The sequence below is a fragment of the Brassica napus genome, chromosome C9, assembly GCF_020379485.1.
Source record: "Brassica napus cultivar Da-Ae chromosome C9, Da-Ae, whole genome shotgun sequence".
Classification (NCBI taxonomy): Eukaryota; Viridiplantae; Streptophyta; class Magnoliopsida; order Brassicales; family Brassicaceae; genus Brassica; species Brassica napus.
In genome coordinates, this window is record NC_063452.1 from 24,396,216 (window position 1) to 24,540,394 (window position 144,179).

Genomic DNA, 144,179 nt, shown 5'->3' on the forward strand with positions numbered 1-144,179 from the left:
ATTATAATGATATAGAGACTAATTGTTGTATGCAAGATATTAAAGAGCTCAACAATTAAGAACAAATCGATCGACTCTCGCTTTCTAGATTCGTCTATTGACTAGATCTAATGATCTCAACTATCGTTTGTCGATCAATTAGAAAGTGTCGATCGATGATTCTAGAGAATATCGATTGATACACCTTTCACGACTTCGATCGATTATTCTATTGGAATATCGATCGACACGCTTCTAGCAAGCTTTGCGCGCAGGTTTATAAAGTACTCACTATGGTTCCTAGATCAGTTATCACTTGTCTCTAGCAATCTTAGTTCAATGAGGATCTATTCAGAAAAAAGACCAAGCTATCACTTGTGCCTAATGATTCTAAGATCAGGGTTCTAGTTCGCGACTCTAGAACACAAGCAGTAAGAACATCCTATTGTTGAATATCACAACCTAGCAATTCTAAATTTGAGGCTAATCCCTCATAACCTATTTAAACCCTAAACCTATCATGTGGATCTATTCAAGCATGAAGTTTGTCACAGAAATCATAGATATAATAGATGAAAATGCAATAGAATAAAATATAAAAACCAAAGGAGTTCCAGGAGGACTCTGAAGGAGTTCTTCCTTTCTATCCTAACCTACAACTATGAATAAAATAAACTGTAGTCGTCAACAATGGCTTAGAAAACACATAAATAGGGTTTTAGGTCGTCCAAGGGTATTCTGGAAATTTGTGGTTGCTTATGGGCTTCAGTAGGTCATAAATATGCTTGGCCCATATTCTGGCATCACCGTCGATCGATGCTAAAGGTGCACCGTCGATCGATAGTCCTTCATCTCCTCGACAGCCTCCTCTCGCGAGGCAGACTGACCACTCTTCAGTAAAACAGCATCACTTCTGCTATAGGATATAACCTCAAACCGGTGGTATTGGAAATTTAACTCAAAGCACTATCTTGTGTCAAACGATGGGCTCAATCTAACGGTGGGAAGGTCTCCATCCATAGCTAGACATCTGGCGCGTCTGTGTAGCTCTGCACTCAAAAGGCTCCAAAAGACACCAAAATCACCACATTCCTCCAAATCGTCCATGAACCTGTAAATACTCTAAATAGAGTCTATATCAAAGTAAATATATCTAAACACTTATAAACCATGGCTAAAAGTGGGTAAAATCCATGGTCTATCAACTCCACCAGACTTACCCTTTTGTTTGTCCTTAAGCAAAACACACAGGACAGTCTTGTGAAAGAGGTTTAAAACAGCAGGGACTCACACAATTGTAAACTTACTACTTTTACCTCTACAATGTTGCAAATCACATCAGACCAGTGCCAACTTTAGAGGCATTTCATGTACTAAACGTTAGCTTAGCAACCAAACCATCCAGCCCACAGCTTAGCTGATTCCGCCTGACATACCCCTCTACTGACCTCATTTCTGCATATAAATGTGTAGGCTAAATCTTGGGAGTATCGATCAAAGGACACATGGACTCTTACCCCAGTATGTATCTGAGCAAACAAGTAGTCTTATTCTGGTTTCTTTTCTCCATATATCTCTCTTCTATGAATGCTTTTATCTCAATTCCAATGAACAATAATGTTAATGCAGTCCATCTTATTCATTTTCTTTTCGATTTTTCTTTAAATTTTTTTTTCTTTTCTTGGCAAAGTGTAGGCGAATAGTGGGGTCATTGGTAATGTACATGCCCCTTTCTTCCAACTATGTGTGATCATTCCATTAGAGAAGAATAATGGGGTCGCAGGAGACACTCCTACCCCTTTAAACCGCAGGAAATCATTTCAATTTTTTTTTCTTTCTTTCTGGATGCCGAAGAGAGGAGAGGAGGAAACCAAAAATTTACAGACTTATATCTTTAAGTCCTGAAAGAAGAATCCGATTCTATGTATATCAAGCCCCAACACATGCAAGTTGAATTGATTAAGGTTGGAAGTCAGCTTCAGTTCCTTCAGACTTTTTCAGCTAGCGTGGATGTTATTGGCAGGTGATCCACTTAGGCGTTTCCATTTAGTACACCCTGCAGTCAAAAACCTCAGAGAATGGTGCTAGAGAGTGGCTACATAGTAAGTAAAAATGAAAAAGTTCATCATCTCTTTCTTGACTCAATAAAAACTTATAAAACTAAAGCATAATACAAAATATCAGTAGAACCTCCCTCAGACTTAAACAACACTGTCCCCAGTGTTACACAGTCTAAGATTGGTGGGAAAATAATACATAAGTACTAAATTTAACAAGGTGAAACGGTATACCTGCTCGTTGATGGTGAGCGTCGATCGACACAGTTAAGTGGCAATCGATCGATACTCGTGATGCTCTATCGACCGACAATGGTCTATTGTCGTCGATCGCTGCTGGTATATAACCTCTTATTCCTTGGATATTTCTCTTTTTAATTACACAACATAAATAAAACATTAAAAGTCAGTAATAAATAAATAATAAAACCAATTCTCTAATTTTTTTCTCTATGAACAGTGACTGCTACAGTAACCCAGCTGTAGTATCGCAGCTACAGTAACTCCCGATTTTCTACTACAATGTCGGCCGATGTTCTTGCTACAGTGTCACTCAATTTTCTTGCTACAGTGTTGGTCGATGTTCTTGCTACAGTGTCACGCGGCGCTGCTACAGTACCGCTGTTACTGTTCACCTTTTTTTTTTACCTGCATAAAAATATAAAAAAAAATCAGTAACAATCTAACATAAACTGAATGAAATTACCTAATAATGGGTTGCCTCCCACTCAACGCTTTGTTATAGTCATTTAGCTTGACTTTGGAGATCTGATTTAGTCCCGATGAGAATGAGAACATGCTCCAAAACAAGTCTCAATGTCTGCTCTCTGAAGCTTTATCATTCTTGTGTGAAAGCCTCCTCCATCAAATCTTCTCCTTTGTCTATCATCTCAACGATAAGGAGTGCTCGAACCTTTGCAAATGGCTTTGAGATGCATCTGCTGCGAACTCTGGATTTCTAGACACCATCTGAGAAGCGAGGAATCAATGATAACTGAGAACCTCTCTTGGTTCATTTCTTCTTCTTCCAATTCCTCCTCTTCTTTTCCCTAGACTTGTCTGATTGCGTGGTGGTTTCTCCATCAAAACGATTTCCACACACATCGAACTCCTTCTACTCTGATACGCGCCCGGTGTCGATCGATGGAGAAGTGGTAACGTCGATTGATGTCGGCTTGTTAATTTCATTTGATATTACATCTGTGGTGTCGTTCGATGGTATCCGGTCGGTGTCGATCGATGTTGCTTCTGCTGGGCCCTTATCGACTTCATATCTAAATAGAAACCCTATCTGAGAAGGTTCTACGTGCTGATGATCATCCAATACCTCAATGTAAGAGATGAACTGTATACTTCTATTTGGTGGAATAGGAGATTCAGCTTCAAATACAGCGCAGGAAACCACAATATTCACATGATCATGTATCCTCTTCGCTCTTTTGTGAAACCCAACAGCTTCTTCTGTCAAGATAGGTGGTCTCTGATGTTTAGAGACAACAAGATGTCAGGTCTCAGACTCGTGCATTCTCTCCTCAATCGGTTCCAGCTCAACTATATATCCCGATAGCTCGTCCAACCCTGTGTGTCGATCGATATCATCAAGTGGATATCGATCGATGTAATCGGGTGGGTATCGATCGATGTCTGGTGGATGATGTCGATCGATGCTAGCCTCTGGCGAAGTTTCCAAATCCTTTTCTGAAGTGTGCTGATCGTTATCAGGCTTCTTCTCCAAATTCTGATCCAGATTCTCAGATTGTGCTTCATCTTTTAACTCCAAGAAGTCTTCCACAGTAAATTCTCTGTCTACATCTGGGACAAGATCACAAGATACATGAGTTCTCTTTTGTGTCGAGTCTGCACTGTACTGAGGACAACTCGATATGTCATGTATTTCAAGAGGTGTCGATCGACAACAGGATATTGTGTCAATCGATGTTGAGGTGCTGGTGTCGATCGATGGTGAAGTCATGATGTCGATCGATTGTGAGGCCAAATCCCTTGTATCAGCTTTTTCAACTATGCTCGGCTCTCCAGATCCTTATTGTTCATCATCTTCTACCATATACTCCAGCAGAGATCTCATCTCAATCTCTAAATTTACTGCTGCTTCATAGATAAATTTGTTGAAAAAGGCGCTTGTAATGTCCTCCCAGCAGGTTAGACATCCTGACTGCAGCTGTCTGAACCAGCGGAATGCATCTCCATAGAGAAATAAGGGAAGATATTACAGAGTACGTGGTATACAAAAATTTCATTCTGCTCACTCCTTGAAACTAGGTCCCCAAGCTCTTCGATGTGGTTTCTGAGATCTTCACAAAGAAGACCATGGAATGGGTCTTGACCTACCCAATCGTACCATTCTCAGTTTAGATCAGAATCGTTTGTCTCAACAACATCAATCGCATCAGGAATTATATCAATTGTCATGTGCTGTTGCGAGGGCGACCTTCTTCGTCTCTTAATATCTCATCCTCATCGGCCTTAAGTATAAACACTTCGACCTTCTCTGTCTCCACACAAGTGGTGTCGGTCAACGGATGAACAATACCATGATGAACAGTACCACGATGAACAGAGCTACTGTGAACAGTGTCACGATGAACAATATTTCGATAAACAGTTTCGTGATGAACAGTATCAATTGACGGCAGATGAACAGTGGCACTTGACGGCAGATGAACAGTGTCAATCGACGACGGATGAACAATGTCGAGGTGAACAGTATCAGGATGAACATTACCGAATGAACAGTACTAGATGAACAGTATCGATTGACGCGATATGAGCAGTGACGATCGTTGTCGGGTGAATAATGTCGATCGACGCGGGATGAATCGTGTCGATCGATGCTTGGATTTCTACGTTGTCAATCGCTGCTTTGAGGGTGTCGACAGCTCTCTTAGACTTATGGATCACACATTCCAAATTCAGTGGCTCTATTAGTAAGAGCCATATTCTCTTGCTGCTTCTGGTACTCATATGTTTGTACCTGAAACATCAGAAAAAAAAATTTATAAGTTTTTCGAAAAATAGTAAAACCTAGACTAAATCTAACTAAACAAGATCTAATGGCGATCAAAGCTCCCTGGCAACGGCGCCAAATTTGATATCACTCAAATTACCCTAAGGAGTGATTTATACTCTCTCAAATAAGAGGTCGAGTTGTAGTACTTAGGGATCAAATTCACAGGGAGCTAGAACACACAAAAGATCTAATAGTTATATGATTAAGCTAGGCTAATAGATTTTAAAGCAGTAAATTTCAAGGGCGAACAAGGTAGTTGTTCTTATGTAGCCGAGAGTTGTTTGGTGGAAGGATGGTTGCTTGATCTAGGGTTTCTCTTCAGGTAATCAGGATTATAATGATATAGAGACTAATTGTTGTATGCAAGATATTAAAGAGCTCAACAATTAAGAACAAATCGATCGGATCTCGCTTTCTAGATTCGTCTATTGACTAGATCTAATTATCTCAACTATCGTTTGTCGATCAATTAGAAAGTGTCGATCGATGATTCAAGAGGAATATCGATCGATACACCTTTCATGACGTCGATCGATTATTCTATTGGAATATCGATCGACACGCTTCTAGCAAGCTTTGCCCGCAGGATGATAAAGTACTCACTAGGGTTCCTAAAACAGTTATCCCTTGTTTCTAGCAATCCTAGTTCAATGAGGATCTATTCAGAGAAAAGACCAAGCTATCACTTGTGCCTAATGATTCTAAGATCAGGTTTCTAGTTCGCGACTCGAGAACACAAGCAGTAAGAATATCCTATTGTTGAATATCTCAACCTAGCAATTCTATATTTGGGGCTAATCCCTCATAACCTATTTAAACCCTAAACCTATCACGTGGATCTATTCAAGAATGAAGTTGGTCACATAAATCATAGATAGAATAGATGAAATTGCAATAGAATAAAATATAAAAATCAAAGGAGTTCCAGGAGGACTCTGAAGGAGTTCTTCCTTTCTTTCCTAACCTAGAACTATGAATAAAATAAATCGTAGTCGTCAACAATGGCTTAGAAAACACATAAATAAGGTTTTAGGTCGTCCAAAGGTATTCTGGTAATTTGTGGTTGCTTATGGGCTTCAGTCGGTCATAAAATATGCTTGGCCCATATTCTGGCATCACCGTCGATCAATGCTAAGGGTGCACCGTCGATCGACAGTCCTTCATCTCCTCGAAAGCTTCCTCTCGCGAAGCAGACTGACCACTCTTCAGTAAAACGGGCATAATCTCTGCTATAGGATGCTGATTGACCCAAATCGGTGGCATTGGAAATTTAACTCAAAGCTCTATCTTGTGTCAAAATATGGGCTCAAAATAACGGTGGTAAGGTCTCCATCCATAGTTAGACATCTGACGCGTCTGTGCAGCTTTGCACTCAAAAGGCTCCAAAAAACAGCAAAATCACCACATTCCTCCAAATCGTCCATGAACCTATAAATTATCTAAATAGACTCTATATCGTAGTAAATATATATTAAAACACTTATAAATCATGGCTAAAAGTGGGTAAAATCCATGGTCTATCACATTAGTTTTTTGAAAAAGATATGTGCTGAAAATCTAACCTTCGGTTATATTATAAGTTTCTCAGAACTTTCCTCATGAGATTTAAGTGGAGGAGGCTTGAGAAAAAAGATGAGAAGGTTTTTAAAGATTACTGCACTCTCGGGACAGTGACGAAATAACACAATCAAAGTGATATGTGAAAAAAACCAGTGAAACTTACCAGAGAAGCCAACTAGAGACTACTTCCTCCTGAAGCAACCCAATCATCAGAACTTGCAGAGTGTTTGTTACACATATAGCCATGGAAACCAAAGGGAGTAAAGTGCCATTCATCTCCTAATTGCTTCAGTAGTTTGTGTTCACATTCACTTATCCTTCTCATTCTAGGAATATAATATTTATTCCAGATTTATAAAAGAAAAATCAAACCACCATTTGTAGTAAAAATCTAAGGTTTTCTTCGCATGTTCATGTATTACTTTCTTTCAATATAAAAAACTGTTTATTACTATAAAGAATTATTAAAATATTATATTTTCTTAAGAGAATATCAATGATCTTATATATCAAAATTTTAATGGTTTCTCTATTAGTCATTTATTTATGTCAATAAAAACCATAATAAACGCTATTTTCAGAAAACATAATAATGTAAAAAACATAAAAATAAAAGTTCTCCTACAAGAGTTTATTTTTCAAAATTATTTCCAGTTTTGGTTTTTTTTTTGTTAACAGATTATGCTATGGGAGATAAAGCTAGCATCAAAATAATAGTTGAAGTCGATATTAAGTTTCATTTTTATAACCAATTTTCAGACGAAAATAAAATCACTTTTAATGCAAGATGGAAAAATAAACTATGAAGAATTATGTGTGATGAATTGATGATGAAAAGTGGTACTACGAAGTAATAAGGGAAACTTCATTCCAGTCCACGAAGGAACTGAACATTATTAGATGAACATTTGTTTGCTTGATATGGAATGCACATGAAGAATCCATGACTATTTTATGCACATAGATAAATATATGCATGCATATGTTAGCAGCATAATCATTGTGAACTCAACAGTTAATTCAATTAGACATAAATTCAACATCAGACATTGACAATCTTATGAACACAAAGTATATGTTCTGGTCCATACTTTCAGCCACTGCACCCATAGGTTTTGTGATGATTAGTCTACTTCTATGATTTACAAGGATGTTAGAAAGTGGTAAAGACAGCCAATAAAGTGTTATCATTAAACTATCTATTAGGTCTTTTCTATAATCTTGCGTAAAATAGAAAAAATGCTAGTTACCTTTAAAATAACTTTATCGATTTCACATATAGAAATAACTGAATCAAATAAACGCCATAAAAATTACAAAAAATCAGAAAACTGATAATGAAATAACCTATTTAAAATTTAAATTTAGTGTAATGCGTAAAGTTATTTTTGGAAAATATGTTCCCAAAAATAAATACTATATTTATAACTACAGAAAAATAACAAAAAAAATATTGTAATATCATTTCTAAATTACATAGCAAATGATTTATAAATAATTAATCCGGGCGTAGTCTAGGAATGCACCTAGTATTATTAATACGTGAAAAACATAAATTATACATTTCCCCATAATTACTTGCAGCAGGACACGTAAGTTACACCACAAAATAAAATAAAATATACGTATGATTTGATATGTATCAGTGTAGTTTTAAAATAATTGTATAAACGTTATATGCAGTTGAGTATTGTTTTTATTGGGCTTCAAATAAGTCCAAACGAGCTTGGATCTAGCCTCATACATCACTACTGACATGCCACAAAATCCAAACCCAAAACTCCAATTCACAGCAGTTTTAATTTTAGAACCTTTTCGGTGGCGTTTGTGGCGAATCCTTAGGTCTTCATATATCTCAGTCGCAAATAATTTTAGCCAATCTTAGTTAAGTAACACATTTTAGAAAATATGGCCATCTTCGTTTACCTATCGCGCGACCTGCGATCAGTCGCAGGTCGCAAGTTGTTATTCGTTTTGACGTCGCGTAATATGTGATCTGCGATTGGTCGCATGTCGCAAGTCGCAGGTTGTTGTTCGTTTTGATGTTGCGCGACTGATCGCACGACCAGCCGCGGGTTTCCATTCAAGTCGCCCGAAAAAACAGCGACTAAAAATTAAAAAAAATTTGATCGCGCGACTGGTCGCAGATAGCAGGTCGCGCGACATGTAAACGAACATAGTTTTAGTCGTATGTCACATGTGTAGTCGCAGGTCGCAAGTCGCAGGTCGCACGACACGTAAACAAACGTAATCTTAGTCGCAGGTCGCATGTCGCGCGACACGTAAACGAACATGCCTATATTTAGTCACTTTGGTAGCTCTGAATATAATTTTGCCTATATATTATGCCCATGAATGTAGTTAAGCATGGGTAAAAATACCAGAACCATTACACCAAAAAAAAATACCATAACCAAAAAGCCGAAACTGGAACTCCTGAAACTTTCAAATATCAGTATGATTCCTATATTTCTATATTTAAAATAATCGAACCGAGAACCGAATGAGTACCTGGATATATAATAATTATATATATATATATAGTGTAACTAAATTTATATATTTATAATCTAAAAATATATTAAAAGTATCCGAAAATATTTGAAAAATCTAAATTATTATAAAGTATCTGAACTATCAAAAACTATCAGGATATTTTTATCCAAGATATTCTAAGTAATCCAAAATGTTTGAGCTGGATCATCTTTAATTATTCAATATTTTATCCAAAAATATATGAAGTTTGACCCAAATATCCAAACTACCCAAAATAACTGAACTGAACCAAATTAAACCAAAATTTTCCTGTTATTTTCCGGTTTCTAATTTTTCTATCCGAATCCAAACCAAAAATAAGTCAACTAGTAAATGGATCTTTTAACCCCTTAACCAAACTACCTAATATCCAAAATGTGAGTCATCATGGACCAAATGGTACAAACACACGAACTTCCAATTTCTTGCTTTCTAACTCAATATTGTTTGCTCAAACATTTTGTTTCATGCGATAGGTATATCAACTCGAAGCAACCATGTAGGCGTTAGGATCCAAGAACATGAATAAAAAAAACTGTTATTTTTTCATCTTCAGAATAAATATATAAGAGAAAAAGATACAATGCAGTTAATTAATTTACCCACAAAGAGAGAAAACACTATAGTATAAGCAGAGAAAAGAGCGACTCGACTAAACAACACAAGTTACCGTAAAATAAGTCTTTATCTACCAAAAGGAACGATCTCTTCTTCGTTCTACCAAAAAAAAATCTCGCAAGTGAAGCTTTTTGAGGAACTGTGGTTGGTAGCAACATCTTTTACTCGCATTTAATCGACCGGTAAATGTGGCGGACGAAAAAGAGAGAGGCGCGGAAGCCAACAGTTCCAAGCATGAGGAAGAAACCGTAACAAATGCAAGCCATGTAACCGAAGAAGAAGGATGTTTGCATGAAACCAGACATGTCTGATCTCGCGTAGTAATAGTATAAGCAGTACGCGTAGATGAATAAACCAGTCGATCCACCGCATAGGAATGATCTGCAATATATAAAAAAAAAAGATGAAGTTTTATTGCAAACCCATTCGTGAAAATAAGCTTACTAAGACCTTTACCTCCACCACCATTCGTGATCTTCAGCGGCAAGTTGGAAGTAAGTAAGTGCAACGGTTATAAAAGCAGTAACGATCAAGAGGATGATGAATACGATGAAGAGGATGCTGTAAATGGTGTAGATCCGGTGACCCCAAACACTGGCAAAGATGTAGTACAGCTCGATGTAGATGGCACTGAAAGGAAGAAAACCTGCCATGGCCATCTGAGGTATAGCACTCCTGTACCATGGGAGTTGCGGGATCTCCCTGGGATACTTAGTGGTGCGGACTGGAGCTTGGAACTCTGCTTTGCTGTTTTTACCAGCGATACCGCCTAGTACAAGCAAAGGTGACGTCACTAGTGTCCATATAAGGACAATCACAACAATCGTTCCGAAGGGAAGAGCAGCGGTTGCGCTGTAGGCGATTGCCACAGTGTTTAGGAAGCAGAATGTGAGGAAGAGCGGGCCACAGAAGAGACCTCCAGTGAGCAACAAGTTTCTCACCTGAGAGAAAACAAATGAGAAGCTTATATTGCTTTCTTTTAATTGATTTGAGGGAAAGTGTTTGGTGTTTGCTTACCCAGTTCTTTCCTTCGAGTTGACAGTAGAAAGAGGAGGCTGTGTATCCGGCGATTCCAGACGTGAGAGCGTAGATAACGACCAAAGCTGTGAAGAGCGCTCCTCTGTTGTATGGATAGAACACTCCAACAAGTGAAAGCATGAAGATGAATATAGTACTAATGACATATGAGGAAAGTTACAGTTAGTTATTGGCAATAAAGAAATGAAGCATGTCAAAGAGACTTACAGAGTGAACAGTTGAGTACCGCTACCGAGAGATGCAGCAAAGACAGATTTGTATTTTGGGAATCGGAACACGTCTCCGTGAATGTACTTCCATCCAGTTTCCTCTTGATCATCAGCAGCTTCCTCGTCTTGAGCATACCTTTAAGGACATGAAAATTAAGGTTATAATCAGAAAAAAAAAAAAAAAAAAAGATATGTGGGTTGTTGAATTTAGCATTCAAAACTCACTTCATGAAATCATTCTTGAGGACCCGCATCAAGATTGTTGCAAGGAAACCAGTCAGAAGCAGGACAGTGACGCATGAGTTGATAATAGAGAACCAATGAATCTCCAAGTGATGTGGAAGAGAAGAAGACATGGCGTACTTATCCATCCTCTTCTCAAAAGGAGTCTCTGTTTCCTTCCACTTCACAGTATACATAAACTCAGCATCAACTTCCTTATCCTCAGTAACATCCACAAGGGAATGAGGATCCATTCTAGCATTGATCTCAATCACACGGTCTTCATTATACAAAATCTCAAACTGAATATGCTTGTAGAGGAAATACTTGAACTCGCTGGGATCCGGTTTGCCATCTTTGTCAACCTTCCCAATGAATCCCCATATAGGCAAATCATCATAGTACATCTGGAAGTAATAGTCTTTCTCAACGGCTCTTCGAAACTGTTCGACCTCTTCTCTGCTAAGCTTCTTTTTGCAGTATGTCTCGGAGTCTTTCTCATCTCTGAAGTTGAGCTTGTATGGAGCACTAACGAGCCTGTCGCCGTTCAAAACCTCACCTAGAGCTTCCTTCTTATCTTTCACACCCTCTGCAAAAACCAAGAATCAATGGATAAGAGTGCATCCATAGAAGGCTAGTGAGAGATACACAGTGCTTTTAGTACCTGGAATACAGAAAGGCAGATCGAAATACCGATACGTCTCACTGCAACCATCATCATCATCATACACAAGTATAATCAGTCATATGACAATCAAATCTACACATTATAGAGCATGAATCGAACTTCAATGTCATGATTGGAATCGATTGCAGCTTCTTATACAGTGATCGCATGCGTAATCAACGATCAGTTTCTCTAATCCAAAGCAATCTCAGATCTAAAGTATACACAAAGATCTATCGATTAACATTACGCATTATAGAGCATGAATCGAATTTCAAGCCCTCGATAATCCATCGCAGCTTCTTTTTACAATCAACGATCAATTTCTCTAATCCAAAGCCTACCGATGCGGAAGTAGTAGAGTAGGTATCGTTTTTACCTGGGATTGTGAAACGGGCCGACCTTGTTGGCGTAGAGCGGAACGGAGTCGCCTTCCTTGTAACGGTGATCGGAGGCGTCGGGTCTGACATTTCCGGCGCCGGATAAGATGAGAGCTCCGATGAAGAGGAGCAGCGTCGTCGGTGGTCTCATGGTGGTTCTGCGAAGGGGACAAACGTGAGATCTGAATTTGATTTTTTTTATTTGTGAGGAACGCAAATGGGAAAGACGACAAATAATAATAATAAAAAATCCTTATTACTGAATTTTTAATCTAAATTTTAAACTTTATGCGGCATTAATGTCTTAATAGCACAGTTGACTGGTAAGGTAGATAATAACTAACTAGTATTGACCCCATGCGAACATGAAATTATTTTTTCTTACAAATATTTTGAAAAATGTTGAGTTGGATATAATATAAATGGGTAACTATAGTTATAAATAGATAGTTTCACATTATTTTGCAGAACACACAAAAAGATAAACATAATCATTATATAAAATTATATATATATATATATAGAAAGACTTCAAAAAGTTATCTTAGACAATATACAATCTAGAAAGACTTCGTAAAGTTATCTTAGATAAACTATAACATCACCTGACAAATTTCATTGTCTCACTGAACATTATTTATGGCAGTCAAGAGCATGTAGTTGAAAAAATAAAAACTGCAATAATATAAATATGTAGCTGCTGATATATACCTCCCGTAATTTTATCACCCATCATCCCATGGCAGCATTGATTATGTCATCTTCGATGCTTCATGCTGATCTTGCTCCTACAAATGTGAAACTTACATAAATCAATTGTATTTTTGAATATTTTAAAGACTAAAACTATAGAAAAAGTACCAAATTGCTCACCATCTAATGTTGAGGATGTTTTCAATCTACCTATCGGTGTAAAACCTATTGCACAGTAAGAAAACAGCTTAACAATATGATTCTTTACCCAGGACCTCCTAGTCCAGTGGTACTGTCGTACTGCTTCTTAGGGGGCTGGGAGGTAGGCTGTTCGACTTGCGGGGAGGAGGAGGCGTGTCCAGGACCGCAAAGCCCAGACGAAGGCTGGCGCCGGGTCTAGGTGGTGGGCCGCAAAGTCAACACCTGGTTAAAAAAAAAAAAAAAAAAAAACAATATGATTCTTTTCTACCGAAATAATAGAAACTCGTTTACCTTTTATCAAAATATATTCTTCTTCATTTGTTTTTTTTTCCTCTATAGATTGATATTGTGCTTTTGGAGATGTCTAGTTGCGGTGACAAAAAAAGAAGAAGGAGATTTCTAGTTGCAGGAAAACATGGAACGGATTTCTCATAATTTGCCATCATTATAATAACAATGAATCAGTTACTTCTTCATTTTAAAATGTGATGCTCTGGTTTTGATAATTCAATCACAAATTAAAAACTTTTTGGTAATAGATAAAACGTTAAGAAGAAGGCCAGTACACTTACAGATTATACAGGAGAGATGAAGAAAACAGATTGATAAAAAAATAACTAACATGGTATTAAAATTCAGAGAAAAATAAGGAATTTTTTAGGTAGCTGAGGATTGCATAAAAATAGAAAATGGCTAAAAAAATTCAATTTTTCTTTTTTTTTAATTTTTTTTGTAAAAATTTGCCAAATGTCAAAACCTGATTCGTCAGGTTAGTTGCGGTTTAGTGTACACGAGGGATAACTCACTAAGCAATGGAGCTTCTATTATCGATCTGTTCCAATGGGCTTTTGTTTAATTGGGCCAAGGCCCAAATATTAATTTGTAACAACCCATAAAAGGCCTAGAAAATTGTACCTCTTTTTGCTTTCTTGGGTGGACCTTTTTCATGCCCCAGTTCTCTCAATCGGCGCCTATTAGTTTCAGTACGTCTATGCATTGCGAGTTTGTGATACTGATTTCCTTTGTCCGTCAAAATAATAATTTACAGCTAGGGCCTAGAGATGACATCGACAATATGACTAAATTAATATATAGCTATAAAACTGAACTAAAATCTTGGCAAATATATTTTTATTTCTATCAATACTTATCCTTGAAACATTCAAGCTATGGCTTTGTAATTACTCTAAAATGTAATAATTTATTTTAATCCGGACGAAATGTAAAGACGTTTGCATTAACTTGGACATTTTTGTAGTTTACTTAAAGGTCCGAACAAGTAACATGTGAAGCTGTACTTTTTGTGATCTTCTGCTATATTATATGATTTATTTGTATAACTGTGCCAAAGGATGACGAGGTATAGATGCATAATGTTTTGGACATAGTAGATTGGATCCATTGACTTAATCTAATTTATAACTCTTATCTTACACAACGGAAACTATTTTTATTTTAACAGATGTCACTTGATAGGTACTTAACAACTTAATAGATGATATACTATTCGATTTGGATTTGACTTACTAAAATTCTGAAAAGAAAATTATTATAGCACAAGACTAAAAACCTCTTACCGATCTATTTCTCGCCACAGCCGTCATCACGATCGTTTGAAATAAGATTTGCATTGACTTATTTACTATACGTAACGTAACTATCATCTAAAATTTTAGGTAATGCGATTTTTGATATGTACGGCTACTGAAGTTGGAGCTGTCATCATATGTATATTTAGCGAAGAAAATCAATTGAAGCTATTGTAAACATTTTACACATTTTCGAGTTGCTTTTTGATAATTTAATACTAAATTTTAGAATATGTATTGTCAAATAAGTTTTGTTTTTATCATGTTTTCAAACCTCAACGTTTTCTGGAGCATTAGTATACTACATAAGTAAACCTCAAAGTTTTACGTACTCCTACTTTTAAAATCAAATTTCCAGTTTTCACTAAATTTGTTGGACGCACTACAAGAAAACAGCGTAATTCTGACGGACATTCTGACGGAAAATGAGATCCTCGGAATATTCCGACGAATTTCCGAGGAAATACCGAGGAAATCATATTCCTCGGAAAACACCGACGAATATCTGAGGATATATTATAGCCGTTAGAGAGCCGTTGGGGGATTTTAAAAATTCCGGGGAAATTCTGAGGAAAGAGCCGTTACCGTCGGGATTCCGTCGGAATTTCCTCGGTACTGTCGGCATCATTTCATCTATAAATACCCGCACCCCCAACCTCTTCATTCACTCCATTTCTTCATCCTCTCACATACTATATTTACACACGAATTTGATTGAAAAAAGCATGTCTTCTTCAAATTATTATCGTTCTTGGATCGCTCGACCTCATTTGGGTCCGAACACGAGATTGCTTACGGAAGAATACCAACGAGGTATAACCGAATTCATGGGGTTAGTTCAACGACAACCGGAAGCAGAAACGGGTATGTTAAGATGTCTTTGCTCTAATTGTAAAAATAGAAAGATTATTAAAGAGTGGGATGTTTGGACTCATCTATATTTGAATGGGTTTACACGAAGTTACAAAATTTGGTATCATCATGGAGAAACTGATTATGAATATGATAGTACTAGCGAACCTCAGCCTGCGGTTAGGTTAGAAGAACCAATTAGAATGGATGTAGATTATGGTGTAGGTACTGAGCAGATGGTAAATGATCATTTTAGAGGGGAAGATTTACCCAATGCAGAAGCTATGAGATTTTATGATATGTTGGATGCTGGAAAGCAACCCTTGTACGAAGGTTGCATAGATGGTCATTCAGCTTTATCATCTGCAACAAGACTGATGGGCATTAAAACAGATTATAATTTGGTTGAAGACTGTGTGGATGCGATTGCTGATTTTGTAAAAGGTATTCTACCTGAGGATAATGTAGCCCCTGGTTCATACTACGAGGTTCATAAACTGGTAGCTGGTCTTGGTTTATCGTATCAGGTAATAGATGTATGCAGCGATAACTGCATGATTTATTGGAGGGCAGATGAACAGCGGGTTACATGCAAATTTTGTGGAAAGGCTCGTTATAAAGATACGAGTGGAAGAGTTCCAGTGCCATTTAAAAGGATGTGGTATTTGCCTTTGACGGAAAGGTTGCAGAGGTTGTATCAGTCTGAACGCACAGCGCAACCAATGAGATGGCATGCGGAGCATTCAACAAATGGTGAGATTAGACATCCTTCAGATGCAAAAGCGTGGAAGCATTTCCAATCAACATATCCCGACTTTGCGTATGAGAGAAGAAATGTCTACCTTGGATTATGTACTGATGGTTTCAGCCCGTTTGGCAAGAGTCGAAGACAGTATTCTCTATGGCCAGTCATTCTTACACCATACAACTTACCGCCAAACTTGTGCTTGCGACGAGAGTTTTTGTTTCTCTCCATTCTCGTTCCCGAACCAGAGCATCCTAAGAGATCACTTGATGTGTTTCTTCAGCCACTAATATATGAGTTGAAACAACTATGGGCTCAAGGTGCTGAAACATACGATGTTTCATGTAAAGAAAACTTCCAAATGCGGGCAGTACTTATGTAGACAATAAGTGATTTTCCAACATATGGTATGTTATCTGGATGGACAACGCATGGAAGGCTATCATGTCCATATTGTCAAGATAACACTGATGCTAAAACACGGAAGGAAAACGTGTTGATTTGACTGTCACAGGAGATTCCTACCACCTGATCATCCATATCATAGAGTAGGAATTTGTTTATGAAGAACAAGGGGGTGTTTGACAGTCCACCTCCGGAAATTTATGGGGCAGATTTGTCTACACAACTAAGAGATTTTGGTGCAGAAAGGACGCAAGACCAAGGTGGACATGTGCATTATCCGGTAGATGCTGTTGGAGAACTACATAACTGGCACAAAAAGAGTATTTTCTGGGATCTGCCATACTGGAAGGATCATCTGCTGAGGCATAATTGAGATGTCATGCATATTGAGAAGAACTTTTTTGACAATCTCATGAACACGATCCTTAACGTTCAGGGTAAAACAAAGGATAATTTGAAATCAAGACTGGATTTAGTCGATATATGTGCTCGTTCAGAACTTCATGTTGATGAGAATGGTAGGGCTCCTTTTCCCATATACCAACTTGATGCAGAGGGAAAATATGTGTTCTTTGATTGGATTTCAAACGATGTGGAATTTCTAGACGGTTACGCATCTAATTTGCGTAACTGTGTCGACAGAAAGGAAAGAAAGATTATCGGCTTGAAGAGTCACGATTGCCATGTAATGATGCAGTGCCTCCTTCTGTTTGCCTTCAAGGAACTATTACCACAGAATGTTCATGAAGCAATTGCAGGGATTAGTGCTTTCTTCCGCGATTTATGCACTTACCCTATAATAAACACTTTTCCGATTGTATGAACGAAATCCCCACAACAAAAGAGAAACACTTATACACTTTAATGAACGGTAAAGGGAATACTTACAATTCGTTTTGAAATTTTGTTATTTCATAGTTTATGATCATCTATACAAAGATTCCTCAATGGTATGCATTGCATTTGTATAAGAAATGATATAGGGCAAAAGCATTTGATGTTTTGAAACCCCAAACATGTGTTCCTCAGAATTTTCTCGGAATAGTCCGAAGAAATTCCGAGGAACAATATAAACCAATAGAAATACATGCATAGGATATTCTTTTTCCTCGAATTAATGAACATACCGAGGAAATTCCGACGGATATTTAAGTGTCCGTCGGAATTTTCTCGGAATATTTTCATTTAACCGGGCAAACCAGCCGCCAAATATTTCACGAAAATTGAAATGGAAAATACCGAGGAAATTCCGACGGATAGTTTCTGTCGGACCCTAGGTTTTATAAACACGAAACACTTCTTCTTCCCCATTTCTCTCTTCTTCCTCCGGCGATCTCTCTCTTCTTCCGGCGATCTCCCCCTTCTCTCGCGACGATCTCTCCGGCGAATTCTCTCTATTCCTACACAAATCATGTAAGGACCCTATCCCACTCTCTTAGGTTCTATTTGTTAGGTTTTTAAGTAGATTTAATGATTTTAGAAGTTTTTTGATAGATTTTTGTTAGAGTGATTGGTTAGGATTGTGATTTGGTTGTGTAATAGGTTTAGAATTTTTGTGTTGAATTGATTTAGAACTTTTTTATAAATTTTTTATTATTTTTGTATTTATAAAATCGATTATGGATTTTACAAAACGTTTTTTGTATATAAATTCGATTTTTGGATATATAAAAGATGATTTCATATTTATAAAAATATTTATATTTATTAAAACTAATTTTGTATTTATAAAATATTTTTTGATTTATAAACACTATTTTATTATTTTTGTATTTATAAAAACTATTTTTAAATATGTTTTTTTTTAATTTATATATTTATTATAACTAATTTTTAATATTTTTTCAATTAATATTTATTAAAACTATTTTTAAATATTTTTTTTTAATTTACAGGTCTACTGGTGATCAGACCCGGTCTCGACCTCGTCGTGCCTCACCACGAGGTCGTAGTGGTACGGGGAGCCACTCTCAGGGTTCGTCCAGCCACTCTCGGGGTTCGTCCAGCCACTCTCGGGGGTCGAGCAGCCACTGTCGGGATTCTTCATTTCCCACTCCGGTTCTTGCTCCCGCTGCTGCACCCCCTCCCGCTCCTCCAGTCGTTCCGGGAGTGATGACTGTTGCCCAGTTGGTTCAACAGCCCGGTCGTGAGCATCTTCTCTATCTCACTCCGTGTCCAAAAGGACGACGTCAAACATGGTAATTAAAAGTCTTTTTTTTTTCCTTTCATTAAAATTTGACTCATTATTAATAATTTGTTTCTTATATTAGGTTCAACCGATCCGGAAACGGGATCAGCGCATGGATCAACTGTATGATGTACTCGAACCTCAGCAAGGGACATCCGACTTTCACTCACTTCCCTACCGAGGACCAGGAGATGTAGTTTCGTCAGTTTGCGGTAAGTATTCTAATTTTTTTACTTATATTTTTAATCTTTAATATAAAATTTCTACTAATTGTGTTTTTTTTTTAGCAAGAGTTCACCTGGAATCCCGATCACACGAACTTTATCTGTGACGCATTCGTCCATAAAGTTATGGACAACTATGGGAAGCAGATCTACGAGTGGAAGCAGAAGCGGCTTATCAACAAGGTTTTTTCTTAATTTATTAAACAAATTTTTGAATTTATTAAACTATTTTTGGATTTATTACACTAGTTTATATTTTTTTTATTAAAAGGTTCTGAAGTCGATCAACAACACGGTCTGGGAGGAGTTGTGTGTGCATTGGGATAAGGACGAGACGAAAGATACCTCCGTGACCAACTCCGCCAACCGCAAGAGCGATCGTGGCGGGAAGGGCATGTACAAGTACAATTTGGGTGCCCAGACTATTGCCACTCTGGGGGATCGCTTGGTAAGTTCAATCTCTTTTTTTTTTTAATTATTTAAGTATTTTTATTTTATTTTTTATGCATTTTTTCTAATTTCTAATGTTTGTTTAACTTTTGCTTTTTTCAAGGCGGATGAAAATGATGGCGAACCGGTTGATGTCGTCCTAATGAAGACGGCGCATACCAACAAGCACACCGGGGAGATTGATGATGGTGTTGTGAGGGATGTGCTCAGCCTGATCGAAACTCAGAAGGAAGACGAAGATACCCGTCTATCTCAGCTTCAAACCGACCTAGACGCCACTTCGACGGCTTTGACTAACTTGTCCCGGATTCGAATCAACGAAATCGTTGAATCGATATGTTCTTTATAAAAATGTTCAATTCATTTATTTCTTTATTTTCATTTTATCATCTTTTCTATTATTTAAATTTGTTTATTTTCTATTTCAGTCGGTTCCAAAGAAGAAGAAACGTTTGGTCGGTTTGGGTCGTCGAGCCCGGTCGGTTCCTCCTTCTGCACCACAGCCCTATGTTGATCCAGAAGGGCTTATGGACCAGGTTAAGGACAAAGATGACCGCATAGCTGCGTTGGAGCAAAAGATGGCGGATCAAGAGGCGGGATGGGATGCAACGAGGAAGCAGAACGAGCAAATGATGGAGATGATGTACCCGAACGAGCAGTTCCCGTAGTTTCCTTTTTTTTTTCCAAAAACTCTGAATGTTTTATTTTGGTTTGTACAACTTTGAATATTATCTAATATGTTTTCTATTTCAATTTTAATTTTATATTTTCGAATTTCAATTAAAATAAATAAATTTTTAGTTTAAAAAAAAAAAAATTTGGGAATATTCTGAGGAAGTGTATCCCTTGGGATATTCCGACGACAATTTCCTCGGAATATTCCGAGGGACATATGTCCTCGGAATATCCCGACGGATACACTTCCTCAGAATCTTCCGGCGGCTATGGTTTCTCGGAATATTCCGGCGGCCGAGGTTCGTCGGAATATTCCGATACCTCTTTTCTCTCGGAATGTTTCCGAGGACCGTTCCATCGGAAAGATCCGAGGACCGTTCCATCGGAAAGATCCGAGGAGATACCGACGAACAGTCCTAGGAAATGTTTCATCGGAATGTCCTCAGAATCTTTAATTCTCGGTATTCCCTCGGAATTTTCCGAAGAAATTCCGAGGAAATTTTACTTTCCGACGAACAATTTCCGACGACCATTCTCGTCGGTATGTCCTCGGAATACCGTTATTCCGAGGCATACCGACGATATTTGTCGTCGGAATCTCGGTGTTTTATTGTAGTGACGTAAGGCTGATCCTGAGTTTTAAAAGTTGTAATTGATTTAGTAAAATTTTCAATAAAAAATATTTTTACAAATTTAAAGATTTATGTTTATATAATTTTCTTCAAAAAAATTTAGGAACTATAGAAGTCAATGTGTTCATTCAGTTTTGTACAGGGTCCATGGACGACTAGTAGTGCGACTCAATAAGAAGGTATACATAAAACACACAGTTTTAGGTTGTATTTATGTAGGTTGGAGATCATTTCTAACTCTATGTACTTGTTGGTTTGCTCCATATATATGTCGGTTATTTTTCTCTCATAATGAACTGTACGATTAGTAATAATATATAGATCCATCATCCATGTGATGAGCCTAAACGAACTATTCTTTCTTTATTCAAGAGTATCAAAAATTATGTATATTTTGTTGAATTTTTCAAATAAATATTTTAGTTATATTAAACCAGAAATATTTATACATTAGATGTTCTATTAAATTTAGAGGTATCAATTTAATTTCATCAAATCAAATTTTTCGAAAGCCTTTGTTATTCTTAATTAAGTTTCCTTAGATGGGCCCTGTTCTAAAACGCGAGCGCCTAGCTGACTAGGCGCCCGGTTAGGCGCTTGACGGATGTTCACCGCCCGGTTAGGCGCTTGACGGATGTTCACCGCCACGATTGGGTCAAATCGGCTGAATTAATCGGGAACCTGATTAATAATTTAAAAACTGATTTTGAACCAGCAACTATTAGACTTTTAAGATAGAATGCGGCCCATAAAATAGGCCCAATTGTCTGTAAAAAATAAGAATCCTTCTCTATGTATATATAGGAGACTCTTCACAGAAATAAGTAGCCGATGTGGGACAAATATAAGTCAGTTTTATTTTTTTTTTCCTAATTCGCGCTTATTTAATGAAGAAGAAATGATGATTCACCTGAGCGTCGAACACTCTACCTGTTACAGCAGCAAATGCTTCCCGAACCGCTGGACTATCTCGGTTTTACGTTAAGATTTCACATGTTTTAATATATATATATATATGTATATTTAATAAAAAAGAAATGATGCTTCACCTAAGCGTCGAACACTCTACCTGTTGCAGCAGCAAATGCTTCCCGAACCGCTGGACTATCTCGGTTCTACGTTAAGATTTCACATGTTTTAATATATATATATGTATATTTATAATTAAAATATACAAAAACTAGGCTCCGCGTATACCCCGATTAATCCCCGATTTTTTTATAACTCGCTAGGCCCGGGATCGCCGCCTGACTAGCGCCTAGCGTAGTTCCGAACATGGATCCAAACCATTTGCTCAAGCTTTCCTCAAATGAGTTATTTTCTATTCGGCTTCGGTTGTTACATCTCTATCCATATATTATATATAACATCAATTTAAATACATATATAAGTAAAAATGGTCTAAGCTAATCATTATCAAAATATGAATAATGGAGTAGGGTTATCATACACTACAAGAAAACATATTTTTTACTAGGGCAATATTCGTTGTAAATTCGTCGTAAACGGGGTTTTACGACAAATTAACCTCGAAATACGTTTCGTTTTAAAACATCCGTCGTAACGGAGATTTCGTCGTAAACGACTTGTTATGTTTACGACGAAAATAATTTCTCGTAAAGCACAGGGCAAGGTTTCGTCGTAAACGTGATGTAACATTTTGTGGTAAACTCCACGTAACTCTTTCGATGTAAAGCAGACGTAAATACTTTCGTTGTAAAGAACACGTAAACCTTTTGATGTAAAACCCTCGTAAATCTTTCGACCTTAATCACTCGTAAAAATTTACATGGAGTTTACATCGATTCTTATTATTAATATATATATTGAATTTATTTTGAATTTATTTAATATTCGGAATTTAAAATAATTTAAATTTTTTAAAAAAGCATTTAAAATGGAAAACATATTTTTTAAAAAAGCATTTAAAAGTCATACAATAATATTTAAATTCATGATACAAATAGAAATATAAAAAAAACTACAAATTCTCGAAGTAGTCGGTGTGGTTGCTCGGCTGTTGACGGGTTGGATCGGACTCTTGGGGATCTCGTACTGGCAACCCAAGAGCGGCTCGTCTCTCACTCAACATTCTCTGCATAACCGGGTTTCCCACGGCCATCACGTCTAACAAATCCTCAAGAGAGTCTAACCGAACCTGCTGGCTATCCATTCGAGCTTTCATCTGAGCAGTCTCTTCATCCCGTCTCGAAGTGTATGATGAAGTTGCTCTTGCAACTTCGTTAACAGAGCCTATACCGACTATCTGTCCCATCTTTTTAGGAGCCACCTATAAAATCAAAACATATATTAATATAGTTAATTATGTTAAAATATTAAAAATAATGTAAACAAAATTTTTAAGTTGTACCTCTTCGAAGATTCTGTCGGCCTCTTCGGTGGACAATGTGACGGGTAATCCATCGAGAGACTCCTGGGTTAGTTGCGTCTCCCGTTCTTCAATCCGAGCAGCCACTGCTTGGAAGAGTTTCTCAGATGCATGATCCACAAAAACTCCGCCGGATGTGGCGTGAGTCATCTTGAATAGGTCAGACAGAGATGGTAAGACTCGCGTCTTCTCGAACTACAAAAAAAAATTTAAATTAAATATTAAAAATTATATTAATTGAATATTTTAAAATATATATTTAAAACAAAACTTACAGCTTCTAGACGGACTCATGCATGAGGTTTTTGTCCGGTTCTGTGAAGCATGGGCAAATGACCATCTTTATCCTTTGTCCTTCGAGAAGCAGAGCACGAATTGGCCTTTTTGATCGAAGAGGGGTGCTCCCAATAGGCGATGAGGCCATCCCATACATCCTTCGTGAGCTCAGTGGGCTTTCCCTTATACCCGTAGATCTCCCACTTGTCCTTCCAATCGGAGACTGTGTTGCAGAGGCAGATCTTTGCCTTTGCAACGAATTCCGTCTTCATCCTCTCGGTGATTTCCAAAGACCAATGCCACTTTTGCTGAAACACAAAAATTTTGAAAGAATTACAATTATAAGAAATAGAAATATTAAAAAAAAATATATATATATATATATATATATATTTAAAAGTGAAAATTTAATTAAATTTAAAAATCTTACCGCAAAACATTTAAACCACGTGATCTTAACGTGATTTGGTGTCTTGCTCCAGTTCGGATATGCCCTGTCGTAGTAACCCTTAATCGTCGCCGAAACGCTACGGCTAACACGGTTGTTAGCCCCAAACCTGAAAAAAAATAATTTAACCGTTAGAAAATAAAAACAATTTAAATTTTAATGTAATAAAAATTAATAACTTACCAATAAGTTCATCGGGGTCTATCGGGGTCTAGAACATCCAAACCCTCCCGTCCAGGCTGGGCAAGCAAATCCTCCACCGTATATCTCGTGAATGGAGCATATGAAGGCACACGTAAATCCGGATGAACTGCACCTTCTGGGACAGGCTGAGGTGCAGCCGCTGGAGGAGGAGGTGGAGGCATCTGCGGTGGAAGAGGAGGACTCGAAAAATCTCTCTGAGAAGTTTGAGAGTCTGGAACTGCATCAGAAGACGATGGACCGGAAGAAGATGTACCGGAACCATCGCCAACTAACTGGGCATAAGTAGGTGCTGCTGGTTTCCTTCTAGGAGCCATCTAAAAAAAATTAAAATAAACTTAATCAATTACGACGACATAATTAAAAAATTATTCTGTTACCTAACTAATCACCTAAACTATAGTATTTCGTTAACTAACTAATCACCTAAACTAATTACCTAACTAATCACTAAACTAATTACCTAACTAATTAATCACCTAAACTAACTTTAAAAAAAATAGAAGAGGAAAGGGAGTGTACCTTAGAGGGAGAGCAAAGGAATTTGGAAGGAATGAACGAGGCAGCCTCGTTCTCGGCATCTCAATATATAGAAAACGTTTCGTTGTAAACGCGACGTAATATTACGACGAAGTTACCAGGCCCGTGTTTTTCCATTTACGACGAAGTTACCAGGCCCGCGTTTTTCGATTTACGACGAAACTACGTCGAAACGATTTACCAAACTTTTCCGATTACGACGAAGTTACCATGACCGCATTTTTCCATTTACGATGAAGTTACCAGACCCGTCTTTTTCCATTTACGAAGAAATTACGTAGAATCGAACCATTTACGACGATTTTACAACGCTTAACCCTAAACACCGAGAATGAAATTCCTAAACCCCAAAGTCACATATCATCTAACATCATATTTTCTTCTCTATTACTTCTTGCTCTTTCTCCAACTTAAACTCTAAAACCCTAAAACTCCAAATAAATTTTTAGAAACTGAAGAAATACATATTATATAAAACAACATTTGTTACACATACATTAAGATGGTAAAAACAATATTTCTTTAAACATACGTTACAATAGAGAAATACAACATTTGTTACATATATTACATCACTCTAAATCGTTTTCGTTCTCATCAATATTACGTCACTCTAAATCGTTTTCGTTCTCATCACTATCATTACAATCATCATTGTCGATTCTCTCGAACTCGTCTTCACGTGCTTCATCTGTCGCATCTTCGGGAATATCTTCATATTGAAAGTTTTGCGGTTCAATCAAAAGGATTTCATCAGTTGGTTGTTCTGGTACCTCAACTTCATTGATAGAGTCTTCTTCTTGCAAGGGCGGTTCTTCTCCAGCGATAATGCGTCCACGAGGTGTAATTTTGATAGCAGCTAACCAGTTTATCCCGGAAGTTCGAAGCCGAGGATAAGGAAGGAAGCTAACTTGCTCGGCTTGTGAAGCTAAAATGAAAGGCTCAAATTTGTTGTATCTTCTCCCAAAATTGACATCCACAACACCAAATTTGTTATACCGAATCCCTCGGTTCACAACAGGATCGAACCATTCACATTTGAAGAGGACGCATTTTAGCTTCAATAACCCTAGAAATTCTACTTCAATAATCTCCTGCAAGATCCCGTAAAAGTCTGTTTCACCTTTCACACATATTCCGTAGTTACTCGTTGCCCGATGTCTCCCATACTCGTATGTGTGAAAGGTAGATCCTCGTGTGAAATACATATGTGATGTGGTTACCTTTGCAACTGGACCTTAAATCAATTCGTGAAACCATACGGGATAATAAGGATCGTCATAATCAACCTGTAAAAAGCAGATATTCTAATTAATATTTAAGTATCAAAACACTTACTTAATTAATCAATGTATGAGATATATTACGTACCTGTGATTTTAACCACTTGAAAAAGTGCTTATCTTTACGTGTGTCCACATCAGTTGCAGATATTCCTGGTATTGCTTCTTCAACTTGAGATACAAACATGCTGCAAATTAAACAAATAATCAAGTCATACATAATTAACTTCAATTCATATAATTAACATTCACAAATATTTATCTTTCAAAGTAACGGGTCACTGTATCCTCGCAGTTGAGCAGAATATAAGTGTGGGCACTATGTTTATCCTCTTAACATGACCACCATACTTCTTTCGTTTTACCACCAAACCGTCCAATTTCGCAGAAAATGTCAGGAACACTATCAATTGGATATGATGTCGGTAGTCCACCATCATCATATCTTTTAGGAACTCTTTTTCTCGTACGAACAGTTGGAGCAAAGTAGTATGATGTGAAGTTAGATGTTTCGGCTGTCAAACTCCCCGCAACTATTGAACCTTCCACCTTTGCAAGATTTTTTGCTTTCTCCTTCAAATGTTTCATCTGTCGCTCATACGGATACATCCATCCGTTGTGAACAGGTCCACAAAGCAATGCTTCATACGGTAGGTGGACAACTAGATGCTCCATGACGTCAAAAAATGAAGGAGGAAATATCTTCTCCAGGTTGCACAATATGATCGGAATGTTCTGATGAAGTTGTTTGATGACTTCTTCCTTGAACGTACGTGTGCTAAGATCTCTGAAAAATGCTCTGATGACTGTATATTGCAAAAGTAATCAAATTAATAACATTTCATAACATATATATGTATATATATTATAAAATTATAATTACCTGCAAGTGCTTCATTGATATTTGCCGGAAGGAGCTCGGCAAAAGCAAATGGAAGTAGTCGTTGCATAAACACATGACAATCATGACTCTTCATTCCGGAGAATTTTTGACCCCGTTCAACACGTCTTGACAGATTAGAAACATAACCATCAGGAAACTTAACTTCTGATGCAACCCAGTCAAACAAGATTGTTTTGGCTTCTGATGACAACCGGAAGATGGGAACATGAACGTTTCCATTGCTCTTGATATGTAACTCACTTCTTGAGCAAATATCAGGTAAGTCCATCCTTGACTTTTTGTTATATTTTGTCTTCCCAGGGACGTTAAGTAATGTATTCATGATGTTCTCAAAAAAGTTCTTCTCAATATGCATGACATCCAGATTGTGGCGTAAGAGAAGATCCTTCCAATAGGGTAGCTCCCAAAATATACTCTTTTTATGCCAATTGTGAGAGACAACATACTCATCAGACATATTTCCAGGAACATGCCAATTTCCTCCAACCTTAACTGTTTCCTGAGCTCCATAATAATCAATGTCTGCTTCGATCTGCTGGCCGGTGAGATATGGAGGAGGACTGTCTCTGACAATTTTTTTGTGCCGAAACAATGTCTTATTTCTTCTGTACGGATGGACAAGTGGAAGAAAGCGACGATGACAATCAAACCAACAACTCTTCCTACCATTCTTCGGTTGAAAAACATCCGTCGATCCAAGACAATATGGACAAGATAATCTTCCATGTGTTGTCCAGCCAGACAACATCCCATAAGCAGGGAAATCACTTATCGTCCACAGCAGAACTGCTCGCATCGTAAAATTGTTTTTCAAAGAACAATCGTACGTCCTCACCCCTTCTCACCACAATTGCTTTAGCTCTTCTATCAATGGTTGAAGAAAAACATCAAGAGACCGTTTTGGATGCTTCGGCCCAGGGATTAATATGGTCAAAAATGGAAATTCTTGTTCCATGCACATAGCCGGCGGTAAATTGTACGGCGTAAGAATGACTGGCCACAAAGAATATTGTCTACTAGACATTCTAAATGGACTAAATCCATCGGTGCATAACCCAAGATAGACATTCCGAATATTTGTAGCAAATATGTGTGTACCTTGTTGAAATGTTTCCACGCTCTTGCGTCTGATGGATGTGCAACCTCACCATCTCTGTGGACATGTTCCGCATGCCACCTCATCGACGCAGCAGTCCTTTCAGATTGATATAATCTTTTCAATCTGTCTGTAATTGGTAGGTACCACATTCGTTGGTACGGTACCCTATTCCTCCCACGGCCTTGCGGTTTGAATCGTGGTTTTTTGCAGAATCAACACTCTTCTAACTTGTCATCTTCTTTCCAGTAGATCATGCAGTTGTCGATGCAAACATCAATCATCTCCGAAGGCAACCCAAGACCATAAACCAATTTCTGAATCTCATAATAAGATTCAGCAGACACGTTGTCTTCTGGCAAATACTCTTTAAACAACTCCGCCCATGCATCCATGCAATTCTCAGGTAAATTATGATCCGTTTTAATATTTATCATCCTAGCTGCTAGAGACAATTTAGAGAGACCTTCTCTACAACCAGTATAGATTGGTTGATTTGCAGCATCTAGCATTTCATAAAACCTTTTTGCATCCAAATTAGGTTCTTCTACATTTCCAGTTCAATCAGCTATTGTTGTAGTTGTTTCTAAAAATGCATCACTAATCATATCTTGAACCCTATCATGATCTACCATCTGCTCCTGATCTTGATGATAATTATATTCATTATGCAAATGATTCGGTTCTTCACTATGATGAGCCTCCTCAAAATTATTATTACTACTACTAGCTTCATTTCCCCCATAACCCTCTCCATGTTGATACCAAATGTAATAATGTGGTGTAAATCCTCTGTTTACTAAATGCTTACATACAGTTTCACTACGTGCAAATTTTGAATTCTTGCATTTCCGACAGGGGCAGAACATCTTACCGCCTTCCTGCGTGACCGGTGTGCAGCCCGCCTGGTGTATGAATGTCTCTAGCCCGCTCAGAAATGCATTCGTCACCCTCCCGTCGGAATCTTTGTGCAAATACATCCAACTCCGTAACTCGTAAATACTACCGCCACCGGCCATTTTTTTCTTAGATTTTTTTTTAAATCTTTTTTTTCTGATTTTTTCTGATTTTTTTTTCCGTTTGTGTGTTGTGAGGAAGAGAGTTGTGGAAAATGACATATATATAGAGAAATTTTCGAGTTGGGTAGTTGAAATATAACAACGATTTTACAAGGAATCTTTTACATGGATTTTACATGGTTTTAACGTAATATTTACAACGACTTTACGACGAAATTAGGTAAGTTAAAGCACATTGAATACACGTTTTCACCTAAATATAACGGTAACATGTTTCGTTGTAATGTCGATGTAACGATTACGACGTATTTCTCATTCCACGTACTTTCGTCGTAAACTTACATGGATTTTACGACGAAACCATTTCCTCGTAAATTTACATGGAGTTTACGACGAAATTTGGTCTCCTCGTAACTGCATTGTAAACACCATGTAAATTTACGAGGAAAGATTTTCGTCGTAAATCGTCGTTGTTATGGAAACGTTTTCTTGTAGTGATATGACTTCAGTTTGTCAAGTACTCACTCACTCGCAAGTAGCCTCAACATCAAGAAGTTCTTTTACAAAAAAAAACATCAAGAATATATACGATGAGAAAAAGCAATCAAGGAAGAGGTGGTTCCTTAGTTCTTAGGGAGATTTGGAAAAATAAAGAAATTTTTTTAACATTTTGTCTTTATACAATTTTCAACTTTTGTTATTTTTATTTTTTTTAAATACCATTAACTGAATAATAAAATTTATAAATTTCAACTTTTTTTATTTAAAAAATACCATTAACTGAATTTTAAAAATATTTTAAATAAGCGATTATGTTTAAATTTTTTTAATAAATATAAATGATTTAATGTGTCTGTAAGAATTAAATGAGAAAAGAATAAAAATGGAAAGATATTCTTATAAAAAAATTCTGTACAATTTAAAAAATAATAATTTAGAAAAGAAAGTTGATGCAACCATTTTTAACTTTAGTTTTATAAACTTGATAAAACATGACTGATAATTTTCGTAATTGTAGATATAAATTAAATGTAATTTCCCGCATAATATACATCAATAATATCACAAACCAATCTCTCATTCTTTTTCTAAAGCAAAGACATCTAAATAGTGGTGTGATGCTGTGGATAGAAAGATTGGTGCGAAAATAGGCCAAAAACCGTGATATCCCAATGGCTGCCTCACATGGTATTAAGAGCCATGCAGGGTTCTCTTGAGTTTACACTTGTTATATCCCAACCAATTACTCAGTTGTTCTTTTGTTATATTACCAGAGGTCAAACAGTTGTGAATAGCTAACCATGTGGTAGTGGTATTTTGAAGTAGCATATTTTAAATCACTCTTCTATATCATTATGTTTTAGGATTCCCAATAGTTTTCAAATCTGTTTTGAATAAAACTCTATTTGAAATTCATCGTCTGCACTATTCCACAAAGGCACACATCTTCGCCTTGCTCTCCATGTTTCAACTTCGCAATTTTCACTTCAATCTCATTCAGAATGGATAGTTGATTTATAATTTCGTTTGTGGCGATTTTTAAGACTGGCTATCATAGCTTGAGCAGATATGTCCATATGTCTAATTGTCTATGTAGCCTTTTGAACTCATTATCTTATAGTCTACTTTTTTCAAACTAATAATTATTTCAGAAGAATGATTTTTGTATTGACAATCTGGACTTTGTAAAAAAAACTTTCTGGATGCTTGTTTAATTTTTTTTCCCAGACATATGAGGTTCTGCATACACATTGTTCTTTACTGCTGAGAAAGTATTTTAAAAATGGATTTGTGCTTGAGATTAACTTATCCCACATCATCGACCACGATACTATTTGAATAATGAAACCAACTTAATAAAATAATTTTTCATATTAAAAGGAAATAAAGTGAAATTTACTTTAAAAAAAATTAAGAGGTGGTCGGATAAAAATTGGGGAAATATAAACAAGGTATTATCTAGACACTAATACATCTCTATAATATTATAAGTCAATTTCAATATGTCGCACTCATGTTAATTCTTACGATGATTAAATACATAAACACCATTAATGAATTTAAAATATTATATCTAATTACAATTAATAATTTTTCTATTTAGTAGTTTTTTAATTAGATTTTAATTTAATTTATTTTTCAATAATATATATATATATTAAAAAGGAAAAAGTTTACAAAATCTTTTTAAAAAAAAATCTTAATACATAATCTAATAATATTATTTGAGAAGTCAATTTTATACGTTTCGCTCTCACGTTAATTCTAACGACGGTCAATTTCAATGAATCAAATACATCTAATTGTTATTACTAAAAAATCTTTTTTATTTTCTCTTCCTTTTGTTTTTACTTTTTCCTTTTTATTTATATTGTTTCAAATCTCTATCTTTATAATGTTATTCGAAAAGTCAGTTTTATTTGTCATACTCACGTTAATTTTTGTGAAGGCTAATAATAGAGGTACTCTTAATGAAATAAAAATATTATACGTAATTGTCATTATTTATAACACTGATTTTCTTTTCTTTTTGGTAAAGCTATATTATGATCCGAATTATTTAAAACTAAAAGTAAAGAATAGATTATTTTTTAAAATATTTTAATTATTTGTGAAAATATTATCGGTGAATTATGTTTAGATATTTTTTGAGTCTGTCATCACTTTATTTTTTCTTATTACACAAGACAAGAAATATCATATTATAAAACATATATACACAACCTGGATGATGAACTAAACTAAATATAATGACCACAACTTTGTTCGACTTTTAGCCTAATCAAAATCACAAATATTTTATTAATTTGCAGAAAAAATTGTAACTAAATATAAGTAACTTGACCTATCTAAATTCATATATCTAACTAACTAAAATAGTGACATATTATTATGTGTAATAGTATTCTGTTTATTTTTTGTACATATGAATTAAAGAATGACTCAAAATTTATAGATTATTATCTGCAATAATATTTTATTCACTTCTTATATGTATAAATTAAAGAATGACTCAAACTTATAAATAATTAAAATGAAGTATTAACCCATTATTACAGCTAGGAACCAATTACCATTTTAGTTTATATTATTTTTATTTGCCTTTCCAAATAACACATAGAAAATTATAAACTTCCAAAAGTCTATCATAAATCAAAGACACCAAACTATATGGAATAGGCAAAATTAATCAAAAATTTACCTAATTTCAAATCAAAAAGTTATGAATAATAAATACAATAAATAAATCCAAATAATAATTAGACCAATCAAATATGTTACACCTAAAATTACATATCTAATTAAAATAATTGCATAATATTGTTTAAAATAATGAAATAATAATACAAATAAATTATTATAATTTATTTGTTTTGTGAATATTTAAATATGTGCATATGTACGGAAGAATCACCTAGTTAAGTAATATTTAGTAATAAATTAAACAAAAAACTAAAACATGATTTGTTGTTGATTATTCTTTTTCAGAAAATATCAAAACAAAATTTAAATACTACTACATTAGTTATATTGAAAATGTAAGAATAAAAGGAATATATCTAAATTGAGTTTTTTATAGAAAAAATAGTTACGTATAATTAAAGTCCATAGTATTAAATAGTGACCACTAAAAGATTGAAATTTTGAGCCGACCTAGAATATCTCAGATGTGTAGTGTTTGGAGATATCCGGAAAAGAAAAAGCAATAATTAATTAAAGAAAAGCCAGTGCGGCGTTAACATGTTTAATCACATGATTATTATCATCTCATCAGAGAAGTTGAGATCCAAATCATCCAATAAAAACATTATAAATATTAGATAATTCGTGTACATATAACAAAAAACATGTATGTATTGTTTCTATACGTATACTACTTCCCTCTCATCTTTTAACTTATATATCATCAATCAACAGGAAGAAGGATAATATCTTCTTCAACATCGGCGAAAATGGCGACTGTAATCGACGCGGCGATGCCGTATAGACTTCTGGAGGAGGCGGCAGGTTCTTCTTCGGAAGGAGAATCGAGCCCCGTCGACGCCGTTCTCTTCGTCGGGATGTCTCTGGTGCTCGGTATAGCATCGAGGCATTTGCTTCGCGGGACGAGAGTTCCGTACACCGTCGCGCTCCTCGTCATCGGGATTGCTCTCGGATCTCTCGGTTCGATTTCGATCCTTCCTTTGGTGTTTACTCTCGCTATAAGCTATTTTATCATGAAATTTGAAAAGTTCATCGAGTAGTTTTTTCCCCGATAGCTGTTAAAAGTCAACGCATCGAAGCTTGTTTGATCTCAATTTTGGTTTTGGTTGTTTTCAGAGTATGGAACTCACCATAATCTTGGGAAGCTTGGGCATGGGATTCGTATATGTAAGTTGTTGATTTTAACTCAATGGTGAGCTTTGTTGTTCATTTTCTCATATGTTACTTACTATATACAGGGAACGAGATTAATCCTGAACTGCTTTTAGCGGTGTTTCTTCCGGCTCTTCTTTTCGAGAGTGCCTTCTCCATGGAAGTTCACCAGATCAAGGTTTCTGTTTTTCCTTTAGTTTCCTGCTGTCGTCAGGGCCGGTCCTGAGGTTTATGGGGCTTACTAAATCATCAATACATCTATTATCTTTGATGAATGATCTTTACATATGTAATCAAGCTGTAAATAGATGCTAATTGTGCTGGTTCTTGTGATGGAACTATTGTAGAGATGTATTGGACAAATGGTGTTACTTGCTGGCCCTGGAGTTCTCATTTCAACCTTTTGTCTCGCTTCGCTTGTTAAGGTTTGTGGTAGAGTTTCATTTAGTAGCGGCTGACAGAAGAATCAATCAATCATATAAGGTTAGTATGGTGCTATTTGCAGCTCACGTTTCCGTATAGCTGGGACTGGAAGACGGCGTTGTTGCTTGGTGGACTCTTAAGTGCCACAGATCCTGTTGCTGTCGTTGCTTTGCTTAAGGAGCTTGGTGCTAGTAAGAAGCTAAGCACTGTTATTGAAGGGGAGTCCCTGATGAATGATGGGTAATCATGTCAATATTTGCTAATCTTTTGTCATAGTCTGGTTGTTTCATCATAACTTTGTGATTTTTCCAGGACGGCAATTGTGGTTTTCCAGTTGTTCTTAAAGATGGTTATGGGGAATACTTCCGACTGGGGCTCTATTATCACATTTCTGATTAGAGTCGCACTTGGAGCGTAAGTCCTGATCTTTTCCTCTTTTAATGAGATATCCAGTTGTTGTGTTCTTAGCATCATAAACGTTATGGCTTTGTCTGTTTAGTGTGGGGATCGGTCTGGCTTTTGGCATTGTCTCGGTTCTTTGGCTCAAGTTCATATTCAACGACACAGTCATAGAGATCACTCTTACGATTGCAGTCAGCTACTTCGCATATTACACTGTACGTCTTGCTGTAGACCTTAAAATCTTGTGCCAATATATTATTTTTGTAGTACAAATAAGAATTAGCTTCTGTGCCACAGGCTCAAGAGTGGGCTGGGGCTTCTGGTGTTTTGACGGTGATGACTTTGGGCATGTAAAGTCCAGCTATCTCATTTTTTCCTTTCTTTTGTCAGCATGTAAGAAGGCTCTTGTTATATAATAATAACTGTAACAGGTTTTATGCTGCGTTTGCAAGGACAGCATTTAAAGGTGACAGCCAAAAAAGTTTGCATCACTTCTGGTATTTCTAAAGCTTATGGAATTGGATTTTTTCTGTTTAGCATAATACTATGGAAAAGGTGCAAGTCAGATTTTCTTGGTACATTGTGCAGGGAAATGGTCGCATATATTGCAAATACTTTGATTTTTATCCTCAGGTAAAGCTACAAGCATATATAGATTCATCTCATGCTTGGGCAACCCTAAGAAATAAGCTCATGGGTAGCAAAAAGCTATTTTACTCCACTCTATCTTTAGCCACTGCTACAGTATAAGTTGCTTCTCATTTTGTTTTGTAGTGGTGTTGTCATTGCTGAAGGCATTCTCGACAGCGATAAGATTGCCTACCAAGGTACCATTTAATGTTGAAAGTTTGCGGTATACTTTCTTTACTAAAGTGAATTCTGTTAGATTATATGAACGTAGTTTCTGTCTAAAATTTATCACGCCAATTATGTATAGAAGCTGAGTATCAAATCATTGCTCTTTTCCACCTGTTTTATCCTATTACCGTGAACAGACCTCTGTTTACATGGTATTTGATTCTCGACAGGTCAATTGTTTCTTTAGCATCAATTGGTGTAAAAAGAAAAAACACTTGCATCATTGGTTTGAGGAAAGTAATGTAGTATAATTGCCACTGTGCCAGGACTTAACAATGTGGTCTTTCACCAGTCGGTTGATTATTAAGTAGATGTGAGATTTAGTGTGCCAGGAACATGCCCGCGTAAGGTGCATTTAAGAACTCTCTATGACCCATGTTTTTTACAGGGAATTCATGGGGATTTCTTTTTCTACTATACTTTTACGTCCAAGTATCACGTTGTATTGTTGTTGGAGTTCTATACCCACTGCTATGTCGTGTTGGCTATGGGTTGGATTGGAAAGAAGGCATTATACTAGTATGGTCTGGTTTGAGGGGTGCAGTGGCGCTCTCACTTTCTTTATCTGTGAAGGTTAGTTTTCAAGAACATTGTCAATCTTGTTCTTGTGTCTCTTGAATTTATTTTGCCACATTGCTTCAGTCTTGAATTAACTTATTCTTAATCATTTGATTCAGCAATCAAGCGGAAATTCATTTCTCAGCAGGGAGACAGGAACATTGGTAAGTTCAGAAAATTGTCTGCAAGGTGTTATGCCTAAATGAATTATAGAAGACTTATCTTTTCGGTCTCTTGATATTCTCAGTTCTTTTGCAGTTTATTTTCTTCACAGGTGGAATTGTGTTTCTAACTCTGATAGTTAATGGTTCCACTACCCAATTTGCTCTGCGCCTTCTTCGAATGGACGGTTTACCAGCCACAAAGGTCATAATCTTTTCACAGACTTCATTTCCAACTTAAGTATGAAATGCTTAAACCCTTTTATTTATTCGAAATTCTCCTTTTTTTTTGTTGACAGCTACGAATCTTGGATTATACAAAGTATGAAATGCTGAATAAGGCCTTACAAGCGTTTGAAGATCTAGGAGACGATGAAGAGCTAGGACCTGCTGACTGGCCTACAGTTGAAAAATATATTTCAAGCTTAAAAGATTCAGAAGGGGAACAAGTTCATCCTCACAGTGGCTCTAAGACTGGAAATCTTGACAGTACGAGTTTAAAGGACATACGTATACGATTCTTAAATGGTAACTATCATGTCATTTTCGAACCAATTACACTATCCCATTAGTCAAATTATTTACCCTTAGTTCAATCATCAGGTGTTCAGGCAGCTTACTGGGAGATGCTTGATGAGGGAAGAATATCTGAAAGTACAGCTAATATATTGATGCGGTCAGTGGATGAGGCCTTGGATCGGGTTTCTACGGAGTCTTTATGTGACTGGAGAGGTCTAAAAGAGCATGTTAAGTTCCCCGGTTACTACAATTTTCTTCATTCTAAACTTATCCCAGGGAAGTTGGTCATATACTTTGCTGTTGAAAGACTCGAATCTGCATGCTACATTTCCGCTGCATTTCTTCGCGCACATACAATTGCGAGGCAGCAACTGTATGATTTTATAGGTATGTATGACTGGACCATCTTTGTTGATCTATCAGAGATATTGTTTGCAAGTACCCTACTTTTGTCTCTTAGTTATCTTTCTTCTTTATACAGGGGAGAGTAGTATCGGCTCTACTGTAATCAAGGAGAGTGAAACCGAAGGAGCAGAAGCTAAAGAGTTTTTGGAAAAAGTTCGATCTTCACTTCCTCAGGTTGATAGTCGTGTCACTTATTTATGGTGATTTATCTTTCTCGCGATGAACCACATATAATCTTTGATCAACTTGGTGTGTAGGTTCTCCGTGTTGTGAAAACGAAACAAGTAACATATTCAGTGCTGAATCATTTACTCGAATACATTCAAAACCTTGAGAAGATTGGCTTGTTGGAAGAAAAAGAAATCGCTCATCTTCATGATGCTGTCCAGGTACCAAATGAAAGAATCATATTCTTTCAACACATGGTCATGTCTCTTTTTTCTAATTTTACCTCTCTCTCTCTCTCTCTCTCTCTCTCTCTTTGCGCAGACTGGCTTGAAGAAGCTTTTGAGAAACCCTCCAATAGTAAAACTTCCAAAGTTAAGCGACCTGATCTCCTCACATCCGTTATCTGGTGCTCTTCCTGCTGCAATATGTGAACCTCTAAAACACTCGAAGAAAGAAACAATGAAGCTGCGTGGTGTGACGCTTTATAAAGAAGGTTCAAAGCCAACTGGAGTCTGGCTTATTTGTGACGGTATTGTTAAGGTAAACCCAAAACTTAGTCATAATATCGAAAGGTTCATGATCTCCTTCATCACTGAAAGTTATCATGATAAATCATATTACAGTGGAAATGCAAAAGCTTAGGCAACAATCACTCGCTGCATCCAACTTTCTCTCATGGTAGTACATTGGGACTCTACGAAGTCCTCACTGGGAAGCCATACATGTGCGACATGGTTACAGATTCTGTGGTTCTTTGCTTCTTTATCAGTAGTGATAGAATACTAGCTTTTGTACATTCGGATTCTACCATTGAAGATTTCCTTTGGAAGGTACGTCTCTATATAAATCCATTAAAGAGAAACATCCTCTCGTGATTGTCAACTTCTTTCCTGTTTCTTCTTTCTCCAGGAAAGTGCATTGGTGCTTCTCAAACTCCTGCGTCCTCAGATATTTGAAAAAGTGGCAATGCATGAACTACGAGCCCTTGTTTCAGCTGAAAGCTCAAAACTGACAACATATGTATCTGGAGAATCAATCGACATCGATTACAACAGCGTCGGTTTGTTATTAGAAGGATTCATAAAACCTGTTGGTATCCAAGAAGAGCTTGTACCATCTCCTGCTGCATTGCTACCTTATAACGAGAATCAAAGCTTCCGTAACGCATCAGAAGCTTCAGGTAAACAAAAAGTCAACACAGAATACAAAGAAGAATCAAACCCTCTTATCAAAAACTGTGTGTTTGGTGTTTTGATCACAGGTATCATGAGAGTTAGTTTCTCAAGACAAGCAACACAATACAGTGTGGAGACAAGAGCAAGAGTAATCAGCTTCAACACTGGAGCATTTGGAGCTCATAGGACTCTACAACGAAAACCATCTTCGTTGTCATCGCAAATTGGGACAAGTTCCGAGCACCAGCTCCAGAGATCATCTAGTAAAGAACACAGAGGTCTCATGAGCTGGCCTGAAAGTATTTACAAAACTGAACAACAAGAAGAGATCAATAGAAAGGCGTTAAACTTATCTGAACAAGCAAGACAACTTAGCATTTTCGGCAGCAAGGTAAAAAAGATAACACACTTTGAGATGAGTTATGAGATTGTCAACTTCTCGACTAACAAGAAACGTTCTGAATCAGGTTAATCTGTTCACAAGGAGTGCAAGTTTCGGAGGGATCATCAACAACAAGCCACAAGATAACGTATTGTACAAGAAACATCCATTAGACGCAGCGAAATCAGAAAGCTCCATGGCCACCAGGGAGCAGGTTGAGACCAGGAAGTTTGTGTCTCAGCTTCCTGCACACGTAGCCTCAGGAGAGAGCAGCACAAGAAGGAAACCAATGGCGGAGTCGAGCGATGATGAAGAGGAAGGAATCATTGTGAGGATCGATTCTCCGAGCACAATCGTTTTCAGGAATGATATGTGAGGGCATTGAGATGTTTTGTAACATAATAAAAAGAAGAAAAATGTTAGCTTACAGAGTTATTGTGCAAAAGAATAAAAGGCAAAACAACAGACGCTGTTTTGATGAAGGTTTGCTAGAAACATTGACAAATCCACAGACACCGATCTTTTTGTATGCGCTTATATATTTCCATGTTATTTATTCAACATATCAAGGTTTTTTTTTCTGTCAACTAACAAATGGTGAGTAGATGGGGTAAGTAATGAAAGTCTAAAAGTTATATGGGTTGAGAACTATATTTTTAAAAAATTAACGTATTTATATACCCATAAATTAGGTACTATAAAATTGTATTTATTTAAATTTATTCAAATTACCAATCATCAACATGAGATCATAATTAAGGAAAATTTGAAACCAAAAATAATCAGAGCAGCATGAAAGAAAAGGGTTTCAAAGGTAGCTTAATTAGAGATAAAAACAACAAAATATTAACTCATTAAACTTTATGAGCAAATCTTGTTCTTGTTAGTCTTCTTTGTCTCCACAACCTTCTTCCAATATGCCGTAACTTCCCTCGTCGTCTCCTCCTCCGTCTTCTTAACACCTTTAGCTTTTCCATTAGCCATCTTGGCGTGAACCTTCGCCGGAAGTGTTTCTAGCTCGCGAAGAACCTTCTCAAAGTCTGCGACCAATCTCTCAGCTAAGGTTCGAGAGAAATCTTCTCGAATCACCACTCGGAGGACGGTGACGTGTTCTGCATCCGCGGGCATCGTGTAGGCCGGAACGATCCACCCGAAGCGGCGGAGAGTTTCGGCCACTTCGAACTCGTCGTGGCGGCTACTGTCTTTTAGAGAAAACGCCACTAAAGGAACACCGTTTTCTTTGGAGACAATGTTGAAACGTCCCGTTTTCTCTAATCCTTCTCTTAAGACCATCATGTTTTCGCGGCAATTATCCATCACGTTACGATATCCCTAAACCCACAAAAAATTATCAATCAATAATATTACTTTACAAAGTTACGCATGATAATATATTTTACTCACTTATATGTAGTTTTCAACAAGACCAGTTCAACATTTTGGGGACTTTGAGACTACAAAAAGCTATATATTTTAAAAAAGTTTTACTAAATTTTCTCTTTTAAAAATTTAGAAATAATATTTTTGAACATTTTATAATATATACACAAAATATCTTAAAATTTCAACCTAATAGTTAAAAAAAAATAGTTGAAGAAGTTTTGGAGATTTTATCGGAAGAACATCGGATTAGACGCAGAATGGTCGCACCACTTGTTCCCTCCTAAACCAGCACTGTTCAGTCATTTTGAGTTACTAACCTCGAATCCAAGACGAATCAGCTGGTAGTACTGAGCAATCACTTGACTCGAACCTAGTTTATACAAGCATTAACAAATCATTAGTTATGCATACAATATATAATATTTTTATACAAATATAGAAATGGTAGTGTAATATGCTACCTTTGGAGAAGTTGAGAGTGAAGGTGGGTTGATCAGCGCCGAGATAATTGATGTGGAAGATAAGTTCTTCCGGCAGATCAGATTTGGTTCTCCACACAACCCAACCGATTCCGGCATAAACCAAACCGTATTTGTGACCACTGACATTTATGCTCTTAACCAATGGTAACCGGAAGTCCCACTCCAGCTCCGGATACAAGAACGGTGCAATAAACCCACCACTCGCTGCATCCACGTGAATCCCCGTATCCCATCTGCGAATTAAAGAAAAAATTTTAAACCGGAAATGAACCGGTTAAAATCGATTAATTAATAGCTACATGTTAGTTCAATTACCTGGTTAGCTTGTTTTTCTCGACTAGGAGGTCATTGAGGAGCTTAACGTCTTCGAACTCTCCGGTTAGCCTCGAACCTAGAATGGCTGCTACACAAATGGTGTTCTCGTCTACCATTTCGACTGCCTTTTCAGGGTCCATCACGTAGTATCCTTCTCTTAGCTTCACTTCCTTAAGCTCCACCTCGAAATACCTTGCGAATTTCTCCCAGCAAACCTATATTAAACCGGATATTAGTAAACCATAGACCTTAACCGGAAATATCATCTTTTGGTTTAATATTTCAATTCTCTGGTTGGTTTAGCTCTGTAATTTGCGAAAGAAAAAAAAGAGAACTAAGACTCCATTAGAATTTTCTGGTTTGGGGTTTCAGCTTGCGGTTTAGATTTCTGTTTCAAGATAGAGAAATAAAGAGCTAAACCGGTTTAATCTTGTGCTTTGTTACCTGAACATTAGCTCCGGTTACGATATTGGGCTTATCATAAGGAAGCCCTTGGGCCTTACGCTTATTCTGCCACTGTCTCTTAAAAGCCAACCCGGCCAACATAATCGCCTCCGACGATCCCACGGTGCCGACACCAACCGCAGCCTCGCCGTCATCGAGCGGCGCGTTAAAGAGACGCGCAATCATGTTGACGCATCGGTTCTGAAGCTCGGTGGTGACAGGGTACTCGTCCATGTCAACGTAGTTCTTGTTGATGGATTCCATCATGAGCTTGTCACACTCTGGCTCCATCCACGTGGTTACGAAAGAGGCTAGGTTTAGCCTAGGGTTACCGTCGAGCATTAGCTCATCGTTGATGATCTGATACGCTGCTTCCTTAGGGATAGAGTTCTCAGGCATCTCGAATCTGATGATGATGAAAACATTAGGTTAAAAATATAAAAGCATATTAACGACGTGACAAGTCATGCAATGAAACGTTACTATTAGTTTCATGCAATATTTCATAGCTCATATTCTCACCGTGGGAGAGAGTTGCGGACGTAACGAGAAGCAAAAGTTGAATGGATTGAAACATCAGTTTCAGAAGCTGTCTTAGACAAAACCATCTTCTTTCAATTCACTCGAATTGTCTATGCAAACTTTGAATGATATATGGGTTTGTAATGTTTATGTTTGTAGTTGAAGAATGTGTGGAATGAGAAGACGATAAACAAATGGTTTATATAGTGGAAGAGAGTGGTTCATTTCGTTTCGTTTTGCGACGTGAGAGGAAGCATCTATGGTCTTCGTTTATGGGCTCCTTTGTAACTTTTCTCCTACCGATGACTTTTCATTAATATATAATATCAAAGACCAACGAATCATTGCTTTCAAAAACTGCATGAGTATTATAATTAAATAAAATAATAACAGTTGACCGTTAAAAGAAACTTTAATCTAGTGATTTAGAGATTTCTACTATCATATTTCAATTCACTACAAGAAAACATCAAGGATTCTGAGGGAAAAAATCGTCGGAATTTCGTCGGAATATCGTTATTCCGACGCAATTCCGACGAAATACGTCGTCGGAAATAATTCCTCGGAATTTCTTTTTTCCTCTGAAATCCCTCGGAATTTTCCGACGGAATTCCGAGGAAATAAATTTCCGAGGAAATTCCGAGGATCCCTTGTTTGTCGGAAAAGTCCTCGGAATATACCGAGGTAGAACTTCGTCGGGATAATTCCTCGGAAGTTCATCGATCGATGCGCGTTTGGACATATATACATCGATCGATAGGAGTATACCGACGGACTTTTTCCTCGGTTTATTCCGAGGAACTATTCCCTCGGTATATTCCGAGGGATCCTTTCCTCGGAATTTTCCGAGGGAGTTGTCCCTCGGAAAATTCCGAGGGAAATGTCCCTCGCTATATTTTTTAAAAAAAACGGATCGATCGATGCGTTTTTGAACAAAAACGCATCGATCGATGTAGTGAAAAATATAATTAATTTCCTCGAAATGTAAAAAATATTAATTTTTTTGAAAAAATAAAATTTCTGAAATTTAAATTCGAAAATATGAAATTAAAAGTAAAATTGAAATCATACTAATTAATATTCAAAGTTTCACAAATAAAAATAAAACATTCCGAGATTGGGGAAAAAAAAACTACGGGTCTGGCACGTCCGGGAACACCTCGTTCGGGTACATCCTCTGCATCATCTCCATCATTTGCTGGTTCAGCCTCCTCTGTGCCTCATAGCCCGCCTGTTGAGCCGCCATCTGGGTCTCCAACAAAGATATTCGATCATCTTTGTCCTTCAACTGAGCCGTAAGTACTTCTGGATCAACAAAGGGCGGTGGTGCAGAAGAAGGAGGAACCGACCGGGTGCGACGACCCAAACCGAACAAACGTCCCTTCTTCTTTGGAACCGACTGAATAGAAAAAAGCCAAATTTAGAAATTTAAACCAAGAAATAAATGAATTGAACTTTAAAAAAAAAGAACTTACGGATTCAACGATTTCGTTGATTCGAAACCGGGACAAGTTGGTCGAAGCCGTCGAAGCGTCATCCTCGGTTTGAAGCTGAGACACTTCGTCTACCACCTGAGTTTGGACCAGGTCGACCACGTCCCTCACAAGACCGTCATCAATCTGGCCGGTCTTCTTGTTGGTATACGCCCTCCTCATTAGGGCGAGATCATCGACCGGCTCGCCATCATTTTCTTCCGCCTTGAAAAAAAACATAAAATTAAAGAAACATTAGAAATTAGAAGAAATGCACAATAAATTTAAATTCTGAAACTCAAATAATTGAAGAAAAAGCGGTTGAACTTACCATGCGATCTCCGAGAGTGGCAATAGATTGAGCACCCAAGTTATGCTTGTAGATGCCCTTCCCTTTACGGTCGCTCCTGCGGTTGGTGGAGTTGGTGGAAGAAGTTTCTTTCGTCTCCTCCTTATCCCAATGCGCACACAACTCCTTCCAGACCGTATCGTTCATCGACTTTGGGACCTTTTAATTAAAAAAAAAAGAAAAAGTTTAATAAATTAAAAAATAGTTTAATAAATTAAAAAATTGTTTAATAAATTAAATCGAACCTTATTGATTTCCCACTTCTTCTTCCACTCGTGGATCTGCTTCCCATAGTTGTCCATTACTTTATGGACGAAGTGGTGATAGATAAAGAGCGTCTCATCGGAATTCCAGTTGAACTCTTGCTGAAAAAAAAACACAATTAGTAGAAAATTTATATTAAAGATTAAAAATATAAGTAAAAAATTAGAATACTTACCGCAAACTGACGAAACCACAGAACCTGCTTGTCGGTTGGGAAGTGAGTGAAAGTCGGATGTCCACTGTCGAGGGCCGAGTACATCATACGGTTGATCCATGCGCTGATCCCGTTCCCGGATCGGTTGAACCTTATTAAAAGAACAAACGGTTAATAATGAATCCAAATTTAAAGAAAAAAAAATGTTTAATTACCATGTTTGACCCCGTCCATGTGGATACGGAGTGAGATACGGAAGATGGTCACGACCGGGCTGTTGAACCAACTCCGCAACCCTCATCACTCCCGGAGGACCCGGAGGAACAGGAGCGGATGCAGCAGCGGGAGCGAGAGGAGCATGAGCGGGTGCAGCAGAGGGAGATGTATGGTTGGAGCTGTGGGGCGAAGGGGAATCCTGAAAATGGCTGGAATCCCGAGACTGGCTCCCCGTACCACCACGACCACGACGCTGTCGAGGCCGGGTCTGATCATCATGAGACCTGTAAATTAAAAAATATATATTTAATAAATACAGAAATATATAAATTAATTTTTTTTATTAAAAAAAAATCCCAAATAATTTAATCACAGAAAAAGATTTATATATATTAAATTTTTTTAATAAATATATAAAAATAGTTCTAATAAACAAAAATAGTTTTAATAAATAAAAATTGTTTAATAATTAAAATGTTTTGTAAAATCCAAAAAATCGAATTTATATAGAAGTTTTTTTTGTAAAATCCAAAAAATCAAATTTATATAGAAAAATCGTTTTGTAAAATACAAAAATCGATTTTATATACAAAAATTGATTTTATAAATACAAAAAATAAAAAAATTATAAAAAAATTCTAAATCAATTCAACAAAACAAATTATTCAACCAAATCACAATTCTAAACCTATTATACAACCAAATCACAATCCTAACCAATCACCCTAACAAAAATCTATCAAAACTACACAAAAACCTAACAAATAGAACCTAAGAGAGTGGGATAGGGTCCTTACATGATTTGTGTAAGAGAAGAGGGAGATCGCCGGAGATATCGTCGGATTTCAGGGGGAAATCGCCGGAGAGAAAGAGAGGAGTCGCGCAGAGGAAGAACAGAGAAATGGGGAAGAAGAAGGGGCTCGTGGTTATAAAACCTAGGGTCCGACGGACATTATCCGTCGGAATTCCGTCGGAATTATAATTTCAATTTTCGCGAAATATTTGCCCGGTAAAATGAAAATATTCCGAGGAAATTCCGACAGATAGTAAAATATCCGTCGGAATTTCCTCGGAATATTCCGAGGAAATACCGAGGAACTAGTGTTTGGGGTTTCAAAACATCAATTTTTTTTGCCGTATTTCATTTCTTATACAATTGTAATGCATACCATTGAGGATTCTTTGTATACATGAGCATAAACCATGAAATAACAAATTTCAAAACTAATGGAAAGTATTCCCTTTACCGTTCGTTAAAAGGTATAAGTGTTTCTCTTATGTTGCGAGATTTCGTTCATACAATCGGAAAAGTGTTAATTATACGGTAAGGAACAAATTTTTGACTTCATAATGAACGTAAGACACTTAATAAGGGTTATATAGGTGTTATTCAAACGGCAAAACGTTGTTTTCGGTTTAAAAACCCTATTTCCTCGGAATTTCCTCGGATTATTCCGAGGGAACTCCGACGAAACCCTCTTCTTCCTCGAAATTTCCTCGGAATATTCCGAGGAAATTCCGACGAACTAGTGTTTGGGGTTTCAAAACGTAATTTTTTTTAAAAAAACGCATCGATCGATGCGTTTTTGAACAAAAACAAATCGATCGATTACTAAGATGGCCCGGGCCGTAAGATTGTGATCGATCGATGAGAGTATTCCATCGATCTATCGACAATCTGAATTGTTCCTCGGAATTTCCTCGGAAAATCTTGTATGTTTTTTTAAAAATGCATCGATCGATGCGTTATAGAACAAAAACGCATCGATCGATTACTAGGATGGACCGGGCCGTAAGATTATGATCGATCGATGAGATTAACCCATCGATCTATCGACAATCTGAATTGTTCCTCGGAATTTCATCGGAAAATCTTGTATGTTTTTTTAAAAATGCATCGATCGATGCGTTATAGAACAAAAACGCATCGATCGATTACTAGGATTTACGGGGCCGTAAGATTGTGATCGATCGATGAGAGTAACCCATCGATCTATCGACAATCTGAATTGTTCCTCGGAATTTCGTCGGAAAATCTTGTATGTTTTTTTAAAAACGCATCGATCGATGCGTTATAGAACAAAAACGCATCGATCGATTACTAGGATTTACGGGGCCGTAAGATTGTGATCGATCGATGAGAGTCTAGGCCAACTATGGGTCTAGGCCAACTATGCAACCTCAAGGAACCCACTTATCCGGAGTTGGTACGCCAGTTCATAGCATCCGCATACGTCACCCGTCCCGATGATAGCCATCAGGAAGGTTTTCTGGCATTCGTAGTGCAGAAAGTATACTATGAGGTATCTTTCACAGACCTCTGCGGACTATTTGGATTGAGTGCGGGGGAGAGGACATATGGTCTTTATTGGACTTCAGAGCTGTTGAACTTCTGGGAAACGATTGGCACAGGGGTTTATAGATCTTCCCAGGCAAAGGAGTCACTTATCCGGAGCCCAGTACTGAGATATGCGACACGCCTCATTGGCTCATTTCTATACGGGACAACCACAGCCGCATCAGTCACGCAATGGGAGTTGTGCCTCCTGTACCAAGGTGTGAGGCATTTGCTACCGGCATTTGGAAACTCTACATTCCCACCTGCTACTGCCTTCAACATGGGAGCGGTGCTGGCCGCAAACTTAGCAGGATACAAGGGAAAAGTAACCAAATCCAAGAGCAATGCATGTGGATTTGGTGCAGTGATTACTCGGATCCTTAGACATGTGGGTGTAGACTGTGAGAACCACCAGGTAGCACTGGACAGATCGAACAACATTGCTTGGAACTACCTGGATGTCATTTCTCTAGTAAGTAAGGAGTTCATAGCTGGTCCCCACTCGAGGATCGATCGGGATGGTCCTTACGTCTACGTATTCCAGGACCGAGCGAAGAAAACACTCTACTGCCACCTGCCTCAGATCGGCCTGACTGCTCTACTTTCAGAGGCTGCAGTTGAGTTTCTACCCCCTGCTACCGCACTAGTAGACAAGCCATCCTTCTTCACGCCAAAATATCAGACCAAAGGCAAGGGCGTGGTTGATGAAGAAGGACAAGATGAGGCTGCACAAGCCATTCCAGATGATTCACAACCCCATCAGCTACTCCCATCAGACTCCAGCCAGTACAAGCTGCAAGAGCTTCCACCGAACGCCACTTCGCGCCAGCAACAACATTGGAGAGATCAGAGCATAAAGACAAACAACGACATGCTACACAAGATCTGGGCTGCCATTTCACGTATCAGGCCGTGTCGTTGCCAAAAGGATGATGTAGTTCATCGGGACAACTCTCCATCCAGCTCTGGTTCGGGTTCGAGTGGTACACACATGGTAAGAAAGAGGTCCAAGAGACCCAACGATGCAGGAACATCTGGAGCAGGAGACGAGGAGTAGGAGCTATCACCGGCTATTTTATTTTATTTTCTATTCTAACGTTTTATGGTCTTATTTTCTGTTAATTTTGAACTGAGTTTTTTTTTAGGTTTCTTAATTATGAGTTCGTATTTCTTTTACATGGTTTCTTTGTTTTATTTGGTTGTGTTTTGTGTAGCTTTTAATTCGTATTCAGCTTTGCCTTGCTAGATAAACCAAATAACTATTATCCAAGGAAAGAGGTTATATCAAGTGTTCCTCGGAATTTCCTCGGTATTTCTTAAAAAAAAAAAAAAAAAAGTTCAATGGTAGTCTGTTTCCGAGTCATCATCACCAGATGAATCTGAATCTGGATCTTGGTGAAACTCTCCAATTACTGGTTCATCCTCTACGTGAACGACGGCTTCCTCTCCAAAGTCGGTTAAATCGACTACAAGGCCAACTCCAGCTAAATCTTCTGCTGCACTACAGTTGCCGGATGTGCTTGGTTGTAGTGGGTCTTCCAGCTCAGAACTTCCCTGAACTCGGCCTCTCGGGTTGAGTCTTGTAACAGTAACCCATGGATCATCTCTGTTCCTTACCCGGGGGTACTTGATATAACAAACCTGTAACATTTAGAAAAATTATAAATTAATACACATGATGATGAATCATTCTGAATAATTAACATTTAATTACCTGATCGGCCTGGGAAGCAAGAATGAAAGGATCATAATATTGCAGCTTTCGCCTCGAATTTACTGATATAACACCAAATGCATCTGTTCTCACACCTCGATCTGGGGTGTTGTCGTGCCAATCACAATAGAAAACAGTACAGCGCAATCCAACCATGCCCAAATACTTGATTTCCAAAATCTCATGTATGTGTCCGTAGTATACATCATCTCCTGATGCAGAACAAACGCCAGCATCATAAGTCGTACTCGAACGTCTCCTCTTCTGAGTTGTGAATGCATATCCTCGAGTACAAAATCTCGGATATGACTTCACAACAAAGTTTGGTCCAACGACCATCTCACGTATCCAATCGTCAAATGTTTCACCTCTGGCCAAACCAGCAGACACCTATTAATAGCACATATATATATATATTATATCAATAAATGTGAATTAGTATAAATATGTGATAAAATATATTTTAATTTGTTTAAAGCACTCACATAAGTAAACATCCATCCAGTAAATTCTCTCTGCTTCATTTCTTCTAGTTCGTCCTCTGTGGCGTATCTATACTCGAACCGCTTTTCTGCCATGAAAATCCTGTATATGATGACAATAATGTAATTAATTAAGATTTAAATTTCAACTTGTTAAAATAAAAATTTGTAAGCTCATTTATTTACCTCTCATATTGAAGAACGTCTTCGCAGTTGGTGAGCAAATATGTTTGCAAATGACTGCGCTCCTGCTCAGTAAGTCGACGGTCCTTTGGTTTTCCGCTAAGTCGTCCAACGTCTGTGAAAATGTCTGGAACCGTAACATGATATGTTGCCCGTTCGCCTCTATCATCATGCCGAGCAGGTCTTCTGTTTTTGGTCTGAACTTCTGCTGGAAAGTAGTACTCGGCAAAGTTTGAAGTTTCTTCATTGATCATCTGTGCGACTATAGAACCTTCCACCCTACTTAAATTTTTCACCATCTTCTTCAAATGGAACATATACCGCTCATACAGATACATCCATCTATACTGCACAGGACCACCAAGTTCCAATTCTCTTGCCAGGTGAATAACAAGATGCTCCATAACATCAAAAAATGAGGGAGGAAATATCTTCTCAAGGTTGCACTGAATCACGGCTATGTTAGTCTTCAAATTTTCAATACCTTCAAGAGTCACTGATCTCGTGCATAAATCGCGGAAGAAACCACTTATCCCTGCAATTGCTTCATGAACATTTCGTGGTAATATTTCCTTGAAGGCGAACGGAAGGAGGCGCTGCATCATTACATGGCAATCGTGGCTTTTCAAGCCAGTAAACTTTCCTTCCTTTCTGTCGATACAGTTACGCAAATTTGATGCGTAACCGTCTGGAAATTCCACATCGTTTGAAATCCAATCAAAGAACGCATCTTTTCCCGCTGCATCAAGTCGGTATATGGGAAAAGGAGCCCTACCATTCTCATCAACATGAAGTTCTGAACGAGCACATATATCGACTAAATCCAGTCTTGACTTCAAATTATCCTTTGTTTTACCTTGAACATTAAGGATCGTGTTCATGAGATTGTCAAAAAAGTTCTTCTCAATATGCATGACATCTAAATTATGCCTTAGCAGATGATCCTCCCAGTATGGCAGATCCCAGAAAATACTTTTTTTGTGCCAGTTATGTAGTTCTCCAACAGCATCTACCGGAAAACGCTCATGTCCACCGACTTCTGGCGTCCTTTCTGCACCAAAATCTCTTAGTTGTATCTTCAAATCTTTCCCACAAATTTCCGGAGGTGGACTGTCAAACACCCTCTTGTTCTTCGTAAACAAATTCCTACTCCTACGATATGGATGATCAGGTGGTAGGAATCTCCTGTGACAGTCAAACCAACACGTTTTCCTTCCGTGCTTTAGTTGGAAAGCATCAGTGTTATCTTGACAATATGGACATGATAGCCTTCCATGCGTTGTCCATCCAGACAACATACCATATGCTGGAAAATCACTTATTGTCCACATTAGTACTGCCCGCATTTGAAAGTTTTCTTTACACGAAACATCGTATGTTTCAGCACCTTGAGCCCATAGTTGTTGCAACTCATATATTAGTGGCTGAAGAAACACATCAAGTGATCTCTTAGGATGCTCTGGTCCGGGAACGAGAATCGAGAGAAACAAAAACTCTCGTCGCAAGCACAAGTTTGGGGGGAGGTTGTATGGTGTAAGAATGACGGGCCATAGAGAATACTGTCTTCCACTCTTGCCAAACGGACTGAAACCATCAGTACATAATCCAAGGTAGACATTTCTTCTCTCATACGCAAAGTCGGGATACTTTGATTGGAAATGCTTCCACGCTTTTGCATCTGAAGGATGTCTGATCTCACCATCTGTTGAGTGCTCCGCATGCCATCTCATTGGTTGCGCTGTGCGTTCAGACAGATACAACCTCTGCAACCTTTCCGTCAAAGGTAAATACCACATCCTTTTATATGGCACTGGAACTCTTCCAATTGTATCTTTATAACGAGGCTTTCCACAAAATTTGCATGTAACCCGCTGTTCATCCACCCTCCAATAAATCATGCAGTTGTCGCTGCATACATCTATTACCTGATACGATAAACCAAGACCAGCTACGAGTTTCTGAACCTCGTAGTATGAACCAGGAGCTACATTATCCTCGGGTAGAATACCTTTTACAAAATCAGCAATCGCATCCACACAGTCTTCAGCCAAATTATAATCTGTTTTAATGCCCATCAATCTTGTAGCAGATGATAAAGCTGAATGACCATCTCTGCAACCTTCGTACAATGGTTGCTTTCCAGCATCCAACATATCATAAAATCTCCTAGCTTCTGCATTGGGTAAATCTTCCCCTCTAAAATGATCATTTACCATCTGCTCAGTACCTACACCATAATCTACATCCGTTCTAATTGGTTCTTCTAATCTAACCGCTGGCTGAGGTTCACTAGTACTACCATGTTCATAATCAGTTTCCCCATGATGATACCAAATTTTGTAACTTCGTGTAAACCCACTCAAATATAGATGAGTCCAAACATCCCACTCTTTAATAACCTTTCTATTTTTACAATTAGAGCAAGGACATCTTAACATACCTGTTTTTGCTTCCGGTTGTCGGTGAACTAACCCCATGAATTCAGTTATACCTCGTTGGTATTCTTCCGTAAGCAATCTCGTGTTCGGATCCAAATGAGGTCGATCGATCCAAGAACGAAAATAATTTGAAGAAGACATATTTTTTATGAATCAAATTCGTGTGTAAATAGAGTAAGAGGGAGGATGAAGATATGAAGTGAATGAAGAGGAAGAGGAGTGCTTGTATTTATAGTTTAAATCCTGCCGACATACCGAGGAAATTCCGACGGAATTCCGACGGACAAAACTAGTTCGTCGGAATTTCCTCGGAATTTTGTAAAATCCCCCAACGGCTCTCCAACGGCTATAATATTTCCTCGGAATTCATCGGTTTTTTCCGAGGAACAGAGTTTTCCTCGGAATTTCCTCGGAATATTCCGACGGACTGTAGTTTCCTCGGAATTCCGTCGGTATATTCCGAGGAAATTCCGAGGAAACCCAATTTTGTGTTTCCTCGGAATTTCCTCGGAAATTCCTCGGTATATTCCGAGGATTTCATTTTCCGTCGGAATGTCCGTCAGAATATCGCTGTTTTCTTGTAGTGATTGGTAAATCCTAAGCATTTTAAATGGTAAGAAAATTATATTTGACATGTCTTAACAATTAATTAGTCCATATCTCATGTTTTTTTCAGCATCAGATTTACGTTGTAGAAAAATTATATTTATGATAACGTACAAGTATAAAGTATAATTGATGGCAACGTGAAAGATAAAATAAAAGTATGTATTTTGTCGACATCAAGGAAAATAAATTTGTTTATGTGTGGAATATAAACAAACATATTATTTTTCTTATTTTTTGGCCAGCAAACAAACAATCCAGAGGCGAGAGGAAGGGCGTATTAAGCGACAAAATTACGAATTGAAAATAAGCGTAGATCCAAAGATCCTGAATAGATTTTTTTTTTTTTTTTGAGCAACACATCTGATTGAAGCGCAAGAATCTTACGTACAGAGGCTGCTTTCGCTTTGACAAAAGACTTCTTAAAGTGGATGGTGTGCAGGCAAATATAAAGAATGCGTGGGAATTTGCTACTGTTAATGGGGCTTTTTCTCTTTCAGATGGTATTAAGGCTTGTAGGAAGTCTTTAAGCAGTTTGAAGAGAAGAGTGAATATGAATTCGAAAGATAGAATTACTCAAGCTCAGATTGCTTTGGAACAGGAACAGTCCGCTTTTCATCCTTCCATCCCTAAATGCATTTTCTGAAGCGAGATTTGGCTAGGACTTACAGAGATGAAGAGATGTTCTGGCTGCAGAAAAGTAAAGATAAGTGGCTAAATGGAGGAGATAGAAACTCTACATTCTTCCATAACTCAGTAAAAGCCTCTCGGGCAAAAAATACCATTCATAAACTGTTGAATATGGAAGGAGTGGAGGTTTTCTCCGAAGTTGCTAAGGGTGAAGTGGCGGTGGATTTCTTTACCAACTTTTTCAGATCCTCCAACCCTGCACCTTTCACACAGTGGTTTAGTGATATGCAGCCTAGAGTAAACCTTCTGATGAATGAAGATATAACCCGCCTGATGTTAGGAGTTTTCAAGGCTCCTAAGACAAATGTTGTAGTATAAATGATTGTCGAACCAATTCTAAGGGAATTCGAAGCAATGAGAATGCAAGTACTCACTCAATCTAAGTGCAACCAGTGATTTCAAATGATTTCTAAGCTCATGAATAAAGCTGATTCAGTTTCAGAATAATAAAAGCGGTAAATGAGTTGACTTTCTTAACTAAGGAAAATGAGAACTCATTGGCATAGCAATTAGACCTTGGGTGATCAAGTTTCGAACTAAGGATGTCAGACGAACAATCAAACTATCAACCTTAAGCTTAGACACGATTCTAAACAAACTCTATGTCTAGATGAATGTTCATTTACTAACACATTTCAAACAACAAATGTCTTTGGTTGAATAATATGGAAGCAATCATTATTAACAGGTCTAAGGCTATCTTAGCACTTCTAACAACAAATATCTTTGGCAAAATATGCTAAAATCTTAGAAGAGTTGTTTCAGGCATTTCATCGAACACCTTTTGGGTGGGAAATGCCTAAAGATCAACTTTTGAGAAGCTAACTCAGAAGATGCATTATGATTACTCTACTAGCAAGGTTTTGGAATGATCTACACTAAAACATCCTAGCTCTAACCTAATCACCCTTAATCTTCCTAACCCGTGAATTCAAATGGTGATTACTCACTACTCTTCATGATTCCTCTTAAACCCATTTTGGATTTTAGATTAATCATACAGAGGGATACAACAATGAATTGGAAACACAGAATTGCAATAACTAGATGAACAAAGATGATTCAAGAGATGAACTTTCCAAAGGTTTTTCTTTAGAACAAAAGATAATCTGCCTGGTGGCTGCCAAAGGTACTTAAAACACAGGTTTTCAAAAGTAAAAACGTGCATAATGAAATGACCAAAAGGCCCTTAGAAAACATGAATTCGGCCAAACAAATAGACGCAGAGCGACCTCGGCATGTCGCTCCGGGCTTCGGGAGCGACCTCAGTGGGTCGCTCTGAGAGGTCGCTCCGGTTCCATTGTGTTGTCGTCACGCGATAGAAATGCGAGCGACCTCGGGGTGTCACTCTGGCCAAGTCGCTCTGGGCTTCGGGAGCGACCTGGAGTGGTCGTTCTGATAGGTCGCTCCGGGTCAGTTTTCGGCTTCCACCGGGATGAGATGGCGAGCGACTTCTCGGGGTCGCTCCAGCGAGGTCGCTCTGAGAGGTAGTTTGGAGCGACCTCATGGCGTCGCTCCGTGATATCGCTCCCATGCTCTGCTCGTCCAATGATCACCTAGAACACTTCTTTTGAGCTCAAAATGCACCCAAATGCCTCCAAGAACCCCATGTGGTACTCCAACACCTGATAAAGACTCATGTATGCAAAATGCAACCTAAACGTGGTTAAATCCTAGTCTATATGATCAAAATGCACATGGGTGAATGGATAAGACAATGGAAATATGCAAGATATCAACTCCCCCAAACTTGTTCTTTTACTTGTCTACAAGTGAAATTTCTAGAACTCATAGGGAGAGAGGTTTGAAGGTGGGAGCTCATAGCCAAAAGAAACACAACTAGCACTCAATTCAACATCTAATCCAACATGAGCACACTCTCTTATTACACTCTAGCTTCTCTAGGCCTATCTCAACTCATTTTGCCCTTATACTCATCATCAAGCATCCACACATTCAAATCAACCAACTCTCACATTCATTAAGCATAAAACATTAAGTGAATTCTTGCAAATGGTCAATTGGTCCAAATCATTTGGTTGAGTAAGGGAAGGCTTTTATTCAAGTGGGTCAAGAGGTTCAAAATCCATGATCTTTTAAAGTGGTTTACTCTCAAAACAAGTAGCCTTGATATTGCACATAATATATCTAAGAAAGGGACCAACTCATGCATACAATGCTCAATCTCCATTGTTCTACCATTTTCCCAAACATATAAGTTACACAATCACTTCCCAATGTCAAACCCAACTCCCATCTCTCACCAAAAGATCCCAAGAACACTTTGCACATAAAACTCTTTTTCTTTGAAATCTATGAAGGATTTTCTCAACTTCTAAACAAATCTTAGCTCTAAACAAATTTGCTAGCCCCATTTTCTTTCTTTTTCTTTTTTTTTTTTTTTTTTTTATATATATATATATTTTTTTTTTTCGGGGGCCAAAACTTTTCATAAACTCGAGCTAGACGTTTATCTATTAATTCCAATAAGATTATCCATTTAAACACAGAGAGTCTATTCTTTTCCTTCGAACTTTTCATGCTTCCAAACCATAGTCACAACACTCACCCCCACCTATAGCTACACAATAGAGTGTCTAATCTAGCAAGAATGAAGACCAAGCATTGTCGTTCCCGATACTCTCAACATTATGCACATGTAAGGCTTTCCGAAAAAGGCCTCACTTATCAAATAATGAAAGCTCAAAAAGAGGGAAGGGTTTTGGGAATGGTGTACCACTCGAGTTTGTCAAAAAGATTGGCATAAAGGATGTGACAACTCAAGTGTGTATATCCATGGCTCAGTACACAAGGCACCATAAGCAAGAAGCATTAAGTTCGTTCAGTTCAAACAAGGTTGTAGTTGGCTTCAAAGGTTGAGTTTCAGCAATCAACAAGTTTCAGGAAGAGTTTTCAAGGCTCGAAGCATACAAGTGTTTTTGAGAGGTGCATAAGCTACTCAGGTGCAAAGTAATGTTCTTTACAAGGCATTTCAAATCATTGCTCCCAATGCAAGTAAATGCAACCTATATGCTCTAGATTCTCCTAGAAATGCAAATGATGCAAACTAAATGAAATTTTTTTTTTTATGCAAATAGGCATGCAATGCATGACTCAATGAAACAACATCAAAGCAAACATGATCAAATACTTGGTACCTCCCCGAAACTTAAATGACACAGTCTCTGTGTTGTCAAGGAGAGAGAGATACCCAAAAAGAGAAAACTAATATGCAAAAACAAAATGGTATATACAAGGAAAAGTAGAGAAGTACCTTCAAGGATAGTGAGTGGGGGCAGATGCCCCAGCATCATCGTCGTCCGGTGGGAACGTGGTGTAGTAACCTCCATGTCCTGAGCTGTAGTCTCCATACCATTGTTGGCTCTAAACCTCTTCAATCTCAGCCTCACTTTCTGAAGAGGCTAGGGATGGGGACTTGTTTCCAGAGGCGGAAGGCTGAGTGGGTGGGTTCCTCCATTTTCGCTGGAGCTGTCTACCAGTGAGTGGGAAACCAAGATCAGTGGGCTGAGGTGGGGGCTGGGGGACTGATGTGTTCGCGAAGGCGAAGTCCGCTGAGCTACATCCAGCTATTCCTCCTCTGGTCAAGACATCGGCCATCTTCTTCATGAACTTGGCTGAAGTCTTTGCTTGCTTCTTCACCGTCTTGCTCAGCGCCTTGCACTTGTCCTTCAGCTTTTCGATTGTTCTGTCTTGTGCCTTGTTCCATCGCTGAAGTCGGCAATGTGGTCATGAGCGTCACGAAGCGCACCAGGGGGAAGGACTCCATCATGTGGCTTGAAGTAGTAGCGTGGAGGTCCATAGATGGGTACAGATTCTTCCCTAGGAGGTTCCGTGAAGTCGTGTCTCGTCGGAACACTCCTTTTCCTTGGTGCAGCAATGGGACCGAGAGACCCGTGTTCTCCAAGAAAGTCTTCTTGGGATAAGTTGAAGCTGATAGCTCCAGGTCTCTCTAAGCTCGTCAGTCTCTGGTTTGGAAGAACCACTTCGACCGGCTTGCCCTGCAAGTAGTAGTGGTAGACGTAGTCCTTCCCATACATCCCACTGAAATAGGTGGCAATCCTCAAGTAAGTGCCATCGATGAACTTAGGCCCTGCTGCGTCCTTTCCCAAGGGAACATTCAGAAATTGGAGCAGTGGTGTGATCATCCCGCCTATCCCAACCTTTGGTTGCGAATCAGTTGTGTACCATGCCCAGTCTCTGTAGTGCTCGAGACGATTCACGAAGAAGCTGACCATCCCGAAGGAAGCATAGATGTCGTTGCTTGGAAGGGGCAACGTTCCAGGTGGGGCGTAGGGGCGGATAGCCGGGCAGAGCAGTCGCATGTCTTCCTCGGTGACATTACCAGCTTGCTTCCGTGGGTAGAATGCATGGACGAGCATCCTATGGAGGTAGCGTACAGACGGGTGCCGGATATGTGAGTTCTTGTCAGCCCCGGTAGAGTGCTTGTTTCCAGTGATTAACTTCCAAAGCTGAGTGGGGAGGTTTTCACACTTGGGAAGGGAGTAGTCTGCCAAGTCTTGGAAACCCATGACTCTCCCAATGTCTTTGAAGTTCATGTTGTACTCTCTCCCATTGACCTTGAACTTTATTTTGCCCCATCCTTGCCTCACGTGCGGAGCGTCATGGTAAGTGACCTCAAGGGAAGACAAGAACTGACAGGAGACATCCCGGTAGGCAGGGTAGGCCATGGTGAGGAGTTTGGGCATCTTCAGGTGCCCCAGCATTGCCTCAATATCAGAATCGAGACCCACCTCCTTCAGCAAATCAAGGTCAGCGAATCTGGTTGGAGTCCAAGTTACCCCATTCAGCAAATGATGATACAGCTCTTCCTCAGATGGAGTTTTCGCCCTGTCTCTATCATCAGCAACCTCCTTCCCTTGGACATCTTGGCCCTCTTTGTAGGAGCCTGCTCATCTGCACTTTCATCGCCACTCTCCTCATCTGTGGCAACTGCTATACTCTTTCCTGCCCTCTTCTCTTGCTCCTTTGCCTTCTTTGCAGCCACGGTTTGCTGTCGAGAAGTCCTTTGTGTCCCAGAACCAGCTCGTTCCGAGGCTAAAGCCTTTCCTCTCAACGAAGACTCTTGACTTTCAGGTTCTTGCCTCTCAGCATCCGACTTTCCCTTAGTTTTCTTAACCATTGTACCTGAGAAATACAAAACTTGGAAAGGGATAAGTCGATTGACTTTGCAAATGTAAACTTCAAGAAGCAACGTAAAGAATCACAATTCTCAATCTTTTCATCATGTGAAAATTACAAGACAAGTAAAATTCAATAATCAAAGTAATTCTAGAATGAGAGGGTTCTCTAATCAAACCTTTCAACACCTTAACATACTAACTCACCCACTAACACACTCAATTAGGATCAATTTCGAAAAGCCCCAAATCCATGAACCCTAATTTTGCCAAAGTTCAAATTAAGCTCAATTCCACCATCAATTCAACAACCCAACTTGATATATAAGCTTTCCCTAGTCTATTTTACCACAATCAAGCAAGAAAATGACCAAATTTCGATTTTCAAATTCTAGGGTTCATGGACCTACGAATTTGAATTTAAAAACACAATACCTTGCTTTGGATGAAAGAAATGGGGAATGGGTGGTGAGGAATAAACTGTTGGGGCGAAACCTTGGATTTAGAAACAAGAACTAGGAGATTTGGGTGAGAATTGAGAAAGTTAGGAGATTTTTGGTATGGGTTTGTTTGAGAGAGTATGAGTGTTTGTGAGAGGAAGGGAGAGTGAAAGAGATGAAGGTCGTGGGTATGGATAGGTCTAGGGTCGTCCGGTTAGGTTTAGGGCTGGTTAACTCGAATTAAACCGGACAAAATCGAAGAGGGACTTACCAGGACCGGCTCGAGAGCGACCTGGAGTGGTCGCTCTGATAGGTCGCTCCGGGTCGTTTTCTCGTGTCGTGATCGACAGAAAACGCGAGCGACCTCACGTGGTCGCTGCGAGACGTCGCTATGATCGACAGAAAACGCGAGCGACCTCACGTGGTCGCTGCGAGACGTCGCTCTGATCGATAGAAAATGCGAGCGACCTCACGTGGTCGCTGCGAGACGTCGCTCCGAGAGCGATTCTCGAGCCCCGGAGACAGAAATGCGAGCGACTTAGCCGAGTCGCTCTGATCACATCGCTCCCAGTCACAGAAAATGCGAGCGACCTCACGTGGTCGCTGCGAGACATCGCTCTGAGAGCGACTCTCGAGCTCCGGACACCGAAAATGCGAGCGACTTGGACCAGTCGCTCTGATCACGTCGCTCCCAGCTTGGACCAGACTTTTCCCTTTTTTTTATTTTTATTTTTTTATGAAATATGATGAAAATGGAAATACCAATGCAATATGTACAAGGATACGCATGGGACTTCCTCCCAAGTGAGCTTGTTTTAAGTCTCTAGCTTGACTTTGCCTCCTTTTGGATTAGGCTGGGGTAGGACCAGACAGTAGAGTTGAAACTCAATCTTCCTCAGGTGCATCTGCCATGTAGAGCTTAACCCTTTGCCCATTGACTGTAAAGTCTCTTCCATCAGTACTTCACAAAACTATTGCTCCATATGGCTTAACCTCTTTGACCTTGAAAGGGCCGGACCACCTTGACTTAAGCTTTCCTGGAAACAACTTCAGTCTTGAGTTGTAGAGAAGAACTTGATCTCCTTCTTTAAACTCTCTCTTTAGGATATTCTTGTCATGGAAAGCTTTAGTCTTCTCCTTGTAGATCCTTGAGTTTTCAAAGGCATCCATTCTTATCTCATCAAGCTCATGTAGCTGAAAAAGCCTTTTCTCCTTGGCACTCTTGATGTCAAAGTTCAGCAACTTTACTGCCCAAAGTGCCTTGTACTCAAGCTCCACTGGTAGATGGCAAGCTTTCCCGTACACTAGGTTGAAAGGTGTGGTCCCCAGAGGTGTCTTGTAAGCTGTCCTATAAGCCCAAAGCGCATCATCAAGCTTAACTGACCAATCCTTCCTTGTAATCCCCACAATCTTCTCCAAAATGGACTTGATCTCTCTGTTAGAAATCTCAACTTGACCACTTGTTTGAGGATGGTAAGGAGTTGCAACCTTGTGCTTAACACCGTTCTTCCTGAGAAGTCCCTCAAGCAGTTTGTTGATGAAATGAGACCCTCCATCACTGATTACAACTCTTGGAACTCCGAACCTTGGAAAGATGGTGCTCTTGAACATCTTGATTACCACTCTTGCATCATTGGTGGGACTTGCAATAGCTTCCACCCATTTTGAGACATAATCAACAGCTACCAGGATGTACTTGTTGCCATGTGATGATGGAAATGGCCCCATGAAGTCAATACCCCACACATCAAACACTTCAACTTCAAGGATTGGATTCTGAGGCATCTCATTCCTCTTGGTGATGTTTCCCCTCCTTTGGCATGAATCACACCTTGAAACAAAGTCTTGTGTGTCCTTGAACATGTGTGGCCACCAGAATCCAGCTTGTAACACCTTAGCAACAGTCTTGAAGGTAGCAAAGTGGCCTCCATAAGATGATCCATGACACTGTGTAAGGATCCCATCAATCTCCTCATTAGCAACCACTCTCCTATAAAGTTGATCTTTGCAGAGAATGTAGAGGTAGGGCTCATCCCAGTAGTATCTCTTCACATCCTTGTAGAACTTCTTCTTGGCATAACCCACAAGATTCAAAGGCTCTTTTCCTGTGGCTAGGTAATTCACCAAATCAGCATACCAAGGTTCTTTCTCTTCTGTTGCCTTGACTTCTTCAAGCTTCCTTCCAGTCTCACAAACTGCTATCACTGCTCCAATAGCCATGATCTGTTCCTCAGGGAGTCCTTCATCAATTGGAATGCCACACTCCACTCTCAGCCTGGACAAGTGATCAGCTACACCATTCTCAACTCCTGGCTTGTCCTTGATCTCTAAATCAAACTCTTGCAGCAAAAGAATCCATCTCAAGAGCCTGGGCTTTGCATCCTTCTTCGCCAAAAGGTGTCTCAACGCAGCATGATCTGTGTAGACAATGACTTTAGATCCCACCAAGTAGCTTCTGAACTTCTCAAAGGCAAAGACAATGGCTAGCATCTCCTTCTCTGTTGTGGCATATCTCATCTGAGCATCATTCAGGGTTTGGCTCGCGTAGTAGATCACATGGGTCTTGCCATCTTTCTTCTGCCCCAAAACAGCTCCCACAGCATAATCACTAGCATCACACATGATCTCAAAGGGAGATCCCAATTAGGTGGCTGGACAATTGGAGCACTGATGAGTTCACCTTTCAGCTTCTTGAAGGCTTCTAGACACTCCACATCAAAGCTGAAGGTGGCTTCTTTGCACAGCAGCCTGGTCAATGGTCTAGTGATCATGGAGAAGTCCTTTATGAATCTCCTGTAAAACCCAGCATGACCAAGAAAACTTCGGATGTCTTTCACTGTCTTTGGTGGGGGCAAACCAACCATAACATCGATTTTGGCCTTATCCACCTCAATCCCCTTCTCTGAAATCTTGTGCCCCAGCACAATCCCTTCTTTGACCATGAAGTGACACTTCTCCCAGTTCAGCACAAGGTTGGTGTCTTCACATCTCTGTAGGACCCTGCACAAATTTGACAAACAAGCAGAAAACGAAGATCCATAGACAGAGAAATCATCCATGAACACCTCCACAACATCCTCAATCAGATCAGAAAAGATCGACATCATGCACCTTTGAAAGGTGGCTGGAGCATTACATAGACCAAATGGCATTCTTCGATATGCGAAGGTACCATAAGGACATGTGAATGTTGTTTTCTCCTGATCATTGGGATGTATGGGGATCTGGAAGAATCCTGAATATCCATCAAGAAAACAATAGAATGGATGATTTGCAAGTCTCTCAAGCATCTGATCAATAAATGGAAGTGGAAAATGATCTTTTCTAGATGCAGAGTTCAGTTTTCGGTAATCAATACACATCCTATGCCCAGTGACTGTTCTTGTTGGTATCAATTCATCCTTGTCATTTTTAATCACAGTTATACCACCCTTTTTTGGCACAACATGCACAGGAGATACCCATTTAGAATCTGAGATAGGGTAGATAACACCAGCATCTAAGAGTTTAAGAATCTCTTTCTTTACAACATCCTTCAGGTTAGGATTTAACCTTCTTTGATGCTCGATAGAAGTCATTGATTCATCCTCAAGATGTATCCTATGCATACACAAAGAGGGTGATATTCCCTTGATGTCATCAAGTGAGTAACCTATTGCTTTTCTAAATCTTTTAAGTGTTTTCAAAAGTTCAGATAGCTCAGTTTCAGTAAGTTCACTACTCACAATGACTGGATAAGTTCCATTAGGACCAAGAAATGCATACCTTACACCATTGGGGAGAGGTTTAAGCTCCACTTTAGGCGCCTTAAGCTCGCTCCAGTCGTCTTGCTGGGTGTCCCCTTGTTGAATGACCGAGGCTTCCTGATGGACAATTTGAGGCAGCTCCTCATACTGATCCTTACTACCAAATCCTCTGTGTGAATCCAACATCATCCCATAGGCAGCACTCTCCAGGTTCTGAATCACTTCAGCTGGCCTCTCTATCGTCAAAGCATGCTGTAGAGGGTCTTCTAGTGACAACTCTTCAAGGAGCTCATCAGCAAGGGCATCCATCTCTTCAATGTAGAAAACTTGCCCTTGAACTGTTGGTTTTTCATTACCTCCTTGATGTCAAAGTGAAGAACATGCCCTTTACCCAAGTGGAGATCAATCTTGCCCTCTTTCACATTAACAATTGCTCCTGCTGTAGCTAAGAAAGGCCTTCCAAGGATTAAAGGATCTGCAGCTTCCTCACCCATCTCAAGCACCACAAAGTCTGTAGGGATCTCATATTTTCCAACCATAACGGGGAGGTCCTCCAAGATACCCACAGGGTACTTCACTGAACGATCAGCCAATACCAGAGACAGTCTACACTTCTTGTACTGAGTGAAACCAAGCTTCTTAGCAACAGATAAAGGCATCAAGCTGACACTAGCTCCCAAATCGCAGAGACATCTATCAAATACCATAGGTCCAAGAGCACAAGGTAATGTGAAGCATCCTGGATCTTCTAGCTTCTTTGGAACAACAAGCCTCTGGATGATGGCACTGCACTCATGAGTGAGAATCATCATGCCCTCCATCTCCTTCTTCTTTGCAGCTACAACATCTTTCAGGAACTTGCTATATTGAGGAATCAGCATGAAAGCATCAATGATGGGCATTGTGACTTGAACTTCACTCATTTGCTTCTCAAATAGAGCTTTGTACTTCTCTAGCAGCTGCCTCTTGAATCTACCAGGGAATGGTAGTTTGGGTTCATAGGGAGGAGGAACAAAAGAATTCTCACTTGCTGGAGCAACAACTTCACCATCTTTCACTGTTTTCTTCTCTTCCCCAACCTTTCCTTTACCTTTTGCTTCCACAATCTTCTCCAAGATTTCATCATTGATTTTCTCATCAACAATCACCACTTCATCATCTATGTTGATGGCAACCCCCTCACCTTGTTTCTCAGCATCCTTGGTGAGAGCTTTCTGAGGTAACTCCTTACCACTCCTGAGGGTGATAGCTTTCATGGTCTCCTTGGGGTTTTGCTCAGATTTTCCAGGTAAAGAACCTTGTTGGCGATTTTGTTGAGTGTTCATGGCAGCAAACTGGTTCTCCAAGGTTCTGAACTTGTTGTTGAGCTCATTGTAGCTTCCATCAATCTTTGAGTGAAGGTTCTTCAACTCATAGCCAACATGCTTCTCACTTCTTGTCTGAGACTCCAAGATTTGTTTTAGTAGGGCATCAGTGCTGCTGACTGAGGAGTAGAGGTAGAAGTAGTAGGTTGTTGTTGGGCAGGTTGTTGTCCTTTGTTGTGGAAACCAGGAGGAGTGGTTTGTTGAGGCTGATAGTTGGCTTGCTGGTTGTTCTAGGCTGATAACCACTCTGTTGGTTGTTGGGGTAAGATCTCTATTGGTAGTTGTTGTACTGAAAGTTTGGCTCTTTCTTGTACCAGCTACCATTGTTGTTGATGAAGCACAGCTCTTCTTGCCCTTCCAAACCATCAACTTCGTGGACAACAGGTGTGGCTTCTTGGTTTGGGTTACCAACAAAGTGCAGCTGCTCCTGGATGGCCTTATCAGCAATGAGAATATCAATCTTATCCTGGAGAGCCTATAACTCCTTCCTCATCTGCTTGTCATCTGTTCTACTGCCTCTGTCGTGGTCTCCACTGTAGACTGCATCACTCTTTACCATGTTGTCAACCAGCTCTTCTGCATCTTCCTCAGTTCTCCCCAAGAAGAACCCATTGCTAGCTGTATCCAGTCTGGCCCTGTATTTAGGAAGAGCAACACGGTAGAATGTTCTCAGCAAGCTCTCCTTAGAGAAACCATGGTGTGGGCATTGAGCTTGGTAGCCCTTGAATCTCTCTCAGGCTTCACTGAAGCCTTCCAAGCCTTCTGTTGAAAGCTGGAAATCTCATTTCTCAGCTTAGCAGTTCTTGAAGTAGAGAAGAACTTCTCCAAGAAAGCTTTCTTGCAGTCATCCCAAGTGGTGATAGAGTCGCTGGTAGAGACTTCTCCCACTGTCGTGCCTTATCCCCCAAAGAGAAAGGGAATAACTTCAGCTTTAAGGCATCCTCAGACACACCATTGGTTTTTGACAACCCACAGTAGCTGTCGAACCTGTCCAAGTGATCAAATGGGTCCTCTAGAGCCAAGCCATGATACTTGTTGTTCTCGATCACGTTGAGGAGTCCTGATTTGATCTCAAAGTTGTTGGCTACTACAGCTGGTGCTCGAATTCCCAATCTATGACCATGAATGTTTGGGCGGTCATAAGTGCCAATGAATCGAGCTGCTCGCTGTTGGTTTTGTGGAACGTTGTTGGCATCATTTTGAGGTATGTCTCCCATATCAGTATCCAATCTCTGCAAGTGAGCCTGTTGCTCTTCTTCTCTTCTCTTTCTAGCACACTCTCTTTCTAAAGCTCTGATGTCTGCAGCTCTTGGAACTAGGTTTGATGGACCCCTGCTCCGCAAGTTCATACACCTGTAGATTAAAGGGAGGTGAAGAAAGAGAATCAGTAACAAAAGAAAATAAAAATGACTTAGTCTCAAACAAGTAACTAAATCTCAATGTTCAAATCAACTCAGAATTTGGCAACGGCGCCAATTTGATGTTAAGAATTTTCAAGGCTCGTAAGACAAATGTTGTAGTATAAATGATTGTCGAACCAATTCTAAGGGAAATCGAAGCAATGAGAATGCAAGTACTCACTGAATCTAAGTGCAACCAGTGATTTCAAATGATTTCTAAGCTAATGAATAAAGCTGATTCAGTTTCAGAATAATAAAAGCGGTAAATGAGTTGACTTTCTTAACTAAGGAAAATGAGAACTCATGGACATAGGAATTAGACCTTGGGTGATCAAGTTTCGAACTAAGGATGTCAGACGAACAATCAAACTATCAACCTTAACCTTAGACACGATTCTAAACAAACTCTATGTCTAGATGAATGTTCATTTACTAACACATTTCAAACAACAAATGTCTTTGGTTGAATAATATGGAAGCAATCATTATTAACAGGTCTAAGGCTATCTTAGCACTTCTAACAACAAATGTCTTTGGCAAAATATGCTAAAAGCTTAGAAGAGTTGTTTAAGACATTTCATCGAACACCTTTTGGGTGGGAAATGCCTAAAGATCAACTTTTTAGAAGCTAACTCAGAAGATGCATTATGATTACTCTACTAGCAAGGTTTTGGAATGATCTACACTAAAACATCCTAGCTCTAACCTAATCACCCTTAATCTTCCTAACCCATGAATTCAAATGGTGATTACTCACTACTCTTCATGATTCCTCCTAAACCCATTTTGGATTTAAGATTAATCGTACAGAGGGATACAACAATGAATTGGAAACACAGAATATCAATAACTAGATGAACAAAGATTTCAAGAGATGAACTTTTCAAAGGTTTTTCTTTAGAACAAAAGATAATCTGCCTGGTGGCTGCCAAAGATACTTAAAACATAGGTTTTCAAAAGTAAAAACGTGCATAATGAAATGACCAAAAGACCCTTAGAAAACATGAATTCGGCCAAACAAATAGACGCGGAGCGACCTCGACACGTCGCTCCGACAAGTCGCTCCGGGCTTCGGGAGCGACCTCAGTGGGTCGCTCTGAGAGGTCGCTCCGGTTCCACTGTGTTGTCGTCACGCGATAGAAATGCGAGCGACCTCGGGGTGTCACTCTGGCCAAGTCGCTCTGGGCTTCGGGAGCGACCTGGAGTGGTCGCTCTGATAGGTCGCTCCGGGTCAGTTTTCGGCTTCCACCGGGATGAGATGGCCAGCGACTTCTCGGGGTCGCTCTGAGAGGTAGTTTGGAGCGACCTCATGGCGTCGCTCCGTGATGTCTCTCCCATGCTCTGCTCGGCCAATGATCACCTAGAACACTTCTTTTGAGCTCAAAATGCACCCAAATGCCTCCAAGAACTCCATGTGGTACTCCAACACCTGATAAAGACTCATGTATGCAAAATGCAACCTAAATGTGGAAAAATCCTAGTCTATATGATCAAAATGCACATGGGTGAAAGGATAAGACAATAGAAATATGCAAGATATCACGGCCCTGTTTCAAGGCTGGAGATTAAAGAAGCGATTTTCTCAATAAACCCTGAAAAGGCTACGGGGCCTGATGGTATGACAGGGCTGTTTTTTCCAAAAAATCTGGGGAGTAATTGAAGACCAGGTGGTGAGAGTGGTTCAACGGTTTTTTGAAGAAGGCAGACTTCCTAAAGAATGGAATTATACCCATTTGTGTTTGATACCGAAAATTCTTGACCCGGAAGCCATTTCGGACTTAAGACCAATCAGTCTTTGCTCGGTGGCGTACAAGATAGTTTCCAAGATTTTGGTTTCAAGACTCCAACCGTGGCTTCATGATTTGGTCTCACCAACTCAGTCTGCTTTTGTCTCCGAAAGAGTTCTCTCGGATAATATAACGATAGCTCAGGAGTTGGTTCATTCTTTAGGAGATCCAAGAAGTGATGCTTCGGATTATATGGTGGTAAAGACCGACATGTCAAAGGCGTATGGCAGAATTGAATGGGGTTATTTAATATCCCTTCTGGTTGCTATGGGTTTTGATTTGAAATGGGTCAACTGGGTGATTAAATGTGTTTCAACGGTTACTTTTTTTGTGCTTATCAACGATCAACCTCATGGAATGATTACTCCACAGCGCGGACTGAGACAAGGGGATCCTTTATCGCATTTTCTGTTTATCCTTTGTACAGAAGGATTATCTTATCTGATGTCTGCAGCTGATAGAGAAGGAAGCTTACCGGGTTTTAGATTCGGCTTGCAGGGCCCTTCGATAAATCATCTGCTCTTCGCAGATGATTGTCTTTTCTCGTGCAGAGCAAATAAGGAACACAATGAGGTGTTGTTAAGGCTTTTTAAACGCTATGGAGATGCCACGGGTCAACTCATTAACCCTGCTAAATCATCGATCATGTTTGGCAAAGGGGTTTCGACTAAGGAGAAAACAAGATTTAAGCAGACATTGGGCATCTTTGCTGAAGGAGGGGAGGCAAAATATCTTGGACTTCCTGAGAGTATGAAGGGATCTAAAGTAAAATTGTTTTCTTACCTCAAGGAAAGAATAGGTAGGAAGGTTTCAGGATGGCACGCAAGAACTTTATCCCAAGGAGGAAAGGAAGTTCTGATTAAGGCTGTTGCCTCTGCCTTACCTGTTTCAGCCATGTCTGTATACAAGATTCCTAAGAGCCTTATCTCGAGCTTACATGGAGTTTTGGCGAATTTTTGGTGGAGCTCTGATGAGCAGAGAAGGAAGATACATTAGTTGTGTTGGGAGAAGATGTGCCTACCAAAAGAGAATGGTGGAATGGGCTTCAAAGATCTGGAGTGCTTTAACCAGGCATTATTGGCCAAACAGACTTGGAGGCTAACTCATGATGTTGATTGTCTAATGTCTAGAGTTATGAAAGGAAAATATTATGAAGATATTGGCTTTCTTGATGCTAAGTTGGGTAGTGGGCCTTCATATGCTTGGAAAAGTATTATATATGGTAGAGACTTGTTGAAGCAGGGCATTAAGCGATCGGTGGGGAATGGTCAAAGTATCTACGTTTGGTCTGAACCCTGGCTAGAAGATGAAGATGGAGTATGCAGAGCTCCAATAAGAAGACAGAGATATCTGGATGTAAATCTTCGTGTGGCAGATATCATTGATCATCGGTCAGGAAGATGGAATAACAGCAAATTGAATGACTTGTTTGTTCCTGGAGATGTTAGGATTCTACGGCGAAATCAACCTACTATGACAGAGCCTGACTCATGGATTTGGAGATTTTCAAGGAGTGGAATCTATTCCGTGAAGACTGGGTATGATCTTGCTTTTTTAAAGAATCATCAGGAGCTGTTAAGAGTACAGAATGTGAAACCATATGTAATCCCTCTGAAGATGGAGGTGAGGAAGCTGCTGGCACCTCCGAAAATCAAAGTGTTCATCTGGAAAGCATTATCAGGAGCAATTTCTGTTCTGGATTGTCTAAAAGCCAGAGGTATGAAGTGTGATAAAGTGTGTCAAACTGTGGCAAGGTCAGTGAATCACGTTTTGTTTGACTACACTTTTGCAAGACAAGTATGAGCAACTTCTGGCTTTCCACATCCTATTCAAGGTTTTTCTGATTCGTCTCTCTTTGCAAACATAAACCTTTTGATTTTGACTTGGAAAAGAATGTGTGGGATGAAAGACATTACACGATGTTTTCCTTGGGTCCTTTGCTATCTATGGAAGAATAGGAATTCATTGATATTCAAAGGGCTTCTGTTTGAGAGTGATCAGCTCTGTAACAAGGCCAGGGAGGAGTCAGAACTGTGGTATGAAGCGCAGGAATTGGAAGATACAGGGGAAGCGACTCGTAGGGAGTCAGTGGTGCAAAGAAGTGTGGAGTGGATATCTCCCCCCAAATAACATGGATAAATGTGAAGTTAGTGTTGTGTGGGAGAAGAAGAAAAAAGTTGCTGGGGCTGCTTGGGTTTTGAGAAGTTCAAGAGGGCAGATTATACTTCACAGTCGACGCTCCTTTGGACTTGTGGAATCAAAAGATGAGGCTCATTATCTGGGTTTAATCTGGGATGTTGAAAGTATGATTAGTCATCAACGCTCAAGGGTCTACTTTTCATTTGAAGGAAGGGTTCTTGTTAAGGCAATTAACAGGCCAAAAGCTTGACCCTCTTTCAAATCTAAAACTGTGGTTATTAAGGGTCTCCTTACAAATTTTTGGACTGGAAGGTTGTCTTTGAATCTCAGGCTGCAGATAGAGGAGTCCGGCTTATAGCGGAAAGTGCTCTAGCAGTCAGTACATTTCAATCATATGTTGCCATTGGATATCCTAGTTGGTGTTCTCGGGCTGTTGACTTTGGTAATGGATTAGCATAGGTATAATGTAAAAATGATCCAGGTCTTCGTGGTCGTATATGATGTTGGATCTTTTGTAACTATGTTTATATATCAATGGAAATCCTTCAGTGGAAAGAAAAGAAAAAAAAAGGTTAACCATACTTATTTGCGTCTTTTAATCTTTTTCATCTCTTTTACATCTATCTTATTAAAACTCAGGTACAAATTATGTTTATTTGGAGACATGTACATCAATTTTTATAAAGAAGTTTGTTTGGAAACATAGATTGTAGTTTTTTTAAAAAAGTTTGTTTGGAAACAAGAATTGCAGTTTTAAAAAAAAAAATTTGTTTGAAAACATAGATTTTAGTTTCAAAAAATAGGTTTGTTTGGAACATGTATATGAGTATATTAAGAGAAAAAAAGAAGTAATGACCTTATATTTTTAAGAAAAATTGGAAGTCCATTATATTATGAGAAAATATCTATTTGGTACCTAATCGGGTTCGGTTCAGGTATGTTTGGGTTTCGAGTTTCCGGGGTCAAAGATTTCAGCCTCAATCTAATATTTCTAAATTTCAGTTCGGGTTCGCTTCGGATTTTCGCGGGTTCGGTTCGAATTCAGATAACCCATTTAAATTTTTTAAAATTCATTATATATTTATATACTTTAAATTTCTCAAAAACTATAAACAAAATAATATATTAAATATAAATTTGAATAACATATGTCAGAATACCTAAACTTAGCATATAAATTATTTTAGTTCAAATATTTGGATAGAGAATTAATAATTATTTTAAGTATTTTTGGTGTTTCAAGTATACTCTTAGTATTTTATATATTTACTATTGATTATTTGTATATATTTTCAAGTATTTAAATCAGCTTAAAAGTATCATATATATTCTAGATGTTTTATATATATTAAAACTAAAAATAATTAATATATATAAGTATATAAATCTATTTCGGATACATTCGGGTCTCCGGAATACTTCGGTTCGAATCGGATTCGGTTCTCCAAAAACTAAAATTTTGAATAATTCAGATATTTAATCAATTTCGGTTTGGGTTTGGTGCTACTTTCTCGGATCGAGATCGGTTCGACTTCAGATTCGGGTATTTTGCCTACCCCTTATATTATTGACATGAAAACAAATAGAAACATATTTTTGAAAAATATATTCGCACGTCCGCGCGGATCAAAGTCTAGTATAGATTATAAAGGGTATCATGCATGCATAACAATCGTGGTTCGGTTCTAATAATAACAAAAATATATAAATATATAAATATATAAATATATATATATATATATATATATAGATTTTTGTTATTGTTAACTGCGCAGATTCTTGTGTTACTATTCAAAGCAATAAGCTTAATTAAAAGCTTTCTGCTTTTTTCACATGCAAGATATATTACATTGTAGGGAAAAAAATCAATTACCAAAAAAAAATCAAATAATGAAATTAGCATTTTGATTTTAGCAGAATGAAACTAGCATCTTCAAATTGCATGTATATATATCAGATTGTGTTAAAAACAGAGAGTATATATCAGATAGAATTTGAATGTGGTTCTTTACATTAAAAGTATACAGCCGATAGAGAATCCGAACCCAGTAAAGTTTTGTTGCCGAAATCGAATTTTCTGAAACGACGTCCATTACCATTTTGAGTGTTTACATCAGTGTGAAACAGATTAGATTCCTTGTCTACACGCGTAAGAAATAATCAAATTCTTTATGATCAGTACGTACTTGGCCTTGATTCGTATAGATGAATTTAACTGCAATCAGAGCTACGTTTTTGAACATTACGTTTCCTTTTGGTTGAAATTCAACTTCATGTTAAAATGTTGAGTTAGAATTATTTTGTTTTTTTTACCAATGTGGTTTTGGCACAGTGATTCTGTGGAAGCTCAGTTCCATCACAGTGATTCTCTGGAAGCTCAGTTCCATGGGTTTGAACAGCGTTTGGAGGGGATTGGAGGGGATGAAGGAACCGGTTCTTGTTCCTGATTTCAGGGATTAGTCGGGTCTTTAGGGCTCGGATGACCTGAGTCATTAAAAAAAAATTATTTTGATTTTTTCTTTTAACATTTCCCAGATTGATCAGTTTATGAAAAAAATATGCATAGGGACTACGACATCTAATTTTCTTTTTGTGATGTTTGTTATTGCTGTGACGTTTCCAATACTACAATTTAGTTTGAATACCTGTCTGTATAAAAACTGAGGACCAAATTCCACCGTGTATTGGTAGTTTTGGTACCAACACTAAAAGGCCTGTTTAATATTCGTCATTTTTGTACATATCTGTAAAGTATAGTTGAAAAAAATCAAATAAACGTCAAAACCATGACTGACCTAAACAAACTAAGTTAGCCAAAAATCAAGCCTCCCACAGGTTTAGATTAGGCTGGGCTTAAGTTAATCGACTATGTTTATTTTGTTGTGAATAAAATGTGAGGTTGAAGATTTGTGCTTATTTATTTTATATGTATATTCGATGGGAAAAAAGAGAAATGAGATGTCTACTTTAATATATATATAAAAGGTGAGGTTGAAGAATTGTGTTTATTTATTTTATATGTATATTCTGATCGATGGGAAAAATGAGAAATGAGATGTTGACTTTAATTTAATATATATATGTAGTACGTGAGAGAGAGAGTCAAAGATGAATCATTTTATTTTCTTCTTAAGTTACAAAATTAGGAAAGGGGACCATCACTATTTATAGTGGTGTGGAAGTCGGTTGATCAAATCAACCAGAAGAAAAGGACAAAACCAAAAAGATGATGATGCACAAATGAACCAAGAAGAGGACAAGTGTAATGTAATGACAACATATGACATAGACATCTGTCCACTAGATGAATCATCAATTGCAACACTCCCCCTTGATTATTCATCTTGTATTACGTAGTGTTTCGTTAAAAACCTAGTCATGCAAAAACCCATTGGGACAAAAACCATGACAAAGAAAAAAGAGTACACTGTCGTAATCTCCCCCTGAGAATAATGGACATAGCCTTATCTTCACAGATCACGCAAACATCGCATTCCGATACCGTAAACGTGTTTTCGGAACGTTGCAGTCGGAAGAGCTTTTGTGAAAAAGTCAGCCGGATTGTCGCATGACCGTACATATTCAATGTCCACTTCTTTATTTTTCTCGAGCTCCCTTACGCACAAGAAAAATCTTGGAGGGATGTGCTTTGTTCTGTCGCTCTTAATGTAGCCTTCCTTGAGTTGAGCAACACAAGCCGAATTATCTTCAAATATTTTCGTCGGCTCTTTCTCATTGACTATCCCGCTTGATTCTTGTATGTGGTGACTCATTGATCGAAGCCACACACATTCTCGACATGCTTCGTGAAGCGCAATAGTTTCTGCATGATTCGAAGAAGTCGCAACCAGAGTTTGTTTCTGGTACCGCCAAGAGATCGCGGTTCCACCAATTGTAAAAATATAGCCGGTTTGCGATCGAGCCTTATGAGGATCTGATAAGTATCCTGCATCTGCAAAACCAACCATACCAAACTCGGGTTTTCTAAAATACATTAACCCTAAATCAGCTGTACATTAAAGGTTACGGAATAAGTGCTTTATTCCGTCCCAATGCCTGCGAGTAGGAGCAGAACTATATCTCGCCAGTAGATTAGTAGCAAAAGCTATATCTGGTCTGGTACAGTTTGCAAGATATAATAGACCACCGATAGCACTCATATAAGGTACTTCTGGACCTAATATCTTCTCGCTATCTTCGCAGGACCTAAAAGGATCACTCTCAATATTGAGAGATCTACCAATCATTGGAGTACTCAAAGGAGTCGCTTTGTCCATACGAAAGTGTTTCAATAACCTTTTCGTATAGTTTGATTGATGCACAAATATTCCTTCTCGGAGATGCTCTATCTGGAGCCCAAGATAAAACTTTGTCTTGCCGAGATCTTTCATTTCGAACTCCTCTTTCATATGAGTTTGAGCATCATCAACCTCCTTTTGAGTTCCAATTATGTTCAGGTCATCTACATATACATCAATGATCACAAAGCCAGATGACGATTTCTTTATAAAAACGCATGGACATATCGCATTATTCACATATCCTTTACTCAAAAGATATTCACTTAAGCGATTGTACCACATGCGTCCAGATTGCTTTAATCCGTAAAGTGATCTCTGTAACTTGACTGAACAAATCTCCCTGGATTTTTCTTTTAATGCCCCTGGCATTTTCAATCCCTCAGGGAGTTTCATATATATATCGTTATCCAACGATCCATACAAATATGCAGTCACAACGTCCATAAGATGCATTTCAAGATTTTTAGATGCCGTTAGGCTCATTAAAAATCTAAACGTAATTGCATCCATTACCGGGGAATACGTTTCCTCAAAATCAATTCCCGGTCTCTGAGAAAAACCTTGGGCAACTAATCGGGCTTTATATCGTGTTACTTCATTTTTCTCATTTACTTTTCGCACGAATACCCACTTATACCCAACATGATTTACGTTCTCAGGCGTTATGACTATAGGTCCAAAGACATTTCTTTTATTTAGGGAGAGTAATTCAATTTGAATGACCTTCTTCCACTCCTCCCAATCATGTCTTTTTTGACATTCCAAAATGGACCTTGGATCGGGATCATCATTTTCATGATCGAATTGAACACAGAAAAGGAGAACATTCCATCAACATCTTTTATCTTATTTCTGATCCATAACTTTTCATCTCGGGCGTAGTTGATGGAAATCTCATACTTTTATGTTTCCTTCTCGTCATCAGGATCATCTTTATCTATGCCTTCTTTCAGACATTTTTCAGTATCAGGTTCTTCTGGAACATTTCTATTTATGTCTTCTTTCAGACATCTTTCAATATCAGGTTCTTCTAGAACCTTACTTTGTTCATCCAATTTCTTTTTCTTTCGGGGATTTTTATCTTTAGAACCCGCTGGCATCTCCCTCTTTAACTGAAATCTAGGTTCATTCATTTTATTTCCATTAGTTTGTTCTTTAGGAATATCAACTCTTGATGGAACATTTTCAGCGGGTATACATGACTTCTTCACCCTTCTCGTATCTGTGAACGCATCTGGTAACTGGTTTGCCAAATTATGCAAATGCACAATTTTCTAAACTTCCAGCTCTCTTTGATTCGTAGGGGGATCAAGGTGTAACAACAACGGTGTACACCAAGTAATTTCTTTAGGAATTCTATTAATTCCACCCCTAACGCTGGAAATTCATCCTCATTAAAATGGCAATCGGCAAATCGTGCCGTAAACATATCACCAGTTACTGGTTCCAGATATCTTATTATACTTGGTGACGTATAACCCACATACATTCCCAATCTCCTTTGTGGGCCCATTTTTGTTCTTTGTGGCGGTGCTATCGGAACATAGACTGCACACCCAAAGACACGGAGATGGGATATATCTGGCTCTTGCCCAGATGCCAATTGTAATGGGGAGTACTTATATCATGCATTCGGTCTTAACTGAACCAGTGCGGCTGCATGCAATATAGCATGACCCCATACAGAAATTAGGAGCTTCGTTCTCAAGACTAACGGTCTTGCAATCAACTGCAACCGTTTTATTAATGACTCGGCCATGCCATTTTGTGTATACACATTGGGAACTGGATGCTCCACATCAATCTCCATTGACATACAATAATCATCAAAAGCTTGCGATGTAAATTCACCAGCATTATCAAGCTTTACTTTCTTAATGGCATACTCTGAGAACTGCGTTCGCAGCTTTATTATATGGGCAATGAACTTTGCGAAAGCCGTATTTCGTGTCGTCAAAAGAGACACACTTGACCATCTACTAGATGCGTCAATCAATACCATGAAATACTTAAACGGCCCGCACGGTGGGTGGATCGGCCCACGTATATCACCATGTATTCTTTATAAAAACATTGGTGATTCATTGCCTACTTTTGCTGGTGATGGCCGAATTATAAGTTTTCTTTGAGAACATGCATTACATGTAAACTCGTCCGTTTGCAAAATTTTTCCGTTTTTCAACGGATGGCCATTCGAATTTTGCACTATCTTTCTCATCATGACTGAACCAGGATGTCCTAGCCTCTCATGCCAAATTTTAAATGTATCAGTAAACTTCATGTTTACCACGGCATAGGACTCAGTCATGGTAATTTTCGTACAATATAGTCCAGAGGATAACATTCTTAACTCTTCCAATATATGTTTCCTCTCGGACTTAATGCAAAGAAATTCAATGTCATCTTTACTCATAGTCTCTATATGATATCCATTTCTTCGGATATCCTTAAAACTTAATAAGTTTCTATGAGACTCGGGGGAATACAATGCATCACTTATTTCAAATATTGTTCCCCCTGTCATTGAAAATTTCGCTCTTCCAGAGCCCATAATAATCTTTGCATTACCAGATATTGTACTTACGCTTCCAGCGTAATCTTTTATTTTGAGACTGGAGAAATATTTCATATCTTTAATTATCATGTGCGTTGACGCACTATCTGCCAAACACAAATCTCCATCCATAGTCTCAAAGTTTGGCATTTTCTGAATATAAAACATATATTATTAAACATTAAACATGAAACATAACATATATCTTACAAAAATATATAGATACTATAAGACAGTCTATTTATATCACATCGATCTACATCACTCATCGATACTCTCTGGCTCAACCAGAAAATCTGATACGTCGAGATGAGTATCATCGTTCAAACCATGAAAGGATGGCCTAGGTTCATCAGAGATGAAGTTTGTTTCACCTCTTCCTTTCTCTTTTCCCTTTTGGGATTCTCTATACAGATCGGCTAAATGTTTTGGCGTACGACAGTTACGTACCCAATGACCTTTCATGCCGCATCTGTAACAAACCTTTCTTGTTTGCCTTTTATCATCCTGACCCTTTTCATTCCTTTCATTTTCGTGGAAGTCTTTATTATTTCTTTCATCATAGGGACGGAATCTTCTTCCTCGTCCTCTTCCACGACCATGATAACGGTTTCCGCCACGTCCACGACCTCGTCCTCTTCTATTATCATAACTGGATGATGCAACATTCGCTTCAGGGAATGGAGCAGATCCAGTGGGACGAGCTTGATGGTTTAAAGTCACGAGTTGATTATTCTGCTCTGCTACAAGGAGGACTTGCATCAACTCCGAGTAACAGGTATATCTATTCACCCAGTATTGTTGCTGCAGGATTACATTTTCAGGATGGAACGTGGAGAGAGTTTTCTCGATCATATCATAATCACTTATTTTCTCTCCACATAACATCATCCTCGAAGTAATTCCGAACATCACGGAATTAAACTCACTAACACTTTTGTAATCCTGGAACTGGAGATGGATCCACTCGTGTTTAGATTTCGGTAAGATCATATATTTCTGGTGATCGAACTCTCTTTTAAAGATTTCCAAAGGTCACAAGGATCCTCTTTCGTAATATATTCATCCTTTAAACCATCATGGATGTGGTGTCATAAAAATATCATGGCTTTAGCCTTTTTCTCATCCGACACCGTTTTCGAACTATCGATGGTTTCCAAAAGCCCGTTTCCTCTCAGGTGCATTTTTGCACCCACTGCCCAGGTCATATAATTATTTCCCGTAATATCCAGGGCATTAATTTCGAGCTTTGTAAAATTCGACATGATAACTGTATTCATAGAATAACATTATAAATATAGTAAAGACGGGAATTTAAATGCATAATTTAAATGTAAAAATTAAAGGCATAAAATAAAAGCATAAACTTAAATTGCATAAATTTAAATTGCAGAAATTTAAATAGCATAAATAAAATCGGGAGGTTCAGCCTACCACATGATCCGAGGAGTCATAGACTACCATATTGATCATTTTTCAAAGTCCGAGGAGACATGGTCTACCATTTGTTGGGGTCAAAATCGGTCACGACGGAATCAATGTCTGAAAGTCCGTAAAAATCGGCATGAACGTTTTTACGAAAAATAAATCTTAGAAAAAGATTTGTTGGGATCGAAAATGGTTGCAACGAAGTTAACGTCAAAATCCTCGAAGAATAAAAACGTAGAAACCTTCTTCGACAAATACTTTTTCGAAATAGATTCTTCTTTACGAAAAGCTTTGCGGAAGAAACGCGAGTCATCGGACAAGAGCTCGAAGAGGGTCGCTACGCAGCAACCAACCACATGTTCCGCTCGGTCGCTACGTAGCGACCGAGCTCGAGCCAAAGCTCGGTCGCTCGGTCGCTACGTAGCGACCGGGCAATCGTTCGGTCGCTACGTAGCGACCGAGCTCTTCTGAAACGTCGATACGACATTAGTCCATGCGTTCTCGTCTACCCTTCGATGCTATCTCCCGAAGACCGTAAAAACCGCGGAAAGTCCATACAAAATTTACCGTAAAAACCGCGGAAAGTTCGTTCTTTATCGAAAGAAGCCGTAATAAACGCTTCGAGTAAGAAGATGGCCCAAATGGACCTAAGACATAACTCGAAGCCTAATTTACGATTTCTAAACCAACAGCCTGTAAGCCGCATGACGGTTTACGCTTGGTTTGCAAGGAAAGATAAATGTCAAATTTCCGCGGATAAATACGAAATTTTGAAGATAATTATGAAGATCGGAAAAAATGGAATATCTATATTGTTATGCTATGACGGCTTAAGGGCAGAAGGGAAAAAGCGTAAACTGACCTTGGAGCCAGTATATAAGGAGTCCTAGGCGAGAGGCATGGGAGGAGACTTTTTCAGAGCAAACTTAGCACTTAGAGCAATTAGGGAACTTTCCGTTTTTGTTATTTCGAGCTGCGAGTCAACTAGGTTTTGCAGTCTTAGGTTGTTAGAACTAGGAATCTCGCCGACAGCTCTCATAGCCGAGGCTTCTACCTTGTTGTAACGCTCATACGCAAATTCGGAATAAAACTCCTTTTGCTCTCTTTTACGATTTCTTATTTCTTTTCTTCTTTAATTGTGTGTTCTGATTGCTTGGCGTGTGGTTTAATAGATATCCGGGACCTCTGAGAAATTAGGGTTTTCCTAACTTTCCTAACTAAAACGGAAATCGAAAGTGCGAATTTTGGTTCCCACACCATTTTGACTTTTACTTATTTCAAGGTCCGATGAGACTTAGTCTACCATTTTTGACATTTTCTTTTTATTCACGGAAGCACGTGTTTCTCTGATCGTGAAGACATAGCCTACCATAACGATCAGTCGGGGAAGGCAGCGCCTATCATCCCAAGAAATAAACGGAGAAGGTCCAGCCTCTCACTCCGAAATAATAATAAAATTTAAATAAATTAAGTATATTGAAATACATAAATTTAAACATTACCTCGGCTGGTTTAAGAATTTTCGGATTGATAAGCCTCAGTTGGTCAGAGCTTCGTGCTGATAATGTGTTGTAAATAAAAGGTGAGGTTGAAGATTTGTGTTTATTTATTTTATATGTATATTCTGATCGATGGGAAAAACGAGAAATGAGATGTTGACTTTAATATATATATGTAGTACGTGAGAGAGAGAGAGTCAAAGATGAATCTTTTTATTTTCTTCTTAAGTTACAAAATGAGGAAATGGGACCATCACTATTTATAGTGGTGTGGAAGTCGGTTGATCAAATCAACTAAAAGAAAAAGACAAAACCAAAAAGATGATGATGCACAAATGAACCAAGAAGAGGACAAGTGTAATGTAATGGCAACATATGACATAGACATCTAGTCCACTAGATGAATCATCAATTGCAACATATTTTTATTAATCCACTAGAAGCTCATGGTTCTAACGAGCTGGGGGGCTAACTATTGGGGTCAAAATCGGTCACGACGGAATCAATGTCTGAAAGTCCGTAAAAATCGGCATGAACGTTTTTATGAAAAATAAATCTTAGAAAAAGATTTGTTGGGGTCGAAAACGGTTGCAACAAAGTTAACGTCAAAATCCCCGAAGAAGAAAAACGTAAAAACCTTCTTCGACAAATACTTTTTCGAAATAGATTCTTCTTTACGAAAAACTTTGCGGAAGAAACGCGAGTCATCGGACAAGAGTTCGAAGAGGGTCGCTACGCAGCAACCAAACACATGTTCCGCTCGGTCGCTACGTAGCGACCGAGCTCGAACCAAAGTTCGGTCGCTACGTAGCGACCAAGCTCTTCCAAAACGTCGATACGACATTAGTCACTATTTATAGTGGTGTGGAAGTCGGTTGATCAAATCAACTAGAAGAAAAAAACAAAACCAAAAGGACGATGATGCACAAATGAACCAAGAAGAAGACAAGTGTAATGTAATGGCAACATATGACATAGACATCTAGTCCACTAGATGAATCATCAATTGCAACATATTTTTATTAATCCACTATTGTTTTTTTGTCAAGGATTTTTAATCCACTATTGAAAAATGAAAATTACTACCTAATCCAACATTGTTTTCTTTTCTAGACTATATTTTGTTATTAATATTTATAGAAGTTTTGAATTTGAATTTCTAAATCAACGGTAGATTAATCTTTTTTACCCTTAATTATGTTAGTCAAACCCATACGCGATTTTATATCAGATAAATCCATTTGCTATTTCCTCATCTGCCCCAGAAAATAAACACACCCTTTATTCGAACCAACACATATCATTTTTCAAAATATTTAATCAAATGATACTTTTTGTAACAATATTTTATTTTGCAGAAAAAAATCTGTTGTGTCATTTTAGAATACTAAGTTACTAACCGATCAAAAATAGCATTGTTGACATCTAATTTACAACAATATATTTAAAGTTCAGCATCCGTTTTCATTACAGTTTTACAGGCATCATAGATGCGTTTCACGTATTATTTTTTCCTGAAAGAGCACTATCCTATTACTCCCTCTGTTTGTTTTTTTAAATGATATTTTAGTTTTAACACATAAATTAAAAAAAAGTTATTTTTACTAAAAGCATTTGATTACAACAAAAAAAGAATAATAAAAAATTACTAATCATTGCTATTCTGAACTAATAAGACAAAAACAATAACATATTAACATTTAATATTTTAATCATTTATTTTAATAGTTTTACATAAAAAGTTTTAAAATATCATATATATTTAAACAAAAACATTTTCTAAAACATCATATAAAAAAAACGGGAAGAGTATTATTTTGTTTAATGTACTAGTCCAATTTTGTCCAAAAAAAAATTCTACTACTAGTCCATTCAATTGATTTTTGGGGATTTTTTCATGAGTGGCCGTGGTACTTATACGTAATAACGAGGTGGTACAAAGGGTATAACTGTCAGACAAAAAAAAACAGAAAAAGTCGACCCTTCAAGTCAATTCTAAACGCGACAGTCAGCTGGAACAGGCAAAAGGAGACGGCCATCGACGAATACGCGTTATATGGAATTAAGGAGGATCTTGTTGTAACAATAAAGAAAAGTTTGGGCCTTTTTGTAAGACTTTGAAAGTCAAGGGGAAACAATTAGTTTTACCAAAAAAAATACATCTCCAAACTTTTCGTATACATTTGAACATTACAGAAAAAGTCGCCGGTCCGGTGGTCCGTCAGGCCAGAGTAATCTTCTAATTAGTTTGCTTTGAAGTGAAAACGATGGGTTCCATCGAAGAGGAAAGACCCCTCTTCCAACAAGGTTCTGTATTATTACAGGTTCGATCAAGTTGTGTTCTTTGACTTTCAATTTACTTACCAATTATTACAATTAGATCAAGGAACTGTGGGTTTTCGTATCGTATGGTTTCTATGTATCAGTCAACTTTCGCTGAGCTGTAGTTGTGATGCTTATGTTAGCTAAGTTGGATTAGATTTCATTGGATGTGTGTTTGTCTGAACATGTTTCTTGATTTTGTTTAAGCAGGAAGTGAAACTGTATGCTGAAGATGGTTCAGTGGACATTCATGGAAACCCACCATTAAAGCAGAAGACAGGAAACTGGAAAGCTTGTCCATTCATTCTCGGTAATAAAAACAAAAAACAAATGTTTCTTGTTTTGTCTTTGTTGTAGCTCTAATCCTTCAAGACTAATAATGTCTGCAACGTTGCAGGCAATGAATGCTGCGAACGCTTAGCTTACTACGGTATTGCCAAGAATCTAGTCACTTACTTCACGACAAAATTGCATGAGACTAATGTTTCTGCGGCAAGGCATGTCATGATATGGCAAGGCACTTGTTACATTACTCCTCTCATTGGAGCTTTAATAGCTGATGCTTACTGGGGAAGATACTGGACTATTGCTTGTTTCTCTGCCATTTATTTCACCGTAAGCATTTACAATTGTATTGTTATTCTCCTTTTTGATAATGTTCTTTGCTAACCAGAGGTCGTTAACGCAATTAAAAAAGATTTTGGCCATTGTATCAAAAGTCTTGGGTTCGAGTGACCAATGGATAAAACTAATATTACATGCTGTGGTTTCGGGTCTGGGAGAATTACGGGTTTCGGGTTTCGATCCTGGACCTCCTCGTATTCAAATAATAATAATAATGTTCTGTGCTTTGATTTTGTTAAGGGGATGGCGACACTGTCACTCTCAGCTTCACTCCCGGGCCTTAAGCCAGCTGAATGCATTGGTTCTCTATGCCCACCAGCAACAACAACTCAGTATTCAGTGTTCTTTGCCGGTCTTTACCTTATCTCCCTTGGTACTGGAGGCATAAAACCATGTGTCTCATCTTTTGGTGCTGATCAGTTTGATGACACTGACCCTCATGAACGACCAAGTAAAACTTCTTTCTTTAACTGGTTTTACTTCTCCATCAACATCGGTGCCTTTGTCTCATCTACTCTTCTAGTGTGGGTTCAAGAGACCTGTGGGTGGGGTCTAGGGTTCTTGATCCCTACTGTTGTCATGGGGCTCTCTCTCGTGAGTTTCTTCTGTGGTACTCCGCTTTATAGGTTTCAGAAACCGGGAGGTAGCCCGGTTACTAGGGTCAGCCAAGTTCTTGTAGCTGCTTACCTTAAAATGAGTCTCAAGTTTGATGAAGAAGACCATACACTTCTGTTTGAAACACAAGACAAGAACTCCGCAATACCTGGAAGCAGGAAGATTGAGCACACAGACGGTTACAAGAAAATATCGTTTTATCATTTTGAATAGAGAGCTTCATGTTATGGAGTGTTTAGGCCTGGGCAAAAAAATCAGAACCGAAAACCAAAAATCGGAATCAGAACTGAACCGGAATGAAACCTTCAAATACCCAAATGATTTCTATATTTTGATATTTGAAATAACTGAACCAGAATCGAACCGAGAACTGAACGGATATCCCAATATATAAAAATATCCGAACTATCCAAAATTATCATTTTTATCTGAAATATTCAAAACAATCCAAACTTTTTGAGATTTTAATCTAAATCATCATAATTACTCGATATTTATCTGAAATATCTGATATTTTATCCAAATTACCCAAAATAACTGACCCAAAACCAAATAGGAACCAAAATTTTCTGGTATTAGATGTTCCTAATTTTACTATCCCAATTGATCTGAACCCGAAACTACCCGAACAGATCCAAACCCAAAAAAAAATTTGGTTCTTATATGGATCTTCTATCCCCTACCTGAATTACCTGATATCCAAAATACCCGACACGAACTAACGAATATCCGAAATGCTCAGGCCTAAGAATGTTCATGGGGGAAATAAACTGGTTTCTCATATCACATGCAGGTGTCTTGACAAAGCCGCAGTTATTACAGAACATGATGTCACAAATGGTGTCTCTCCTAACCCATGGAAGCTATGTACTGTGACTCAAGTAGAAGAAGTTAAGATTCTGTTACGTATGTTTCCCATCTGGGTCTCCGGCATCGTGTTCACAGCGCTCCAGTCTCAGATATACACCCTCTTCGTGCAGCAAGGACGGTCCATGAAACATACCATAGGCTCATTTGAGATTCCTCCCGCTACTCTCGGGATGTTCGACACTGCAAGTGTGCTCATATGTATCCCAATCTACGACAAAGTCCTCGTTCCCTTTGTGAGACGGTTCACAGGCAGAGCAAAGGGATTCACTGATCTACAACGCATGGGAGTTGGACTTCTTGTCTCTGTCTTGAGCATGGCAGCTGCAGCTATTGTCGAGACAAAGAGGCTACGTGGTCTCGGAGCAATGAACATCTTTTGGCAGGTTCCTCAGTACTTTCTTATGGGCACAGCGGAGGTTTTCTTCTACATTGGTCAGGTTGAGTTTTACTACGAGCAGTCTCCTGACGCGATGAGGAGCTTGTGTAGTGCCTTGCCGCTTCTCTCTACTGCCTTTGGGAGCTATCTGAGCTCGTTGATCCTCTCGCTTGTGGCGTATTTCACGACAATGGATGGTCAAGATGGTTGGATTCCTTCGGAGGACATTGATAAAGGACATCTTGACTACTTCTTCTGGCTTTTGGTCTGTTTTGGTTGTGCGAATATTCCTGTTTTTGTCTTCTTCTCTGTCAAGCACTTGCAGAAAAAGGCTGCTTAAGCTTCAGCTTGGCTCTTGTTTAATATTTGTATACACGGAGAGTCAGAAACATGTAAAAGTTATGGGCCACTATGTAAAACTATGAAGACTTCATTTCATACTTATTTGTAAATACGTCATAGTTCCTGTGCTACATGTTGGCCGTTGTAATATTGATGAAAAAGATGGAAATCAAAGAGTAATTTGGTGTTGCCAAATTTTGGCATTTACTGCTTTTCATGTTATTAAATTTATATTTATTCAGATATTTCGTAATCATAATGTTAAATTTTAACTTAACATATTTACTTTCCTTTAAAATTTTGTTTTTAATTATTCATGGTCAACATTTTTAAAACGATGATTAATTATATTTTATAAACTATAAGAAACATTATAAAGACAATTTTTCACCTAATTATTTTACCTGTTTTACAAAGATTTGGGTATAACGGCATCATCATGAGCTTTCTAAAAATCTACGGTTGATATTACTCCTTGTACTATATTAAAAATTTTCTAAAAAGTTTTCTTTTTTAGTTTATATAATTTACTTTTTGGAACTTAAAACTCAAATCTTTTCATATTTTAACATTAATGAATATTTAGTTAAATTACTTGATTAAAAAACCTTCCACGCAGCAAATTATTTATTTTAAAAAAATTCAAATAATTTTACATAACAGAAAACAATTTTTTATAATTATTATTAAATACCAATAATTAATATCATGCCAAACTGCGAAAAGTGGAAGAATCAAAGAATTTTAAAAATAGTTACTATTGTGTGTACTACGTAAAAGCCCGGTCCTGGGCTAGAATCCGTAAAACATGGGCTTTGGGCGGTAGTGAATATATTAATACTAGGGGCGCCAAATTTTCTAAGTATATGTTTTGGTCTGGCGGTTTGTGTCCTTAACCTCATGTCCCTAAAGTTACAGGTTCGAAACATCCGTTATTCTTCTTTTTTGATAACATCTTTTCATTTTCTAATTATAAATATGATTCTCTTTCGCGGAAGATTTTGGTAACAGTATTTATTAGACCCTTTTATTTCTTTATTTCTTTTTAATTCTCTTTATCTCTTTTTTTGGTAAGTTCTTGTATTTTATAAATAAGGTGAAATTGATATATACATGATTTTATCATATGTTTTTTTCTAATATATAGATAATAACTTTTGGATTTGTAAAAGGAATACTAATGAAAAATAGGATTATAATTAGAAATGTTGTCGAATGCAATTACAAAAACGGTTAACATGCTGAAATTTCAAAACAAATAAATGATTGTTGTCTAAACACAAAAAATTGTTTTTATCGTAATTTTGATTTTAGTTGCTTATGTAGAAATAAAATTCTCGTAGAATTTATAAAGGATTTACGACATAACTAAAACATTTAATTATTTAAAATTAGGAAATTATTTTCTAAAAATGATTACAATATTTTTTCAAAAATATTTGATGTTTTGTATTTTTACTTTTAATATTTCAACTATATATATAAAAAATTTAGTTATAATTAGAAGCTTATTTTTTGGTACGCTTAAGGCGCCACGTTAGTCCAGCACCGAATGCATGCCACATAAGTTGCGGTCAAATTATATTATTTGTAGCAGTTAAAAAATACATTTAATTTTCTTGGATAGAGTGATACAAGTTGAGGGATGGATAAATCGATCCATAATTCTCTCACGTCAAACAATGCAAAGGAGAAGCCGTAATCTTTAAAGATAAGACTGTTATCGCTTTATTTATTAGTTCGCTGATTAATTTATTATGATCAGTTCTATACTTCTATTTAATATTTTTTCCAACTGATAAAAGTCGCCTGGAAAATAAAATAAAAAAAATTGAATCACACGTCTTCCAATAGATAAGAGAGTAAATAGATTCATCAAGATTAAGGAATCTTTCTGGTCGAAGCAGGGGAAAACGATGGGTTCCATTGAAGAAGAAGAAGCGCCTCTCATCGAACAAGGTTTAATCTCACAGGTTTGATCGAAACGATGGAGTTTCTTGAATTCCTTCCGCCTTAGGTTTCTGTGTTCGCCCAGTTTTGACTTGACCTTGATCTTTCTGGTTTGTTGAGAGATTTTCTGAGCGATCATCTTCCATGTATCTGTTTGAAACTCTGAACAAGTGTTCCAATATTGGAAATGAAGAAATCAAATTAGCTTTTTTTTTTTTTTTTTTTTTAATTTTGTTTAATCAGGCACCGAAACTGTATGCTGAAGATGGTTCAGTAGACCTTCATGGGAACCCACCATTGAAGGCTAAAACAGGAAACTGGAAAGCTTGCCCTTTCATTCTCGGTAAACATTAAAAAAAAAAAAAAAAAAAAAATGATTTCCTTGTTTTTGTTATGCTACTTGTTTATCTCTAACCTTTTTAAGATGGTTTTAACGTGTACCAGGCAATGAGTGCTGCGAGAGGCTAGCTTACTATGGCATCGCCGGGAACCTAATCACTTACCTCACCACCAAACTACACCAAGGAAACGTCTCCGCTGCTACAAACGTCACCACATGGCAAGGCACTTGCTATCTCACCCCTCTCATCGGTGCTGTCTTAGCCGATGCTTACTGGGGTCGTTACTGGACCATCGCTTGTTTCTCCGGCATTTACTTCATCGTAACCACCACCTCTTTACAAATCCCAATCAGTTGAATTTTTCGGTTTTGTTTGCTCTGTTTACTGTTTTTTTTTTTTTTGTTTTAGGGCATGTCGGCGCTAACTCTCTCAGCTTCAGTTCCAGCACTGAAGCCAGCAGAATGCCTTGGCACCTTCTGTCCTTCAGCAACGCCAGCTCAGTACGCAATGTTCTTCAGCGGGCTTTACCTGATCGCCCTCGGCACTGGAGGCATCAAACCATGCGTCTCATCCTTCGGTGCAGACCAGTTCGACGACACTGACTCCCGTGAACGAGTCAGAAAAGCTTCCTTCTTCAACTGGTTTTACTTCTCCATCAACATTGGAGCGCTCGTGTCCTCTAGTCTTCTAGTTTGGATCCAAGAGAATCGCGGATGGGGTTTAGGGTTTGGTATACCGACAGTGTTCATGGGTCTAGCCATTGTGAGTTTCTTCTTCGGCACGCCGCTTTACAGGTTTCAAAAGCCTGGAGGCAGTCCCATAACTCGCATCTCCCAAGTCGTGGTCGCTTCCTTCCGTAAATCGACTCTCAAAGTCCCTGAAGACGCTGCACTTTTGTATGAAACGCAGGACAAGAACTCTGCTATTGCTGGAAGTAGAAAGATCGAACATACCGATGATTGCAAGTATCTTGACAAAGCTGCTGTTATTTCAGATGAAGAATCCAAATCAGGAGACTTTTCAAACTCGTGGAGACTATGCACGGTCACTCAAGTGGAAGAACTCAAGATTCTGATCCGTATGTTCCCAATATGGGCCTCTGGTATCATCTTCTCAGCCGTATACGCTCAGATGTCAACAATGTTTGTTCAGCAAGGTCGAGCCATGGACTGCAAGATCGGCTCCTTCCAGCTTCCTCCAGCGGCACTAGGGACATTCGACACCGCTAGCGTCATCATCTGGGTTCCGCTCTACGATAGGTTCATCGTCCCCTTGGCTAGACGCTTCACTGGAGTAGACAAAGGGTTCACAGAGATACAGAGAATGGGAATAGGGCTGTTCGTCTCTGTTCTATGCATGGCGGCTGCAGCTATCATTGAGATCATCAGGCTCCGTTTAGCCGACGAGCTCGGGTTGGTTGAGTCTGGAGCTCCGGTTCCTATATCCGTGTTGTGGCAGATTCCGCAGTACTTCATCCTCGGTGCGGCGGAAGTGTTTTACTTCATTGGCCAGCTTGAGTTTTTCTATGATCAGTCTCCAGATGCGATGAGGAGCTTGTGCAGTGCTTTGGCTCTTTTGACCAATGCTCTTGGGAACTACTTGAGTTCGTTGATCCTCACGCTTGTGACTTACTTCACGACGAGGAATGGTGGTGAAGGTTGGATCTCGGATAATCTGAATACGGGTCATCTCGATTACTTCTTCTGGCTTTTGGCTGGTCTTAGTCTTGTCAACATGGCGGTTTACTTCTTCTCTGCGGCTAAGTATAAGCAGAAGAAGGCTTCGTAGTGAGAATCTGTGTTTCGTCTCTCCGTTCTTTACAAACAAAGTTTGTCTTCTTTTCATGTGTAATTGTGTGTATTTTATTTTTAATACCTTTGCTTTCAGTTTCAAAAGTTTGCACATGCATTTGCAATATAAATCTACTAAACCGATAACCATCTTAATTTCTTTCCTTTATTTTTTTTTCGTCAGCTTCAGTATCATAATCATAGTCCTCTATTTGGTTATTTTGAAACCAGGTTCGATTTGAATTAAGTTTATTGTCCCAAATCACTGTGAAATCAAACAATAAGTATCAGAAGTTAACAAAAAAATATTCAAAAGTCTATAAATTATTCAAAAACTCAATAAAAACTATCTATTCAAAATAAACTGAATTAACCAAAAATCCGATAGGAAAGCTATCAAAACTCTCCAAAAAATACTATAAGTGTCCAAATTCCCAAAAATCAAGGAAAATAAGTTTATAACTTAACATCAAGTTTTTATTCGGGTTCAGATTTGGATTCAGATTCAGTTATAAACTCTCAAACCATCAAATATTCCTCTATCTATCTATATAAACAAAGGGGTGAGTGAGAGGACTCTGCTAAGGGATGATTAAGGGCTTAGTATAACAAAAGGCCATTAAATATGGGCTTAGTAAATCAAACGGAGCCATTTCTAATAGGCCCAATAGGACCCGGAAGGAAGAATCCGACAATGTCCGGGTGAAGCAAATCGGAGACGCCAAGAGAAAAGGGAGTATCAAAGTTTGGGTAAGGAGATCGGCAGATCGCAACCTTTAATTCGAGAATGGAGGTTCCCGGTTCATCGAAGAAGATGATCGCAACGCAAGAAGAGATGGTTGCAGCAAAAGTGCCGCTCGGTTACAGAGACCAGTGCGCGCATCTCCTGATTCCGCTCAACAAATGTCGCCAGGCAGAGTTTTTCCTCCCGTGGAAGTGCGAGGACGAGCGCCACGTGTACGAGAAGTGCGAGTACGAGCTCGTCATGGAGAGGATGCTCGCGATGCAGAAGATTCGCGAGGAAGAAGCCAAAGCGAAACAGAATAAGCTACAAGGGAACGGCGTTCCTCTAATCCCTAAGACAGCTAATGCTTAGGCCTTAGATTTCGATCTCCGGTTAGTCTAACGGTCTTCGATTGCTTTGATTCAGCGGAACCTGGATTTGATTGAACTAGATTTGTTTCATATGCTATTAGATTAGATCTTTGTTTCGTGAATGAGATTGTTTGCTTTTAGGTTTCTGATGCATTCATCTTTGGATTATCTAGTAGTTGATCATGGAGGTCGCAATTTCCATTCTAGTTGGAAGGAATCTATTAAATTCCATAGTCTAGGAGATGTATCTTTGAATTTGTACTTGTTATAAACCATCTTTGTTGCGGATAAAACCCCACACTATAAATTTGGTAGTCTTTGTATTTGTAACTTAGAGAAGAAAAAAAACTTGCCGGCACAAAATCCTTAGAACACAATGATATAATCAGGTTTAAGTTGACAAAAATGGGTTTGATAGTGACTGTGTTTACAAGATTAATGAATAAGATCAAGAAATAAAACGAGGTCCAAGTGTTTTGAGGGAGAGACCTCGTCCTAGGGATGTACGGATCTACAAACCCAGAATCTAATCTCGTAAACGATAGTGGTAGAGTTGTAACTGGGATTTGTACTTGTTTTCCTTCTTGTTGTAAACCATCTCTATGTTATCTGAAGTTTGGACAAGCCTAGACACTTGGTGTTGTTTCCTTTTTCACTCAAAAGCTTAATATTTTTTGTCTTGAAGTACAACTACACAGTAACATTATCTCCTGAAACCTTTAGGTACATCTAACAGGACACAGCTCAGTTTGCTAGACTATGTATTATTATATGTTTGGTTTATGTTCTCTCTCACTTCTAGGCTTAGAAAGTCTTCTGCTTTATCGATTTTGAGCTTGTAAATTGTATCTCGATATCATGGCTACAGTTACATATAAAGTCCTTAAGAAGCAGTTTTGAAATTACAGCACGCACTACAGTCTTATCTCTGTGTCTGAACATTATCTGCTTTAAAGACTCTGCAAGAAGATACACTCCTTGATTTGGTGGATTATATATATATATATATATATATATGCTAAATCTGATAAGAGTATATAGTTGCTAGACTATGTATATTATATGTTGTCACACTTTCTAGGCTTAAAAAGTCTCCTGCTTGATTAATTTTGAGCTTGTAAATTCCATCTCAGATATTCCAGCACGCACTATAGTCTTTTCTCTTTGTCTGAACATATTCTGCTTTAAAGACTCTGCACGAAGATACACTCTTTGATTTGGTGGATTATATATATATGTAGCATATGTCACAACAACTACAGAAAGATTCTCATGATTTAACTCTTCTTCTCCTTCTCATTGAGTACTACTCATACATATTTTGTGTGGTTCTTTCCTTTTTCATGTTGTTCATTGTCCTTGCCACTATGATTTGACAGCAATGGGTGTTTTTTCTGCTCTAAAGACAGACCCCCTTAATGTCTAAGATTCTCTAACATGCCAATGATTTCATTTCATCTGATTCTTTTATTCATTCTTCTGTGTTCTAATTCATCGTCTGAAATATTTTGACAGGGATTCTCTGGAACTGTGAAGAAGGTGGGGGACTCTACTTTTCAATATTTTCTTCTTGCTAGTGATGAAAAACTTGTTGCTACATTTTCATGTGTATGTTCAGAGATGCAAGCTCAATATTTTCTTCCTCTTGTTTATTTAAAGTCGTTTCCCAAACAAAAAAAAATAAGACGCAAACTCATTTTTTTGTTAGTTTTCAATCTTTAATCTTTGAGTTTGAAAGAAACTGAACCTATGAGATCAAAACCATCCTCTTTTAAAATGAAAAAAAAAAAACAAGAAACTCAACAGACCGCTTGTTTATTAATCAAATCATAAAAAGCTTGAAAAACTTTTTTTTACTCAATAGTGAATTTAAAGTTTATCCTCTAGGTTTTATAATCTAGTGGTTCAATTATTGTTATAAATCAGTTATTAAATCTAGTGTTATTTTGATCAAAAATAAATAAAAATGAATCTAGTGTTATTGGTTTTTGCATTTGAAATATCTTTATAAAATTTAATGGGTTTTTGAATTTATAATTTGTTTACTAAAAGAGTTTGAAATCCTTTATTATTTAATTAAATATTTGAACATAACATTTAAATTATAGTGTTATTTATTTCTGTTAGATTTTAATCATTCATTTGACTTAAACAAATTTGAATGACACTGAACTTGATTTCATGTGTACAATATATCAATCAAAATCTATCCTTTTACCTTCATTTTTTATAAGCATTTTTTATTATTATTGAGAAAACGTTCATGTTGAGTTCAGTCAATTCTCGTTTCATGTTTTTTTTTTGTCTTCGTGGAGTAAGAATCAAAATTATCATTGAGAATTTCTCTAGTCGAGCTAATCACGTTTTGTGAAAACTCTTTTTCTCTTACATAACTAGTATTTTGTAAAGACTTTACCATCATGAATATTCATCTTGGTTGTTTGATTCGATATATCATTCTTTTCAGATAAATACCCTAAGATAACAATAAAAAAGACAGTTGTCATAAATATAGACTCTAAGAACATCTCCAAAAGACAAAAACAATTTTTTTTGTATATCATAAATATTTCAAACTTATTTTTATAAATTCAAATTTTACACATAAAATTAAATAAAAATTTTAAAAAAGATATTTATAATATTGTAAAACTAGAATTAGACAACAAGAATATTACAAAATAAACTTAATAAAAATTTTTTTTTTGAAAAAATACACGAAGACATAATTATTGCACATAATTAAATATTACAACAACACTTATAGTCTAGTAAATTTACTTTGGAACCTCTAAAATATTGTTCAAGCAAATTTTGTTTAATCGAAAGTGGATCATTACATAAATAATTTTATGGAATAATGTGATATTTTGCTTGTACTTTAATAACTAATTATGCATTACTATTTATAATTTAATATTTTAGTGTAAGATTTTATTAATTAATATTACTGTAATATTTTTATATATGTACTAGTGATTTATAAAAAAAATATGGATTTATATTAATTATGACAAATATAAGGACCTTAGTGTAAATTACAAATAATTTTGAAGTTAAATTTGAAGTTTTGGTTTCGGAAAAGAATACCTTGAAACTTCAAATATAGAATTTTGCAAACTTTAAAATAGAGAGTCTTTTTGGAGATGCTCTAAGGATCAAAATGATTAAAATGTTTCATTAAAGAGGTAAATATACATTTACCCATTGGGTTAACTAATCCAAACTTAGGATTTAGAGTTAAGGTGTGGAGATTTGAGATTAAGTTTTAAAATTTTATAAATTAAAAAATAAATATTAAAAATTTGAAAAATAGTTTCAAAAAATATTTCGAATTACAAAAAGAAATTTTCAAAAAAAAAAATTTATAAAAAGTTCAAATTTGAAAACATATAATCTAAAACTATAAATTGTTTTTTTCTTATTTTTTATTTGTATTTATATATTTAGGGTATTAAGATCTTTTTAACTATTAAATGAAATATTTTAGTCATTTTCCTTTTTAGGATCTATTTTGTGATAAAAACTTAAAAATAGTCCATTTAGGAGAATTACCCTTATTCTTTTTTTTTTGTAACTTAAATTACACTTATTATTATTATATATAAAAGTCATATGCTTCGTTATGTCGTCTAAATTTTGAGACGTGAATTGTTCCATGTACCTTCTTGTCATGGTCAATTGAAGATAGTGGAAAGCCCGAAAGTACTCCGTAGCATTAAGTGTGTTCTTCTCGGAGCCGACCGGATCAGCCGATAGGGTTTATTAAAAAAAAAAAAAAGATAGTGGAAAGAACTATGGAAAGCTTTTACATGATAGTCCCTTTCTGGATATATTCTCGGTATCATCAGCAAAGTCGATCATAAAATCTTCTTACATAAATTAAGTTCAATTCATCACGATTACTCAAAGACAGAGACCAAACCGCCAAACACCCTCGTTGGTTTGAGCATTTCCACAACTAAGGATTTATCAAATATCTTCATCTTGCTTCACAAAAGTTTCCTTTTATTCTATTTCTCAGTTATCTAGCAGGTTTTACTTAGGCATGGACATCCGGGTCTTCGGGTCAGGTTCAAATCGGGTCTTGTCAAGTCCAGATCCTTCGGGTCCTAGAAATTTAAATCCATATTGGACCCATATAGGTACCTATAATTTTTTGGGTCGGTTCCTGGTGGGGTTTTGTCGAATTCGGATCGGTTCGGTTCTATAATTCCCTGTAAAATATCCATAATTTCTGGGTATATTTCGGATTCTGATCCAGGTCGGTTCAGGTATTTAGGACCCAAAATACCCGAACTAGACCCAAAAACTTGAAAATACCTAAAATCAGACTCGAAAATCCAAAACATATCAAAATTTTAACCGAATACCCAAATTATATTTTCTGAAAATCTAAAATTTTATCCAAAACCTAAAATTATACCCGAAAACCAGAACCCGACACTTAAAAAATATCCAAAAATATACTCAGTCACTCAAATATTCCTAATATATACAATAATTTGTGGGCACCTCAGGTATCTGATCGGGTCTCGTGTAGGATCCGGACCCGAACCAAAATCCGCGGATCCAAAAAAAAGATCCAACAAATATTTTAGCATGGATCTGGATCCGGATCCGAACCTGTATTTTCAGATCGGTTTCGGTTTGAGTTTTTGGATCCGGGTAAAATGCCCATGTCTAGTTGTACCATTGTAGTTATACTCTTTGTTTGAGAATTAATCAGAAATCGTATCCATTTTTTTAAAGTTCAATTCTATTATAGAATTTAAATGATATCATGTTGATTTGATAAATACTTTTACATATATTTAAATAATTTAGATAAATAATTTATTTTAGTTGTAAATAAAAAAATTAGAATCTGATCTATTTTAAATTTAATGGAGTTGACTTCAACATACAACTAATAAAACCTCCTTAATCTATTGGTTTATATGTTATTTGTTTATTATGGATTCATTAATGTTTTTATACAATGACAATATGAGATTAATCACAAAAATACGAATATATTAATAAAGAAACTGTTTACAAGAGATCTTTATCGCAATTCATGTTTCTTGAAGATATATATTTATGTAAGGAAAAGATAGATATATTTATCAGATATAGGGTTGCGTTATAGTAATTTTGGTAGTTTGTACTGAAATAATAAATCTATTATGTTAAAATAGAAGTCACAACTTCTTTCATGTGTTATGTTTAAGTTGGACTAACCTTAAGAAATTTTATTAAATGTATTTAATAAGACTAATAACATATAAAATTTTTGAACTACTTTAATCATAATATCTTTTGATATATTTTCACTTAAAAGTATACTAGGTGTTTTCCTGCACCATGTGCAGAAATAAAGTTTTTAAATTATATTTATAAATAATTTTTTGTTAATATTTTTGTTTTATTATTTGCGTACAATATTTTAATTCTATGTAAAAATTAAGATACAATAAATATTTTTATTTACATTTATATTTAATATATATATATATCTTGGAAATATTTTTATTTAATTATTTTGGTTAATATATATTAAATAAAATTCAATAAAGTTAAGGGAAAGTTTTGTTATGTATAATTAACAAAACATAAAATTAAATAATATTTCTCAAATTTATAAATATTAAAAAGAAATAATCATAATATGATTATAAATTTTTTTAAAAAAAATTCTTTCATTTTAAAGATTTTTTTTAGTAATAAAAATTATAAAATTATTTAAATAAAATTAAATAATATTTTTGAAAATTATTATAGATTACTATATTTCTAGTTTTACAATTTATTGTTATATTAATGATGATTTATAACTTATTACCTTATTCTAAAACTTAACAAAATTATAAAGCAACATTAAATATAAATGTTTGTGCCACAATTAGTCTAGACCATGTCATTTTATTAGTATGCCATGTCATCATTTTTGTTTCAAAACTGATGTGGTGATGACAAGTGTCAAAATCACTTAGTAAATAATGTATAAGGGATATATATATATATATATATGTATATATGTTAAAAATTTCCAAAACCTGTTTAAGAAGATTTTAACAAGATCTTAATTTTCATAAAATATGTGTAAATATTTTCACTAACTTTGAAATTAGTTTTGAAATATTATTATACATTAATATATTCAGTTACCATTTACAAAATGAAAGTAAATATTCTATCATTTTTTATCTATTATATAATCACAATCAATTATATTAAAAAAAATTATTATGTTGATCTAAATATAAGAACAATATCTGAATTTTCAAAAACAATTATGTAAATATTTTCACTGATTTCGTAATTAGCAATGAACTATTATTATGCATTAATATATATTCAGTTATTGTTTATAAAATAAAAATGAAAATTATATCTTACTTTTATCTATTTTATCATCATAATCAATCATGTTAAAATTATTATATTGAACTAAATATGATAAAATTATAATAAACTGATAAATTTATAAATTTTATTTTCATAAATATAAAATATTTATGTTAAAAAATCTAATATGATGACAGAACGACTTAACATTAGCACAATATATAATACATATATAAAATTAATATATCTTAGACTTATGTATATACAATAATATATTATGTAAAATGAATAAACGTAAAAAATATTGTTAAAAGAAAATCCAGTTTTGAAGAGCGGGTAAGAATTTAACATAAATTAAATATAAAATCATTTTCAAATATGGTTTTTTCATGCACATATTATTTTGTTTAATAATTAAATGCATAAAATGAGATAAATATTTAATAAAAAGAACAAATACATAATACGGTTTTAAACAACTGGTTATTTACGGTATATATGTAAACTATAAATTATTGTATTTGAAATAGTTATATAAATATTTAAATATACGATTAAAATTAAAAATGTATACCAATTATGATCTAAAATAACTATATATGCATATAAAACTGAAAATAACACTCGCGCGGACGCGGATCAAGATCTAATAATTGTTTAAAAAATTAAATCATTTACAATTGGACTTACATGCCATGTTTTTCTTTTTCAATATGTGCATACGTTATGGAAGGCCAAAAAACATGGAATGAGAGAATAGAGGTTATGCTAACAAAAACATATCAAACTTAATTTCAATCCATATCGATGAAAAGTCAAGGGTTATTTGGTCCTACTTCCAATAATTATGTACTTACTATTAAAAAAAACTTTTCACATAACCATGCATAAATGATTAACTTATCCATGTATACAGGCCCGGCCTTAGGGTAAAGCCCGTAAAGCTTAGGCTTTAGGCGCTAAACGATATATACATTTTAGGGACGCCAATTGCAAGCAATCCTCTTAAGTCCAATGGCTTAAATTATTTTTCTCTTACCTCACGTATGCATGTTCGAAACCTGTTTTTTCATTCCCCCCACCCATTTTTTATAATAACTGAGAATCTAATGATTTTGACTCTTTTGTTTATAACCTTAGTTTCCTTGTTATTTTTTGCCATTTTTATAATAATTGAAAAAATCTAATAATTTTGATTCCTTTATTTATAACCTTAGTTTCTTTGTTTATTTTGTATTAAATAATATAATCAAACTAACTAATTTCCTTTGGCAAAAACAAAAGCGATGTCATTTATGAGACTATTCATCTTTCCTCTTATTTTTTTTTCTTTAAAGCATTGTTATGTTTTCCAACTCTAAGTAAAATAAAGTTATTCTAGTTATTAATTATGTATGTTGCTGACAACAATATAAGAAATGAACTAAATGAGTACAAAACGATTTGCCGTAACCGGAAACCAATAGTATTTTCAAGCAACATGTTAAATGCATATGAACGTTTTAGAATAATTATTTTATCAATATGATAAATCAATATATTAGGGTTCTTGATGAATTTTTGTTTGGTTTAAAAGCTAAGTTCTAAAAAAAATTATTGTTGTTAAGGGGTATGAATTTTTAATCCGCTTTAGGCGCCACAATACTCCGGACCGGCACTGCATGTATATATGGTTGAATATTATATTATTTGCCTTGTAATTTAAACAACTCTCTTTTTCTTTTGTTCTCGTGTTATTCTAAGTGTGAAAAGGCTAATTCTTCTCTCGGTGTTTTATGGATTACATCTTTTATATTATTTATTTCTTTTTAAATTTTCTTAGAATTTGTCTTCTTTTCGCATGTCTATGCTTAAATCCAATCAATGGGTGAGAAAAGTATCAAATATTTACTTGAGTTCCGTCTCTGCTGTAGTTCTGTTTCTCGTGTACAAGATTTCCTTGAAGGTGTTCCCCTCTTGAGTTCCGTCGTTTTGTTTGTTTACATTCTGCATAATAAGTTGTCCACAACATTATAAATTTAAAAAAGGTATAAATTTAACATTTTTAACATTTTACCAAAAAAAAGTACCAAATATTAAATCTATATAAAGTTTAGTGAAATTTGCACATCAAAATAACCTAACAAATTTAATAATAAAGAAGAAAGATTGTCATTGTTTTGGAATCCAAATTGGTTATATTTTCTTACACAGATGTATAAAGTCTTATGATGAAGAAAAACAAACAAAGTGTTATAAAAAGAACTGGAATTTTATTATATCGCATGAATTTAAATAAAGCAAAATTTTATACCCGTACGAAGAAGATAACACTGATAAGAAGAGCGGATGTGTTATTGAAGGAGAAGAATGATGTGTAATACAATGAACGAAAAACGTTCGTATATACAGAAAACAATTCACTGTGCAAATAGTGCAGCGGACCCCACATCTTTTATATTTTCTACAAACGCGGCTGCTCCTTTTTCTTGACTTTCATAACACTCCCCCTTGGGGGCCGGTGTCACTATCCGCTCTCGCTTAACGTCTTTGTTGCCTCGTTAAAAACCTTTCTAAGGAAAATCCAATGGGAAAAACCATAGTAAGGTAAAAAGAGTACAACTACGTAAGCTCCCCCTCGAATGAGCAATCATAGATCCTTCTGATGACGCATTCCAATGTTACGAACATGTTTTCTGAATACCGAAGTCGGAAGTGATTTTGTGAAGAGGTCAGCTGCATTGTCGCATGATTGGACATATCTTACTTCAATCTCTTTCTTCTTTACGAGCTCTTGAGTGTATGAGAAGAACTTCGGATGAATATGCTTCGTTCTATCGCTTTTAATATATCTGTCCTTTGTTTGAGCAACACATGCTGCATTATCTTCATATAGAATAGTTGGCTCCGTATATTCGCCAATCCCGCTGCTTGAACAGATGTGTCGGCTCATTGATCTCAGCCATACACATTCTCTACTTGCTTCATGGAGTGCAATGATCTCAGCATGATTTGAAGAAGTAGCCACGAGCGTTTGTTTCTGGGAACGCCAAGATATAGCAGTGCCTCCGATCGTGAAAACGTATCCTGTTTGTGATTGGGCTTTGTGTGGATCTGAAAGATATCCTGCATCTGCAAAACCAACCATTTGACCTTTTGAACTTTTAGGATAAAACAATCCTAAATCAATGGTCCCTTGGAGGTAACGAAAAACATGTTTAATCCCATTCCAATGTCTTCCAGTTGGAGATGAGCTAAATCTTGCTAGAAGATTAACAGCGAATGATATATCAGGCCGTGTACAATTTGGAAGGTACATCAACGCTCCTATTGCACTTAGATATGGTACTTCCGGACCAAGCATCTCTTCTTTTTCCTCAGGTGGTCGAAATGGATCACTTTCAATATTAAGTGACCTAACGACCATCGGGGTGCTAAGAGGAGTGTATGTGGATTGATGCACAAATATACCATTTTGTGAATTTTCTATTTGTAGGCCAAGACAATACTGTGTCTGTCCAAGATCTTTCATCTCAAATTCTCTTTTGAGATAGTCTGATGCCTTTTGTATTTCTTTTTGAGTTCCGATAATGTTAAGATCATCAACGTATACCGCGATTATTACAAATCCGGATATTGTTTTCTTGATGAAAACACATGGGCATATATGATCATTCACATATCCTTCTTTTGTTAAATGATCACTGAGACGATTATACCACATACGTCCAGATTGCTTTAACCCATATAATGATCTTTGCAATTTTGTTGCACATAACTCTTTAGGTTTGGAACTTAATGCTTCTGGCATTTTAAATCCATCAGGAACTTTCATGTAGATATCAATATCTAATGATCCATATAGATAAGCTGTAACAACATCCATGAGACGCATCTCTAGATTTTTATCAGCTGCTAGACTCATCAGGAATCTAAATGTAATGGCATCCATAACTGGAGAATACGTTTCTTCATAATCGATTCCAGGTCTTTGAGAAAAACCTTGAGCCACTAGACGAGCTTTGTATCTCGTAATCTCATTTTTCTCATTTCTCTTTCGAACGAAAACCCATTTGTACCCAACTGGTCTCACATCTGCAGGTGTGAGCACAATAGATCCAAATACTTTTCGTTTATTAAGCGAATCAAGTTCAGCTTGTACTGCATTTTTCCATTGTTCCCAATCGTGTCTCTTTTGACATTCATAGACAGATTTTGGTTCTGGATCATTGATTTATTCATTTATTTCACTTGACACAATATATGAGAAAACATCATCAAGGTCATTTTGTTCATTTCTATTCCATATCCTTTTATTATGGATGTAATTAATAGAAATCTCATGATTATCTTTCGATTCATGATGCTCTGATTCATGATGCTCTGATTCATCAGAATCCTTATCATTTATTTCTTCCAAAATATTTTCTGCTATTTTGGGTGCATCATATATTTCAGCTTTCTTCTGTTTCCTAGGATTCTTATCCTTAGAACCAACAGGTCTATCACGCTTCAGGCGTGTTTTTGGCTCTCGTGTGTCATCCTCCTTTTCTTGTTCATTTGGCATTTTGATACGAGCAGGAGCTTTTGCAGCTGGTATATGAGATTTAGTTACCGTCTTGGTATCTACAAATGCATCAGGTAGCTGGTTAGCTATACTCTGTAAATGCATAATTCGTCGAACTTCTAGTTCTGACTCTTTAGTAGGAGGATCAAGATATAACAATGATGGTACACTCCATTTTATATCACTTCCAACATTTTTGTTTTCTCCCCTAGAACTGGGAATACATTTTCGTCAAAATGACAATCAGCAAAACGTGCTGTAAAGACGTCACCAGTCTGTGGTTATAGGTATCTTATAATTGATGGGGAATCAAAACCAACATATATTTCCAATCTTCTTTGTGGTCCCATCTTTGTACGTTGTGGTGGTGCTACAGGCACATATACCGCACAACCAAAGATTCTAAAGTGGGAAATGTTTGGTTCTCAACCAAACGCTAACTGTAGTGGGGAATACTTATGGTATGCACTCGGTCTGATCCGAATGAGTGCTTCTGCATGCAAAATGGCATGTCCAAATACAAAGGTTGGAAGTTTTGATCTCATGATCAATGGTCTTGCAATCAATTGCAGACGCTTAATTAAAGATTCAGCCAAACCATTTTGCGTATGAACATGAGCAACCGAATGTTCAACTTCAATTCCCATTACCATACAATAGTCATTGAATGCTTGGGATGTGAATTCACCAGCGTTGTCTAGTCTAACTCTTTTAATAGTATAATCAGGAAACTGTGCTCGCAGTTTGATTATCTGAGTTAGAAATCTCGCAAATGCCACATTTCGAGATGATAATAGACAAACGTGTGACCATCTACTGGATGCGTCAATTAATACCATAAAATAGTGGAATGGTCCACAAGGTGGGTGTATGGTCCACATATATCGCCTTGAATTATTTCAAGGAACTTTGGTGATTCTTTATCGATTTTGGTTGGCGATGGCCTTACGATCAATTTTCCTAGAGAACATGCAACACATGTCATTTTATTCCCTTGAGAAATCTCCTGGATTTTCAGTGGATGACCATGTGAACTTTCTATGATTTTACGCATCATTGTAGTTCCTGGGTGGCCAAGGCGATCATGCCATAACGTGAACTCTTCTGGGTTCCGTTCTACTACAAGATTTGATTCGATCTCATCGATATAAGTATGATGTAACCCCGAAGGAAGCTCTGGAAACTTTTCCAATATGTGTTTTCTGCCACATTTCTCATAAGTTACATACATGTACTTCTTTCCATCCTCAGTTGCAGACTGAGTATCATATCCGTGAAGATATATGTCTTTAAAACTCAACAAATTCCTTTTAGAACTTGGAGAATATAGAGCATTATTTATGGAAAATTTTGTTCCATTCGGTAAAGTAAAGTTTGCTTTACCAGTTCCTTCAATCACGTCTGCAGGACCTGATATTGTATTGACGACAATTCTTGTCGGTTTTATATCAGAGAAATATCTCTTTTGTCTCAGAATAGTGTGCGTTATTCCACTATCTGGTATGCATATTTCACGAATCTGTTTCTTGGATTTTGCTTCATTAGCATTCTGGTCCATTTCTGAAACTGTCATAAATATTAATAAAAGAAAAACATAAAATTCATTCATATAAGGAAACACATAATAATTATACAATAAGATGATGTTAAAAACATCATTATTTGTTTAAAACATGAAATATAATAATTATACATGGTAATACTGAAAACTATTCAATACTCTTATCATAGGCATTTCGATTCTCTTCAGGAGTAATCTAGTCCAGCTCATTAGCGAAGTCGGAGGATTCAAGGTATGAGGTCCCTTCAACATTTTCCGTGAGGTTCACCTCTTTAGCCTTTCCTTTTATGGACTCTTGATATAACTTGCACAAATGTGGGGGAGTACGACAGGTACGGGACCAATGTCCTTTACATCCACATCTGTAACATACAGTCTCACTTTTCTTTGTGGTATCCTCTTCGGTTTCTTTGCCTTTAGGAGGTTGTTCAGATCTAACCCATTTGTTAGATCTAATACTTTTAGGATAGTAAGGCTTTCCACGTTTGTTGTTGAAACGCCGACCACGACCTCGGTTGATCTGGTTTCTCCTTCCCGAATATTCTACCGCCGTAGCATTCACTTCGGGAAATGCCTTGGCTCCCGTAGGTCGGGAATTATGGTTTTTGATTAGTAACTCATCGTTCTTTTCAGCCAACATGAGTGTTACCATCAATTCAGAAAATTTGGTGTACCCACATTTTCTGTAAATTCGGGATAAGACGTTGTGTTCTTTGTGGAAAGTATTATATGTCTTGTCAAGCATTTCTGCTTCAGTGACAGGGTTACCATAATATTTTAATTGTGCAACTATCCTCAAGATAGTGGAATTGTAATCTCTAACCCTTTGGAAATCCTGAAGCCTCAGGGTTTTCCAATCTTCAAGAGCGTGAGGGAGATTGATTTCCTTTTGATTATCGAACCTATCTTTCAAGGCTTGCCATAGTACGGCTGGGTCCTCAACATCTCCATAGTCGTGAGTTAGATTCTCATCTAAATGCTTCTTCAGGAAGATTATCGCTTCGGCTATATGCTCGGGTGGCGATTTGTTACCGACTTCTATCGCTTCGGTTATCTTTTTTATTACAAGATAAGGTTTCACATTTGTGACCCATCTGACATAATTTTCGCCGGTTACTTTCAGAGCCGGGAACTGGAGTTTCTCGATATTTACCATTTGCATTTCTAAAACACAAAATAATAATTTTATTAGAACTTCATAATTTAAAAACCGTTTACATTAATCATGCAAGCAATTACAAGGAGAAGTGATGTAAAGAAAATTAAACCGATATTCATCTTAAATTCACTCGGAGTAAATTCTCCAACGAATAAACCATAAATAGAAACACAAATAAAAATGGCACATAAAAACAAAAGTGCGCGAATCATCTTTCTTGAAATGAAAAATCGGAGGAGAGCGATTTGAAATTTTTTGAGAGAAGATGAAATGCTTTGGATGATGAAATGAAGTGAAAATGAGTTGTATTTATAGATGAAAATCACTGTTCATAACCGTTGGAGAAAAGGGAAAATTTTTGAAAAATTTTCTTTGTGACCGTTGGGGTCAAATCGAGTGCACTAAAAATCAGTCTGAAAATATTGTATTAAACAGTCAATCAAATCTATAAAATTTCATAAAAATAAAAAATTATGGCAATGAAATATTTATGTTATGACAACAAATCATGTGACGGCTCAGCCGATCAATGCAGAGTAATAAATAAATTATACGGCGGCTCGGCCGACCAATTAGCAATAAACAAAATATAAGGCGGCTCAGCCGACCAGTTAACAACAAACAGAAAATAAATCAGTCTGAAAATATCGTATTAAACAGTCAATCAAATCTATAAAATTTCATAAAAGTAAAAAATTATGGCAATGAAATATTTATGTTATGACAACAAATCATGTGACGGCTCAGCCGATCAATGCAGAGTAATAAATAAATTATACGGCGGCTCGGCCGACCAATTAGCAATAAACAAAATATAAGGCGGCTCAGCCGACCAGTTAACAACAAACAGAAAATAAAGGCGGCTCGGCCGTCCAGTTAACAATAAATAGAATATAAGACGGCTCGGCCGACCAATAAATTAATTAAAATATTAATAAATAATATAGGCGGTATTCCGGCCATTATAACATAATATAAATAATAGTACATGCGGTATACCGACCATTATAGCAGGATATATATGATACAATAAATTTTACCGAATTGCAGAACGATCGTGCTGATAACGTGTTATAAAAAGAACTGGAATTTTATTATATCGCATGAATTTAAGTAAAGCAAAATTTTATATCCGTACGAAGAAAATAACACTGATAAGAAGAGATGATGTGTTATTGAAGGAGAAGAATAGTGTGTAATACAATGAACAAAAAACGTTCGAAATTTACTGTGCAAATAGTGCAACAGACCTTACATCTTTTATATTTTCTACAAACGCTGCTGCTCTTTTTATTGACTTTCATAACACAAAGAGAATTATTGATTGTGGTAAAAGCCATGAATCGTGGACCCCTACAGTCACTTATTCAATTTCTCTTGTTGTTATTTTTCTATTGCCAGACTCATTTAATGTAGTATCTCCCTTTGTTCTTATATTTTTGTCACCGAAGTAGTTATTACTACTACTAACAACTTTTATACGGTTAGACTTCTAACCCGCCCACAGATGTGAACTAAATAATCTCTCTTATTAAAACAGAAACATTACGCAGACCTAACATTTATTTTGTAAGCTTTTAAATAAATACACATTTTTACTTTACAGTTAAAGATATATTAAATCACTAATATTTGTTTCTTTATACTACTTTTCATGTTTCCAAATAATGTACTCCTTTCTTTATATTACTATTCATGTTTCCAAACAATGTATTTTTTTTATACTACTATTTATGTTTCCAAACAACACTATATTTAATCTTGTGTTCAAACAATATAAAATATTATATCTCATCTTTATATTCTTAAAATCATTTAGATAAATTAAATAATTGAAAAATTCAGATCATTTATAAAACAACGAAAAAATAAACAGAATTTATTTTTACACGTTTAAATACTACAAAAACATTTCAATCAATAATAAATCAATTAAATTAATGGATTATTTTATTTATATTTCGTAAATAATGGTTATATAATTTATTTAAGCAAAACAATAATTCAATAATATCCATTACATAAATAAATATATATATATATATATATATGTATATAAAACGTTATACATTGTACAATAAATATGATAACAAAATTAATTATAATGGCTATTATTGAATTATTGTGTTACTTAAAAGGTGACAAATTATGAAAATATAAAATTTAAATCAAATTGGATTACATATTTGTCATCCATCGGTTCAATCGGTTAGTCTCGGGTTTTAGTGATTTTTTAAATATGGATATTTTAAAAATCCTATATCAGATCACCGGATTAACCGGTTTGATTACGGGTTCGGCTCGAATTTAAAAGCACTGATTTAAATACACAAAATTCTTATAAATTAACAAAATAATTATTAAATTATTAGTAAAAAATTTATCATAAAATATTATGCGCTTTACAAGCGCGGATCAAGATCTAGTTGCCGATTAAAGGACAATTTAAATACATTCTGTCAAATTATCTTGAAATTCTTTTACGGTCAGAGTAATTGGTGAGCCGTATGGTATGATACTCGATTAAAATCTTACTATGGGAAATGTGATTCAGAAATTTCATATTTAAAAAGTTTTATAGAAATACTAGTGTGTCTTTGAAATGCTGGTGACTGATTATCATAGTTTAATCACCGGCTAATCAAACATTAACCTTTTTCAATCATGCATTGTTTAAATTTAGAGCGAGTTTATATACGCAGTATTACACGTGTTTATAATTATATTAGAAAATCTGAGGCAGATCACAGATTCACAGTAGACTACACTAAAGGTCAATACCTCACTTTGTGTGTAAGATTTTATATATTTGATTGTCTTATTTATGTTTTTTCTCCTTGGGTAAAAGTCATACAGAAATACGACTTTGTTTGCTGTCTCAGAAATCAATCTAATTTCTAATACTACGTGCAATCATATACGTAAACAGTATACTACGTGAAATCGTATACGCAAACAGTATCTGAAGTTATTATTTTTCAATAAAATATTAAATATCATACCAATTTTCAAAATTTTGACAAAAATTACAAATATGACTTGTATTGGAATAGATAAAACAAACTAAACAACATAACAAATACGAGAAATGACTCAGCCCGTAACAATAGCTGAACAAAGCGTATCTACCAGTTAAGCAATTAGACAAGTTCAGACCAAAGAAACTGTGCCTGGTCAAGTTAAGAGTCGGGCACCACGGGTTACCGAAAAAATGTTCTCTGATCTTGAAACAGCAGTTCCTGCAGCTACCTTCCGAAAACTCTACCCAAATCTATCACGCATAAAGAATCCAAGCATGAAAACACACCCACAACATCCATATATGATGTTTACTGTATTAGTATTCTAAAGATCTTTCTGGATATTCCTCAATGCTCCAACTATTCACATATCGTGAAAAATGAATGAATAATCATCTGTTTTTGGAAAAAGCGAATTCTTTTTTAGAGTCCAATAAGAGCCATTCGTTATTTTTTTTGACAGATGGTTAGAAATTTATTTGGGTTTGAATCCTACTAAGAGTTCACTATAGATCATAAATTGTCGAAGAAAGAACAAAATTTTCTTTTGTCCCTTCGAGGCGATCGGAAAAATTGTAGAATAACTAACAAAATGACTTTTGAAAAGTAAAGATTACTTGTGTAAATATGTCTAAAATAATCCTCTAGATATTATTTGTGAAGTGATTTGTACATGTGTCATCACCACATTCATTCTCAACAAAAATGATGATATGACTTTTGAAAATAGTGACATGGCATATACCTAATTATGACATGTACAAATTTTCTTATAAAGATTTATATTTTGGGAAGATTTTTTTTAATATGGTAATGACTATGAACCCATATATCACCATTAATAATATTTTATTGTATATATATTTATTTTGAAAACACTGCTTAAATTTATTAATAATTAATCTCATATATCACCATTAAATTAATATATATATCATATTTATAAAAATAAACTAAATATAATCACAAATATATTTTACATCAACTTATATATATATATATATATATATATATATATATATGTATGTATTATCAAAATTAGTTGTAAGTACAAGACTAAAGCAAGACTAATCAAATAACAATTTAAAAAATTGTTTGAAATACAATAAGTTGGATACCATTTTCAAAAACACACTCTATCGAAAAACCCTTGAAATTAAGCTATATATATCACCATTAAGTAAATTATATATCACGTTAGTACCAAATAATACATTTATGGTTTTAATTTTTTAAACCGATGAAGTTAAAATATATTAATAATAATATTCAAATGTAAACTAATTAAAAAATATATATTTAAAATTATTATTTATGTGCATGGTACATGAATATTATATTATTAAATCTTTTTATATATCGATATATAGACATATTTAAAATTATATGATAAGAGACATATTTAAAATAAAAATATAAATATAACATAAATTGAAAATTATTTTGATAAAATGTAACCTTAACTCTACTAAAATTTAAATAAAATAAATAATTTTTTAACCAAATCGAAAGGAATAAAACTATAAAATTTTTACTTATGGTTTTATTTTTTTCAAGTGATAAAGTTAAAATAAAAATTATAATGTCCCAGTATAAACTAAAATTTTCTTTAAAAATAAATAAAATTATATTTAAATTTTTTATTTCTGCGCATTGCGCCAAAAAACTCATAGTATAATTGTATAATATACACAAGGGCAAAGCTAGATGATATTATTATTACTGGGGTATATTTTAGTGATAATATAAAAACATAATTAGGACAAAATCATAAATCATGAAATTAGAGGGCAAACTGAAAAAAAAGATTTGATGTACGGATGAATTTGGCATTAATTTCTGTAAAACGTTAAAAATATTCTTTATAAATTTTATGAAAAAGTAGTGGGTGTATTTGTACCCATGGCTAAAATGAATCAGTTTCGCTTTTGAAGTATGTTATAACAATTATATCAAAAATTATAAAAAAATTAAGTAGTATATAAAAGTCAGATAATTCATTCAGAAGTAAAAAACAACCACATTGGTGATATCTCATTAAATATCTTAACATTAAAAATGAAAAATCGAAAAAAATTTGAAAAGACAAAGGTAAAATAATGTTATGAGAAAGTACATGTTTTCTAGTTTGAGAAACTGGAAAATGAGATTAGAGATATTCTTGGTTGAGAAAAAAAAAAAGACTAGAGATATTCTTATACCTATGTGGCACTTTATAATTTGTTCATTTAATTTTTTCCTATGATTTATAATTTAGTTATTATATTGAACTACAAATATTTAATTTATCTAACAAATTACGTAGGTGAATATCTAAAGCGATAGACATGCTTTATGTGGTAGTAGAGTTTGATCCGCACAATCTAATATGATTCCTAATTGATTAACCAAAATTGGTTCACCGGTCTTTGTTTAAACCCTTGTTCGAAAACGCGGACTTGGCGGCCGAGTTCTTGGCGTGGAGGCGCTTGGCGGTTACTTACCGTCGCGTTTAGATCCTATGCGCTCGATAACTCGGAGCTGACGAAAAAAAATCAAAATTTCTTTCTTTTCGTGATTAAGATCAATTGTTATGTTAAATATCCATCATATTTTGATATAAACGCCAATTAGAACAAGAAATTTGATTAAAAAAGTAAAGTAAACTGAAGAGCGGCGGTTTAGGGTTCGCAGGAATCTTCTCTATTAAAATAGAAGTACCATTTTTATCTAATACAAAATAGTCATACTAGAAGTCTAGGTCATATATTCAAATAATTTTTTTATTGTTTACATTAGTTTATTTAATGTATAACATTTCTAAATAATTATAAGGATATTAATAACAAATCCATTTTAACTATAAATTTAAATTTTAGTTTTAGGAATAACAAAATCTGTTGAGAAAAAAACTAACAAAATCTTTTTAAAAATTTAATTTTTCTTTTAATTAATGCACTGATTAATTTCGAAATTAGTAGTATAATATTATCATAAATTAATTTTAATTAAATTTTTATTATAAACAAAATAATGAAATTATATGCTAATTTTATAAATTTTATAAGTATATTCTACATTATATTAAAATAGAAGTAATTAATGAATTACATATTAAAATTATGTTTTTTGTGCAAACATATTAAAATTATGTTGAATTGGTAAACCAATATATCTTGAAAAATACTTTCATTAAGATAAATAAGTAAAATATCATTCACCGTTTAAAGTGACTAAAATATCATTCACCTTTTAAAATGATTAATATTCATAAATTAAGTAATAATTTTTACAAAAAATAAAATTGTTAACATATTTTAAATTTTAATATTTAGAACTATATATCATCTATTAAGTTATTTTTAAAATGACAACAATATATTATCATAAATTATTATATACAAAATAATTTAAAATTTTATATCTATAAATGAAATGTTATCCGCACGGGTGTGCGGGTTAGAATCTAGTTCTAATGAGGGTATATATGTAATTGTGCTTGATTAATGTGAATAATGAAGAGAAAAAAAACTTCAATCCGAGGGCATCGATCTCGTTACCTGTAGACACAACAAACGTGTCAAAGACCACTACACTATGTTGTTTTTACATCATGCTTTCACGTGTATTATATTTATCTGTATATGTATTATTAAAAATATATAAAAACTAGGCTCCGCGTATACTCCGCTTAATCCCGATTTTTTTATAACTCGCTAGGCCCGGCATCGCCGTCCGACTAGCGTCTAGCGTAGTTTCGAACAAGGGTTTAAACATTATGAGATTAATGGTCAAAGAACCATCATTTCAAAAAATGTATTAGAGATAATGTTTCACATCGAACACTGAAAATTATCTTAAGTAATATATATATATATATTTATCTTAATTTAATATATACAACAGTTTCTTAAGTCGGACGGCATTGGTTTGGACGTTTTGAGGGATGATTACATTTAAGGCTTATCAAAATTTTAAACTAGTATTATCAAAAGTTGAATTCGGACAAATGAACACACTCTGGAGTGCTCATTATATGAAGAAAACGTATTCCATGGACAATATTCTATCAAGAATTTCCTAGTTAAGAAAATTTTAATCAATGTATTGAACCCGTCGTTTAAGAAATTGGAGAAATCAGTAATTACTGTGGGCTATAATGCATGACTGCATGTATACCTTTGACTTTTAATTTTTCATTGATTTCGATGTGCAAAGCCAACGATGAAGACTAAGAAGAAAACAATGTGCAAAGGACTGTGAGAGTATTCAGTACGATGTGAATGATTGGCAGAAGTGTAATTGTAAATTTTACTAATGAATTTATTTTTTTAATTATTTTGTTGTATTTGTAATGGTGGTAAGAATTAAATAAGAATGAAATATATTTATACAACCTATTTTTTTAAAGACTTAACAAAATAAAAATGTAATAAATAGGATTCATAGAACGATTTTTTTATTTTTGGTTGTAGATTTAATAACTAATATAGAGCATAGTTGATAATTTTAAGTTGTAGATAAAATTAAAGAAAATGAATATAATAAAGAAGAAAAATGAATGGGAACCAGGAGAAAATGTAAGGGAAGTAGGGGAATGAAGTCAAAACGGTGGTCCAAAAGGACCATCGTAAATTTCTGATTTACTTAAATCAGAAAGTTAAACACGAAACCCTAAGAAAGATAGAAAATAGGGAGAATTATTATGCTATGGTCAAACCTTAGCAGTTGGGCTGTTTTAATTTTGATTTAGCTTTAATTTTAATATGGTCTAAATTAACCTATAGTGAAAAGAGCGAGTAAAGTTTTGGGTGCAGAGGAAACTTACTCATTTGGGTAAATCCCTATAAGGTAAATAAGTACTCCTGAGGAGAATCTCTCTCTAGCTTTTCTCTAACTTCTCTCTAAAGGTTTTCAAAAAAATAAAATCGTGCTTGGTGGCCGGTGGTTCACCACTGCCAGTCACCTCTTTGTTTTTTTTTTGTCTAGCTCCGGCCAGTCCGGCCAGTTCGGTATCACCTCCGACTTGCTTCGGTTTCTTTTGCTTTTATTTGTATCTTATCTATCCGTCTTTTGCATGTTTCCTTCTGACTTTCTATCCTCTTCATGAAAGTCTTAGATGCCGGGAAACGGATTTCGTTCTCGATTCCTTTGGCTTATGCTTGGTCGTGTCTACACTTAGTTGTAAATCTCTGCTTACACTTAGAAACTGTTTAGAGCAGAGTTTCTTTGTTGTCAGATTCGACAAGATTTTCAGGTTGTTGAGTTTCTATGCTTGAAGAATCGGGGATTTTCGTCGCGTTCAAATGAGTCTCTCAGGAAAGCTAGCGCTCAGCTAATCTGCGTTCGTCTCTCTACTCCAATGGTTATGCTTGAGCTGATCCTTACTATCGGAGATAAGCAAAAGATGCTAAGGCGGTTCGTAATTGCGCTTAGGTGTTTGTATGTGATAATCTACAAATCCTAAGCTGTGAGGACGTGATTCAAGAGATGTTTCGTGCGGCGGAGAGAAGAAGAAATCAAATCGGCGGTCTCCGATGCGTGATAGCATCACTGAAGACGTGGCTCATCTAAGACCAAAGGAAGTGGAGTACACGTGCCATTCTATTGTTTGTCCTTATCCTTTTGTCTTGAGTCTCGTTATGGGCTTACTGTAAATCAAATTTTGTGTTAGAATCTGTCCTTTAAGAACCAGGCCTGTATCAATCTAGCCCTTTGTGGCTTTATCAATATAAAATGCCGAAAAAAAAAAAATAAGCACTCCTGAGTTTATTTGATTATTTCTGGAAAGATATTACTATCAGGGGAAAATCTCATTTTAAACACTCAGTGTCTCACTTTCTATCATTTTAAACACGGTATTGTTCATTTTCCAGGTCAAAATAATGATGTGTCGGCTTTTTTTTTTTAAAACAGAAAAATACAGAAAAATTAGAATGAAATTGGAAAAAATTATAAAAAACTCAAAACAAAATTAAAAAAAAAATCTAAAAATTCAAAAAACATTAAAATTAAAATTTCAAACTTAAAAATAAAATAAAATACTAAAAATTCAAAAATAAGATCTAAAATTAAAATGTTAAATTTAAAAAAGAAAATAAAATTTTAAAAATTCCAAAAATTCTAAAATAAGATCTAAAATTAAAACTTCAAACTTAAAAATTAAAATTGTAAATATTTAACCAAAAAAATTATATTTATTTTAAAATTTCATCCAATGAAAGTGACGGTCACTTATGATGATATCAAAACTTGCCACCATCGAAAACAATATATCAAAACTTGCTACCATCAAAAACTTTTTTTTTGATAATCCGGATATCTAGACACTTTACATAACCCGACTAGCGCCTAAGTACACTTCGCAGAAAGCATCTCGGGGGTTGCCAATTTCACCCCATGTTAATTGATGGTGGCTACGCGCAGGGCTAATAATTCTCTCAAATAAATTATTTTTGAGTTTTGTCAAGATTTTCTAAAACCAAAATGTTTCATTAAAGATGCAAAAGGCTCTTATGCTCTAAATATATAAATACAAATAAATAAAGACAAATTTCAAAAAAAAAAATATTTTAGCTCTTATTTTAGAATTTTTAGAATTTTTATAATTTTATTTTATTTTTTAAATTTGACATTTTAATTTTAGATCTTATTTTTGAATTTTTAGAATTTTTAATATTTTATTTTATTTTTAAGTTTGAAATTTTAATTTAAATTTTTTTGAATTTTTAGATTTTTTTTTGAATTTTGTTTTGAATTTTTTACAATTTTTCCAATTTCATTAGAATTTTTCTGTATTATTTTTTTTAAAGAAATTGACACGTCATCATGTTGACCTGTAAAATTAACAGTACTGGACGTCTATGAACAGGAAAACGGCTTTGGAAGTTTATTATGATAAGAATGTCATTTTGAAGGTTTAAAGTGGTAGTAAAAAAAATTAATGTTTAAAGAGTTAGAAAGTGATACTCTGAGTGTTTAAAATGTGATTTTCCGTTACTATTAGGGTCTAAGAATAGATAATTCTTTTCATGCAATATATAGCCTATTGGGGAATTCTTGTACGTTGATTATTTGATATGCAATGATCATTCTTTAGTGTTTAAACATATATAAGATAATAAAAATGGTCAGGAGTCAAGACTAATGTAACCAAAGTCAAATAGATATTCGTATGATTACCGTTTTTGTAGATTATAGATGGGTAGATACTTGTCACTAGGTCAAAAACACATGTGCTCTCATTCTTTCCTTTTTTTTGTCAAAATTATAAAGTGACAAAATTCCAGCTGATTATTTGCGCCTCTAAATTTCTAATACATACATAAAAGATGTATATTTATTCTTCTTATTTTGCTATTCTTAATTGTCTAAATATATAAGTGACCAAAAACTGAATTTACGAGATTTATATACGAATCGTCAAACCATTACTGTCCTGAACTATTATAAAGAAAAGAATTATATAATTGTCGATTTATGAGTTTATTTTTTTAGTGTAGTTTTAAAGATGTAACATCATTTAAACAATTTGGTATAATATATAATAATAATAAAAATTGACCAAAACCAAAACCCACAGCCATAAACTCGAAGTTATATATAGCTAATTTATAAAGTATCACTATATCTTTCTTTTTTGTTGGTAAAAGCATCACACTGTATATATCTAAAAAACGAAACTATCAAAGAAAATCCAACATCAAAACCACGTCGTGGTGGCCTAGTGGTTTCCACTAGAGAAGGAGTTGTCTTCTTGGTCCAGGCCAGGAATTGACTCTTTTTAGTGCGAAATTATTAGCTCTACATACGTGGATATGAGTCCATGCTTACGGTCTATTTGAATATCCGGGAGAAAATCCATCAGTGGGTTGCACCTCCTATCCAGAGATTAAGTATGTGTCTTTAATAGACCCGAGTTTAACCCTTCTAGTCTTAAAAAAAAAATCCAACATCAAAATCAATTTAAATCCTAGTTTTTTTTTTTTTTTTAGGTAACCGCGGATTTCCGGCGACCGTGGTCAACCGACTATTTCCGCGAGGCCCACGGCACTCTACGTATTCTTGGGATTTAATCCTAGTCCGGGTGGCCAGCGGAACTCGAACTGCGGATACCGTATTGGAGGTTTTCCCCTCAAGTACCACTAGCCCAAGGCCGCTGGTTGATTTAAAATCCTAGTTAATTAAGCACAAGTAGCTACGATGGAATATCCGGCAAACAAAAATGATGAACCTTTTCTGAAGTTTTAATTATTATTATTTTTGGCTTCATGCAGATATACATAGAGAGAGATAGATACATATGTATGATAGTGTGCATCCAAATTGGACAAAGAGAATAGATGGAAAAAGAGAGAGTCATCTTTTAGAAAGAGCCAAAACCATATCAGAAAAAAAAAAACTCTTTTAATCCAAACCATATACCCATGTACAAATCCTCTCTTTCTTTCTTCCCTCAAAATTCTTTTCTTTCTTGGGTTTAAGGAAATCTTAGATCTTGTTCTTGTGGGGTTTTAGGGTTCTTGGGACTAACTTTTTTTTCAGAAATGGGTAAGCGTGGTGGGAAAAATGGTAACGAAAACTATGACGGCGTTGGTTTTAATGGTCAAGGAGGCAGTGGAGTTAGGCCATACGTACGGTCTCCGGTGCCTAGACTCAAGTGGACGGCGGATCTCCACCGTTGTTTTGTTAACGCCGTCGATATGCTCGGTGGCCAACATCGTACGTCCATATTTTGATACTTTATCTCTTGTTTTATTCACACACACACATATATATATATATATATATATATATATATATATGTCTTAAAGTTTCTTTTCGGTATTTCTTCAAAGATTAAAATTTCTCATGCACTTTTGCTACTTTGTTGCATTCATATATATCTTAAAATTAAAGTTCAAGTTTTTTTTTTATCTTTTTGAAATAGTTTGAAACTTCTCAACGTTAATCTTCATCATCGACCTAAACAACCAAATTGGACAGTTTTTGAACCAAGCATCACACCTTTGCTTATTTGTTTCATTCATATATCTTAAACGTTTTCTCTTATAAAGTATTGCAATTTCTCATTTTTTGTTAATGAATATTCATGACAAAGAATCATCATAGTCACCTTTTTAATATTTTTTTGTTCTCTTTTGTATTTTTGTTGGGTTTGATGAAACAGGAGCTACTCCAAAGCTTGTTCTTAAGATGATGGATGTAAAGGGACTCACCATTTCACATGTCAAGAGTCATCTTCAGGTAGCAAATATACCGAATATTAGTTTTCTCTCTCTTTCTTATCCTTATATTATTATTTATAATATCCTGAACAGATGCATAGAGGTTCTAAACTCACTTTGGGTAAACCAGGTAATGTATACTGTTTTCTTCCTTTTTTTTGTAATTTTCCAAAAATATTCTGATATGATTTTCTAAAGAATGGGACCGTTGAATAATCTGAATTGTTAACATCAAAACTATAATAATGGATGGAAATTAATTGGTTTACTCCATGATTCATAAGACAATTGTCATAAAAATACATAGCTATTTTAATAGGTCAATAAAATATTCATTATGGTCATAGCTTAATTCTTTATTATTATTATTATTTCGAAACAGAGGAAAACTCTTTATTTTCAATAAGAAGACAGGACACTGAAGAGGATTATCTTCAGGACTACTTGTCTTTACACATAAGGAATGATTGTCCTACGGGTTTTCACACCTTTTCTCTTTCTTCACATTCTTCTAGGTAATTTTATTTATTTTAAAGTAGTTTCTGACAAATCCTTAATTTGCATCAGAAATGTTATCATATACTTTTTGTCTCTATTTGAATTGTCCTTTTTGTATTTTTTAAATATTACTTTGGTACGGAAGAGGAAGAAGAAAGGAGCATACTTCAGAGTCTCGTGGTGGAGATGATGTCGATGACTCTCTTCACATCATGAACTTGAAGACGAACGAAACGACGTTTCCATCACATCATTTCCACCAGGTATATTTTTATCTTTTATTTTTGTCAACAGGTAATTAGAAAATAAACGTTCTTGGTATAATTTTGAACACTTAACCGGGGTCAAAGCTAAACCAAATCTAATCCGTTTGATAATTGTTTCTTTGAAATCCCAGGGGGGTGGGCATAGAGTCTTAACCGGCTCGGTTAAAACTGGGTAAACCCCTGGATATTTCCGGTTTAGTAAATAATTTCGTTTTTTGCTCAATAGAATACAGAGAAGGAGACAAACCCTTGGCACGAACACGAACACGAACATGAACAAGAACATGAACATGAAGAAGAAGAACTGTCGTTGTCGCTGTCGTTGAATCATCATCATTTGAGAAGCAACGGATCATCAGTGAGCGAAACAAGTGACGCGGTCTCGACATGTTCAGCACCATTCGTCAACAAAGATTGCTTCGGTTCTTCACCAAAGATTGATCTTGACCTTAACCTTTCAATTTCTCTCCTTGGCAGCTGAGACCACGAATTAAATCTTTATTTATTAGATTAGTTGTAGTGAAACATCATAATCTTTCGGTTCAAAAAAAAGAAACATCATAATCTTTTGTTAAACTACTAGGATTTCTTGATTTTCCAAAGATTTAAAGTCAGAATCGACAAAATTTTGAAAATAAAATTTGAAGTTACGTATACATCAAACTGAAACCTAAAATGTATAAAACAATAATGAATCCAAACCGAAAATAAAACAAACATAGCCATAACTTACATCTTAATTCTTAAACAAAACATGTAAGTTGGATCCTTTGTCACAGAACATGAGGCTCACTAGTAGTAGTGCTTCACTCAATTTTTTGGGTACTTGGAGAAGTTTTTTCTGAGGATTGGTATAGCTACTTAGACAGTTTCGTAAAGGTAGTTAGTTTAACGATGTAATAAGTTTTTTCTTTGAAATAAAATCGAGTACTTTCAAAAGAAAAAGAAAAAAAACAATACATTATGTTGATTACACTTATGTGTAAACATTCCTGAGAAAGATAACAAAAATGTCTTGTTCGTAGGCCCAAGCCCACTGGACCTTGGCATTTGATTTTTTTCGATTTGGTTTCGGGCTTTTGAGTTTTGAGTTTTGTGGGTGTTCGGTTTTGTGGTTCACGTTGGTAAAATTTTATATTCGTTTATAAGATACTAGGGTCGGTCCACCCCCGTGAAGTTATAATAAAAACTATTTTATTATGCTGAACAATGTTTATATACCTGAACTTCAAAACAACAAACAGATTATTTGTGCCTAAACAATCATATATTCTATAGTATTGCATATAGTTTCGAGCAGAACTATCATTTGTCCACACTATACGTAATCATACACAATTTAAATATTTGATGATTTGTTTAAATTGATTAGTTTATCACACCCAATGCATAAGGCATAAGGCATATTAATACTACTCATTTGAAAGCCAGAAAAAACATTTCATTAAAAACAATTAACATCCCAAAACGACATTATAAGAATTGATTTGAATGATTTAACAATCAAAATTTTTAGGAACCCAAATCCTCACCCACTCAACCATTCACCAAGAAGAAAACTATTAAAACTTTATATGAAAAAGGTGACTTGGTCCGCCCTCTAGTTGCTTTCCTTTTTTATTAATCATCCGCTAATATATAATTAGATGATTAATTACCTAAACTTTCCTTTTTGGAGCTAATTACTCATAACTACCTGAAACCAAAACCGGTTCATTCAAGCTATATTTTTTGGTTTAGTTAAAACGTAATAGTATTTTTTCTAGGTTTGCATCGGTTTCAGTTTCTTCGATTTACTTAATTATTAAAATTAAATTGAAAAGGAAATTACTTAACAATAAAAAAGGAACGTTTTGACAGATTTGGTTCGCAAGTAATTGAAGGTGTAGCAAAACAACATCAAGTCATTGTGACTGTCATAAACGCTGGCTTTGACCTATGCTCTCAAGGAGTTCTTCATCACCACCGTGAACACCAACTTTCCGGCGAAATCAACTTGTCTCTCCGTTGGGTCTGTGCTCCACTCAAACTCTTGAACCATCCTCGCCATCATTAGCTCCACGTGTATAATCGCCATCCTAAGCCTCGGGCAGATCCGACGGTAGATTCGAACGGCATCATCTTCACTCCTGCTACGGCGGTTAAATTTGCCTCTTCTTCACCTATTATAAACTGGTCCGCGTCGAATTTATCCGGATTGGACCAGATATTCGGGTCTTCACTCATATTGGGAAGATATAACTCCACGTTGGCTCCAATTCCCGGGAATGTCGTAGCCGGAGAGAGTCGTCGGCTCCGTAACGCCGTGAGTTAACGTGAAGTACGTCGGTGGATCTCTACGAGCCGCGTTCCTTGGAAAAATGTAAAAGCCCACACAAAACAAAAGCCGAAGCCCTTACCCCTTTTAATGAAACACGGAGTTTGGCAATAGAGTGGACAGGTGTGGCGTTCTGGTGAGATGACTTTCTGACTGGATCCTAGGTGCCAGCACAAAAGGGTGGCAAATATTTTTTTATATATATATATAGATAGATCGTAAGAAAGATTGCATGATTAATAAATTCTTTTTTTTATAACATTTTTTTAAAACTATTTTTTTTTATAAAATCAGATTAATAAATTCTTATTTATCAAAAGGGAAATGATTAAAAGATACTTTATAACATCAAATTAATACTCTATCCGTTCCACGAAGATAAACTTTTTAGTATTTTCAGAGATATTAAGAAAACACATTAAACTACCACAATAAATGTATCATTTTCTGTAATTTTCAATTTTCAATTTTCAATAAATTTTAACCAATAATAATTCAATAAAGTCAATTAATTTTATTGAAGTTTACAATTTTTTCATAGAAAACACAAAAATACATCGTTGTGAAACAATTTTTTTCTAAAAAGTCTATTTTATTGAAACGGAGGAAGTATAACAGAACAAAAGATAATAGGATTACGTGGTAGACATAATATTTTGCGTTTGTAAAATTCTTTATTTATTTGGAAGGTGATGTTTATAAAACATTTTTATATAATTGGAGCATTTAATTATAGAGATTGATGAGAGAATCTCATACTTATTTATGGTGTATATATATATATATACAATAATACATAATATTTATTAAAAATATCTATATTATTCTAGATGCTTCTATACGCTCTTTCAGTGTGAAGGTGGTAAGTTTAATATTGACCTGGTGATATTGAGTATTTTTTGGATTTTCTAACGTAACTTTGCTTCTTCTTGTGGAATTGCTAACATTGATGTTGAAAGTGCATGGAAATTGTGGTATGCGTTGTGATGAGCCTTTGTTTAGTCATAACTCGTTTTTGACAAAATGGTTTTAGATTATTTTTTGGTAAGTCTCTGGATGAAAACGTTCGTCGAAATAACAGAATGTTTGACACTATTAAGTATTGTAACCACGTATCAAAACTGTATTTGGTTTGAATGAGAAATCTAATCTATTAATTTATAGTCAATGGCTTCTGGAAGGGTGTTTTTATCTATTTTAATAAGCTCTTTGAGTATTGGGGTTTTATTTGGGTTCATAGGTATAAGGGAAGAAATTCTTGTTTTGCTTCTTTGGGTTTCTATTATGTTTTGGAATAAAATGGTATTTTGGTGTTTCTGGTACTTTAATTGTTTGGAAGAATGTGTTCAGTACTGTGGGAATAGCTATGTTACTTTGACACGACAATATGGATACGTTTGGAGGTTTTTACGTATATGGCAAGTACTGGTTGGGGTCATGGTGTTGTGGTTTGTTGGAGACAGGTGGAGAGAGATAAAATATATACACAATGCTTGCTTGGCTCTGTTTTTAGTGGTATATTGGTGTTGCTTGTGTGTGTGGCAGGTACGAGAGAGAACCGGCAAGCTGTGGTGGAGGTCTTCAAGGAAACATAGATGGGGGGAGCGAAGAGTGATATGGCGCTTATTGGAACACACTGTTGGGTATGTTTCTACTATTGGGCTTTATTAATTATGAAATTGGGCTTTGTCGTTTCAAATTTTGTTTTCATCGTTCAAGTTAATTGTTTTGATAAGAAATTGTTTTATGAGAAATAGAAGAAGTCAAAGCTTGCGGCTGAATTTTCTGAACGAGCTTCCAAAAGCGTTAACGGAACGTGATTGTGGGAGAGATGGGCAAGGATTTCTCCTGAGCAGTTACGATCTTTTGACTATAAAGAGAGAAGTTTGGAGCTTGAAAGGGGGCACAATTTGATCATCTCTTCTTCTTTCTCTAAGTTTTCTGGTTTTCAAATTGAGAGTTTCATCTCTCCTGGATTGAGTGCACAATTCAGGTGAGAGCAGAGTTAACCCTGGAGTGACCCGCCTTGGTTATCTTGCACCCGGGATTAGGCGGTTTTTTCGCTCAAGTGCAGTAGATCTTTCTACGACTCTGCAACTTGTTTTTCGTTTGTGTTCTGGTTTCTGAATCTTTTAAAGATTTATTTATAACATTCTTGAGCGAAAAAAATATTAAAAAAAGATATTATATATATAATTCTTACGATTCAGAATGCCGAAGAACTTTGCAGTACCGGATCTGTCCAAACTTCAACCTCTGACTGGTTCTAATTACCGTAGGTGGTCAGAGGAACTCATGTTCTTCTTCCAAGAGATTGGTCTTGACTATGTTCTCAACGACGACAAGTCCTTTGCGACTTCAGCAACTCCGACTTCCGACAACTCTCAAGGTGAGACTGGCTCGCAGTCTGGTAAGAAGAAACCAGAAGGCACTCTTGAAGATCACAACCGAACTTGCCGTGGTCATATCATCCGACACCTTTCGGAGAAGCTCTTTGACATATATGTCAACTATGACTCAGCAAAAGAAATCTGGAACAACTTGAAGAAAAGATACGGAGCTGAAGATGAAGGGAAAAAGCAGTATGTCACCTCCAAATGGACCTCTTTTCAGATGAAGGATGACGTACCAGTGCTGGATCAACTCCATGAGTATGAAGCCATTGTTTCCAAGATTCAGGCTGAGGGCTTACCAATTGATGAGCAGCTGGCGGCCTTGGTGCTCATCGACAAGTTGTCTCCATCATGGAATGACTATCGCTCCAAGCTGAAGCATGAGAAAAAGAAGATGTCTCTTGACGAACTGATCGCTGACATTATGATCGAAGATGCAAACAGAAAGTATTTAGGTAAAAACACCAACGCTAGTTCATTTCCTAATAATGCTAATGTGGTGGAAAGTTCTGGTGAAAAGAACAGGTTACAATCTCACAAAAACCATGGCGCAAAAGCTCTTAAGCCATCTGCTGATTTCAAGAAAAAGATGAAGTGTTGGAACTGCAACAAAACTGGCCACAAGAAGCAAGACTGTCGTCTGCCACCACAACGAAAGGACTCAAACAAAGCTCATCTTACGGAGGACTTAATTGCTGTCACCACTGAGGTAAACGCTGCAATTGACGTTGTGGAATGGATCATTGACTCTGGCTCCACACGTCATATTTGCAGCAGGAAGTCTCTGTTCAAAACTCTTGATGAGTCTCCACGTGATAGTGTCTTCTTAGGTGATGCTAGTGCTTTGCAAGTTGCTGGAATTGGTGAACTTGATTTGAAATTGTCATCTGGAAGAGTTTTAACTTTGACTAAGGTTTTGTTTGTTCCAAACATGCGTAGAAATCTGATTTCTAGTGCTTTGTTGATGATTGCTGGGTTTAAACAAACTCTTGATGCTGGAAAGTTAGTGATTACTAAAAATGGGGGGTACGTGGGAAAGGCTTTTTGTAATGGGAATCTCTTTGTTCTTGATGTTATGAATGAAATAAGTGGTAGTGCTTCTGCTTACTTTGTGTGTGCTCTGGACACTTGGCATGGTAGACTAGGACATTTAAATGTGAACTCTATCAAACGTTTAAAGCATGCAAATCTGATTTCTGATAACTTGGAGAAAGATATTTCAAAATGTGAAATTTGTGTAGAAGCAAAACACGCTAGAAAGCCTTTTTCTCATCCCATTGATCGAAAATCTGAATTGCTTGAACTCATTCATTCTGATTTGGCTGATTTTAAAAACACTCCTAGTAGAGGTGGTAAACATTATTATATTACTTTTGTTGATGATTTTTCTAGATATACGAGAGTTTATCTATTAAGAACAAAGGATGAGGCATGTGAAATGTTTATGCAATATAAAGCTGAAGTCGAAAATCAGTTAGATAGAAAAGTTAAGAGGTTAAGGACTGATAGAGGTGGAGAATATGAATCTGAAATTCTGAAGTCTTTGTGTTTAAAAGAAGGAATTATTCATGAGAAAACTGCACCTTATACCCCCCAGCAAAATGGTATAGCTGAAAGAAAAAATCGTACTCTTAAGGAAATGATGAATGCTATGCTTATTAGTTCTGGGTTACCTGATCAAATGTGGGGGGAAGCTGTTCTTTCTGCTTGTTATATCTTGAATAAAGTGCCTCATAAAAGAATTCCAGCTACTCCATATGAACTTTGGAAAGGTCATTCTCCTAATTTGAATTATTTAAGAGTGTGGGGGTGTCTTGCTAAAGTAGGATTGCCTAGTTTTAAGAAGAATAACATTGGTCCTAAGACTGTGGATGCTGTTTTTATTGGATATGCTTTGAACAGTGCTGCTTATCGTTGCTTGACTTTTAAACCTGATTCTCTGCAATTTGATAGCATTACTGAGTCTAGAGATGTTGAATTTTTTGAAAATGTGTTTCCTTTTAAGAGAAATTTAGAATCTGGTTCTTCTAGTAATACATCTACTAAAAGAACTCTTGAGGATAATAATGAAGAGCTTAGAAGGAGTAAGAGAATAAGAACCGAAACTGATTTTGGTCCTGATTTCATTACTACATTCTTAGCTGAATATGATGAGTTTAGTGAAGAGTTTGTGTATGCTTTCTTGATAGAAGAAGATCCTAAAACGTTTTCTGAAGCTATGAAATCCATTGATGCTGTTTTTTGGAAAGAGGCTGTTAACGTTGAATTTGATTCTATTATGGCTAACCACACTTTTGAGCTTGTTGATCTGCCTAGGGGCTGCAAGGTTATCAGATGCAAGTGGCTTATGAAAAAGAAGCTGAAAGCTGATGGTACTCTAGACAAATTTAAGGCAAGGCTGGTGGCGCAAGGAAATTCTCAAAAACAGGGAGTAGACTATTTTGATACTTACGCTCCTGTTACTAAGATTGCATCCATTCGCATATTGTTTGCCCTTGCATCTATTCATAAGCTAGTTGTCCATCAAATGGATGTGAAAACTGCATTTTTGAATGGTGATTTACATGAGGAAATTTATATGATGCAACCTGAGGGATTTATTGTGCCTGGTCAAGAACATAAAGTGTGCAAACTAATTAAATCTCTTTATGGTCTTAAGCAGGCTCCTAAGCAATGGTTTGAAAAATTTAGTAACACTTTGCATGAAAATGGTTTTGTTTCAAACTTTGGAGATACGTGTGTGTTTTCTAAGATGCATGAGCATGGATATGTTATTATATGTTTATATGTTGATGACATGCTTATTCTTGGCACATCTCTGCAAATTGTTTGTGATACAAAAGTTTTCTTGAGTTCTAAATTTGATATGAAAGATTTAGGTGAAGTTGATGTCATTCTTGGGATAAAAGTTGTAAGAACTGACTCTGGTTTTTCATTAAATCAATCTCATTATGTTGAAAAAATTCTTAAGAAATTTGGATATTGGGATGAAACTAGTGCTAAATCTCCTTATGATTCATCTCTGCATTTGTATAAAAATAGAGGAGAAAGTGTGAACCAGTCTGAATATGCTAAGATCATGGGAAGTATAATGTATTTGATGAATAGTACAAGACCTGATATTGCATATGCTGTGAGTAGATTAAGTAGATATACTCATAATCCTGGTTCTAATCACTGGACAGCACTTGGTCGTTTAATGAGATATTTGAAAGGAACTCTTGATTGGAACTTATGCTATAGTGGTTCTCCATGTGTACTTGAAGCTTATTGTGATGCTAATTGGGTGTCAGACAATGATGAAGTAAACTCTACCAGTGGTTTTGTATTTACTTTAGGTGGAGGAGCTGTAGCATGGAAATCTACTAAACAATCTTGCATTGCTCGCTCCACCATGGAATCTGAACTAATTGCTCTCGAATTGGCAGGTCAAGAAGCTGATTGGTTGAGAAACTTGCTTGCTGATATCCCAAAGATAGGAAGACCATGTCCTTCTGTGTCCATGAGATGTGATTCTCAAGCTGCTATAGCAGTGGCTATGAATGTATTGTATAATGGGAAGAAACGGCATATCCGTATGAGACATAAAGTGATACGCAGCTTAATTGAAGCAGGTGTGATATCACTTGAGTTTGTGAGATCAGGGAAGAATATAGCTGATCCACTAACGAAAGGCTTGTGTGGACGAATGGTCCTGGACACAGCAAAGGAAATGGGATTAAAACCTCTTTCAGGTTAGATCATTTTGGATACCCTACCAAGAATTTCATTTATATTTGAGTTCTTGGTTCAAAGTGGTCAAACGAAAAAATGATCATAATCTGATGGCATTTAAAATCTCTTAATGTTGTATGTGGCAGGTTGAGACACATGGTCTCTTAATGAACTTATTCCTGTATGGGGGTGTGAGACAACACACACTTGATAAGTCACCTAATAATTGTTGAGGTAAATATTGCCTAACTAGATGAGTTGTGGGTTAACTCACTAGAACACTTATGACGCAGGGTTGAAAGAACAAGTTAAAAAAAACACTTGTATAGAATTTGCGAAACTCTCAAATTATTTTGTTGATTCAAGTCTGTAAAGGACATCAACGTGTGTTTTTTGTTTCAATTTTTGTTCTCGAAACATGTGGGGGATTGTTGGGTATGTTTCTACTATTGGGCTTTATTAATTATGAAATTGGGCTTTGTCGTTTCAAATTTTGTTTTCATCGTTCAAGTTAATTGTTTTGATAAGAAATTGTTTTATGAGAAATAGAAGAAGTCAAAGCTTGCGGCTGAATTTTCTGAACGAGCTTCCAAAAGCGTTAACGGAACGTGATTGTGGGAGAGATGGGCAAGGATTTCTCCTGAGCAGTTACGATCTTTTGACTATAAAGAGAGAAGTTTGGAGCTTGAAAGGGGGCACAATTTGATCATCTCTTCTTCTTTCTCTAAGTTTTCTGGTTTTCAAATTGAGAGTTTCATCTCTCCTGGATTGAGTGCACAATTCAGGTGAGAGCAGAGTTAACCCTGGAGTGACCCGCCTTGGTTATCTTGCACCCGAGATTAGGCGGTTTTTTCGCTCAAGTGCAGTAGATCTTTCTACGACTCTGCAACTTGTTTTTCGTTTGTGTTCTGGTTTCTGAATCTTTTAAAGATTTATTTATAACACACACCAGTTGGTACACTGATGGTTTTGATCAATTTGGGTTTGAACTGTTAGAGTATAAGGTGGTCATGTATTATAAGAGGTTGCACAACTTTGGTTTTTTTGGTTTTGTTATGAAGTGGAATGAAAGGACAATGTGGAGATATATGGATATGGGAAACGGAGTAGTAGATTTGGACAATGAGTGGTATGTAACGTTAATGGAATTGCGAAAAAACATTTCATTACATTCATGCAAGGTTTCAATTGGTGGTGGGGGGTGGGGTGGGGGGGGGGGTGCGGGTATTAGGAGTTTTCTGGGTATCTTTAAACCCGAATTTTCATGCTCGAAGGAGCAACTCAAATACTTTTATATATGAAAATATTAAGCTGGAATTGCAGAGGATTCAGAAGTCATTGGACCATCAGTTATCTTCGGGAAACATGACATAAATATAAACCGATTTTTTTATTTTTATCTGAAACAAAACAGGATTTTGAATTTGTACAAAGATTCCAATCACATATTGGTTATGATAGCCTGGTAACCGTGGATCCATCTGGGAGAAGTGGGAGTCTAACTCTTTTTTATAATAATGAGCATCAAGTTAAGATTCTATATTCTAGTAATAGAATGATAGATATTGAGACGGTGGCAAATGGGAAACAAGTTTTCCTTACTTTTGTCTATGGAGAACCGGTTCAAAAATTAAGAGATCATGTTTGGGAGAGATTGACTCGGTATGGAATATCACGATCTGAACCTTGGTTTATTATAGGAGATTTAAATGAGATCACTGAGAATCATGAAAAGGATGGGGGAGTTGTGAGATGCCCGACCTCTTTCATATCTTTTAACAATATGATACGAAATAGTGGGTTATTAGAATTCCAGGCTCGTGGAAATACTATGTCCTGGCAAGGAAGGAGAGGCAAAGGAAAAGGAGCAGTGACGGTAAGATGTAGATTGGATCGAGCCTTGGCAAATGAGGAATGGCATACGCTTTTCCCATGTTCTTATACATAATATCTGGGGTTGGTGGGATCAGACCATCTACCAGTGATGGCTTTTCTCGATGATAAAATGAACAGAAGCAAACGAGGACAATTCAGGTTCGATAAGAGGTGGATTGGCCAAGAGGGTCTTATGGAATCAATCGTGTCAGGCTGGACATAGAATCAGGACGGCCGAGTAGAGGATTTTGTTACAAAAATTAGTAATTGTCGTCATGAGATATCTTCATGGCGGAAAGAAAATCAACCATATGGAAAGGATAAAATTCAAAATCTTCAACAGGCGTTGGAAGAAGTACAAACAGATAATGATAGATCACAAGAGGATATTCTCGAGGTTTCTCGGAAATTACAAGAGGCTTATAAGGATGAGGAGGAATATTGGCATCAGAAAAGTCGGAATATGTGGCATTCATCAGGAGATCTTAATACTAAATTTTATCATGCATTAACAAAGCAGCGTCGGATCCGTAATAAAATAGTGGGACTTCATGATGAAACGGGCAATTGGATTACAGATGAGAATGGGCTTGAAAAGGTAGCGGTTGATTATTTTGAGGATTTGTTTAGCACTACTACCCCAACGGAGTTTGATAGTTTTCTGGAAGAAATTGTACCTTCCATTTCCCCTCAGATGAATCAAATATTACTGCGAACAGCAACAGAGGAAGAGGTTCGACAAGCTCTATTTATGATGCATCCTGAGAAAGCACCAGACCCAGATGGGATGACAGCTCTTTTCTTTCAGCACTCCTGGCATATTATTAAGAAGGATGTGGTTGAGATGGTAAATAATTTTCTGGTTACAGGTGATCTGGACCCACGGTTGAATATAACCAATATTTGCATGATAGCAAAGACAGAAAGACTTACAAGGATGACGGAATTAAGGCCGATAAGTCTATGTAATGTTGGCTATAAGATTATTTCAAAAAGTCTTGTGCCAAAGACTGAAAATTTGTCTACCACGGTTAATATCGGAAACACAATCGGCTTTTGTGGCAGGAAGGTTAATATCAGATAATATTCTTATCGCCCAGGAAATGTTTCATGGACTGAGAAGTAATAAATCTTGTCAAAATAGATTCATGGCGATAAAAACGGATATGAGTAAGGCATATGATCGGATAGAATGGAATTTATTGAGGCTCTTCTCCATAAGATGGGCTTTGATCCTCGCTGGATTAAATTAATGCGAGAGTGTATATCCTCGGTTCAATATAGGGTACTTCTTAACGGTCAGCCACGAGGGCTGATAATACCACAGCGTGGACTACGTCAAGGGGATCCTTTATCTCCTTACCTATTTATTATGTGTACGGAGGCCTTAATTGCGAATATAAAGAAGGCGGAGCGGCTGAAACAATTAACGGGTTTGAAGGTAGCAAGAGCTTGTCCAGCAATATCTCATTTGTTGTTTGCGGACGATAGTCTTTTCTTTTGTAAGGCAATAAAAGAAGAGTGTCAAACTATTCTTAGGATTCTCAAGGAATATGAGACTATGTCAGGGCAACAAATTAATTTTCAGAAATCCTCAATTCGATTTGGACATAAGATCGAAGAATCCAGTCGTCAGGAATTGAGAAATATTTTGGGAATCCAGAATCTAGGAGGTATGGGATCTTATTTGGGTTTGCCGGAGAGTCTTGAAGGATCTAAGGTACAAGTGTTTGGTTTCGTACAAGAGAGATTGAACAATAGAGTTAATGGATGGACTTTTAGATTTTTTACTAAAGGAGGAAAGGAGGTGATTATAAAATCGGTGGTTACGGCTTTACCAAATCATGTGATGTCTGTTTATCGAATACCAAAAGCCACAGTGAAGAAGCTCACGAGTGCCGTAGCTCAGTTTTGGTGGAGTCCAGGAGGAAGTACAAAAGGCATGCATTGGAAGTCATGGGATAAATTATGTGTTCATAAAGATGATGGTGGTTTAGGGTTTAAGGATCTTACGGATTTTAATACTGCGATGCTTGGAAAGCAATTGTGGCGACTGATCGAGAAACCGAACACTCTTTTTTCTCGAGTTTTCAAAGGACGGTACTATAGGAATGCTTCACCCCTGGAACCGATCCGTTCATACTCCCCGTCATATGGCTGGAGGAGTATTATATCTGCTAGATCTTTGGTTTGTAAAAGACTAATTAAACGGGTGGGAACGGGGTCATCTATCTCTGTGTGGAACGACCCTTGGATCCCATCCACTCGCCCGAGACCAGCAAACAAAAACCTTCTTCACAGTAACCCATATATTACAGTGGATTCTCTTATTCATTCGGAATCCCTTACATGGAATTTATCGGCTATTAGGACTTTGGTGGACCCTGAGGATGTTCAAATCATTGCAAGTATTCCTTTGAGTAGAAATCAGATGGAAGATAGGAATGGATGGCATTTCACTAACAACGGAAAATATACTGTACATTCTGGGTATCAAGTGGAACGAGTCTATCCAGATAAGGAAAAACCACCGGAATTTTATGGACCAACGGTGGATATACTTAAAGCCTATTGCTGGAAAGTGAAGTGTCCCCCGAAGATAAAGCATTTCTTATGGCAATTACTCTCTGGATGTATAGCGGTTATGAAAAATATAAAAGCAAGAGGAATACAAGGAGATATATGTTGTACACGATGCGGAGATCAGGAGGAATCAATTAACCATGTGTTCTTTGAATGTCCTCCAGCACGACAAGTGTGGGCGCTATCTAAGATATCATCGAACCCAACTATCTTTCCTATGAGCTCCATCTTCGCCAATATGGATCATCTCTTTTGGAGAGTTAATCCAAAAATGGATGACCATCAGTTCGCATGGATATTATGGTATATATGGAAATGTCGGAATAACAAAGTATTTAGCAATATTGATATTGATCCGAGGGAAACCCTCAAAATAGCAGAATTGGAATCAACACTTTGGGCTGAGGCACAAGTATTAAGAAATCAGCGGGTGGTACAGGAAGTACAGAGCAACCCCATTCAAGCGAACTCAGGAAGATGGTGTTTTATAGATGGCTCGTGGAAAGATAAGGATCTTTTTTCAGGGCAAAGCTGGTTTAGTACTTTACCGGGTTTTGATGGTTTGTTAGGGGCAAGAAATGTACGGGCATGTCTATCACCTCTGCATTCGGAGGTGGAGGCATTGATATGGGCAATGAAATGTATGAGGAATTTAAGACAGTTTCAGGTTACGTTTGTAACAGATTGTTCTCACTTGGTGAAGATGGTTTCGGAACCGAAAGAATGACCAGCATTTGGAACCTATATGGAAGACATTAAGCTTTTAAGAAGAAGCTTTCTCAACTCGGAAATCATTCATGTATCCAGGACGGCGAACCTAAAGGCGGATAGCTTAGCACGCAGTGCCCGGCAACAATCGTCTTTCGTTGTACACATGGATGCAGAGTTACCAATTTGGTTTACAGAGTCTACATGAGTCTATGATTGTTTGCTGTCAAAAAAAAAAAATTTATAGTCATATATTTTATCTACTCTTGAAAAGTCATAGTTGGACCATTTAGGCCTCGAATGTAACCAACCGCTCCGCACCGCACTGCCGTCGATAGTAACAAAAATCTCTATATATACCTTTATGTCTATATTTTGGTATTTTTTGAACTGCTCACTTAGCAAGCAGTTGTCTCACATGTCCCCATTCAGAGCCTTAATTAACCATTTAATGTGACATATTTTATTATTTACATTAAATCTTAATAATCAATAGAGATATTAATAGTAAATCAATTTAAATTATAAATTTAAATTTTACTTTTAATTATAACAAAATCTGTTGAGAAAAAATCTAACAAAAATCCTACCAATTTTTTAAAAATATTTTCATATAAAACAATGCATTATAATTTCGTAGTTAGTAATGTAATCTTATTACAAATTAATTCTAATTAAATTTTATCATAAAAAAGAAAATAAAATTCTATGCTATTTTATAAGTTTTATAATTATAGTCTATATTATATTAAAATATATATGCTCTATAATTTAAATATGACAAAATTATATTAAATTAGTAGATTAACAAATTTAGAAAAATGGATTCATTTAAATAAATTATCATTCATCGTAAAAAATGAGATAAAATTTGTAAAGTGTGTAATATTTTACAAAAAAAACTAAAATTATTAACATATATTAATATTTTATATATACAACTATATATTATCATCTTATTTATTTTGAAATTCACAGTAATATGTTATCAATAAATAGTTATCTACAAAATATAATAGTATATAACTAGCCTTTAGTTCAAGTATTATTTTACAAAATTTGTAAGTAGAATTTTTTTTTAATTTTTTTGATAAAATTTTAAATTTATTGATCAATTAGTAAAAGAACCTTTTGCAAAATAATGACTACTACTATGGTATGAACCGTAAAAAAGACCAAAAACCTACACCTATCAACGCAAAACTTCGAACCATCTTTGCAATAACCCCGCATTGCGATGCTGGCCAGTGTACTTCAAGGAGCTTATTCTGCTTCTCATCATTTTGTCGTCTGCAGATTTCCACACCATCTGATGTCTTTTCCCATTTCTCTCTCGCCATAAGGAAAATCATCTGAATTTTTTTAATTTTTAATAATTAATTAAAAGTATTTATGACAAATCAATTTTACTTATAAATTTAATGTTTATTTTAATTATAATAATATCTGTTGAAAATATGAAAAATCTTACTAAAAATTTAAATATATTTTTATAAAATACTGAATTAATTTAGTAACAAAAATTCAGAATCATATAATCTTCTAAACTAAAAAAATAAGTGTGTAATTTTCTAAATGTCTCTTGACAAAGTATACAATTTTAAAAATAAATATTAAAAATCAAAAGGATAATATTCTAAATTTTACAAAAGATAAAATCACAGATGCTAAAATATATATATTTTTTTAATGTAACTCAAAAACAAATTATGTTGCAAACATTAAAAGTAATATAATAATTTAATATCTAAATTTAATAATAATAAATCAAAAAAATTAATACCATAACATGCAAAAATATCATATATTGATAAAAGTTACTAAAATAATATGATAGATACTACTATGTATACAATTTACTGAAATAATATAGAGCTATATCATTTAAACATAGCAATGTATTTACTTATAATATTTCGCAAAATACTAATGTGATAGATGTTAACGTATTACTTTTTAAACACAATATGAAAATATATATTATCATAAACAAATATCCATCTACTGTATAACTAAATAAATTTTAAAATGTAGTATATGCAAATTGTAAAAATTAAACCTATATTCAAGGAGATTATATATTTGATTATTTCAGATTAAATTTATGTATCGAACTCAAAATATATTAATAAGTAACAACAATCAATAAGAATATATATGAAATGTATAAAACCAATTACTATATGACAAAAAAAAAACAAATCACTATATATTAATAATGACGAATAAGAAGCTTAAACAATAAGATTATAGAGATACAATATATAACACTAAATGTAAATCATATATTTAAAACTTCTATGATAATATCAAAGTTAATATATTTATAAAATGAAAAATATCTGCACAAACGTGCGAGTCAAACTCTAGTGTAGATTTAAAGTGGGTTATTTGTCAATCTTTGCCTTACCCTCATCAAAAATGTTGGCTAGGCAATTATATTTTAAAATGTGAAATATTATTTTTTAAATATATTTTAGTTGTAAAAAAAAAATAAAACATGAATTTTATTTTCTGAATATAAAAATAATTTTATGATATTATTAATAAAATAAATTATTAATCATATATTTTTTTTAATTTTATAAATTTTAAATGCAAATACCACAGAATATTTGGAGAGCATTAGCATCTGATAAATGCTTTTTTAATGCTCTTGTAACAAATGCTGATCGAATAATGTAGAGCATAAGGCTTATGCTAATGCTCTACCAATCAAAGCCTTAGTACAACCGTAATTTAGGTATAATAATTTGGAAACTTTCAAAATACTCTTTTTTTTTTACAAAGAGTGTTTTAAAACTTTTTACACATATTAATAAATCATTTACGAACTCCATTTTATTTTATATTAACTTTCTAACTAATACATTAAAATAATAAGACTAAAAATAAATTTACATTTAAAATTTTGGATTATAAAATATAAAACGTCACTATTTGTACAACAAAACAAATTCCAGAACACATTGTAATTAATTGAGGTAGTACTTAATGATTTAGCAAAATTGTATTAATTCTTCTGAGATTTTACTCTTATCCATTTATTATACGGTTAATGGGTGTATATCTATTTTTTATTTTTTGTGAGCAATGGGTGTATATCTATTTATGTATATATTTAGCTCTGTGTTTCCAACGCATCGCACAACAGTTAATAATAACAAAATATTTATATACATGTATCAATATATTTTTATTACTATTACGACTATACTGTAGTTGTTTTGCAGTTATTCTCCGGGTTGTTGTTCGGACCCCTTAGAGACTAGAAACTGACATCAAGGCTTGAAAATCTTAGAATTTTTTACTCTGTCAGACACTTTATCACTTTGGAATTACATCCCAAGACACTTTCAACATGTGACAACTTTTCAAGATAGTGAATGTCATATATGCCCTCTTCTAATAGAAACCCAGAAACCAAACCGATCAAATACTTTTTTCGATTTTCTTTTTGAACCAAAGTCATTTTGAATCAGTTTTCCAACCCTAATTTTCATGAAAAGTAGCAGCCTCTCTCTGAACGGCGATTCTTAAAATCCCTAGATCTTTCTCACTAATTCTCAAAATCCTAAATCCTCTCTCACTAATCGTTCTTCACACTTTCCTCCTTTCGATTTTGCCTCTGTAACACACTTCCGTTCTCAGCCTTCCGAATCACATCGTCGCTGTCATACCCTAATCTAGCATAAAAGAACAAAAGACCCATTTTTCTCCTCTTCTAGCCAACCCCTCAAACAACGATGTCTAAGAACCCTAGATTTTCTGAAATCGTCCAATCTTCTAAATCCTTCGAATCTCTGAAGCACACCGACTTCATCTTCCTCCATAAATAAACCGATTTTCTCATTTCGTCTAATCCCCAAATTTTAATCCCACTCTGGTTTGTTTGATTTCAAGACATGCGAGGTTAGTTTCTTCACAACCCATACATATTCTGATTCTGGGTTTTAATTGGTTTATCCAAGTTTAGATTCTATAAGATTCGTCTTTGTTTTGTTGGTTTTTTAGTGTCGTTCTGAATTTCAAAACCCATATCTGCGAACCTTTGATTTTAATTTTGATGGGTAAAGTGTGGACTCGGAAGGGGTGGACAGGTGGTGTGTGGATGGGCGGTGCGTGGATACTGGAGCGTGGATGGGTTGTGTGTGGACGGTTAGTAAGGGGACGAATGATGTGGATGGACGAGGCTGTCGTAGTAATGGTCCGTGTGGATGCAATCTCCAGGGTCTAGTGGGGTGGTTTCTGATGATGTCTTGCTTGGTGAAGTGAGTGCAGGTGAGCCGTCCACAATTAGTAACATTGCAGTTGTTGTTGGAGTAATGAGAGCTATCTCATGGTTCTAATATAAGCTTCTCTTATCTATAAATCTGCATACGAAGACCTCTTTTGTTATCCTCCATGTAACATATTTTTGTTCCCCTTTTCTGTTGTAGAGTATGGATTATCATTTTGTAGTTGTATATCAACATAACCCAAACCTCAGTTTAATCTATTATGCAACTTGTGTTCTCATTTACTGAATTTTCTATAATATGGATATAGCTATGACCACGTCCACATTTCTCATGTCATCCACAAGTTCCATTCCAAACTACAGTCTCTCCAAATTGGCAGCTTATATCAATAAACTTAACACATTAATGCATCTTAGGAAACGAGGACCAAACCGAACCGGTTTCCCATATTGGAACACCAAACCAGCGAAATTTTCAACAGGGACATTGTTGTCCAACCATATAGAAAACGACAAAGAAAAGTGTTTCAAATGTTGAATGTGTCTCTGAGTGTAAGACAAACTCAAAATGTGATTCTTGATGTAAACAACTCAAAATCTTACCAGCTACCTCAAACTCGACGAGCTAAAGGAGGTGAATTTCTTTTTTCTACCATTAATTTAATTCTTGCCTTGTTTTAATATGTTTATATACTTAATGTTGATTTGAAATAATTTATAGTCGAAGATGTATGTAAGAGGAAATGTTACAGTTCTCAAGTGTCATTGTTATCAGGAATAGCAGTTGTTATTCCTTTTCCTGAAAATTCTTAGCATAACAAAAAATAATGTGCGAATAAAACAACACCATGTGTTTTCCTGTACATGAAAACGTCATATGTGTTTTGGTTTATCTTATGGTGATATTCGAAATAGGTTTTATACATTACTCATGCTCACTTAACAAAGACCCATACAAAAATGGGTGTTTTTCTTGATATCCTTCTTTGGAGAATAGACTGAGTTTAAAACTAATTTGCAAAGCTCATTTACAGTAGAAACTAAAACCGAGAGAGAAAAAAATATTATCTCTAGAGTCTCTTCCCAACCTTTAAAAAACCCTAGCGCTGCCGTCAAATTATTTCTGGAGGAGCTTGACGGTAAGCTTGCCGTGCGGGCCTCCTTCACCGCCCCATCCTTTTTCTGTTTGTGGCCTCAACTTTAAGTTGTTCCCTTATTGTCTATCTTCCTTGCGTGGTGTTTCTTGGTTCTCTGGTTTTCCGGAACTTTCAAAAATCAAAGGTGTCTTTGGTTTCCATGGAACTTCGGCGAAGAGAAATGGGAAGGACGGCTCTTGGGAGGCCTTGGAACTCACCTATAGCTTCTGAGTGCGCTCGTTCTGGATCAGATCTGAAATTCGAAACATGCCGCAACTCAGACGTGTCGTTGCCGTCTCCGCTCTCCTGCCTCGCCGTCTCTCCCCAGTTGGTCTCCGCTATCAGTTTGTTTTTAAAGCTTCTCCTCTCAGTCTCTGAGTGAAAGATGATTATGAGGCAAATCACTGAGGACATCTCTTTTCTTAGTTCGAAAGACAACAGCCTTGGTGGTTTCTGGTTTTAGTTTGGTAACTCCTTCTTGCTACCGATGTTGTTCACTTGGGTCTTGAGGATGTCACCTGCTTCAAGGCGGAGCCTTCATCTACCCTGAGCCGTCCGCTTTCAAGGAGTATTTACACTTCTTCTGTTCGTCAATTCCATCCTCCTAAGCTCCGGTTCTATCTTATGTGTGTCTTGAAGTCGTTGTTGTACCCATTTTGTCACGTAGCCGGATAGGAAGCCAAAATGACCGTATGCGCTTGACCGTAGACAATGCTTCATTTTTAAACGGCGTCGAAGTCAAGTCTACATGTTAGCAAACTCCGAGCAAGCTTGAGCTTTGTTGGCCAGCGTCCTCCTCCAACGGAGCTCCAGGATGTGAGCCAGTTGTCGCCGTCGATGTCTGCTTGGAGCCACTTCAGTGAGACCTGACTAATCATCTCTTATGGCTTCACTCTTATTGTCTTTGGTTGCTCTATTAATATGAGAAGTGCTTAGGAAGACGAGATTAAATTATTAGTATTTTGTTCTAGTATGGTATTATATTCTAACCTTCCGTTGTTCGGTTAAGATTGAACATGTTCACTTTGTGGTTTAAGGGTTTTTTAAAAAAAATTGCACTTCTAAGCTTTTAGAGTGGCTGAGAAGCAGATTGGATTGCATTAACATTTAACCAAACTTTCATTCTTTGCAATGACATTTACAATTTATCAAAAAAAAAGAAAAGTTCATTTGCGAATCTCCTTTAGCAAGTTAAGAACTTGCAATGTTTTTAGCAATCACAATATTTTTCTATGAATAACACACTATATTAGATTATATTGTTCTCAATATATCGTTTTTCAAATAACACTATATCATTTTCTTTTTCAGATTAATATAATAGATAGATCAAAGTTATAGAAAAGCACGTGTTAACCTAGTTGTTTAATTTGTTTCTAACGAATTGCTTGAATATGGGAAGAGACACGATATATATAGTTAAAAATGGAGTGTCCTTTTTGGTTTTTTTTTTACCACATACGTTAATACACCAATCATTCTTCCTTTTGTCCTTTTTATCTTTGGAATATCTCTTTTCACTTTCAACCGTCCATGACACGCTGAGACAGGGCCGGGTTAGATAGGGGGTGAGCGGTGTGACCGTTCCGGATCCAATCTGTTTTCATCCTATTTTTTAATAGATAATAGTCTGATTTTTTTAAAAAATACATATATTTTTATATTAAAAATAAAAAAAGGAGTCCAAATTTTTTTTTATAAGAAAATATTTTTTTATTTCCATAGATTTATTTTTAAAAATACTTCTGATATTTTGAAAAAAACATATATCTATCAGATTTTTTTTAAAAAAAATAATATTTTTTTTGTCCCAGGGCTCCATGACACCATTGAACCGACCCTGCGCAGAGAGACATACATTCATATATGTAAATGATATGATAGGAACTTTTTGAAACAAAAAAAGACCCATATGAGATGATGATGATGATGGCGATTGTGACAAATAATCGTATTTTGTAAGAATATAAAAATACTAGATGTTTTGTGACCTTTGAAATTTTGAGAGATTTGTCTATAAATAAATACACAGACACACACACACATATATATATATATATAAGTATTAGATAGCTTTGGCAAAAATAATTAATGAATAAGATTTAGTTAAAAGTTAATGAAATTATCGATTTTAAGTGTTTGTATTATCATTTAAGCATTAATACGAGTTTTCTTAAAAGCTAGAAAATTATTCTTATAACTGCTTATTAAGAAGATCAATTCTAATAGAATTTCAAAATATCAAATTTAGTATAAATTTATTTTGAAAATAAATGAAAATAAAGACTATTTTATTAAAATAATACATTTTCATTTAATAATATAACTAAATTAATGTTGTTGATTAGTTCAAGTTTTTTAAATAAATATATCATACTATTTATACTTTCATTTTATTTTTACAACCCTGAATATTAGAAATATAGTTTATTTTATAATATAATTAAGTTTTATTATTTATTTAATAGTTAATATTTATAGCTAAAATAAATATTTTATTTTATTTTTAATTATATGATGTAAATATTATATTATATACTTCATTCGTTTAATATTAATTTTTATTGTATAATAAGGTTTTATTATAAATAAGTATTGTTTTATAAATTTAATGTAAAATTGATTAACTTTATATGTTATAATTATTATTTTTTTGTTAAAATATGATTAGGTATATTGATAATGATGTTATATATTATTTAGAAAATATATAAAAACAAATATTTTTTAAATCTGTGTGACACAAATCTGTTCTGCATTTTTAGTGTTATAGTTACACTATGTAATCTGTTTTAGAAAACTTTTTAGATCCATATTATTTTATTATTCACATATGTTAGCGAGAGAGGAGCTGTTGAGAGTTGTCTCACGCACCATCCACTGTCGTTTTGTGGCAAATGGATTGGGTCCACCGACCTCTGTAGTTCTCATACTTTCTTTTTATCTAAAATTTGATTTACATATTCAGGAAAAAAAAATATCGGTTTCTCTGTAGAAAAATTTACTCTCAGACATACTTTTTATCTACTCTATATCAGTCTAACATACTTTTTCCATCTCAAGTACTTTCTTGTGTTTCATTGTCTAAATTACCCTTAAAACTAAATTGAGAGTATTTACCTCTTTCTCTTTCTTCTATTTACTTTATCTTGACTTCACTTCCTTATCTCAATTTCTCTCATTCTCTTTTAACCCAAGACATCGACGATTGTCTTCTTCACCTTCGCCGACCAAAAATTCCAGTCACTCCACTGCTTTATCTATCCATCAGAAAAGCATGACAAATCTGAACTTCCTCTACCCTTTCAATCTACTTACCATATGTTAAAGATTGACTTAGTTCTCTTTCATGCTTTTGTAGTTTTGGAATATTCTGCCTACAAATCTCCTCTGACTCGATGCATGCACACTCCACCGTTAATTCCCCACCGGAATTAAAGGTTAATTTCTGGGTTTTGAATTTAACCTAAAAGTTGTGAATTTTATGGAATTTGGAGTTATCGATGAATGAATTTGGCTGGTTTGGTGTTTGTGTGGATACTCAACTTAGTTGACCATGACTTCTTGTTAATCTATAGCTAGCCAACCACAATTTAATTTACGCCTAACCACAACCACTTGACCACAACTAAATTTGCAACTGAACGCCAGCTCTGCAACATATAATAAAATCTAAGATGCCTTGGTGTTTTATAGGCTATTAAGACCACAAAACGTGTGATCAAAGACACAAACTGTGGAACAATATATCTTTCATACATATGATTGCTCAACACATATCCCACCCACTAACCACAAGTACAAAACATCATTCACCACAACTTCATTTACATGATCCAACAGACGACCACATCTTTAGTCCTTCCACAATGATACTAACAAAAAAAAAGCTCAAGAAAAATATATTATCCAACCAAACCAACATGTACTCAATTTAGTTTACAACTTCTTGTCAATCTATAACCAGCCAACCATAACTTCATATACCTTTAACCACAACCACATAACCACAAACGATTGCAACTCACCACAAACTCTGCAATCTAAGGCGTCTAGGTGTTTTTGCTTTTTCATATTAAATCCATCACAAATCAATCCAACGGTTGCTGGTTAAGCCATAAACTATAGTACCAATCCCCATCTACCACTAGACAAGTAGATGTGTACTTCCTTCAATAAGATCCGTCAGATTTCTATTATAAACCTTTAATCTAATGGTTCTAACTCAATCCTAATGTTCAATAAATTTATCAAATTAAATGCATCCAAAGGAAGTTAACTTTTGGTTATTTTACGTTTGGTTAGCATTCAACCAAAACTTAGCCTTTCTCGTCCATGGAAAGGGCAATAAGGGAAGAAAAAATCAAAAGTAAGGCAAAAAGTACACCACATAGAGAAAGTATGTCAACATGATAAAGACCCATGAGAAAGTACTTAATAATGTAAACTTCTCTTCTTTGTATAGGTGTTAGACCACCTCCATCCATTAGGACCTCTAATGAGTTCTAATGATTAAATTAAGAGTAAATAAGGTGATTTGGCAAGTTTAGAACCTTGGTTAATGGAAATAAATTTTTCCTCCTCCAATGGGAGAACCCCATAGGGTTCTCTCTGCAACACGTCTCCTTTCCATCTTTTTTTGTCATCCTTGTGATTTAATCATCGCATGCATGCATTTCACAAACTAATTTATTTCCGAACATTCATTTTTGTACTCTTCTTCATGATGGTGATCATATTGGTGTGTTAAAAAGACGAGGTTCTGTTTTCTTTTATCATCAATGGGGAAGTGTTGAAGACAAGGAGTTGGGCAAACAGCAGCTTCTGTACAGACTTACAGAAACAAGCACCACAAAAACTAGCAGTGTCATACGGCCCTCAGCGTATTTTGGACAGGACAATAGACTGTCATGTCTACAAAACGCATTCTAAACTATCTACCATGAATCTATCAGCGTAAATGGAGAAAAATTCAATTGCCACCAGGTTCATGATCGTGTACTATTAATACTTTTAGAGCAGGAAGCAGATGTTGACACAAGTGTACATATCACACACATAGTTCCAACTTCAATGTCTAAATGCTGCTACAATAAAATTAAGACAACCATGCTTCTCCTAAACAGCAAAATATGCTCGAGTCTAGCAACTGGTAAATTATTATCACACTCCAAAACTATCTACCATGACTGTATCAACACAAATGAAGTACAAACGATAAGTTTGGATACTAACTTGATTATAAAGTGTGAATTGATCTATATAAGTACACCTTGAAAAGGGCAACACTTGGGAACAAAACAAAAAGAAAGAAGAAGCTCTCTCACCTACGTGAAAAGCCACCGCTTCGCTGGCTCTGTTTCATGAAAAGAGCCCTCTCTCTTTCCTTTTCAACCCTCTCCCTCTTCAACCACTCTTCCCTCAGCTCCTTCAAACTCTTCTTCCCACTCTTCTTCTTAGATTCACTCCTACGTCCACCATCCTCCTCCTCCTCCTCCCCTTCACCACCAGCTCTATCTTCATACTCACGTTTTTTCTCAACGTACCAAGGAAGCTTCACTCCTTTACCAGCACACCGTACCCCAACCTATACTTTTCCTCATCCGGATCCCCTGCCCTCACTGCAGCATCTTTCGCAGAGGCTCTCGCGGTCGCAGCAGCTTCTTTCCTCACCTTCTTCCTCCTGTGATCTTCCTCCTCCCCAGGCTTACCAGCATCCTTCTTCGGTGTTAGCTCGATGGGGTCGAAGATCTTGATCCTCCTCCTCCTCCCATTCAAGAAATCGAAAAGATGATTTTACCTACCCGAGAAAGAGGTCGAAATGAGATTCGAGAGAGAAGCGGAGTCTTCGAGAATGGAGGAGAAAGAAAACTGATTTCGCACAAACGAAGGGGAGGAGAGAGACATTAATGTGCGTTCCAATTACAAGATGACACGTTAGGGTGTCTTGCTGATTCTAAAATGCTCACGTTTGGCAGCGGTTCTCTGTTTATTTAGCATTTTTCATTTATTTTTATTTTTGCTTTTGGTTAGAACCTGTATTAAACTACCCCGATGGAGGTGCTCTTAGTGTATACAGTCGACACCCATTATTTCTAATCATTTTTATTCAACTGCGTAATAAACAAATCAAACTTTTTATTTATACAAAATGTATATAGTTTTTAGTATCCTATGTATAATATAGATCAATATCATACATAAATTTAAAACTACACCAAACTAACTGTGGGAACCGAAATTCACACCGTCGAGTTTTGTTAATCAGAGGAAAGCCAAGTTAACCTAGCCTTCCCTGAAGGTGTCGGTTATCTGCTGGGCCACACACAACACAATCAATATGAAAGATTCGAAAGTAATAAATCGTAAAAGAGCGAAAAGAGAACAAAGAGGTATTATTTCCAAATTCGCGTTTGAGCGTGAACAACAGGTGAGATCCTAGGCCACGAGAGCTGTCGGTATGTTCGCTAGTCTAGCCACCTAAGTTCTAACCTAGTCGAGTCGCAGCTCGATAGTAAAAACGGAAAAATACCTAAATTGCTCAAAGTATTAAGTTTGCTCTTAGAATGCTCTCTCCTCTCTTCGTCCTAGGTCCTCCTTATATACTCCTCCTTAGGTCGGTTTACCTATTCTCGGGCCGGATTTGTCGTGAAGCGGGCTTTTCCATATTTCCTTCTTCTTTGTGATTATCTTCGGAAATTTGACATTTATCTCTTCCCGCGGATGAGATAAACCGTCATACCAGTCTTTGGGTTCAAGTCTTTTGGGACCATAGATGGGCCGTTGTCCGCAATTCGGACCCTCTTTGGGCCGTATCGAGACTTAAGCGGTTTTACGATTCTACTCGCGCAGTAGCCGTTGGTATAAACATGGTTCTTCCAACGGAACCCTGTTTCTTCGCATAGCCGAGGCAGTTGGTGTTAAGTTAACCGTAACCTGCTCTACTACGAAGAATATGAAACCGTTCGAGAGACATAACCTTCCCAACTTCCCGAATACTTTCGACGATGTTTTTGGCGGAACATTGGTGTCGTATCCACGGACCCGAAGACTGAGTTACGGAAACTTCGGACGAATATGCATGGTTATGGGATGGGACCGGGTTCGGAATGGTCCACGGAGAATTGGCCGCGCTCGCCGGGCGAGCTGGCTCGTGTCGCGGCCGAGCTCGCCGGGCGAGCTGGCTCGTGTCATGGCCAAGCTCGCCGGGCGAGCTGGCTCGTGTCGCGGCCGTGCTCGCCGGGCGAGCTGGCCCGTGTCACGGCCGAGCTCGCCGTCGACTCGACCGGCAACACGGCCGTGCTCGCCGGGCGAGCTGGCTCGTGTCGCGGCCGAGCTCGCCGAGCGATCCGTTTTGGCTGTTCGTTTTCTCGGCTTTTGAAGTTTTGACCGAGATTCGATTTTTCTGAGGACTTTCGGACATCGATTCCGTCGTGACCGATTTTGACCCCAACAGTTAGCCCCCCAGCTAGCTTGGATCCGTGGACCTGGGTGTTAGGTCCTAGCTTGCGGTATGGTCTGTTCTAGGTGGAATTTAGACGTAATCGTTTGTCGAAAGATCGAAGGTGAATAGTAAAGAAAAAATTGTATAAGTAAGGGAAGTAAGTTTTTCAAATTCTTTTCTCACTTCTTCCCTTAAGAAAAGATTCCTTTTCCGATCTTAAGTTCGTGCAGGGGATGAGGGTGTTCAATGCGGCGCTCGACGGAAGTTTCTAGGAGTCGTGTATCTCTCACTTCAAAGCCGAGGAGGCTGAAAGAGAACTCTTTCGGTTTCAGAAGGAGGTCGAAGAACAGAGCCGGAGACAGGCTGAGCTCCATTCTCGGGCCCTTGTCCGTGCGGAGAGGAGAGGAAATAGAGCGATTGTTGCCGAAATGAAGCGGAAGGCTGTTTTGTTTGCCACCGAATTCGAGAGCTTTAAGGATGCTGAAGAATTCGTGGGCGATTTTCGCGAGTGTCGTGGCTCGGTTGCTACCCTTTACAAGTTGCAGAACAACGACTTCTCTTTTCCTGCCGAGGTCGCTGAGATGTCGGGTCTTATCAATAGGTGTGCCCATGCCGAATCCTTGGTTCCTCCGATCGAAGGAAGGTTCCGACAGCTTTGGGATTCCATCGAGGTCTCGGAGGACACGGCAGAAGCGGGAACCGGTGTTGGTGACGAAGGTGCCGGAGTCGCGGACGGAGAGGTGGACCAGCCTGCGAGCTCGTTCGGGGTCTCCATGTCCGGGTTCTTCGACTTTGAGCTTTGAGGATTGTTGGGATTATTTCCCTTAGTTTTATTTCGAGGTTTGATGTATCTAGGCCGAGTGTGGCCGTATTTGATTTATGTGTGTTATGGCCTTGCGAGGCTATGTGAACTATGTGTTTGAGACCGACCGTTTGGTGGCTTTGGGTCCTAGCCGTTTTTTGCGGCTTCTATATATATGATGAATGATTGACATTCTGTGCGTTTTAGTTTATACTTCTGCCAAGTGTGAGGGAAAGATACGAGTAGTCACTTCGTACCTTAACTCTTAGTTTATCATCTTGTTTGTTTGCTCTTACTGAACGAGGGCGTTTGGAAACGTTTAGGAGTTTTGCGAAGTTTCGTGAGCGTATTAGATATAGACGATGTGACATGTTTTTAAGATCTCGTATCATGTCTTGAGATGTTAATGGACCAGTAGGACTGGGTTTAGGGCAAGACCTAGGTTTACTTTCGGCTCTAAGGCTGTGCGACGACTGATCGGCTCTCGTTTTGCCTGTGGGCGATTTCCACCTGGTTCTTTCCGATTTAAAGTCTGCGACTTGGCGCCGGCTTATATGACTTGTATGGAACGAACCGAGCACTCTCCAGAGACTGTCTGGAGTGCTGACCAAAATTTCAGATTTCTTGTATAGCGCGCTATGGTATCCCCGTCGGATGTAAGAGAACCTTTACTTTTACGAAAGGTTAGACTACAAGTTCTTTTTTGAGAACGTTTTGGGTTTGTCCGTCGGGGCCAATCGACGGGCAATTTGTTTTTTTTTTTTAGTCGCGGACGGACCATGTGTTTGGATAATATCTCTCGAAAATATTTACGACGTCTCGCTTTTTCCGATAGGTATATCTTTTGTAGTTACGATCTTCGTTTTTAGAGAAGATGTATTTGGTCTTGCTTGACCATTGATACGCAGTGATTGTTGTTTAAGTTAGTTCCCATCCAAGGTATGCGTGTTTAGAGACCTTTGTTTTGGGTGTTTATCTGGTCATTCTCCGATTGTTATGGCTTATTGCAAGTGAATCGGGAGACCGAAATAAAATGAGTTTTATTGGAAAAATTTCGAAAATATCGAGTACATGTGTGGATATTCCGAACTTTGTGGGAGCATACGAGTATAGGTACCCACTCCCCCCCCCCCTTTTTGGAGAGGGAGATAGCTGAACTTGTCAATAGGATAAGCTGCCTACGTACCTCTTTCGAGGATCAAGACATCTCGTAGTTCTGCTTTGTTGTTGCGGGTGTTCCTACTCGTTGGATAGGGCCGTTTCTGTTACTTCGGCCGTTGAGGCTTTAGTTAAATTGGCGGCCGTTTTGTGAGTCGGGTTTTCCGCTGGTAGGGCGATGGACTGGGGGATCACGTCGCTGTTCGGAGCCGTTGCCTGAGCGAGTGATTCCGAATCTCTCTTTGTGGAACCTTCGGGAGTACTCTGAGTTTTCTTGACTCGCTTCGGGCTAACCGCATGGGTGTTCCGATTTTGTCGTAGCTTATGCTCGGCCAAAAAGCAGAGCCTAGATTGTTTCTGGCATCCACAGATTACTGCTGTTCCGTTTGGTGTTGGGAACTTGATGCTAAGGTGGTAAGTCGACGGTACCGCCTTCATTGCGTTGATCCATGGGGTTCCCATGATAACATTATAGATGGCCGGGTTATCGACTACGGCGAAGTCAACGATTTTCGCGAC

At 36.4% G+C, this 144,179-nt stretch overlaps 8 protein-coding genes, 1 non-coding gene and 1 pseudogene across 9 annotated transcripts; 7 read left to right on the forward strand and 3 right to left on the reverse strand.

The window, feature by feature from the left end:
* Window positions 1-9,685: 9,685 nt before the first annotated feature.
* On the reverse strand, window positions 9,686-12,543 carry LOC106418463 (transmembrane 9 superfamily member 3). Its single transcript, XM_013859182.3, has 7 exons — window positions 12,293-12,543; window positions 11,911-11,951; window positions 11,250-11,835; window positions 11,023-11,160; window positions 10,795-10,951; window positions 10,234-10,718; window positions 9,686-10,158 (listed from the first exon to the last, which is right to left on the reverse strand). The coding sequence occupies exons 1-7, from the start codon at window positions 12,442-12,444 to the stop codon at window positions 9,939-9,941; spliced, it is 1,779 nt and encodes a 592-aa protein (XP_013714636.1). The 5' UTR covers window positions 12,445-12,543; the 3' UTR covers window positions 9,686-9,938.
* A 20,513-nt stretch (window positions 12,544-33,056) lies between these two features.
* On the forward strand, window positions 33,057-38,886 carry LOC106418114 (sodium/hydrogen exchanger 7-like). Its single transcript, NM_001316157.1, is given in 23 exon segments — window positions 33,057-33,267; window positions 33,424-33,474; window positions 33,546-33,637; window positions 33,807-33,884; window positions 33,965-34,122; window positions 34,195-34,296; window positions 34,382-34,499; window positions 34,582-34,634; window positions 34,716-34,781; window positions 34,873-34,917; window positions 35,059-35,111; window positions 35,531-35,715; window positions 35,820-35,864; window positions 35,959-36,066; window positions 36,161-36,389; window positions 36,465-36,767; window positions 36,862-36,959; window positions 37,043-37,174; window positions 37,275-37,493; window positions 37,577-37,783; window positions 37,863-38,133; window positions 38,215-38,519; window positions 38,596-38,886. Coding segments are annotated over 23 exon segments (3,420 nt in total).
* A 375-nt stretch (window positions 38,887-39,261) lies between these two features.
* Window positions 39,262-42,016, reverse strand: LOC106418115 (glutamate decarboxylase 4-like). The gene is made up of 6 exons (XM_013858773.3): window positions 41,657-42,016; window positions 41,135-41,540; window positions 40,691-40,905; window positions 40,355-40,608; window positions 40,211-40,263; window positions 39,262-39,842 (listed from the first exon to the last, which is right to left on the reverse strand). Exons 1-6 carry the CDS (start codon window positions 41,740-41,742, stop codon window positions 39,372-39,374), a joined length of 1,485 nt encoding a protein of 494 aa, XP_013714227.1. The 5' UTR covers window positions 41,743-42,016; the 3' UTR covers window positions 39,262-39,371.
* A 21,944-nt stretch (window positions 42,017-63,960) lies between these two features.
* On the forward strand, window positions 63,961-64,066 carry LOC125593532. Its single transcript, XR_007329436.1, has one exon. It is a non-coding gene; the product is annotated as a small nucleolar RNA R71 (small nucleolar RNA).
* A 2,602-nt stretch (window positions 64,067-66,668) lies between these two features.
* LOC106417094 lies at window positions 66,669-67,454 on the forward strand. Its single transcript, XM_013857953.1, has one exon. It carries the CDS (start codon window positions 66,669-66,671, stop codon window positions 67,452-67,454), a length of 786 nt encoding a protein of 261 aa, XP_013713407.1.
* A 12,894-nt stretch (window positions 67,455-80,348) lies between these two features.
* Window positions 80,349-83,656, forward strand: LOC106418383 (protein NRT1/ PTR FAMILY 8.4-like). Its single transcript, XM_013859079.3, has 5 exons — window positions 80,349-80,703; window positions 80,912-81,011; window positions 81,099-81,316; window positions 81,566-82,125; window positions 82,734-83,656. The coding sequence occupies exons 1-5, from the start codon at window positions 80,647-80,649 to the stop codon at window positions 83,524-83,526; spliced, it is 1,728 nt and encodes a 575-aa protein (XP_013714533.1). The 5' UTR covers window positions 80,349-80,646; the 3' UTR covers window positions 83,527-83,656.
* A 1,301-nt stretch (window positions 83,657-84,957) lies between these two features.
* LOC125575501 (protein NRT1/ PTR FAMILY 8.3-like) lies at window positions 84,958-87,765 on the forward strand. Its single transcript, XM_048768514.1, has 4 exons — window positions 84,958-85,501; window positions 85,722-85,821; window positions 85,923-86,140; window positions 86,228-87,765. Exons 1-4 carry the CDS (start codon window positions 85,445-85,447, stop codon window positions 87,605-87,607), a joined length of 1,755 nt encoding a protein of 584 aa, XP_048624471.1. The 5' UTR covers window positions 84,958-85,444; the 3' UTR covers window positions 87,608-87,765.
* A 631-nt stretch (window positions 87,766-88,396) lies between these two features.
* Window positions 88,397-90,411, forward strand: LOC125592893 (NADH dehydrogenase [ubiquinone] 1 beta subcomplex subunit 7). The gene is made up of 2 exons (XM_048768515.1): window positions 88,397-88,725; window positions 90,220-90,411. The coding sequence occupies exon 1, from the start codon at window positions 88,397-88,399 to the stop codon at window positions 88,703-88,705; it is 309 nt and encodes a 102-aa protein (XP_048624472.1). The 3' UTR covers window positions 88,706-88,725; window positions 90,220-90,411.
* Window positions 90,412-113,319: 22,908 nt separating this feature from the next.
* LOC125592894 (putative Myb family transcription factor At1g14600) lies at window positions 113,320-115,866 on the forward strand. The gene is made up of 6 exons (XM_048768516.1): window positions 113,320-114,020; window positions 114,469-114,545; window positions 114,620-114,656; window positions 114,909-115,041; window positions 115,170-115,287; window positions 115,517-115,866. Exons 1-6 carry the CDS (start codon window positions 113,846-113,848, stop codon window positions 115,769-115,771), a joined length of 795 nt encoding a protein of 264 aa, XP_048624473.1. The 5' UTR covers window positions 113,320-113,845; the 3' UTR covers window positions 115,772-115,866.
* A 21,010-nt stretch (window positions 115,867-136,876) lies between these two features.
* LOC125592552 lies at window positions 136,877-140,043 on the reverse strand (annotated as a pseudogene).
* Window positions 140,044-144,179: the final 4,136 nt, after the last annotated feature.

What these genes read in the sequence shown, in the direction of transcription:
- LOC106418383 (XM_013859079.3), top strand. Translation starts at nt 80,647, where the DNA reads ATGGGTTCCATCGAAGAGGAAAGACCCCTCTTCCAACAAGGTTCTGTA. An exon ending in TCTCTGCCATTTATTTCACC is followed by an intron (nt 81,317 to 81,565) that starts GTAAGCATTTAC and finishes GATTTTGTTAAG; the next exon opens with GGGATGGCGACACTGTCACT. An exon ending in GAGCACACAGACGGTTACAA is followed by an intron (nt 82,126 to 82,733) that starts GAAAATATCGTT and finishes TATCACATGCAG; the next exon opens with GTGTCTTGACAAAGCCGCAG.
- LOC125592893 (XM_048768515.1), top strand. Translation starts at nt 88,397, where the DNA reads ATGGAGGTTCCCGGTTCATCGAAGAAGATGATCGCAACGCAAGAAGAG.
- LOC125575501 (XM_048768514.1), top strand. Translation starts at nt 85,445, where the DNA reads ATGGGTTCCATTGAAGAAGAAGAAGCGCCTCTCATCGAACAAGGTTTA. An exon ending in AACAAGGTTTAATCTCACAG is followed by an intron (nt 85,502 to 85,721) that starts GTTTGATCGAAA and finishes TTGTTTAATCAG; the next exon opens with GCACCGAAACTGTATGCTGA. An exon ending in TCTCCGGCATTTACTTCATC is followed by an intron (nt 86,141 to 86,227) that starts GTAACCACCACC and finishes TTTTTGTTTTAG; the next exon opens with GGCATGTCGGCGCTAACTCT.
- LOC106417094 (XM_013857953.1), top strand. Translation starts at nt 66,669, where the DNA reads ATGTCAAAGGCGTATGGCAGAATTGAATGGGGTTATTTAATATCCCTT.
- LOC106418115 (XM_013858773.3), bottom strand. Translation starts at nt 41,742, where the DNA reads ATGGTTTTGTCTAAGACAGCTTCTGAAACTGATGTTTCAATCCATTCA. An exon ending in CACTCTCAACTTCTCCAAAG is followed by an intron (nt 40,264 to 40,354) that starts GTAGCATATTAC and finishes TGTATAAACTAG; the next exon opens with GTTCGAGTCAAGTGATTGCT. An exon ending in TGATTCGTCTTGGATTCGAG is followed by an intron (nt 39,843 to 40,210) that starts GTTAGTAACTCA and finishes TTGTGGGTTTAG; the next exon opens with GGATATCGTAACGTGATGGA.
- LOC106418463 (XM_013859182.3), bottom strand. Translation starts at nt 12,444, where the DNA reads ATGAGACCACCGACGACGCTGCTCCTCTTCATCGGAGCTCTCATCTTA. An exon ending in GGCCCGTTTCACAATCCCAG is followed by an intron (nt 11,952 to 12,292) that starts GTAAAAACGATA and finishes TGATGGTTGCAG; the next exon opens with TGAGACGTATCGGTATTTCG. An exon ending in AACTCGAAGGAAAGAACTGG is followed by an intron (nt 10,719 to 10,794) that starts GTAAGCAAACAC and finishes GTTTTCTCTCAG; the next exon opens with GTGAGAAACTTGTTGCTCAC.
- LOC125592894 (XM_048768516.1), top strand. Translation starts at nt 113,846, where the DNA reads ATGGGTAAGCGTGGTGGGAAAAATGGTAACGAAAACTATGACGGCGTT. An exon ending in ATGTCAAGAGTCATCTTCAG is followed by an intron (nt 114,546 to 114,619) that starts GTAGCAAATATA and finishes TATCCTGAACAG; the next exon opens with ATGCATAGAGGTTCTAAACT. An exon ending in CATCACATCATTTCCACCAG is followed by an intron (nt 115,288 to 115,516) that starts GTATATTTTTAT and finishes TTTGCTCAATAG; the next exon opens with AATACAGAGAAGGAGACAAA.